This window comes from Plecotus auritus (assembly GCF_963455305.1).
Source record: "Plecotus auritus genome assembly, chromosome: 2".
Classification (NCBI taxonomy): Eukaryota; Metazoa; Chordata; class Mammalia; order Chiroptera; family Vespertilionidae; genus Plecotus; species Plecotus auritus.
Window position 1 is genome coordinate 3,166,655 of NC_137771.1, and position 140,982 is coordinate 3,307,636.

General features: G+C 53.7%; 4 protein-coding genes across 23 annotated transcripts in view; 3 read left to right on the forward strand and 1 right to left on the reverse strand.

Annotated features, from left to right (window-relative positions):
• Window positions 1–778: 778 nt before the first annotated feature.
• On the forward strand, window positions 779–9,042 carry PHF13 (PHD finger protein 13). The gene is made up of 4 exons (XM_080656786.1): window positions 779–1,198; window positions 3,658–3,759; window positions 5,614–6,148; window positions 6,563–9,042. The coding sequence occupies exons 1-4, from the start codon at window positions 1,160–1,162 to the stop codon at window positions 6,787–6,789; spliced, it is 903 nt and encodes a 300-aa protein (XP_080512912.1). The 5' UTR covers window positions 779–1,159; the 3' UTR covers window positions 6,790–9,042.
• Window positions 9,043–9,983: 941 nt separating this feature from the next.
• Window positions 9,984–15,730, forward strand: THAP3 (THAP domain containing 3). 4 transcript variants are annotated; one of them, XM_080656789.1, is made up of 4 exons: window positions 9,984–10,111; window positions 12,289–12,481; window positions 14,037–14,289; window positions 14,537–15,730. In XM_080656789.1, the coding sequence occupies exons 1-4, from the start codon at window positions 10,038–10,040 to the stop codon at window positions 14,563–14,565; spliced, it is 549 nt and encodes a 182-aa protein (XP_080512915.1). In that variant the 5' UTR covers window positions 9,984–10,037; the 3' UTR covers window positions 14,566–15,730. The 4 variants fall into 4 exon arrangements, with proteins under 4 accessions (XP_080512915.1, XP_080512917.1, XP_080512914.1 ...); XM_080656791.1 differs by having other exon boundaries at window positions 14,051–14,289; XM_080656788.1 differs by having other exon boundaries at window positions 14,197–14,289.
• A 1,702-nt stretch (window positions 15,731–17,432) lies between these two features.
• On the reverse strand, window positions 17,433–68,734 carry DNAJC11 (DnaJ heat shock protein family (Hsp40) member C11). 4 transcript variants are annotated; one of them, XM_080656771.1, is made up of 17 exons: window positions 68,626–68,732; window positions 46,530–46,659; window positions 44,397–44,470; window positions 40,997–41,098; window positions 33,223–33,351; window positions 31,911–32,033; window positions 30,943–31,016; window positions 28,187–28,376; window positions 25,831–25,916; window positions 25,400–25,516; window positions 21,775–21,930; window positions 20,944–21,013; window positions 20,440–20,497; window positions 20,160–20,302; window positions 18,871–19,000; window positions 18,470–18,541; window positions 17,433–17,626 (listed from the first exon to the last, which is right to left on the reverse strand). In XM_080656771.1, exons 1-16 carry the CDS (start codon window positions 68,695–68,697, stop codon window positions 18,516–18,518), a joined length of 1,680 nt encoding a protein of 559 aa, XP_080512897.1. In that variant the 5' UTR covers window positions 68,698–68,732; the 3' UTR covers window positions 17,433–17,626; window positions 18,470–18,515. The 4 variants fall into 4 exon arrangements, with proteins under 4 accessions (XP_080512897.1, XP_080512896.1, XP_080512895.1 ...); XM_080656770.1 differs by having other exon boundaries at window positions 17,433–17,915; XM_080656769.1 differs by having other exon boundaries at window positions 17,433–18,286.
• A 68,765-nt stretch (window positions 68,735–137,499) lies between these two features.
• The window catches only part of CAMTA1 (calmodulin binding transcription activator 1), a 701,446-nt gene continuing 697,963 nt past the window's right edge, over window positions 137,500–140,982 (forward strand). For 10 of the 14 annotated variants that reach the window (XR_013959951.1, XM_080656710.1, XM_080656721.1 and 7 more), the window contains exon 1: window positions 137,500–137,637. Coding sequence is in view for 12 of the 14 variants with exons in the window: in XM_080656710.1 (XP_080512836.1) it covers window positions 137,593–137,637 (45 nt within the window). In the remaining 2 variants the exon portion in view is untranslated. The remainder of the gene's footprint in view (window positions 137,638–140,982) is intronic. The other 4 variants (XM_080656724.1, XR_013959952.1, XM_080656728.1 and 1 more) reach the window with 4 other exon arrangements.

Genomic DNA, 140,982 nt, shown 5'->3' on the forward strand with positions numbered 1-140,982 from the left:
CGGTTAAATATCCGTACACACAGTCAACGGCAATCCGAGAGCTCCATCACATTTTTGCCTCCATTGCAATCCTGCAAGGAATATACTCAGGGAATAACTCCAAGTGAGCACACAGAGGCGGCCCCGAGGTTAGGGGGAGAGGGAAAGAGAAGCCAACATCTCCCAAAACATCGATAACACAGGGAGGGGTTTTTAGATGCCGTAACCCGACACCTCAAAGTGGATCCTCCGGAGACCACGAGGGTCTCGGTCCCGCGGCCCCGGATCCCGGGGCACGGAGGACTCGGCCAGAAACCCCACGGCCGCGAAGGCAAGTTCGCTTCCCCGGACGGACGCGCGGGGAGCCAAGCCCGGGGGTGGCCCGACGTCAGCGCCGCCACCCCCCCCCCCCTCTCGCGCGGGGACCCCGGCCCCACAAAGGAGCACGAACCCCTAATCCTAAAGGAGGAGGTGGCGTCGGCCGCCGCCGCGCTCCCAGACCAAGGCCGTCAGCCCCGCCCCCACCGCCCCCACCGCCCCCGCGGAGACAGAGGCGCTACCGCCCGCGCGGCCCCTCCCCCACCACCCAGCCGGCGCGAGCCCCCGCACAGCCCCCAGCTCCGGCGGTCACCAGTCCCGGAGACACCGCCTCCGCAGCGCCGCGGAGCTCTATGGGGTTTGGAGTCCTCGAGGCGGCCTTTGTGCACCTCAGAGGCGGAGCCTGGGACTACGACTCCCACAATGCCCAGCGCCCGCCCCCGCGCCCCCTCCTTATCGGCTTCCCGTTCCTCTCAGACTACATTTCCCGACGGGCTTCGCGGATCTCCCGCCCTCCCTCCTGAGACACGAGCCGAACTGGGCGTCAGGTCGGGGAGCCGGTCGGGTTCCCGCTCGCCGCCGCCGCCGCCGCCCCCCGCAGCGACTCTCCCGCCTCTCCTGCCGCGCCGGCCGCGGGAGCTGCATCGCGAACTCTGCTCGGCCGTGGAGCCGCTGGTCCGGGAACACAGAGTCCGGGACGCGACACGCCGAGCCCCCCCCATCACCTCTAGCCGGGGCGACCCCTCCCCGGTCCGCCCTGGTCCTACGCCGCCGCCGGAGCCCCCAGCCCCGAGCGGCCCCACGGTCCGGAGCCCGCATTCCGGCCCCAGCACTCCCGCAGCCGCCGCCCCCCACCCTGAACATGGACTCCGACTCCTGCGCCGCCGCCTTCCACCCAGAGGTAAGAGCTGCGCCCGGATCCCCCCGACCACCCCCACCTCCGTCCTTCGTTCCCCGGAGCCGGACCCCGCCACCCGAGCGCCGCCCTCCTCCCCCAGCTTTGCGTCGTCGCCCCCCGGCGGCCAACCCCGCCCCCCACTGGGGCCCCCGCTTCGGCGTCCCTCCCGCGGCCGTAAGCGGCGACCCCTCCCGCGGCCGTAAGCGGCGACCCCTCCCGGGCCTCGGTAGCCTCGGGACCTGTCTGCGCTCCGGGCCCCGCCCCGTAGCCTTGCTTACCCCTTCCCCGCCCCCGGGGACTCGGGCCGAGCGCCGCCGCCCCGCGCTCTCGCTTCTCGGAGGAGCCCCCTCTTCCTCCTTCCGGAGGGGCTCACGGCCCCCCTCGGACGGGGACCCGGCTTTGCGCGCCCCCGCCTGCTCCCCTAATCCCCCGGGCCCAGTGGCCCGCGCCCCGCCCCCTGACTCGCGCGCGGCCCCCGCCCCCTCCGGCTCTGGGGAGCCTAGTCTTTCGGGGTCCCCACCCCTGCGGGGGCCCGAGTTGACCCCCCCGCCCTACGCGCGCTCGCATTCCCCTCCGGGGCCCCCGCCCCCCGCCCGCAGGCTTTGCTCGCCCCGCCTCCCACTCCTCCTTCCGGGGATCGGCCCTCGGTTTTCCCGGTTGGCGCCCCTGCCGCGGTCCCCTCTCCCTTCCCGAGGCCCGCAGGGTCCGGGGTGCGGGTCGGGCCGCAGGAGGCGGCGCTGGGTACGCTCTCCCGCCGCGCTGATGCCTCGGGGGTTTGCGGGCCCTGCCATCCCCGGATCCCCGATTCTGCCGACTTCTCGCGCCCCCTCCCCCGCGGGATGGGCCCCGCACCTTCCGGGGCCGAGTGTCGGCGGGGGGCGGCTTCCGCGGGAGGACGGGAGGGGGCCGCACCGCCATCTGCTTTTCCTAAAGGCGGCGGCGCGGCGCGCCGCGGCGGGCGGGGTGGGGGCGGCGCAGGTCCCCCCGCCCCGCGCCCGAGGGCGCCGCCGACTGCCACTCGGCATCCCGGCTCCTGACCCACTTCTGCACGTTCCCCGCCGAAATAAAAGTTTTTCCCGAGAGTTTGAGGGCCGAGGGCTGCTGCCTTCCCACCCCGGTCGGAGGGAGGGCGGTCAGTGGTTCCCGGGGGTGGAGGCAGGATCTCCTGCGCTTCCTGCGCCGGATCGGGCGCTGAGCCCGGTGCTCCGCTAACCTGCGCGCCCTCGGGGGCCGGGGGCCGAGGGGTGGGGGGAGAAGGTGATTTGCTGGAACCAAGTTGAGAAAATAAGTGGCGCACCTGGAAGGAGACCCGCTGGCGGCTCGCTGGTGCCGCGCTGCCCTCAGCCCTGTCCTGGGTGGCCTGAGCCCACCCCCCATTTTCTCCCTCCCTTCCACCCTAGCAGGGCGCTGGGCCCGTAGGCCATGTGAAGGGGGCTGGGGCGGGTGATAAAATAAATGCTTAAAGAAAACCTCAGTAGGTCCGCTGGTAATCAACCACAACGAAGTAGAGTTGTGCTCAGGAGCAAATAAAGGCTTTCTCCTTGAACTGCTCTGCTCTTGAGGGAAAGTCCGTTGTCGGTGAGGGCATCTTTAGATTGAACGGGGATCGGGCGGGCTCCAAAGCCAAAACTCGAGGATTTCATCTTCCACGGCAGGCAGGCCAGCAGGACGGTTCTGCTTTATTCTGGGAGTGGAGCGACACGCGGGTGCCTGGCCTCTGGATGGTGGAGTGGGAGAGGGAGCAGCAGGAAGTGCCCGTGCGGGAGGGACCCAGGGGAGGAGGCCCCCAGGCAGCCCTGGCTGGGGAGGGGTCAGGCTTGAGTGAGCTGGGAAGGATGAGAGCAGTTGGCTTTTGAAGTCACTCAGTGCTTCAGTCACAGCTGCAGCAGCAGCTTATTTTCAAAATGGAAAACGTGTAGCAAAAAAGTAGTTATTAGCACTGATAGGAAGCGAACAGAGAGCCAGAACATGCCGAGAGTGCTAAGAAATGGGCTTTGGACAAGCTTTATTTATCTCCTAGCCAGTTTCCCAGTATTGGCACAGCACCCCCGCTTTCAGCCTCCTGAAAAGTGTTTCTTCTTGACCTGCGCTTACCTGGTGTTGTGTCTAAGGCAGTGGTCGGCAAACTCATTAGTCCACAGAGCCAAATATCAACAGTACAACCATTGACATTTCTTTTGAGAGCCAAATTTTTTAGACTTAAACTTCTTCTAATGCCACTTCTTCAAAATAGACTCGCCCAGGCCGTGGTATTTAGTGGAAGAGCCACACTCAAGGGGCCAAAGAGCCGCATGTGGCTCGCGAGCCGCAGTTTGCCGACCACGGGTCTAAGGTGTTAGTAAATCTTGCAGCGTGTTTTTGAGTTGCTGGCAGCAATAAAAGCTCCAGCTTGCTTTTTGCTTTTTTGTGTGAGTCCACCTACAAGTGTCTACTTTCAAACACCCCCTTCTCCCTGCTCACAGGAGTACTCCCCTGGTTACAAGAGAAGAAGGACCGTGGAGGATTTCAACAAATTCTGCACCTTTGTCCTGGCCTATGCCGGCTACATCCCGTATCCGAAGGAGGTAATCTTCAGCACTGGGGACCTTTCTGGCAGTGCAACCAGGGTTGTGTGGGAGGGCTTCAGATAAGAGTTGGGCAAAAATCTTCCTTGGAAACTTAGACCAGCCTGGGAAATGGCTCCTCAAACTCTGGTAGGAAATAAAATGCAGGCTTGTCTAGAAATGATTTCGTAAACTTTCAGAGTTTGCTTGAAAATGACTATTTGCGCCCTGGCGGGTTTGGCTCAGTGGATAGAGCATCGGCCTGCGGACTGAGGGGTCCCGGATTTGATTCTGGTCAAGGGCATGTACCTTGGTTGCGGGCACATCCCCAATAGGGAGTGTGCGGGAGGCAGCTGATCGATGTTTCTCTCTCATCAATGTTTCTAACTCTCTGTCCCTCTTCCTTCCTCTCTGTAAAAAATCAATAAAATATATTAAAAAAAAAGAAAACTATTTGCTATCAGCCAGCTCTTTTTTAAAATTTAATTTTTCAGTTGCAGTTTGCATTCAGTGTGGCATCGTGTTAGTCCAGGTGTGCAGCATAGTGGCTAGACAATCCGCCATATACTTGACAAAGTGTTGCCCCTGCTATTTCCAGTGCCCACCTGATGCCGTACGCAGTTATTACGGTATTACTGACTGTGTCCCCCATTCTGTGCTACCTGCTTGCTCTTAATGGCCAGTATTTCTTTCTTTTTTTTTTTTTTAAATATATTTTATTGATTTTTTACAGAGAGGAAGGGAGAGGGATAGAGAGCTAGAAACATCGATGAGAGAGAAACATTGATCAGCTGCCTCCTGCACACCCCCTACTGGGGATGTGCCCGCAACCAAGGTACATGCCCTTGACCGGAATCAAACCCGGGACCCTTCAGTCCGCAGGCCGACGCTCTAGCCACTGAGCAAAACCAGTCAGGGCAATGGCCAGTATTTCTTGAGTGCTGACTGTGGCCAGCACTGGTTTTGGCTCTTACAGTATGAGGTAGGGGAAATTACTTGTCCCCATGTTAAAGCTAGGACAAGGTAGGGAGCGCCTTGCCCTGGGTCACAGGCCAGTGAATGGTGGAGTCTGGCGAGCAGCCTCCTGGCTGCTGTGCACGTCCCGTACAGAACCTACGGGGACTTGGGCCCAAATCCCACGGGATTTCAGGGATTTTTTTGCCCCCGTTGCTTATAAATGGGCAGAAGTGTGGAGCAGCACTGCCATGGTCCTCAAACTTCAGAGCCTCGTTTATACTGACCGAGACTAAAAAGAAGGGACCCCGGTACTCCTAGGGGCCAGGTCCCAGCCTTAGTGTATCCCTTGCTTCGCTGTCGCTGGATCATGCCTGCTTTGTGCCACACAGAACGTGGCCATTATTTGCAAATAAAGTGCTTGAATGGTCTGAAGGAACCAGAGTGTAGCTCACTCACTGCTTTGGGGCAATAATTATCCACTTTAATTTTTGCAATATTTTGGGATATCTCCAGTTTTAAAAAAGTGTACTGGGAAATTCTCAAAACTAATTTAAACTCACTTAATTAAAAAATGCACCCTGTGGGAGGACGGAGGGAGGGAGATGTTCCAGTCAGGGAAGGATCCTGGGCTGGGGAGCGGGTCTCCCCTCTGTTCACAGGGGTCCACCCAGCACCAGCCGGGTTCCTGAGGGTTCTGCCAGGGCAGGAGGTCCCCTCTCCTGGGGGCACGTTGTCTAAATGGTCGCAATGAAATGCAAATGCCATTGTTCCTAAAAAGCAGTGCTGAGGAGAGCTGGGAGCCTGGGGCTGTGAGCGCAAGGCTGCGGCCCGGCCCTGCCTGGTGCCTGGGAGATCTGTGGGGCCGGCGCTCGTCCGGGACCGTGGAAGTAACCAGAACCTGTGCCTCTCTCCTTTCAGGAACTCCCTTTGAGGAGCAGCCCCAGCCCTGCCAACAGCACCGCGGGCACTGTTGACAGCGACGGCTGGGACGCTGGCTTCCCCGACATCTCGTCCGGGGTGCCCCTGCCAGTCTCCGATCGCTGCTTTGGCCACCTGCAGCCCAGCCTCTTGCAGCGTGCCAAGCCCAGCAACTTCCTGCTGGACAGAAAGAAGACGGACAAGCTGAAGAAGAAGAAGAAGAGGAAGCGCAGGGACAGCGAGGTGCCCGGGAAGGAGGGGTACATGGGCAGCTTGCTGAAGCTGGAAGCTGCCGATCCGTATGTGGAGACCCCCACGAGTCCCCCCCTGCAGGATATGCCCCCGGCCCCCAGCGATCCCTGCTCGGGCTGGGACTCCGACACTCCGTCCAGTGGCTCCTGTGCCACCGTGTCACCTGACCAGGTCAAAGAAATAAAGACTGAGGGCAAGCGGACGATCGTCCGGCAGGGGAAGCAGGTGGTGTTCCGCGACGAGGACAGCACTGGCAACGACGAGGACATAATGGTGGATTCAGGTGAGCGGTCCCGGGACGACGGCCACGCTCTTGGCTGCCGTCGGTCGGAGGAGAGTGATTGAAAGCCGGCGTCTCCGGGAGGTCCCTGCCTCAGAGCGCCCACCGCCTCTAGGGAGGAAGGTCCAAGAAGGTGGGCACAGGTGCTAGGGAAGGGGTGATGGCCGCTAGAGACAGCTCAGGGTCCTGACCTCGAAATCCACAAATAACGCGGCTCATGGTGCACACGTCACCGGGCTCCCCGGACCACAGCTTTGGGGCCCTTTCTGCGCACTCACGACGCTCTCAGGGCGCAGGTGGCACCGGGAGTGGAAGTTGGGTTCTGGTTCTGTCCTTGTCCCACTGGAGGGCGGCTCTCCTGATGGGGAGGGGTCAGGAGGTGTCTTTTCCTTCCTCTGACGTGTTCCTCTCTTGCAGACGACGACTCGTGGGACCTCGTCACCTGCTTCTGCATGAAGCCATTTGCCGGCCGCCCGATGATAGAGTGTAACGAGTGCCATACTTGGATTCACCTGTCCTGTGCCAAAATCCGGAAATCCAACGTGCCGGAAGTGTTTGTCTGCCAAAAGTGCCGGGACTCCAAGTTCGACATCCGCCGCTCCAGCCGCTCCCGGATGGGCTCCCGGAAGCTGTTTCTGGACTGACTGCTGGCGAGTGAGGAGACAGACAGAGCGAGGAATCGGAAGGGACGGGACGGTGGGCTTTGCGGCCCCTTTCTTAGTTGAGCACAGAACTCCCAGCTCTGATGCAGGCAGACCCCTGCCATTCAGGTGCCTAAGCAGAAGGACAGGCTGTCCAGGTGTAGACTGTACATAGCCAGTGACTGGAGCAAGGCCCGTGGCCACAGCGGCTGCGGAGCTGTTCTCTGCAGCGAGGCGGACTGGCGCCCGGGCAGTGGGTGTGGGTCGCTGACAGCGAGGGTCCGTGGTCATCGTGAATCCTTGCTCTCATTAACTGACTCCCGCCGACTGGAACAAGTGCTGTTACTCCCGTTTCCGCTGTGTTGGGGGCAGTGGTCTCCCCGGCCTGTGAACAGCCATACGTGCAAACGTTTTCTTGAGTGTGTCTTTTACCATAAGTGTCCGTACAGCAGCCATCGGAGCTGCCCCTCCCTAGTGGTCCGCCCTTCCGGCCCGTTGTCCCCGGGGCTGCCTGCTGGACTCCTCGGCCTCACTCAGAGGAGCCAGGGGCGGGGGGCGAGCTAATGGTCCCTGGTTTTCCTTCTGTTTGTTGAAAGGGGTCGTCTGTGGCCACTTCTCTGTAGACAAAGAGAGGGTTGGTTGGGAGATGGAAGGGGCCCGTGTTCATAACTGTTTCCCGTTTTGCACGATGTAGAAACTGTCTTTTTGCACGCTGTAGCCAAAAGTATTGGCAGGTTGTTGCCTGGGTGCCCTCTCTCTCCAGTTGGCGTATGGGGGCCTGTGGGTGCCCAGGCAAGGTGTTTTTGAGGGAGGGGGCACTTTGGTTCCTTCGCCTCCCTCCCCCCCACATTATTCCAGTAGCAGCATAAAGGTTAGGCAGTCACGGGGGAGTGGGGGATGGGTAGAGGAGAACTGGGAGGAGGGCCTGTCCCACGGGTCATTCTTAGTGTCCCCTGACAGATTGGCCTGCTGGTCCCACAGGCCAAGGTTGGGACTTGAAGCCTTTTTGGTTTGAGTTGGTGAGTGAGATATATTAACATTGGCCTCCAGGTATGTGCCGGTGAGCTGTGCAGAGGTCCTCGGATCTGGACTCGGGGACACCCCTGAGGGCCCGGCTCTGGAGGAAGCCTGCAGGGCTCTGCTCCAGGTCACTGTACCCTGGGACACTGGTGGTCCTAGGGCTCCACGGAGGAGGGCCTCAGCGCTGTCCCAAATTGACATCGCGCTCAGCAGTTCAAGTACTGGTTCTCGAAAATTGTTTTTGTTTGTTGTTGTTTTTTGTAAATCCATGGGTGTGTTTTCATAAACATTGTTTCTTGTAAAAGCGTGAAAAGGGAAGAATGCCCAGGTTGGCCATGTTTGTTTACAGCAGGATGGACCCGTCTCCCCTCCACATTCTCACTGAAGCACCACGCGCTCAACTGTAGGCCAATCAGAGCCCGTATTTTGTCCTGGCATCATTCATGCTTGACAAGCCAACTGCCTTTGTTTCGTTTTTAATTCTGTTGCTTTTATTAACACAAAAATAGGCATAATTTCTGAAACCCAGTTTATTGTCAAGATCCCCAAAGGAGAAGTCGTGCAGTAGAGAGAAATGGTAAGAAGCTGGCTCAGAAACCATCTCCTCTCCAGACAGCTGGCTCTGACTCTGGCGAGGGCAAATGTGCAGGAGAAGTTGGGAGAGGAATTTGCCAAAGATCTGCCCCAGGACATTGCCTGTCCAGTGTCTTCACCATGAGAATAGCCAAAGTTCCAAAGTGTTTTTCTCTTGTTAAAAATAACGCCACGAAGTTTTAAAGGTGCACTTAGGAGCACCTGTGATTTTACAGTGGGACAGCCAACGCTGGCGATCTACCTGCTCTGAGAAGGTTCAAGGCCCGGGGGCTCCTGCAAGGCTCTGACATTCATCTCAATTTGTTTCTCCATTTCCTTTCGGTTCTTTTAACAGGTGCATCCCTGTGGGCGGTGTCTAAGAAGACACCTCGTTTTTCTGTGTGTTGTGTTGATTGAGCTGGCAGCTGCAATCAGCTTTATGCAAATTAGGCATGGCCCAGCTAGGGCTCTTGGTTGGTGGCTGATGAAGTGAGGAGGGAAAGATGTCACCCCAAAAGCAGGTCCCTCCCATTGGCTTTGGCCAGGCCAGACACTTAACATCGTTTACATGGTTCTGTGTAATTGTAAAGTTTGTGTAAAAAGCGAAGCTGTTTCTGTGAAACTGTATATTTTGTAAATAAAGATATTGCTACTTTGAGGTTGATGTCCAGCTTCAGGTGTTTTTGTTCGGTGCTAAAGGACAATTGTGTTTCATCTGCCTTCATCACTGCCCCAAACCACGATGACGAGAGTTGGGAAGTTAGAGTTCGGTTTAGCCGGATGAAAATGCTCGCAGCCTTCAACCTCCTTTGCTAGTAAGTTCTCCAGAAACCACAGTATGAATAGACATGAGCAGCTCACAATGTCTTTTTAAAAAAATATATTTTATTGATTTTTTACAGAGAGGAAGGGAGCGGGATAGAGTTAGAAACATCGATAAGAGAGACATTAATCAGCTGCCTCCTGCACACCCCCTACTGGGGATGTGCCCGCAACCAAGGTACATACCCCTGACCAGAATCAAACCTGGGACCCTTCAGTCCGCAGGCCGACGCTCTATCCACTGAGCCAAACCGGTTAGGGCTCACAATTTCTTCATCAAATTGAGTTTAAACCCAGTGAGTGGTTACCCGTCTTTGTGAAAGCTGCAGCCTCAGGTTGCCTAAGCAGGATTGGGATCTGGGGGTGCACATACGGCCCCTTTACACCTGGCGCCTGTAGTGCCTGAGTCTGTTCTGTCAGCTGTATCGAACTCAAATTTGGGACCAACTAGCACCTGTAGTGACATCTAAGCATCTCCTAAAGTCTTGAAAATACTGGCCAGGCTGGGCATTGAGCCTTTGTTTCCAGTTGTCTAAGGCTGTTGGTGGGTATAAAATTTGAGGGGCCCCAAACGGGGTGAGGGCGACGGTCCTCAGCGAATGGGGTTGCACAGAGGGGAAGCCCATCAGACAACGCAAGTCCCGGGCAGCAGGCTGGATGCGGGCCATAGAGCAGAGCCTGGCCCGCCAGCACCTCCCGGCGGCCCCGCCCCTCCCATTGGCCCCGCCCCTCAGACCCGGCAACGCCCACCGCGCCCTACAGGCCCCGCCCCCAGCCGCCCACGCCCGGCCCGCCGCCGCCATCTTTGTTAGGGGCGCCGGGCCCGAGGTCTGGAGATGCCGAAGTCGTGCGCGGCCCGGCAGTGCTGCAACCGCTACAGCAACCGCAGGAAGCAGCTCACCTTCCACCGGTGAGGCCGCGGGCGCCGGGGGCGCGGGTCCTGGCTGCCCGGCCCGCCTCGCCCGGGCCAACTGGCCGCGGCCCCCGCGGGAGCCCGAGGCCTGGCGGCGGGGGGCCCGGGACGGGCGGGGTTACGGCCCGGGTGCCTGGGCCGCCGGGCGCGTGGGAACGGGGGGAGGGCTGAGTAACCGCCCCGAGGGCGCAGCCTCCCGCCAGCGGGCGGGGGATGGCGGCGGCCTGCTCGGAGCTCGGGGCTTCCCGGCGGCGCTGAGACAGGCGGGTCAGCCTGGACGAGCGGAAGGGGAGCCGAGCCAGATACGCAGCAGTGAGGGTGCAGCCTCCCAGTAAACCCCGGCTCCCCGCTCCAGGGACACTCAAGAGTAATGGTGTGCACGTCTCAGATAGCACAACTCCAATTGGGGCCATTGCCAACCACACCGGTGGACGGGTGTGGGCCAGACTAAAACTCGCTTTGGTCCATCAGCATAAAGCTGATAAGTATTCCATTGACCCTCCCTTAAGACCTAAAGTCCCAGCCTTTAAACCCCCTTAAAAACAAACGCCCAGCTGCGCTCTCCCCCGGGCAGGCCCGCACCTCCCCCTTCTCCCCCCCCCAGGCAGGCATCTGCTAAACTAGGCGGCTTGCAACCCACACGCGCCCTGACGAATCCAACCGGCGACCTCTGGGTGCACGGAACAACGCCCAGTCAACGGAGCTCGCTGGCCGAGCTTTGTTTTTCTCTCTCACCTTGTGTTTGTGTCGATGTAAGAAATGCCCAAACCTGCAGAGGACTTTCTAGGTTCCCAGGTTCCTTTTATGCGTTTGAAATTGAGGAGGGAATGTAAAGATTACTTGAGGGAGGGAGAAAGCAAGGGGGGGGGTTAGATTACAGGATGGATAACAAGGTGTGTTAACTAGATGCATAAAAATAAAGGACAAGGCAAAGGCAAACCTTTTACCAAAGAAATTATAGGTTCGGGGCGTGACTACCCAGCATGACCTGCCCAGTTAGGAATTTACGATCAGATTACCCCGGAGTCTCCATAGAAACCCCTTGTTTTTGTCCAGAATTGTGAGTGGTACTCGGTTGCAGTTCATTGCTGCGTAGTATTCCGCTGAATGAGAAGCCGGAATTAACCTCTTCTCCCGAAGGGCACTGGGGGCCTCCGTGTTCTGGCCACCCACACACGGCTCAGCATTTCTGCGGGGACCAGTCTTTGGTGCATGTGTCTATGTGGGTGGAGCTGCCTTCGGTTCACTCTCCAACCCGTTCCACTTAGACTCTTGCCCCCCCCACCCCCTTCCACAAAAGAGCTCTGTCAAGTCCTACCCTCCTGCATCGGCCGGCTGGGCGCGGTCATCCCCCTCTGTCCAGATCTGCCCGAGACTCATGTCCTTCGGTCCCACTCTGGCTGTCTCAGCCACATCTGCTCTGGTTGCTCCTTTAACCACCGGGCACATGCCTGCGGCTTGCTTTCCCTTCTTTTTTTTTAAAAAAAAAATATATTTTATTGATTTTTTACAGAGAGGAAGGGAGGGGGATAGAGAGTTAGAAACATCGATGAGAGAGAAACATCGATCAGCTGCCTCTTGCACACCTCCTACTGGGGATGTGCCCACAACCAAGGTACATGCCCTTGACCGGAATCGAACCTGGGACCTTTCAGTCCGCAGGCCGACGCTCTGTCCACTGAACCAAACCGGTTTTGGCTGCTTCCCCTTCTGATACCCACACACGTGCGCTCCCACAGCTTGAGCTCCCACTCCCAGCAACCTCGGCTCGAACGACAGCTCTCAGGTGGCCTCCCCTGACCGCGTCCTCTCTCCGTTCCCACACAGTCTGCGTCTGTCTGTTATCCTCTGCACGTTCTGGAACGTTGGCTGCATGAGGCGGAGCGTCTTACTCGCTCCCCCCCCCCCCCCGCACCCAGAGCAGGCCCCCCACATGGCAGGCTCCCAGGGGGACGGATGAAGGCTCACCTGGCACATGGAGCTTTGGAAACAGCTCTTTGGCACGTTCATGGTCTCACCTTTCCTAACGAGGCTGTAGACAGCGTGACAGAAGCTTCCAGAAATTGGATGTGGTTTAACAGAGTGAGGTTACTGGACTTTCCCGGTTGTCTAGATACTGTGTGAGGATGGAACATGTCCGCTCATTCCCTCCCGCCGCCTCCTTTGGCCCGTAGGTTCCCGTTCAGCCGGCCCGAGCTGCTGAAGGAATGGGTGCTGAACATCGGGCGGGGCAACTTCGAGCCCAAGCAGCACACGGTCATCTGCTCGGAGCACTTCCGCCCCGAGTGCTTCAGTGCCTTTGGGAACCGCAAGAACCTGAAGCACAACGCTGTGCCCACGGAGTTCGCCTTCCAGGACGCCAGGCAGGTGAATGCTCCTCCCGGGGCCCGCCTGCGGGTCCACCCAGCAGTGGGGGGGGCGGGGTGGCGTTCCCAGGAACATCCGAGGCCAAGCCCGCCTACCCCGGACTCCATGCATGGCGCTGCCTTTGGGGAGGGTGACACAGTCCAAGGAGGGAGACAGGCGCCGGCAGTGGAGTTGAGGGCAGCATGCTTAGCCCCCGGGATTGGGGCCCAGCCAGCCCTGATGGCCATGGCCTTCGTTTTGGGAGATCCCCAACATAAAGCCGATTTAGAAATGAGTCACGCCTTACACCAGGAGGCTGTTGGAGCAGCGAGTGGCGAGTGTGGCCAGAGCCTGGTCCTTTATGCGGTTCACTTATGCCTGGTCCCACGCAGGCTCCAAGCCGCGCAGCGAAGACCTAGCCAGGCGTCCTCAAACTACGGCCCGCGGGCCACATGCGGCCCGCCGAGGACATTGATCCGGCCCGCCGGGGGCCACTGCCTGTCCTGCTTAGCAGCCGACGCGTCCCGGGCCCGCAGTGCGCACAGGAATTTGTTCATAGTTGTTTTTTTAAACTATAGTCCGGCCCTCCAACAGTCTGAGGGACAGTGAACTGGCCCCTGTTTAAAAAGTTTGAGGACCCCTGATTTTTTCCCAGCAGAGGCAGCCCCTGAGCTGCATTTGGACCCCTTCCTAGTAGCCAGCCAGGGCCTGGGCACCTGTGATCAAGAAGCCAGAGGCTGCCACTGCCATTCAGCACCTCTCCCTTGGGGTCCTGCTGGGTGCTGTGGGTGCTGGCTGAGAGCTCCCCGCGAACGGGCCAGGCCGGTGGAGCAGTCACCGAGCGGCTTCACTGGAACTGCCCACTGTCAGCTACTGCACCCCAACCCCAGAGCGTGTTTGTTGACAGAGGAGTTAGGTCACTTTCCTGTGGTCCTGTTTGTCCCAGAGGGATTGCAGTTAACCACTGGGGGGGTGGGGGGGCGGGGAGGACGGGAGATGGGTCTGGAGCCTGGAGCTGGTCTGGCCGTGGGCCGCTCAGCTGCGAGCGCCTGGGGACAGATGAGGCGGATGTTTTGCACCACACGGCTGCCGCTCACGGAGCAAAATGTGAGGCCCTGCTACTCGCCTGAATGCCAGGCCCTAGGGCAGGGGTGGGCAAACGTTTTGACTCGAGGGCCACAATGGGTTCTTAAACTGGACCACAGGGCCGGAACAAAAGCATGGATGGAGTGTTTGTGTGAACTAATATAAATTCAAAGGAAAGGAGCGGAGGGGAGAGCAAGAGAACCCTCCGCTCTTTCGGCTCCGAGGGCCGGATAGAACAGCCGAACGGGCCGGATCTGGCCCGCGGGCCGTAGTTTGCCCACAGCTGCCCTAGGGCGACACAAGTTAGGTCCCTGGCTTCACAGGGCCTCTGGCCAAGGTTTGGGAGCGTCTTGGGAGAACAGATCCCAGTGGGCGGAGGTGGAGGTGGGTTGGATTTCAAGGCCCAAGATACTTGGATAAACATGGGCCTGAGAATGAGGTTCTTGGGGTGCAGGTCCCTTACTCACACCCTGACCGCGCCCAACATCAGGCCACTGTCCACAGCAGCCCCGTCTGTCAGCTGGTGAGGGAAGACCAGACCCGGCCGCCAAGGGTGGGAATGGCGACTCTGAGAAGGACAAGGCCGGTCTGCGCTGGGGGCCAGTTTGCGCTGGGGCCGGTCTGCCTGCAGCCTTGCCCTGCGTTTCCAGGTCCTCCCAGAAGCGGAGGCCAGGGAGCTCAGGCCGGACACTGCCCTCCCAGGGCCGCAGCCGCCTCCCAGCGCCGGAGACCCTGTAGGGCAGGTAAGGCCAGGCGCCAAGGTGCCACATGGCGGGTTGGTCTCAGCAAGAGGGGATTTGTTTCAAATAAAATGAGGAAAACCAGTGCCCAAACTGAGCACCTTGGGGTGTGACAGGAAGCGCCACCAGGTGGGCAGACGTGGGGCAGGAGAGCTGCGGGACGGGACCGAGGCCCTTCCACCTCCTGCTGGAGGGCAGGCTGCAGGTGCCTGGCTGTGGCCTCGGTTTACCTTCCACCCACTGTCCCCAGGTCCTGCCATGTACACCGGAAGCAGCTGAGGCCCCTGCTCAGCCGGCCAGCCCCCCGCAGCCATCTGATCACAGCTATGCCCTTTTGGACTTGGGTGCCCTAAAGAAGAAACTGTTTGTGACCCTGAAGGAAAATGAAAAGCTCCGGAAGCGCCTGAAGGCCCAGAGGCTGGTGATGCGGAGGCTGTGCCGCCGCCTGCGAGCCCGTGGAGCGGGGCGGCCAGGCCCCCAGCCAGAGCAGCAGAGCTGAGCCCGGCTTTCTCATCCGAGCCTGGCGCGTGGGACTGCGGTTCGGGGGCGCTGGCCATGAGCCTTTCAGTCCTGCTGAGGACAGGGGGCAGTGTGGCCTCAGGTGTTGTGGTGGTGTTGGGCCGTGAACGTGAGAAGCTGGGTCATCCAGTGACTGCCCAGCTGTCCGTTCAGCACGAGCCAGGCCAGGGTCCTCAGACCCACAGCACGCTGAGCAGAGTGGCAGACACCCCCATGGGGAGGGACTCGGTGCCTGGGTCACTCCCACCACACCAGAGCGGGGACAGAGGACTCAGCAGGCTGGGCCCTCCCCTGCCTGGCCAGCCCCCTCCGGCCTACGGCACCTCTTTTCACACACCCTCTGCCCGGCCTGGTTTGATGGAACTAGGCGACCAAGCGTCTCCCTCCACTGCGGGGGTTCCTCCTGTACAAAAGCCCGCGCTGGCCCCGGCCGGGGTGCTCAGTTGGTTAGAGTATCATCCCGACACGCCGAGGTTGGGGGTTTAACCTCTGATCAGGGCACATACTAGAAGTAACCAGTGAGTGCACAAATCCATGGAACAAACCCATGTTTCTCTCAACTGAAAAATAGTCCTGGGCCCGGCTGGTGTTGCTCAGTGGTTGAGCGTTGACCTATGAACCAGGAGGTCACAGGTCAACGGCACATGCCCAGGTTGTGGGCTCTATTCCCGGTGGGGAGAACGCAGGAGGCAGCTGATCGATGATTCTCATAACTGATGTTCCTATCTCTGTGCATCTCTGAACTCAATAAAAAGTGGCCGGTGTGGCTCAGTTGGTTAAGCGTCACCCCAGGCATCAGAAGGTTGCTGGTTTGATCCCTGGTAGGGAGCTGTGGGAGGCATCAGGTCCATGTTTCGCTCTCACATTGATGTATGTTTCTCTCTACCTCCCCCTCTGAAAGTCAATAAAAAAGGTTTTTAAAGTTAAAAAATGAAAACAAGCACTAATTTGAAGTTCTCTCTCCTGCTCGCTGTGGTGATGCTGCGAAGACTGACTTCCTGTCTCCCGCTGAGGAGCAGGTAGGGCGTGACCACCTCTGACTACAAAGAAGGTGATTTTAGTAAGAATGACAAGCAGCAAACAAGCCTGAGAGCTCCTAGCCCTGGACTCCGCCTCCGGTCCCTGCCTAGAGCACAAAACAGGCCGGTAGGTCCCAGGGCGACCTCAGGGTCTGACCAGAGTTGGTCAGTGAAGGCTATGGGGAGGGACGGCCTTTGAGGAGGCACCTCCCTCTGGTGGCTCACTCCACACCCCGCCTCACTCCACAGTGTACAGATGCACGCCACCCCCTCTGCTCACTCCAGTGTACAGATGTACACCACCCCCCTCTGCTCACTCCAGTGTACAGATGTACGCCACCCCCCTCTGCTCACTCCAGTGTACAGATGTACGCCACCCCCCTCTGCTCACTCCAGTGTACAGATGTACGCCACCCCCCTCTGCTCACTCCAGTGTACAGATGCACGCCACCCCCTCTGCTCACTCCAGTGTACAGATGTACGCCACCCCCCTCTGCTCACTCCAGTGTACAGATGCACACCACCCCCTCTGCTCACTCCAGTGTACAGATGTACGCCACCCCCCCTGCTCACTCCAGTGTACAGATGCACGCCACCCTCCCCCCCGCTCACTCCAGTGTACAGATGCACGCCACCCCCCCTGCTCACTCCAGTGTACAGATGCACGCCACCCCCCCCCCCGCTCACTCCAGTGTACAGATGTACGCCACCCCCCTCTGCTCACTCCAGTGTACAGATGTACGCCACTCCCCTCTGCTCACTCCAGTGTACAGATGCACGCCACCCCCCCTGCTCACTCCAGTGTACAGATGCACGCCACCCCCCCCCCCGCTCACTCCAGTGTACAGATGTACGCCACTCCCCTCACTCCAGTGTACAGATGCACGCCACCCCCCCTGCTCACTCCAGTGTACAGATGTACGCCACCCCCACTGCTCACTCCAGTGTACAGATGTACGCCACTCCCCTCACTCCAGTGTACAGATGCACGCCACCCCCCCTGCTCACTCCAGTGTACAGATGTACGCCACCCCCACTGCTCACTCCAGTGTACAGATGCACGCCACCCCCTCTGCTCACTCCAGTGTACAGATGCACGCCACCCCCCCCCCACTCCAATGTACAGATGCACGCCACCCCCTCTGCTCACTCCACAGTGTACAGATGCATGCCACCCCCCCCCCCCCGCTCACTCCAGTGTACAGATGTACGCCACACCCCCCTCACTCCACAGTGTACAGATGCACGCCACCCCCTCTGCTCACTCCAGTGTACAGATGCATGCCACACACCCCTCACTCCACAGTGTACAGATGCACGCCACCCCCCCCCGCTCACTCCAGTGTACAGATGCATGCCACCCCCCCCCCCTCACTCCAGTGTACAGATGCATGCCACACCCCCCTCACTCCACAGTGTACAGATGCACGCCACACCCCCGCTTCCAGGAAGTTTATTGTGGGGAGAGGCCTCCTGCAGTCCCTTCAGGCAGAAGGAAGAGTCGGTGCCCAGAGGAGCCACCTGCTCGGAGGGAATGGGTGGGTCCAAAGTCAGACTCAATAAACGCAACGCGTATTGCACGATTCACATCAGAGCAGCAACTCAGAGGACTTTTAAAATGGAGATAAATATTTCATAGTTGGACACTCTGAATTGTTTGTAAAAACTGGAGGGACAAGAGGGAGGGGATTAACGATTCCACTGGTACCAGCGCAGAGGTGAAGCCTGAAGCTGTCGGAACCACCGCCCACGGGCCTCTCCTGACAGGTAACAGACCGGGCTGCTCGGCCCTTTCCTGGCTCCTGCACCAAAAGAGGCGAGGGAGGAAGGAGGTCTGGGGAGCAGACACCCAGAAAGAAGTCTCCTGAGGGAGCTGGGCCAGTCGGGGTGCGCAGAGCAGCAGCGCCACCTGCTGGCCGAGCGGGCAAGGCGCGGGCCTGGGAGCTGCTAGGGCGGGTTTGGCAGTCTGCGGTGGGTGGTCCAGGCCTCTATGCTTCCCCTCCACTTCCCGACCCTCTTCACCCCAGCACTGCACCGTGGAGGGGGGCACAAGCAGGTCAGGCTGAGCCGCGTGGGATGGGTGGGCGGGTCCTGGAAGGAAGTGACCCGTGACAGGGATGGGCCTGGGAACAGAGGTCACTGCTGTCCCAAGCCAGGTGCCAGTGGAATGATTGGAGAAGTTCTGGGAGGACAGAAGAGACTAATTTCCCAAGCCATTTGTTCTCAGATAAAAAGCAGATTTATAAACCCACGCTCCTCCATATTCAGCAGGAAAAGGCGGTTTCCGCAAGTCGACCACCCAGATGCTCGCTGGACTGGAGGCCTGTTCTTCCCTTCCTTCCAGGGCAGGGTGGTGTCAGGAAAGGCAGTCCCGGTCCTGTGTGAGGCAGGATGTTCCCGGCGGCCTCCACACAGACCAAGAAGGGGGGTGGCGCCGGGGCCCTTCCCTCGGGGACATGATCCTTGGGAGACAGACACGGCTGTCTGAGGCTCTGGTCCTGGCGGGGCTGCCTGTCTGCCTACAGCACCCACAAAAGCAGGTGTGCGTGTCCCTTCATGTAAATGACACGGTGCCACCTCCTCAGGAATAATATAAAATAAACTTCTGATGTCTGGGTTCCCTGCTTCCGAATTTGTAGACTCACAGGAAGAGATTGTTGCAGCCTCTTGTAATCCTTTTTCTCAAGCAGTTTATCCGTCTGTATCGATCCTGTGAGCTGTAAGAGAAGACAGACTGAGTGCAGCAAAAGGCAACTGTTTCCACGGCCGGCCTCTACCCGGCTCAGCCACCAGCAGACCAGAGGCCGGCGGCCGACGGATGGTTCTGGAACGTAAAGGAGCAGCGGGGTTTGCCTCATACCCTGCCACCCGAGCTGCAGCTGAAGGAACGGGCTCCCTGTAATTCCACCTGAGAAAGACTGGCCCCCGCCCCCAGGGCAGCGCCCCGGCCCGAGGGAGTCGCCCACGCCGTCTGCTCCCAGGCGTAAGGGCGGGCAGCCGGCCGTGGCTCCACACGGACATCCCCGGTCCCGGGGCAGCTACTCACACTGCTTGGGTATCCTGAGCGCCTCGCCGTCCAGCGCCATCACCTGGTGCAAGACGCCCCGGAACTGGTAGAGCACCTTCAGGCTCTTCTCCTCGCCCACACACGGGTCGTAGAACCCGGGCAGCCCAGCCTGGAACAGAGACCCTGATTCGAGGGGGGCCCAAGACAGGCGTCTAAATGCGCACGCCCACGGTCTATTCCCCCTCCCCCCGCAGGCGTGGCGCCCTCGGAGGGGTCTTCTTCCCTCGGAAGGCGCACACTTGGCCACTTGAGGAGAAAGAAATGAGAATTTGAAAAAATTGCCTATTTAGTCCTAGCCTTCCCTCTCAACACGCCGCCCCCCCCGCCCCCAAATACACCACTGTCTTCACAGAAGCCCCACCAAGACGGACACACTGGAAGGCTTCCGGGGCCTAGAGCTCTGGGCCTTGAGCGCACCAGCACTCTATAGCGATACGCATTTTGTTAATCCTCCCCAGAGGATATCCTTCCCATTGATTTTAGAGAAGGTGGGAGGGGGGCGGTGAGAGAGAGAGAGAGAGAGAGAGAGAGAACATCGATGAGAGAGACACAGCGATTGGTTGCCTCCCACACACACCCTGACCGGGACCAGGACCAATTATTAAACCTGCAACCCAGGTCCGTGCTCTTGACCGAGAATCACCCCACAACCCTCTGGTGTGCAGGCTGACGCCCTAACCACTGAGCTACGCGGGCCAGGGCGCGGATCTGCACTTTAATTCAGTTTCGTGGCCCACACCCCAGGCTCCAGCGTGAGCTTCAGCTGTGCCGGGCGACCTCACTGCCTCTGGCACAAGGCGAGCAATAGGCAGCGGGCAAGCTCCATGAAGGCAGGATGTACACTGTGTTTTGTTTTTCAAACCCTAAGAGAAAGCTCATTTAGAGAGCACAGCGGTAGCAGAAGGAGGCAGCTGGCCCCTGCAGCTCAGGAAACGTGACAGAAGCGAAGGGCGGGCCCTGGGAGCTCAGGAGAGGGCGAGGCCCAGGCAATGCGCCGGGGAAAGGAGGGGACCACGACGCGGGCGCGCTCCTGAAAGGGAGCAGAGGGGTTTTGTTTGCTGTTGTGACTGGCACATAGTAGGTGCTTAGTGAATACTTGCTGAGTGGACGAATGGGTGAAAGCATGAAGTCAATTGCTCCCACGTGGACGTAACTTGGGTGTGAGATTGGGCAGGATTCTGATGCGATGAAATGGCCACGTGGCCATTCCCAGTGGCCAGCTGCCCCAGAAGCCGTTCTGTCCGAGTCCTGGGGGGCCTGGCCTGTACCTTGGAGGCCTCCGTGAGGATGAGCTTCGAGTCCTTCACCAGGCACTGCAGGGGCACCGTCACGTCGATCACCTTCGCCTTCTCGCTCTTCCTGCTCTTGTCATTGACGAACTTCCCGTACCAGGCGTTGACGATGATGAGGCCTGAGGACGGGCTCAGTCAGAGCGGGGCCCCGGCCGACACCCTCACTCCCGTCCACCCGCAGCTGGACTGCACGAGCAGGTGCTCCTTTGAGAACCCCCTCACCCACCCTGTCCCAAGAGAGGCCACGCCTACTCACCCATTCTGGATTCTTCTGCCTCGATGATTCTTCGGACAGATTCCTGCATCAACCGAACCTGCAAAGAAGGGGGCAGGCGGCCATCAGGGCCCTCCCCGGGCTCCGCCCTTGGTTCAGAGACACAGCCGCCCCTGTCCGCAGGGACCCGGCAGTACGGTCACTTATCCTGGACGTCTGTTATGTCACGTCAAACAAGTCACGGGAGGGGAAGGGAGAGGGGGCACTACCCACCACGTGAAAACACCTTGCTATGCCTTCCGAGGGTCACCAAGTCTCATCCTTGGAACTAGCCTGCAGCTCCCGGAATGACACGCCAGTGGCGACATAAAGACTGCGATGCGAGCGCAGCTGGGGGGAAGCAGCCCGAGCCCCAGGCCTGAGGACTGAGACCGAGGTAAGGACCCGTGGCCCGGAACCCGGAGGAGCAGTGTGGTTGCCGCAGCGCTCAGAGCACACAGCCAAAGGACGGGGGGGTGGGGGGTGGGGGACCCCGATGGCGCTTACCGCGGCTTCTGCCTCTTGCTTCTTCTGCAGGATGTCGGTGGCTGTGTTTTCCCTTTGCTTTTCCAGTTCCCTTACGCGACAAAAACACAAGCCACGTGTGAGCGTGGTGTCACCCGTTGGACCTGTGCCCAGCAAACAGTCTGCGATCTCACTGCATGCCTAGTCCCCGACTTTAGCAAATCTGCTTGTCACGCAGCTTTCGCCCTGTCCCTGGATGGCTCCCCGCCTCCTCGCCAGAGCCGACGGGAAACCCACTGCCAGTCCCCGTGGAGAGAAGCCTCAGCTGAAGTGACTCAGGGACGTGGGAGGTCAGAGCAGGTGCGTCACAGGAGATGCCAGCCTTCGGGGGTTACCACATCACATTCTGGGAAGGACGTGCACACGCCTTCAGATCCATACACACCCTCTCCCGTCGGCAACGCACGGGGACCCGGGCAGCACACACCGGTCCCGTTAGAAGCCTTGAGCCAGCACATCCTGTTTCGGCCCAAGCCTCCTGAGAAGCCGAGGCCCCGAACTCCCTGAATGGACGGGCCCTCTGCCTGGGCAGGGTGTTCCCAACCCCGGTTTAAAGTCTCAACCATTTTGTAAGCGGATCCTTTCCGAAAGCAGGGATGAACGACGCAGGCTAAGAGCAGCCCTTCTAGAACAGCCAACGTTTACTGGCTGCCCGTTTTGGACCACGCCCCGTGCTGAGCATTTTGCACACATGGAGTATGTTTCCTGATGTAAATAGGGGGTGGGCCCTGTTAATATCATCTCCCCTGGAAAGCCGAGGGAACCGAGGCACCGAGTCGTTTAGTGACGTCCCCGTGACACGTTTTCACTCACCTCTCCTTCTGCGCCCTGAGGTATGGCTTGATGATGAGACGGTGCAGAGCGAAGTAGACCACGAGGGGCCCCACGGTGGCGTAGAACACGGCGCTGGGGAGCAGCTGATCCGTCAAATGAACAGGGAAGAAGTAAGTCTGACTGGCCCTGTTTAACCTGAAAACGGAAACAGAACAGAACACGGAAGGCGAGTCAGGTTTCCAGGGACGTTCCGGGGTCTCAGCCCCAGGGAGAGCCGCTGAGACCCACCGGACGCCAGGTGGAAGGAACCCCTCTCCTGTGCTGGACCCCATCCCAAAGCTTAGCTGCGGGATTTGATGAATGGGACAGAAGAAGGGCCCAGTGCCTGCTGACCTCAAGGGCAAAGCCACAGACTAACGCTTGACCAGAGCAGACGTGGCCTTAGGAGACAGGAGTGGACGCTCCGCCAGGTGTGCTGGAGACAGGGCCACACCCCAGGCCTAGGCCACCTGTCCGCAGTGTGTGAACACGCCCAGTTAGCAGGCTGAGGAGGTCCTGCTTCCAGTAACGGCCGAGCAGCTCCCCCGGGACCGGTCAGCCCTCAGGCGGACTGTCAGGTAGGAGAGGGCAGAAAGGGGGCTGGCGCTAAAAGGATGGAGCCCGTTTCCTGGTCCCCCAGCTTCAGCCTAAGGGCACCTCTCATCTGGACCACCTGACTGGCTAAAACTGGTTGCCTCCCGCACACTGCCCTTGAGTGGAACTGAACCTGGGACCCTTCAGTCTGCAGGCCGCCGCTCTATCCACTGAGCCAAACCGGCTAGGGCACAGGGAGGGTTTAACGTTTATACTATGCTCAAAGCCATCTACATTCACTGGATGGGCCCCTGGGCCCAACAGCGGACTCCGGTTGAGGAGAAGAGCCGGTGTCCGTGTAAACGGACCAACAGAAACTATGCAGTCGGCAGAACCAAGAGAGAAAAGTGGGCGGTCAGAGCAGGTGCTTCTATTTGTTTGTAGTCATCAAAACTGTCAACAATGGAAACGTCTTTTTTTAAGACAAGTGGGCAGAGCCTAGGAACCTGCCGGAAGCAGCAGGAGATCGAATACAGCTCTCGCCAGTTTGGCTCAGTGGACAGAGCGCTGGCCTGCCAACTGAAGGGTCGCAGGTTTGATTCCGGTCAAAGGCACATACCTCGGTTGCAGGCTCGATCCCCAGCCCCTGTTGGGGCACGGGCAGGAGGCAACCAATCAATGTGGCTCTTTAACACCAATGTCTCTCTCTCTCTCTCCCCCTCCCTTCCAGTCTCTTAAAAAAGAGAGCGAGATCTAATACACAAGTGATTAGGGCCCAGAGGAGAGAGAACGAGGCAGGAATAAGTATTTGAGGACTCCATGGCCTAAAAATACCAAACTGACGCAGCTCATAAGTTTACAAATGCACAGGTTTACCAAGCCCAAGCAGCACAGACACAGCAAAGCCGCACCTAGCACAGGGGCGCCAAAGTGCTGAAAAACAGAAGGAAAACCAAAGTCCAGGAGCCAAAAAAACAGACATGATACGCAGGTCCCACCGGGGAATGAGCTCCGTCAGAGTCAGCTGAGGCCAGGAGACAAGGAGAACATCACCTTTCGAGCGCGGAGAAAAAACTGTCAACCCTGAATTCTATGTCCAGTGACAACACCCTTCAAAAATAAAAGCAGCTCCAGAATTATAAAGAACTCAAACTCAAAAACAACCCCAACAACCCAATAAGAACCCAAAGGATTTAAATGCAGACTTCACTGGCCTGGGGCAGGTGGTGGGGGTGGTCTGGGGCAGGTGGTGGTTAGTGGGGAAAAAGGGAACATTTGTAATACTTTCAACAATAAAGATTAAAAAAAGATACACGGATGGCAAATATGCACATGAAAAGATGCTCAACTCACCATCATGCAAATCAAAACCTAACAGGAGCCCTGGCTGGTCTGGTTCAGTGGATAGAGCGGCGACCTGCAGACTGCAAGGTTCGATTCCAGTTGAGGGCACGTGCCCGGGTTGCGGCCTTGATCCTCAGTAGGGGGCGTGCAGGAGGCAACCAATCGATGATTCTCTTATTGATGTTTTTATCTCTGTCTCTCTCTCCCTCCTTCCCTCCCTTCCTCTCTGAATTCAATAAGAAGATATTAAAAAAAAACCCACAAAAAAATCCATAACAGGATATACCTATATACCCACTCAAAGAGGCAAAATTAAGACCGTATCCGAAGGCTGGCAAGGAAGCGGAGAAACTGGAACGCTCACGCCGCTGCTGGGAAATGAAATAAAACCTCCGCTTCGGAAGAGGCTGGGCACTCTGGTGTAAAGTAAGCACACACCTCCCGATACCTCAGCAGCTACCCCTACCGTTTACCCAAGAGAAATCACAACTCACTGTTCACACAAAACCTATGCGTGAACGTCTGAGAGGCTTTGTTTGTAGTCATCAAAAACTGTAAACAATGGAAACGTCTTTTTAAAAAATACATATTTGTATTGATTTCAGAGAGGAAGGGAGATAGAAACATCAATGATGAGAGAGAATCATTGATTGGCTGCCTCCTGCACGCTCCACCACTGGGGATCGAGCCCACAACCTGGGCATGTGCCCTTGACCGGAATGGAACCGTGACCTCCTGGTTCCTAGGCCGATGCTCAAGCACGGAGCCACCCGGCAGGGCACAATGGAAACACCTTTAAGCTGATGGACGGACTGTGGACGGCGACACAACGTGGTGCTGCACAGCAATCCAAAGCAGCACACGACTGCCGCAGGCATCCATCAGTATGGATGTCTCTCTCACATCGACGTCTCCCTCCCTCCCTCCCTTCCCAGTCTCTCTAAAAAAAAAAAAAATCAATGAAAATATGTGCGGATTAACAACAACAAAAGAGAAGTCTAAGATTAATAATCTAAGCCTTCACCTTAAAAAGCTGGAAAATGAAGAGCCAATTAAACAAAAATAAGTAGAAAAAGGAAATAAAATCAGAAATCTGTGAAACAGGAAACAGGTAAGCAGTAGAGAAAGTCAGCAAAGCCAAGAGCTGGTTCTGTGAAGAGTAGAGTACCCATTAGCCAGACGGCAGGTCTCGGGGGCCCTGAAGGACGCTGGCTTTTGCCCCCCGGAGGCAGTGCCTGGGCTTAGGCAGAAGGGTGGCCTCACTGCCTTACATTTCAACAACCCGTGTTTGTGTGAAGGCCGATCGGGGTTCCCAGTCACCCACACACAGGAGGGCAGCGCGAGGGCCATTTCTCAGGCTATGCGATCAGAAGCAACTGGCCAGGTAAAGCCAGAGGCAGCAGAGAGGCAGAAGGACCGGTGTAGAGGGATGACCGCCGCTGCCTGGACTGCTGAGGACGCTGGAGGCGCGTGTGGTATCGGGGAGGGGGGCGAGGAGCTGGCACCCGGCCAGGCGTCCAGGCCGCCAGGGAGGCAGGGCAGAGAGACGCAGACCCTGAAGCTGGGCCTCGCTACCCGAGGGCGAGTTCCTGGGCTCCCTGACATCTGCTTAAACACCAAAGACAGGAGAGGCAGCCGCTCCTTTGAGAACATTACCAGTGAAATCTGTTTCATCCTCACGTAGGCAAAGCCCAGGTGAGCACGGAAGCAGGTAACCGGTGGCCACAAATATCCGAGCCCCACTTACTTGACTTTGAGAGAAACGCCCTGCGGGACGCCGATGCTGACCGCGGCCCCCAGCACGCTGTGCCTGGAGATCTTCCTCTCCGCCCCGTACTCCACCACCGTCCCGAAGAAGCCGGCCCTGAGGGCGCAGATGGCGACAAGGGCCGTCAGTGCCCGTCCACGGCACCGTCATCGCAAAGGGGTGGGGGCCTGCACCCGCCCGCCCTGCCACCACCCAGGAGTGGACAGAACAAAGCCAGACACTGACGATCCAGGTTGGCCATTCGACCCCCCAGTTCACCCCCTGGGCCCCCACAGGAGTGAATCCCGCTGCCTCTTGGCAGGAGGCGCTTGAGAACGTCACACGTGACAGGTGGACAGAGCGGGCTCTTCCACCAACAGCTCCACCTGCAGACCCCGTGGGCAGGCTCCGGGGCCGGGGCCGGCACTCACTTCAGGGACCCTTTCACGCGAGTCTGATCATCATCCTGGAATTTGTGCTGATAGCTGATCAGGGCGAAGGAGTGAGGGATTCCGAGCTGAGAAGACAGGGAAAGAGACATGGCCGGTGGCCGGGACCCTGTGGCCAGGAGGGCACTGCCCTTGACTGGCCGCTGGGCACACACCGCGGGCCGGCCTCTCCGGCAGGGCCACCACCTGGCAGCCCCAGGAGGGGTGGAAAAATTTACCCGTAGCCAATATTTACACAGGATTTCACATAAAACCCAGTTTCCTGCCTTCTCATGAGAATGAAGTCTACCAGCTGTACCGGTTAATAATGCGGATTTTTTTCAAGAGATGGAGTTACACATATGTTGATATATATGCGATTTGATATATATGCTATTTTGTTGTATTGACAACAAGCTTCAAAACTTCATATGTCAAACTTTCTGAAGGCGTTAACATCATAGATATTTTTATGCTTAAAAAATGTCGAATTTCATGCTAAAAAAAAAGAGCATTTGCGAGAAGTTTAATTCATTACTTTATTTTGAAGAAAACTGCTGCTGAAAGTTATCGTATACTTTGTGAAGCTTATGGTGAACATTCTCCATCTCAAGATACTCATGAACGCTTGTTTAAATGCTTTAAAAGTGATGATTTTGATGTGAAAGACAAAGAATGTCCAGGTCAACTGAAAAAGTTTGAAGACCAACAACAAGCATTATTGGATGAAGATGTGTGTCAAACTCAAAAACAACTTGCAGAAATATTAAACGTTGCTCAGCAAACAATTTCCAATCACTTACAAGCAATGGCGAAGATTTTAAAGGAAGGAAAATGGGTGCCACATCAACTGAACGAAAGACAAATGGAAAACCGAAAAGTCATCAGTAAAATGTTGCTTCAACGACAAGAAAGGAAGTCTTTTTTGCATCGAATTGTGACTGGCCATGAAAAGTGGATTTATTTTGAGAATCCCAAACGCACAAAATCATGGGTTGACCCAGGTCAGTAAACTGCGGCTCTGCTGACTAATGAGTTTGCTGACCACTGACCTAGACTCTCAATTCCAATAATTACAGGCTGTTGTTGTTCCTTGTGATTAAGCCCCTATCTCAGTGGTCGGCAAACTCATTAGTTAACAGAGTGGCAAACCGCGGCTCGCGAGCCGCATGTGGCTCACGAGCCACAGTTTGCCGACCACTGACCCAGGTCAACCATCAACATCGAATGCAAGGCCAAATCGCTTCGGAAAGAAGACAATGCTCTGTGTTTGGTGGGATCAGGAAGATGTGGTGTATTATGAGCTTCTAAAACCAGGTGAAACTGTTAATACTGATCGCTACTGACAACAAATAATCAATTTGAGCCATGCTTTGATTGTAAAATGACCAGAATGGGCCAGAAGACACGGCAAAGTAATTTTGCTTCATGATGATGCATCATCACACACTTCAAAACCAGGTAAAGACACGTTAAAAGATCTTGCCTGGGGCCGAAACCGGTTTGGCTCAGTGGATATAGCGTCGGCCTGCAGACTGAAGGGTCCCGGGTTCGATTCCGGTCAAGGGCATGTACCTTGGTTGCAGGCACATCCCCAGTGGGAGGTGTGCAGGAGGCAGCTGATCAATGTTTCTCTCTCATCGATGTTTCTAGCTCTCTATCCCTCTCCCTTCCTCTCTGTAAAAAATCAATAAAATATATTAAAAAAAAAAAAAAAAGATCTTGCCTGGGAAGTATGAACCCACCCGCCATATTCACCAGACCTTGCTCCTTCAGATGACCACTTGTTCTGATCGATGGCACACACACTTTCTGAGCAGCACTTCAAAACGTACGAAGAAGTGGAAAATTGGGTCTCTGAATGGTTTGCCTCAAAACAAGAAACGTTCTTTTGGGACGGTACCCACAAATTCCCTGAAAGATGGGGAAATGTGTAGCTAGCGATGGACATTACTTTGAATAAAGCAATTTTGATGTTTCTCTTGAAATTATCGTGTTTTGATGACAAAATCCGCATTAGTAACCGGTCCACCTGGTAACACCGAGCTGCCCCTGAGGGATGACCGGTCTCACTCTCCTGCCCAACAAAGAGGCATCTGAGTGCACAACTCTGCTCTGGGTCACCTACCAACCTGGGCTGCCCCCCGCTCCCCCCGATTCTGGGACTCCTCCCGGCAGCAGCTGTGAAAAGGCCTCTGGCTTTAGGGTTCTGGACACAGCTACCCTGGGAGCCTGAGAACAGCGGCATTTCCACCCCGAGAGGGAGTGCTCGGGACACGCTCCGAGGTCCCTCCGGGCGGGCGCTCAGGTTCGGGCAGGCTGCCGGGGGCACACTGGGAGCGGGCGGACGCGGCCTCACCTGCAGGGCCACGGTGAAGTGGCTGGTTTTGGTGTCCCGGACGATGCTGGTGTTCATGGCCGATTGGATGCCCCACCGCCACTGCAGGTAGCCCACGGTGTTCTTGTCCAGGTTCCGAGCCAGGACAGTGGTGAGGCCAGGCCGGATCCCCCGGGACGAAAACTGCAGCGCACAGTTGGTCGTCACAAAGCTGGGGGTGGGGGGCAGACAGAAAGGTCCCGGATGATGCTGGCTCTCAGCCGTTCCTAGCCCCTTCCTCTCTGCTAAGACCCTGCTCACAGCACGCCCATTACCCCTGGGCCACCCCCGGCATGGAGAGCAGGAGGCCGAGCCTCTATCATAAGAGGGAGACAGAGGGCGACTCAGTGGAAATCTTCCCGCTGTCGCCCTGCTGATCTGCACCCCCCATCCCTCCCATCCCCACTTCAGCCCCAGCAGAGGCACTGACGCCTGCTCCCAGCCAGGGAGCCAGGCCCACTGCAAGTCGGAATCGCCCGGGGAGCCGCCCACTGGGCTCACCTCGAGTCTAGAGAACGCTGTGGGCGTTAAAAGCTGCAGGTGACTAACGGCAGCAGTTTGAGAACCACTGCCCACGGCCCCCCCAGACCAACTCAGCCGGAATGTCCGGGGGCCCAGGCATGTAACGCCTGCCCACGGATGCTGACGGCCACCCACAGACTGAAGCTGCTTGGGGGCTGGTGCCCGAAGCCCTCCCTCCACGTCCTCAATAGGCCCTGGGACTTTTAAGCTACACGACGGGTAACGAAACCAGCTTTACCGCAGGCTGACCGACACAAACAGGAGTCAGTTCCTGCGGCATCTCGTGAGTGCTACAATGAAGTGTGCAGGCTGCGACCTCATGCCAGCGCCCCGCACAGAAAGCCATTCCAGGAAAGGCCTCTGCGGCCAGTTTCCAGGCAGCCAGCCCCACCTTCTGGTTAAAAGGGGTATTTCACTTCAGAAGCAAAGGAATTCACACCATTTGACTCAAGGTGTTCAAAGGTGAGCAAACAGGGTGCCTTCGCAGCCGCAGGCACTCGATTGCCTGAATTTAGTTGCTCTCTTCTTCCCAAGCTCTGAAGCGACCCTTTTGCCATTAAAATAACAAATGTGGTGACTCTGATCACATTCGCTCCTCTCGGAGACTTCCAATGGCTTCCCACAGCCAAGTGAATGAGCTCTGCCCTCCTCAGGCCCAACCTAACCTCCCCTCGCATTCAGCTCATCCTCAGGTCACACCCAGAGGCTACGTTTTCTGCTTTAGTCACCCCGGAGAGTAAGCAGGAAGAGAGAGAAAAGTCACCCTGGACTTTAAGAGAGTGACAGTGACATTTAAAAGAACCAAAATATAAAAAGTGAGACCCTGTTTATTTTCATCCAGCGTGTCCTAGAGAGAGACAGACCCTGGGAGACTGGCAGGCAGGCCCTGCGCGGGAGACCGAGAACCTTCCGCAGGGCATTGCTGCCTTTCTAGGGCCGATTCCACACAATCAACTTCTCATCACGGATCTGGACTCACAAGGAAGTGGAGCTGGGACCAGGGCGCCCTCAGAGCTGACAGTGCACACGGATGACCAGTGTCCTTGTTATGAACCTCCATTCAGGTCTGCTGACCTGGAGGCTACGCTGGAACTTCCACACCTGCACAGCTGGTGGCGAGCCAGCCCTAGACCCCGGTGACCACTCTGCACACTTCGAGGCTCAACTAGATGAAATGGCCCATGGATTTTCTTCAAGTGTCCCCTCACGAGTCCGATCTTCAGAATGCCCTGCCTCTGCTTGCTCACAGTAGGGGTTGGGGCAGAGGTGACGAGCCTAGGCAGACAAGGTCAGGGCCAGGCTGACACGCATACAGACACTGCTCACCGGATGCTCTGGGTAAAGTATGAATCCTGCCCCTTCCCAGACCCAGGTCCAAGTCCTAGAGCAGAGGTGGGGGGAGCCGGATTCTACCGATAGGCTGTGGGGAGCCTGGAGCCCTCCCCGCGTTCTCTGCCCAGGCCGCGCCCATCTTCCCACACTGCGCTCCTCTCCCGCCCCAGGTGGCGTCCTCTATCTCACACTCCCCCCCCCCCCGACCCCCCCGCCGCTCCGTGCGTCCCATGTGTTGGATGGACCTGCGGAGCTGCTTTCCCTACAGACCACAGGGCAGGGCCGGTCTCCCCTGCAGTGTGGCCAACACCACACCCACTGGAGCGAGCTCCCACCCCAGGCCTCCTGGAGCTACATGTCACCGCCCGAGGAAAGAGCTAGTTTACCCCCCTCCCCCACCTTCATCCTCATCTGAGCTCACAGTACCCCCAAGTGCGAACGAGGACACCCCTGCTGTTCCAGAAGGGACAGGGAGGGAGTTTAGGAGTGTGACACTAGGGCCCAGGGCTTAAAGCACTGGCGCCTTCGCTCCACAGACAGGGGGTCTCCCGAGCTCCACTGCTCAGGGGGCCCCTTTCAGAGCTTACCCTCATTCTCAGGGACAGAGATGGTGCCCGAGCTCATGAATGTGTCAGACGCTAACCAATGTCCCTATGAAGGCGCCTCCCCCGTCTCGGGGTCCTCACAGCCCCACAGAGGACTGCAGACCACCGGGCAGAGCAGGCCCACCCAGGGCTCTGTGCACCCTGCTCCCACAGCCTCAGCGCCTGCCTAGTGACCCGCAGGGCAGCCCGCAAATCCAGATGACCCTGCCAGAGAGATCACGTAGCCTCTGTTCTCCAATCCACGAAGGCCTCAAAGAGGGTTAATCTCTGTATATTTACCATCTCGGCGTGAGGTTACGGAACAGCTTTAGACCAAAGAGAGGGCCCTGCAGATCCCCAGCTCCAAATTCTAACTGTTCAGGAAAGGAAAGAGAGAAGCGTTAACGGAGGCTCGTCTCCAGCAGCAGCAGCCCAGGTCTCCGGCTGGCACCGCTGTGATTCCTCCCCCGATGCCATGCACCGGCCGGGCAGGGCTCCCAAGGCAGGGCTGCAGACTCGCTGTCCCTCCTGACCTCTGCCAGGCAGAGGCCTGTCCACTGAGGCGTGTTTCAGGAAGGAGCCCCTCCCTCCAGCAGACACCGCTCCGCCCTTCCCACCAGCTCAGGGAGGAAGGGGAGACTGGCTCCTTTGTCCGCAGAGCGGCTGCTGTGCAGTCAGGTGGGGCCCCCCTGGCCCCCACAGGGCCATCTGCCTTTCCATCCGCTCAGCTTCGCCACCCGCAGGTCTCGGGTGACTGGCGATGGTTCTCAGGGGCCTGACGTTAAACCCATGAGCGGTTCTGACTCACAGCCTCGAAGCCGCCAGCCCTGGCTGCCTCATTTATTAGTCTGGGTGACTTTCAAGGCAACTCTTCAATGTTAATTTGATGCCGTTCAATGTGCTCGGCGGAACTGGCTGTTAAATGACTGCCAACTGGTGGGCCAGGCACCGAGACAGAGGCACTGCCTTCTGATCATGTGGGGAACGAACCAGCCTACAGGTTTTGCTTGAAGGGAACAAAGCCCCCGAGTTCCAGAGGTTCGCTTTCTGGAAGTGGGCGTCTCTGGGAAAGCTGCTGTTCCAGCCTAAGCAGTTGGGGTTCCCTCTCAGATCGAAGACCTTTTTCTCTTGGGGAGTTACCTTGTGAAGTTTGACACCTGGTACCCTGTACAGTGATGAGGCCAACCCAGGTCATCTGAGGGTCAGCTTTTAGTAGAAATGTTCAAGTCAGTCTTTGGACGACATGGCCCGCCAGCTGACGTGCTTACCTCTCCCCATCCCTTCGCAGAGGTGACCCGTCTGAGCGCGAAGTTAATGGAACCCCCTCCATTCCCATTCTGGGTCGAGAGGCTTCCAGAGAGGATGGCGGTGTCCGTCGCTGTCAAGGGTGCCTAGGGAATGACAGGTGCTGGTAACCGATGAGTCCAAGTAACAGGAAGTGCCCAGGGCAGCAGCCTAGGGACTAGCCCAGCCGTGGGCAAACTACGGCCCGCGGGCCAGATCCGGCCCGTTCGGCTGTTCTATCCGGCCCGCGGAGCCGAAAGAGCGGAGGGTTCTCTTGCTCTCCCCTCCGCTCCTTTACTTTGAATTTATATTAGTTCGCACAAACACTCCATCCATGCTTTTGTTCCGGCCCTCCGGTCCAGTTTAAGAACCCATTGTGGCCCTCGAGTCAAAAAGTTTGCCCACCCCTGGTAGCCTAACACGCCAGTAAGAGCAAGGCCCAAGTGCAGGCGACGCCGCGGTCAGGGGTGCTGGAGGCAGAAGCACCTCAATGGCTTCACTTCCCTCCTCTTCGCCACTTGAACTGCATGTGGCCACCAAGGTCATGGCTTGTAACAGCTCGAATGGGCAAATGTCAAAAGACCAGGGAAGCAGCAAACTCAGTGCTGGCCTTCCGTGTGCCCGCGGCGTCATTCTGCTCTGTGGGCCTTCCCGCGGCCCCACGACTGAGCCAGGACTCCAGGTTCTGGGCTGCTGCGCTTGAGAACAAATGAGATGAGAGGCAGAGACCACTGTACCCTCAGCAGAATGGCCTGGCACTGCCACATCCAAAGAGCAGCCCGCAGGGCTCAGCTGAATATTGTGTTTTCAGCCCGGGAGAGTGTGGGCCGGTCCTGGAACTGCCCGCAAGGTCTGCCCTCTCCCCTAGAACCACCACGACCTTGGCTCCCAGGCCATTGGCACCTCCTGACTGAAGCCCTGAGCCCTTGGAACAGCCTTGGGCAAACTACGGCCCGCGGGCCGGATCCGGCTGTTCTATCCGGTTCTCTTGCTCTCCCCGCCGCTCCTTTCCTTTGAATTTATATTAGTTCACACAAACACTCCATCCATGCTTTTGTTCCGGCCCTCCGGTCCAGTTTAAGAACCCATTGTGGCCCTCGAGTCAAAAAGTTTGCCCACCCCTGCCTTGGAAGCTAAGCCTCTGCCCGGCACTGGGGCTGCAGTCACCAACAGGCTGGGACTACAGCTCTTTCTTCAGGGGCTCACTGCCTCCTTTCATAAATAAAGGTGAGAAGAACCCCGGAAGACCCCCTCGTTAACCCAGCCCACTGCACTCGGGGCGTCTGTGCGCCGTACCTCGATGGACTGGGATATGTGCATCTTGTTAATTTCAATCTGCGGAAAGCCACTGCCGGACACATCTTCGTACTCCTCCTCGTAGCGATCGAAGAGGTCGGTGGCATCGATGCCAACGCTGATGGTCCCCTGGGGCAGAGAAGGGAGCAGTCAGCACAGGGCAGGTGTCGTGGAATGAGACAACGCACTACCTTCAGCAGTGGCCCCTGGGTCCCGGGGGCAGGACCCCCCCAGGAGCACGGAGCATGGACGTCCCGGCTCAGGGCAAGCAGCAGCAGAGCTCCACCGACTTCATGTCGGAAAACCTGTCTGTCGCCTGCAGGTGAAGGGCATCCGAAGACAAGTGTTAGGGAAAGAAATAAGATCACCACAATGTGGCTGCGGGTTCGATCCCCGGTCAGGACACATATAAGAATCAACCAAGGATGGGGGGGGGGGGCAATGGGGGGATAAGGACACATATACCTTAATCAATAAAGAAAAAAAAAGAACCAACCAATGAATGCATACGTAAGTGGAACAAAATATCCATGTTTCTCTCTATCTGAAATCAATCAATCAATAAAAAAATCTACACAATTTGATTTTCAGAGACCAAATAGGACCCACTTCATGGCTCTAAACAGATCGTCTCCCGATTTAATAAAACAACCTAGAAACTAGCTACACGGATTAAAGATTTTCTTGTAAATATTCTTACACCACAAAACTACTTAAAAACATAAAAATACTTTCCAAGGTAAAGAAGTGCAAACAAAATAAATTTTGAACAAATGAAAAACTGTTCCGCCTGTGAACATTAATTTGAGGATTAAGTTTTGAGAAACACACCACCATATTCTCAAAAAGTACTAAGTTAAAATTTTGCTGACTGATAAAAATGCTCCTTACTCAGAAAATAAATGTTTATTTTTTTGTCATAAGACTTTTCAAATGGGCCTATCTTTTTATTATTATCCTCACACGATGGTGTGTGTGTGTGTATTTTATTTTTTATTTTTGAGAGGGAAAGAAAGAGGTGAGAAACATGGATGGGAGAAACACCAATAGGTTGCCTCCTGTACGAGCCCCGACCAGGAATCGACCTGGCAACCTTTTGGTGTATGGATGATGGTCCAACCAACTGAGCCATCCGACCAGGGCCAGGGATGGAGCCTGCAACCGAGGTACGGGCCCTTGACTGGAATCAAACCCAGGACCCTTCAGTCCTCGGGCCAACACTCTATCCACTGGGCCAAACCAGCTAGGGCCATACTGTAGGTTAAAAAAAAAATACTGCCTTGCCGGCGTGGCTCGGTGGTTGGAGCATCATCCTGTTACACCAAAAAAGGCTGCAGGCTGACTTCCCAGTCAGGGCCCAATACCTAGGTTTCGGGTTTGATCCCCGGGTGTGTATGGGAAGACAACTGATTGACGTTTTCCTGTCTCTCTCTCTCTCTCTAAAAATTAATAAGCATGTCCTCAGGTGAGGATTAAAAAAAGACAGCACTGCCGAAACCGGTTTGGCTCAGTGGATAGAGCGTTGGCCTGCGGACTGAAGGGTCCCGGGTTTGATTCCGGTCAAGGGCATGTACCTTGGTTGCGGGCACATCCCCAGTGGGAGGTGTGCAGGAGGCAGCTGATCGATGTTTCTCTCTCATCGATGTTTCTAGCTCTCTATCCCTCTCCCTTCCTCTCTGTAAAAAATCAATAAAATATATTAAAAAAAAAAAAAAAAAAAAAGACAGCACTGAATGTTCATCTTCCCGGAAAGTTACTGAACCGTGGTGAGCTGTTTCCCAGCGCTGACCACCCACAGTGCTAAGGGCACACGTGAACCCGCGTGCGCTTGCGAAGGCAGCTCCCCCATCTCCGCCAGCTGCGCTTTACGAACACAGGCGTGTTCCCTGGAACTGTGCGGCGACTTGAGGGAGAGCCCGTGGTCATTCCTCCACTAACTGCACTCACTTCCCCCTTAACATGTTTTTTTTTTTTTTTTAATTTTTTTTTTTTATTAAGGTATTATATGTGTACCCCCCTTAACGTTTGACGCAGGAATGAAAGATGAGGCCACCGCTCTTCTTTAAAAAAACGTATTTTTATTGATTTCAGAGAGGAAGGGAGAGGGAGAGACAGAATCATCAATGATGAGAGGGAATCACTGATTGGCCGCCTCCTGCATGTTGGACCGAGCCCGCAACCCAGGCATGTGCCCTTGACCAGAACCAAACCTGGGGCCCATCGGTCCACAGGCCGATGTCCCACCCACTGAGCCACACCGGCTAGGGCGCCGCCGCTCTTTCTGTGCTGGTTCTAGCAGGAGACCCCATGGCTGCACGTGACGCCCCGGCTCCATTAGATGCTTCAAACAGAAAACCAGCCGAGTTATCATCCTTCGTGATCACTGGACCCATCGAGGGTGACGTGCTCCTGTAACTCGGTCAGGAAGTCCCACGCTGAATGTAGACCTATCTTTGTGGTCGGACTCTAATACCAGCTCTGGGAGGTACAGGATCATGGTAAAACGTTCTTACTGAAGCACGGAACCCACGGAGCAGGACGCTGTTGGAACTGGCACACGTGAGAGTGCACGCCTGTGCCAGAAGCAGCTGCGGGAGCCCGCCTCCGGCAAACAGCTGCGAGTGTCCAAGTGCACAAGCGTTTCTGGATGTTCAGAGCGACAGTCATCTCCCGTGAGGCTGCTCCTGAACACAGAAGACCTCGGTCTGGCACACAGGCTGCAGGAGGCGTGTCTGAGTCCTCGCAGAGGCCCTTTTAAAACCAAGCACCGTAAACCCGCGGCTTTAAAACCATGTAAGGAGCTGCAATCACTGTCCTAGCTCGTTTAGTTCAGTGGATAGAGCGTCGGCCTGTGGACGGAAGGGTCCCGCGTTTGATTCCGGTCAAGGACACATGCTGAAGTTGTGGGCTCGATCCCCAGTAGGGGGCGTGCAGGAGGCAGCCAATCAATGATTCTCATCACTGAAGTTTCTCTCTCTCCCCCCTCTCCCTTTCTCTTTGAAATCAATAAAAATATATTAGCCGAAACCGGTTTGGCTCAGTGGATAGAGCATCAGCCTGCGGACTGAAAGGTCCCAGGTTCGATTCCGGTCAAGGGCGGGCACATCCCCAGTAGGAGGTGTGCAGGAGGCAGCTGATCGATGTTTCTCTCTCATCGATGTTTCTAACTCTCTATCCCTCTCCCTTCCTCTCTGTAAACAAATCAATAAAATAAATTAAAAAATATTAAAATAATAAAAATATATTTAAAAAAGAGAAGAAACTGCAATCACTGAACGTAAGGCCTGTCGCTGAGAATACCCTGAAGTTCATCTCTTGAGGGAAAACCCAAACAGACAACATGACCAGAGCTCCCGCCCGCAGCTGGTGTCGCTGTGAACTCCCATACGGCCTCAGGGAATATTTCAACTTTGGGGAGAATCTTCTGGAGGGGCTGTCATTTGTAATTAGTTAAACTTATATTCTGTGTTGGAATGGAACAAAACTGAAAAAGCCTCCGGTTTTGCGGCATCTAAATTTGATGAGGCATCAAAAGATCACAGAGGATTTATAAGAGATCTGTCAGAGAAAAATACTCCGAGTGGAGGCAAAAAGACAATGCCCGGGGAAGTGTGTGGGCCAAAATATTTGTAAGTTCTGAATGGGGAAATTTAGAATTAAGACACACTTTTCTCCATTAATACTATGATGTGCAGAGAAGAGTTAATTAAATGTCAGAAACATCACCTTTAAATATAAACGCAACTTTCATGAAGATGGCAGGCAATGTTACGAAAGGGAAAGGCTTTCGGTAGCCCTGGAACCGGAGCAGCCTCCCGGGGGGCCCATGGGGCCCCGCTGGCGGGGCCCTCTCCTCAGCTCTGCACGGGCCAGGACCTGCTTTTGCCCAACAGAAGTCAGTGGAGGTGACGACCGACTTCACGGAGGCCTTGGGGACGTGCCCTCGGGGAGGCTGGCTCACACGGAACACCCCACGTGCCCTGGGGCTGCCAGGCTGGGAGGAGGCCCCAGCCAGCCCAGGAGAGGCCGCCCCGTTCGAGCCCTTCTCCAGGACGAGGCCTGACCGGGTTGGAAAGGACGCCTGAGTCGGCCCTCACTGAGTGGAGTCCGTTGTTCTTCAGCCAGGAGCGCTCCATTCTGAACCATTTCCATGTTTATGTTTTGCTATGTGGCCATAAGGATAATGTGAGAAATTTCTGTCAAATGCAATCTCAAAAGTAGCAATTTACTGATGGAAAATTCCACCCGGAGAGGCAATTCCGTTCCGACGCCACGTGATGCTCGCTCACTTGATCACAGCAGATGAACGAACCCGTGGCGCCTCCGGTGACACCGGCTCGAGACTCATTCTGAGATCCAAGCAGAACCGCGTTCCCCAATGTCATGGAGGCCCAAACTCAAACTTCACAGGTTTCTCCGAACAGCCGGGTCCCAGCCACACCCCTCCAGTAGCCCCACGTCTGCCCTCTATCTGAGCAGGCCTAGGCCGATGCCTTGTTATCAGTGACGATGCTCACAGGTGGGGCAGGGGCAGCTCTCGGGAGCCTTCTCCAGCGCCCCACGCTCTTGGCAGAGGCTCCACCCTATGTCACAGCACTTGCCCACGCTCGGTCCCTTTCTTTTTATGACAGCTTCCCAGTCTCTTCCATTTCAGTCGCAGCCCAGCGCTGCATGCGGCAAACGGTCCTCCTGCATCGCGCACAGCGAGCAGATGGGTTCAGGCTGCTTTTCCTCCGCGATGATCCTGCGGCAAGCCGCGTCAGTTTATGACATCAGGATCGCTTCCACAGAGCAGGCTGCAGTCATAACCACAGGCCGTTCCGATGGCTATAATCATTAGCCATGGCAACCAAAACCGATCTTTAAAAAGTCCTTTCAAAATGGCTGAGTAATGTACTCATCTGTCTTTATGAACACATTTTGGGATTTAAAAGTGTTTTTATGGTTCTATGTCTTCCTTGATGCATGATTTAATTTTTTTCTCTGATAGAGCTGAACTGTTTCTAAGCTATTACAGGAACCACTGAGAAGACGGCCTTTTGAAATCAGAGAGGATAATGGGGGGGTCCAGGAAACCCTTCGACAAGCTCCAGAAACCTGTGAGGTAACAGGGTCAACCAAGAAAGCAGCTCTGCCCTCAGACACACAATCAAGCTCCCCGGAGTCCTCCCGCAGGCTCGGCATCACGCGGGCTCCGGGCAGTTCACCGGGAAGGCAGCCCCCGTCCCTCAGGGCTCCTGAGGTCTGTCCTCAAAGACCCTCACCGAGGCTGCTGTCCCCAGAGACAAGACTTGTGGGTGCTGCCAGAGAAGGAACTGAAATAATCAAGATGAATGAGCACGGCACTGTGTGATCTTAGTCTCTTAAAGGCAGGAGATGCGACGGAGTGCGCCAACAAAACAGACCTGAGACGGAGGGAGGGGGCGGGAGCTCCCACCGGTGTGGCCGGCCCAGGAGCCCCTGGACCCCTTCCCAGGTGGAAAGGCAGAGGAATTTATTCCCACAGCAAAGGCAGAGATTAGAGGCGATCAAACTAAGGACTTTTGACCCCAAGCAGTGGGCCTCATGGCACACCCCCTTCACATGGAGAGAAACTGAGCGAAGGCTGGAGGGCGGGATCTGACCCCAATCCAGAAGCTCTACCTCACTGCCTCCAGCGTGGGTGTGTGTGTCCCACACACTGGAGCTGGGGTTCCACTCATTCCAGTCCCCGAGTGCTATCCACCACCCCAGCCACACCCAGCACCCCAGGCCAGGGACCCGCCTGACCGGCCAGCCAGGGCTTCCCCTGAGCGTTGCACGAGACACTAAAGCAAAACCCAGCTCCTAGCCTCGCCTGGGCCTAGCCCCCTCTGCATTTATTAGCAGCTTGCCTTCTCTAATAATTCAGTACCCACTGCCTCTTTTTTCAACCACTTAACAGCCTGGTGTGCTGGTCAGGACAGATACCCTCCTTTTACGAGTGAGGCAACCACACACAGTCAAATGCTCTGTCTGGGTCCCACGTCACTTTCAGATTAGAACTTCCGACCTACGATTTCCCCGTCCCTGGCATGCACATCCTACTGAAAACCCCCGCAACGGCCTCTTGTTGATGAAAATGGAGAGAAATAGCCACCCGGTTTCAGATGGCAGCTCACGAATGTTGTCTCATCTGCCGATCCCCACGAGCTGTGATCCTCTCGGGGGTGGGAGGGGGGGGCAGGCCAGTGCTGAGCCTGAAGGGGGTCCTCCTCCCTATGGTCTTCTTAAAAGAGATCACCCCTTTCTTCTTAGGGTAAGAATGTTCTTAAACTTTCCACTCATCTTGAAAAGCAAAACACTCAGAAATGGGGCCAAAGGTCCCGTTTGAAACCCTCTTCAAAACACGGGGGAGCCAGCGTCTGGTCATCGCTCAGTCCTGCTGGTTAGGAGACATCCTCTGTATCTGGAAGCAGCTCAAGGCAGGACCAAGTGCTGGCGTTTTCCAGTAGCTGGCCTGCTTGTGGAATGGCCGCAGCTGCACCCCGCATTCCGCAGAACGTGGCCTGGAGGCACATTTCCACAGATGCCAGCGGCCGTCACTGTGCACACCCAGATGGCCGGTTTCATCACAGCACAGGCCCAGGCTCCGGGGACGCCCTTTCCCCCTGCACTGCTCCAAATGCTGCAAAACTCCAGCCAGAACAGCAGACACCAGAGCCACAGCCCGCTCCGGCCAGGCTCCCTCCCATCCCCTCCGCCCTCGCCTCCATCTGCCAATGCTGACCTTTCAACCAGACCCGCCCAGCACCAGCCGGGAGAGCCGAGCAGGGAGCCAGTAGCTCAGGGCGCCGCGGAGGTTCTCAGCTTCCTGACGACCTCGCACGCCCTGAGCTGGTGCAGCAGCGACTCCATCGGACCAGAGCCAACTGTGCGCTACCGAGGCCACAGCTGAGGGGCGGGGGGTGGAAGGAGGCGTTGGCATGTGCTCTGCACGCTGAAAGGCGGGACGCAAATAGACGGAGGTTTCTAAACCTCCAGTCCTTTAGACGCCGCGGGGCCTTCCAGAACGTATCTGACCCGAAGTTCACATCCTCGTGCTCCCCAGCTGTAAGCTCGCACCTGTTCTCCTCCACAGATGTTCAGGCTGCCTGCCAGGCCACCCCAGCCACACTGACGGAGCCCGGCTGCGGAGTCCCCTGGCGAAGCCGCGGACCAGGATCACCGGGCCACGTGCAATTAGCCATTAGCCACAGGGCTGGGGCACGCACTCAGAACCATTTGCTTCCCCAACAAATCTAAGGAAAGAGACTGCATAGGCCGGCCTGAAATGTATCCCCAGGTTCAGGCGTCACTGATTACATGACCTAAATCCGCCAGGGACCTGCTCGAGGTGAAGAGGGGCACCTCATCACTGAAGAACAGCCTGGGACTGGCGACGGGCACCGCTGTCCTGGGGTGATGAGCACGGCCCCCGCTTGATGCACTGGGAAATGGCCCAGTCCCCCCGCACCGCCCGCTCTCCGAGTCCTGACTGGTACAGGAACCTGTTGCTAAGTGTGCTTCGCGCTTCCTTTCCCGACACTGTCCTCTCCCTGCTTTCCACAGTCAAGGCTTCGGCAGGACGACCAGACAGACGTCGCAGAGAGCGAGCCACGTTTCTGCTGGGGAGTCTCCGTGGCTTCTGGGAGAACCGGGGGTGGTTTTGCCCTCCCCAACGAAGGCTGCTCTGCGTGGTCCTGCTGTTTACACCACCAGCACCCAACGATGCTGACCTGTGCAGCCTCGCCACAGCTGGGCCGGAGCGGCTCACCTTGGGATTGGTTCGCTGCTGCAGCCGCCTCTCTTCCCGCTCTCTCTGCAGCCGCTCAAATTCTTCTCTGATTTCGGCTGGAGTTCTCCTCCTTTCCACAACCTAGGGCGGATCGAGGGGAGAGCAGTTAGGGACCCAGGAGGCAAGGAAACAGCCAGAGCTCACATCGTTAACCTGCTGTGCACCCCTTGTCCAGGACTTCGAGCGACGTCAACGGAACGGGGTGAGTTTTTTACAGCAGATGGCGAGGTTCACCTGCACAGCCTCGCAGCTCTGCGCCCTGCTCACAACCAAGGTCATGGTTCCATCATTTTAGTAAATTGTCTCTGAGGCTGCAGGAATCCTATCTAATAAAAGAGTAATATGCAAATTGACCATCACTCCAACACACATGATGACCACCCCCATGGGGTCAAAGATGGCTGACCCCATGTGGACATTAAGATGGCCGCCACAAGATGGCCGGCAGGGCGGGCAGTTGTGGGTGATCAGGCCAGCATGAGAGGGCAGTTGGGAGGGACCAGGCCTGCAAGGGAGGGCAGTTAGGAGTGACCAGGCTGGAAAGAGAGGGCAATTGGTGGGGACCCAGGCCTGCAGGGGAGGGCAGTTGGGGGGAACCAGGCCTGCAGGGGAGGGCAGTTAGGGGTGACCGGGCTGGCAGGGGAGGGCAGTTGGGGGCAACTAGGCCTGCAGGGGAGGGCAGTTAGGGGGAACCAGGCCTGCAGGGGAGGGCAGTTGGGGGTGACCAGGCCTGCAGGGGAGGACAGTTGGGGGCAACCAGACTGGCAAGGGAGGGCAATTAGGGGTGACCAGGCCGGCAGGGGAGGGCAGTTAGGAGCAATCAGGCCGGCAGGGGAGCAGTTAGGGGGTGATCAGGCTGGCAGGCAGAAGTGGTTAGGGGCAATCAGGCAGGCAGGCAGGCGAGCAGTTAGGAGCCAGCAGTCCTGGATTGTGAGAGGGCAGTCCGGACATCCCTCAAGGGGTCCCAGATTGGAGAGGGTGCAGGCTGGGCTGAGGGACACCCCCAACCCCGTACACGAATTTCATGCACCGGGCCTCTAGTCTTATAAAGAAAACACCACCTTACATCTCAGTTTCAATTCCCTAATGAGTTCCAGATAACAAGTGTTAAACATCAAGACGAAGGCAAAGTGTCCACGTGGCACTGCCGCCGCTCCCGTGTGAGGGGCCGTCACTAGAGGTGCCCCGAGCTTCTCAGATCGAGGAACCTCAAGCCCAGGTCTGGTGTTTTATGAATTATGGGACTCTCCCCCCTACAATACGACATGAACCTCAGGCTATAACATCATTACACTTCAGCATAAACAATACTTAGGTAACAAAGAGCAGACCACGTTAGCATCACTACCCAGGGATGCACAATGATGTCAAGCCTATGAGAAAATCAGGCCGCTCACCCTGGCCGCTCTTAGCTCCTCATGAAAGGAGACGATCTAGCTGAGGTTAGAGGGGCAGGGAAAGGCCCAGGGTACCTCAGGGTCACATCTGTGAGAGAGGAAACGCACCACGTGCTAAGGGCCCCAAAGGCTACGGCCTGTGAGATACACTGAGAGCGCAGAGCAGACAGGAGTGAGTCATTAGACGGACGAGAGGGAAAAAGACCAGCCAGCACATTCCCTGTATCAGTGGGAGACTCCAACAACATCGAAAAGGTGGGTGATGTGAGAAAAAGCCATCTTAGAAATCATAGGTTTAAAAATTATTTTAAAAAAATACATGGTTATAGCAAAAAAAAAAAAAAAATCAAAGCAGCAGAGAAGGATACACCACCCTCCCTCTTCTCACAAGCAAACACTTAGTGTTTTGTGTGTCTCCCTACAAATCTTCTAGGCATATACATGTATGTGTACATATGTGAACATCATAGGGTCACATTATGGGTTTTTGCGCAACCTGATTTTACTATTCAGCAATATAGAAAAATAAATACAAAAACTGGCCTGATCCAAAAACACTGTCAGGAAATTCCTTCACTACTGCTTTCAGGGAGTACCTGGAAAAAAGTCCCAGAACCAACATTTTCTCCTCTGATAACCCTAGCTAAACCACTAATTACTAAAAAGGGCAAGGTGGTTCCTTCTTTCTTTCTTTTAATATTTTTATTGATTTTTAGAGAGAGAGGAAGGAAGAGGGAGAGAGAGAAACGTCCATGATGAGAGAGAATCACTGGCTGGCTGCTTCCTGCACGCCCCCTACTGGGGATCGAGCCCGCAACCCGGGCAGGTGTCCTTGACCGGAATCGAACCCTGGACCCTCCAGTCCGCAGGCCGACACTCTATCCACGGAGCCACACCGGCAGGGCGGGAAGGTGCTTCTTTCAAAGGCAGCTTTAGAATAAAACACTGACAGCCATCGGAAAACCAACTGCAAGTCCTCGGTGGCAGGCAGCGGCTGCTCGGAGCGCCTGGCTGAGCAGCACGGCCACCTGCTGGTTTTCACGAACCAAGGGCACGGCACCCATTCCCGGCACGTTCCCGCCCCCAGGTCACCCTGCCTGGGACAGAAAGCGGGGTGCAGTTTGCATTCTCTTCTCAATCTGTCAGCCTCTCCCCTCATCCAAAGAAAAGACAAATAAAGGCACTTCAGGGAAATGTCACCAGCCATTCCATTTCAGCTTGAAGATCCAGAAAGATCAAGAAAGAATGGCTTCGAGCCTGTTACCGTGGCTCCTGCCCCTTAGGCCCCCGTTCAGTGGCCTGTGGCTGTGGACCACAATGTGCTGGGACCCCCGTCAGCGGTGACCTGTGCCTCACTAAGGACCAGGAGGGTCTGGACTGGCAGTGCTGCCTCCCGGGCCCAGGCGCTGGCTGCTCCACCTGGATATTCACACGGATACTCTGGTCAGCAGGACGCTGGTGTTGAGAATGAGATTAGAGCAGCCGTGGGCAAACTACGGCCCGCGGGCCGGATCCGGCCCGTTCGGCTGTTCTATCCGGCCCGCAGAGCCAAAAGAGCGGAGGGTTCTCTTGCTGTTCCCTCCGCTCCTTTACTTTGAATTTATATTAGTTCACACAAACACTCCATCCATGCTTTTGTTCCGGCCCTCCGGTCCAGTTTAAGAACCCATTGTGGCCCTCGAGTCAAAAAGTTTGCCCACCCCTGGATTAGACAGTCTGATCAGCCAGTAGTGCAGACCCCATGAATATGCCCGTATGATTCCAAACACACACCGGGAGACTCAAACAGGTTTTAAGGCTCCAGAATGACAAGACTGGCAGCGCAGGCCCAGAGGCCCGAACAGAGCAGGACGTGTGCAGGAGCTGCTGGCCTGGGCGCCTGGGGAATGGCTGCCGGCTCCTTCCTCCCCGCGTGGGGCTTGGGGTGGCTGTTTGCAGGTGTTTGATGATCTTTCTGGGGCAGCAGACACGCTCGCTCTTACCTCCCATCCTTCCATCTCCAGTCCTCGCTTCCCATAGATGTCATAGATGGCCCGGGTCTGCGGGTCGCTAAGCACTGCAAACAGAAGCCGGACAGGTTGACAAAGCACAGAACTCGCCTTCTGGTCCTGACAGCAGCATCCCAGCAGGTCCCACCCTGCCCACCCTCTCTTCCTGGACACAGACCCTCTCCTTCCTTCGGCGTCCTTCTCTTTGCTCTCACATCCAACTTTGACTGGGTTTGCTTATTTATTTATTTTTCTTTTTTTTTCTAACCGGGGCCGTGTTTAAAGGTGGCCACGAATGAGCCACTCTGAACTGAGAGGTGCACCTTGTGTCACTAAAGGACAGCTGTTTTTAAGAGAATCAGTAAGTTTGTACGTACAGCCTGTAATGTACTTTGGCTTGAAAGAGTTAATTGCACTTTCTGAAGAGGCGGGATGTAAGGTTAGGGCAAGGTTCTGACCCTGGACAAGTCTGACTTAGTCCTTCTGTCCTTCCTCCTGCCTCTCCTCTTTATCGGTAAGTCATTTAGAAAGACCCACACGCGCGCCACTCTGACGCTGGCCACATCCGCTGAGTGCCCGAGAAAGGTTTTCCAGGGAGGCCGAGAGCTCCTGGAAGGAGATTCACCCCGAATGTCAACCAGTAAGCTCAGCCATTAGCTCCTGCTCTGCTCTGCCAACTCCTGTCGAGACCTTTGCATCTTTGCTCCCGAGAGACGCCCATATATTTTTAGGCCTAATTTAAAAACGATAGAAACGATCCTGTCCATGGTCAAGTCAGGGGGGCGGAGGGAGATGCTGACCTCTGGGAAACAGGCGCGGCCTCTGGAGTCAATCCCTGGGCTTTAACCAGGGCTATCAAGCCAGTGTTCTGCGTGGGTCTCCCTCCGGGCTGAGCGCGGGCCAGAGCTGCTGCTGCAGCATTTTCGCACGCACAGGGAGGGCCTTCCTAACTCTTCCCAACCTCCAGAGCCATGTCCCGGTTTGCGGTCATTTGGACAACAGAAAAACGAAAGCAGCCTCCGGACGACGGCCCCCTGTAGGACAGCGGCTGCCAACCTTCCGCAGCTCACGGATACCAGGGGTCCTCGGACCATCGGTTGGCGACCGCTGCCATAGGCGGCCCAGGCCTGTGGTCAGGCCCCCTAGAGGGGCCTGGTTAGAGTGAATTCGCTAAAGACAGGTTGCCGACTCACATATATCACCAGCCGTGGCCCCGGGTTCACAGTCATTCAAACCTAACTTCTTGGTAAAACGATAAAGGGAAGTGCAGCTTATGTCTCATGTCTATAATAAGAAGCCTTTATTTTATAAGGAAACACATTATCTAATTTTTAGTCTCATTAAAGAGCAAATCACCAAATGGCTCTGGAATAAACAACTTATTCTACTTGATATACACCCTAAAAGTGATTGAACATCTTACAAATTTGTATCTTTAAAATTGCGGTAAAATATACAGAACCTAAAATTGATCATTTTAATAATTTTTAAGTGCACAGGTCAGTGGCATGAAGTACATTCACTTTGTTGTGTAACCATCACCATTTCATCATCGCAAACAGAAACTGTAACTATTAATGACTTCAATATTTTATAAGCAAGCATGTCACAAAATGTTCTTTCTGAAATCCATAAGGTGTAAGTATAAAAGTCTGAATTACTTAGTTCTATTGCCTGTTAGCCTTCTTAATATCATTTTTTTTTCTTCTGTTAGAACCTCTCCTTAACTGAATGCTACGGAGTCAATAAATTCACTTTCAGATGAAAAAATGTTCTCGTGTGGTCGCTCAAAAGGACAGCAGAAACCTCTCTTAATGATCGGCCTTTCATCGCTGACAGTCCCTTTAGGAGAAACTAACTGGTCGACCATCTGGAAATGGAGTTTCCCCTGCAACTCCCTCCCGCCCGGTGGCCTCCCCTGAGCACCCGTCTCCTACCAACCGGACACATATTGATTTCCAAACAAAATCTTCCTCTTTCAAAGACGCTGTCAGTAGAAAGGCCCAGACTAACCACCTCTTCTAGACACCTCCGAGGGCTCTCTTTTGCGATCCTCTACAAATCAAGTCTCTTAACAATGGACTGCCTGCTCCCGGGGCCCGGCCGCCACGCCCGGGCTGCACTGACCTTCGTAAGCCTGGTGGACAAGGTTGAACAGCCGCTCCGCCTGTGACTTGAGCTCGGGGTCTCGGTGCTTGTCGGGGTGGTACAGCATGCACAGCCTCCGGTACGCGGCTTTCAGCTCTTCCGCGGCGGCCTAGGGGAGAGGCCCGGTTAGAGCGCCCAGCTGCCCTCCCGGGCTCACCGCACAGCCGCCGGCCACGGAACCTCAGCCCCGCGCCGAACTGCGTGCCCGCTCCACACAGGAGCAATGAAGCTATGCTTTATTCCCCCAATAAGCCTTCTTTCCCCCGCTAATGAAGTGGTCAATTATGCACATTAACAGCTACTACGTTCCGCTGGGAAACGCTGCTAGGAGAAGGCATGAAAGCTTGTCTCATCCCGGGATCAATGGTGTTTGAGCTGAAACTAAAACGTTGTGGGTGCCCGCTTACTCTTTACCCAAGTCATTTGAAGTAGTTCACCCCAAGGTGCCCCACACAGGGTACCTGTTCAGAAGGAAGGAAGCTATATGCCATGAGCCAGAAATGCCACCCACTCCATCAATGTTCTGTCAAAAAAACCCTCAATGAATATTCACCAGTGCAGGTCAAAGACAAACGAGTAAAAGTGTAAAACCAACTCACACAGCTAATTCAACCCCTAACTCTGAAAGGCACCACGTGAAGCAGATAAAATTGCCTCACTAGCCTGTAGTTAAACAAAAGCCCCCCAACTCAAGGGGCTCCCCAACAATACAGCTCTCCAATTCTCCTAAGCAGTCAATGTGAGGGGGAAAATGGGCCATACTAAGAGCACAGGTGACAAAGAGGACAATGTTTTAACCACACAGGAAGGAGGGAAAGAGCGGGGGGTGGGGGCTGGGGGGGGAGCCAGAGGGAGGGAGGGAGGGAGGGAAGGAGGGAGAAAGAGAGGGAGGGAGGGAAAGAGAAACCTTGATGTGGAAGAGGCATAGTGACTAGCTGCCTCCCGCACAAGCCCTGACAGGGGCTGGGGATGAAGCTGCAACCAGGAACATGCCCTTGACGGAAGATTGAACCCGGGACCCTTCAGCGCGCGGACTGGTGCTCTAGCACACTGGCCTGGCCAAACTGTGCTCCTTTCCTTCGTTTTCTCCTTGTGAGCCTGTGGACAGCAGAACCTCTCTCCCAGGCTTGCTGCGGGAGGAACTGAGAGCACACCCGTGCACACAGTAGGACTGAGCCACGCTGGCTATCATTCCTATCACAAGGCCGTTTCGGAATTCCTCTGGCAGCATGCACCCTGAACGGGAACGGCCGGAGGCACCGCTCTGGTGCAAGGGTAAGGGAACGTTCTCCCGCGTCTCGGGCTGTGCTGGTGACAGCTCTCTGAGCTGCATCCTCAGGACACGGGCACTGTCCTCCGGGTAAACTCGGTTTCAGTGAAAACACAGGAAGACGCCGCAGAAGACACAGGCCTCAGGTCCCAGCTGCAGCGCCCTCTTCTCTTTCCTGCTGTGGCTTTCTTTCCTGCCCACGGCAGTTCCCTGCCACACGTAACCATCTACCACCTGTATGTACCAAACCCCACTGTTTCCCGCCACACGTAACCATCTACCACCTGTATGTACCAAACCCCACTGTTTCCCGCCACACGTAACCATCTACCACCTGTATGTACCAAACCCCACTGTTTCCCGCCACACGTAACAATCCACCACCTGTATGTACCAAACCCCACTGTTTCCCGCCACACGTAACCATCCACCACCTGTATGTACCGAACCCCACTGTTCCCCGCCACACGTAACCATCCACCACCTGTATGTACCGAACCCCACTGTTTCCCGCCACACGTAACCATCCACCACCTGTATGTACCGAACCCCACTGTTTCCCGCCACACGTAACCATCCACCACCTGTATGTACCGAACCCCACTGTTCCCCGCCACACGTAACCATCCACCACCTGTATGTACCGAACCCCACTGTTTCCCGCCACACGTAACCATCCACCACCTGTATGTACCGAACCCCACTGTTCCCCGCCACACGTAACCATCCACCACCTGTATGTACCAAACCCCACTGTTTCCCGCCACACGTAACAATCCACCACCTGTATGTACCGAACCCCACTGTTCCCCGCCACACGTAACCATCCACCACCTGTATGTACCGAACCCCACTGTTTCCCGCCACACGTAACCATCCACCACCTGTATGTACCGAACCCCACTGTTCCCCGCCACACGTAACCATCTACCACCTGTATGTACCGAACCCCACTGTTCCCCGCCACACGTAACCATCTACCACCTGTATGTACCGAACCCCATTGTTTCCCGCCACACGTAACAATCCACCACCTGCATGTACCAAACCCCACTGTTTCCCGCTACACGTAACAATCTACCCCTGTATGTACCAAACCCCACTGCTTCCCGCCACACTTAACAATCCACCACCTGTATGTACTAAACCCCATTGTTCTAAGCAAGTAAATTATAGTTAACAAATGGCCAATAAAATATACCCTCTTGCCCTAACCGGTTTGGCTCAGTGGATAGAGCGTCAGCCTGTGGACCTGAAAGGTCCCAGGTTCGATTCCGGTCAAGGGCATGTACCTGGGTTGCGGGCACATCCCCACTAGGAGGTGTGTAGGAGGCAGCTGATCGATGTTTCTCTCCCATCGATGTTTCTAGCTCTCTATCCCTCTCCCTTCCTCTCTGTAGAAAATCAATAAAATATATTAAAAAAATTATATATCTACCCTCTCAGGTGGGATATAATGAGAGACGTAAAAGGGGCGTGTTCCCTCCTAAAGAGCCATTACAAATGACTTTTCCTGCACGCTGTAATGGTTCCTTCCAAACCTCACTGAAGTTACAAGTGCAGGATTACACAGATTTGACAAGCCTGGGCTTAGCTGGCTATTTCCTGATTGTTAAAACTAAACTAGATACAGGGGGATAAGTGATGGAAGGAGACCTGACTTGGTGAACACACAACACAACATAGAGATGATATATTACAGAATTTTACACCTGAAACCTATACTATCATTTTATTAACTAATGTCACCCCAATAAATTCAATTAAAAAATAAAGTTAAATTGGGTGACAAGAGAGTAGAATATCTAGTCTGTAAGGCCTTCTTTAATTGCAGTAATAAATGGCTTACTGTCCTATTGATTAAGTCCTAGAAATGAGAAGTTTCATGCTTAATAAATATCACATTCAATAAAAGGTTAGATTAGGCCTTTCATCATAACTGAATAGCTAAGGTCACTGGTTCAGTATTTCCTAAATGATAATGAAAACTCTTTCATTATTATAAAAATAACTATATCAGCCCTGACCGGTTTGGCTCAGTGGATAGAGCGTCGGCCTGTGGACTGAAGAGTCCCAGGTTCGATTCAGGTCAAGGGCATGTACCTTGGTTGCGGGCACATCCCCACTAGGGGGTGTGCAGGAGGCAGCTGATGGATGTTTCTCTCTCATCGATGTTTCTAACTCTCTATCCCTCTCCCTTCCTCTCTGTAAAAAATCAATAAAATACATTAAAATAAAAACACCAAAAAAACCCCACAAACTATATCATTTCAAAACATGTGCTATCAGTAAAAATGATACCTAAATTACATACTTACTTCTAAAATTCTGTAATAAAATTATGAGATGCATCATGTTTTAAGTATGAAAAGTTTCATCTCAAACATAAATATATTTTCAATGAAAAGTAAATATAAATTCAACCTACACAGATCATAAATCCGCAGTGAAAAGGCCCTCTGTAATCTGATGATTAAGCTTTCGGGGGATGGGGAGGGGGTTGTTAAAATTGCTGGATTATTTACTATCCAATATAAAAACAAAATTCCCGCAATAAGGCACAAGAAAGAAATAAAAGGCATCCAGATTGGAAAGGGAAGTAGAACTGTATTTGCAGACATCATCTATATAGAAAACCATAGTCCACAAAAAAGCTACTAAGTGATTTTAGCAAGGTCGTGGGATATAGAGTTAATAGCAAACATCAATTTATTTCCACATACAGAAAACTGAAATTTAGAAAGACAATACCATTTAGAGTGTCATCAACAAAGCAAACTACTTAGCAATCAATTTATCAAGTGTGTGGGGACCCTGCACACTGCGAACTACAACACACCACTGAGAAATTCGAGAAGCCTGGAGAGAATGCAGAGAGGAACCATCTCCACGCAACGGACGACTCAATATTACCAAGAGGTCACGTTTTCCCAAGTGATGTACAGATCGAATGCAATCCAACGGAAATCCCAGCGCCAACAAGAGAGACACGACAGAGCAGAGCTCATATAAATTCAAATCGGAGTGTTAGACCCTGAGTGTGTTAAACAGAACCACAAAGAAAATAGCTGTAGAATATATAAAAAAGGAAATGAGAAGGGAATTAAAACATTTCATATGAGAAATCAGCTGAACAGAGGACAGTAATGTGGGAAATGAGGGACAAAAAGCTATCAGGTACATAGGAGACAAAACAGCAAAGTGGCAGAAATAAGGCCATCTTATTCATTATTACTTTAAATGTCAGTAGATTCGATTCTTCAATCAATTGGCAGACTCTGGCAGAATGGATTAACAAAGCATGGCCAACCCGGTGGGCGGGGCTCAGTGGTTGAGCATCGACTTATGAACCAGGAGGTCACAGTTTGATTCCCGGTCAAGGGCATGTGCCCGGGTTGCAGGCTGGATCCCCAGTAGGGGGCGTGCAGGAGGCAGCTGATCAATGATCCTCTCCTATCATTGACGCTTCTCTCTCTCTCTCCCTTTCCCTTCCACTCTGAAAGCAATAAAAATGTATTTAAAAACAAAACATGACCAGCTATATACTGTTTACAGAGATCCCTTTAGATACAAAACCACAGAGTTAAAAGGGAAAGGATGAAGAAGACATTGCTTGCAAACAGTAACGGAAAAGAAGAGCGTGAGTGGCTATATCAATGTCAGACAAAATAGACATTCAATCAAAAAAGGTTACAAAACACAAGAGACATATGTCAATGCAAGGTTCAATACAACAAGATGTAACCGTTATCAACATTTACATACCCAATGACAGGCCATCTAAATACATGAAGCAAAGATTGACAGACTTGAAGGAGAAATACAGAAATACAGTTTCACAATAATAGTTGTTGGAGACTTTAATATCCCACTTTCAACGATGGTGACAACAATCAGATAGAAGATAAGGAAACAGAGGACTTGAACCAGACAATAAATCAGCCAGATCTAACCCAACAACAGAACACGTTCTTCACGCGCACGTGGAACATTGTCCAGGGCAGACCATCTGCTAAGCCACAAAGTAAGTCTCAACAGGCTTAAGAATACAGATATCACACAAAGGGCCATGGGATGAAGTCAGTAACCAGCAACAGAAAGGCAACTGGAAAAGTCACAACTTTGTGAATTAAAAAACCCCACATATTTTAAAACAACCAACCAATGGGTTAAGTAAGAAATCACAGGAAAATGAGAAAACACTTAGACACAAACGAAAATACACACCATAGACTAAAACTCGTGGGATGCAGGGAAAGCAGTGCTAAGGGGAAATATATCAATAAATACAGTAAAAACCAAGAAGGATCGCAAATCAACCACCCAGCTTCGCGAGTAAAGGAACCGGGAAACCGCTCGAAGCTGGAAGGAAATAATAAAGATCAGAGCAGAGAACAGGACAGCAGGTGAGAACTCCTCCACGTCTCCCCGTGCGGTCCTTAGGGACTAACAGCCTCTCGATACACAAACACCAAGTGTTCTTCTTTCCTCCCAGAGCCCTCTGCCCGGTTCGCGTGGAGGTCAGGCCTAGACCAACTTCTTCCTTGGCTTTCCCATCACCATCTCCCAGGGTATCTTTCCTGGGCGCCCCCCCCCCCTGTTCTGTATCAAATGCCTTTCTCTTCCTGCATTTTCCTCTTCATTTTAGTGGCGCTCGAACCCCAGCAGTGCCCTGCACGGCGGCCGGCGGGATGGAACAGCTGGTACACTTGGCTACTCGCCTGCTGCCTGGACTCCCACAGCGGGCTGAGTGTGGGATCCGGCGTGGAAGCATTTTGCCCTCAGGGTTTCCCTGTCCTGCTCCACTGGCTCCCAGCTCTCAGCTGCTGGTGAGATTCACCTTCCGACCCTCCGTGGCCTGTTTGGGAACCGGGGGGGCTGTCTTTCACCTACGCAGGGGTCCTCAAACTTTTTAAACAGGGGCCAGGTCCCTGTCCCTCAGACCGTGGGAGGGCCGGACTATAGTTTAAAAAAAAACTATGAACAATTCCTATGCGCACTGCGGGCCCGGGACACGTCGGCTGCTAAGCAGGACAGGCAGCGGCACCCGGCGGGCCGGATACATGTTTTCAGCGGGCCGCATGTGGCCCGCGGGCTGTAGTTTGAGGACCCCTGACCTACGGTTTCCCTCCAACTACTGGTGCTAGTTGCTTCACTGGCCCTTTTCACAGTCTCCCACCTCTTAATTCTGAGAAATTTTCTCCTATTCATTGAATAATGTCTTCCCCTGCATTTTAGTTTGACATCTTATTTATTTACGTGCCCTTGACTTCTCAGTGCGCAGGCCACTGCTCTAACCACTGAGCTACCCGCCAGGGCTTATCTTATTTTTAACCTCCAAGTGCTCCTTTTTTAAAAAAATATATTTTATTGATTTTTTACAGAGAGGAAGGGAGAGGGATAGAGAGTTAGAAACATCGATGAGAGAGAAACATCGATCAGCTGCCTCCTGCATACCCCCTACTGGGGTCGTGCCCGCAACCAAGGTACATGCCCTTGACCGGAATCGAACCTGGGACCTTTCAGTCCGCAGGCTGACGCTCTATCCACTGAGCCAAACCGGTTTTGGCTCAAGTGCTCCTTTTTAACACATGTCTTCCAAAAGTACCAGCATGCTTTTATGTTTTGCATGTCCTCTCTCTGAGGACAATCTCGTTTCGAACCCCCAGCACCGTCCTCCGCTTCCTTGCCATTTCTCCTCGCTGTCCGTGTGGGCTCAGAATCTCCCACGGGACCCTGCCCTCGCCGTCTCATGTTCTCTGGCAAGCGCTCTACACGGAACGGGAGGGTGCTCCAGAGCCACCGGAAGCTCTGTGTGAACTGCCCTGGTCCGATGAGCTTCTCGGGAAGTGCCCGGAGCGGCCCGGAGGTTCACGGGGGAGTCTTCCTCAGTGAGAGCTAGTCCCTTCGGGGAGCGCCAGCGAGCAAGTGGGAAGGGGGACGGCCTGCCTTTGCTGGGGTGCCCCTCTCGCCCTCTACTGTAGGCTCTAACGACGAGGGTTGGATTAATCGGGGCACACAGCCCGTCTCCTGCACTGGCAGCGAACGCCTCTCACCTCTCAGCTCATCAGCACTGAGAACTACCACGGAAAAGGAGAAACTCTGTCCACCTGCAGACAAAAAGGGTACTCGGTTTTACGTATCTTACTTTCTTATTGATTTTCAGAGGGAGAAAGAGAAACGCGTGTGTGAAATGGCACCTGCTTGTTCACCGGGGAGGGGGAGCCTTTCCCACACGTTATTTGCATTTTCCATTTCTTCTCCAGAAATAACCTGTTCGTTTCCTTCGCGCTGCTTTCCTCAGGGAATCCGCCTTTCTTTCCGATTTCCAGGAGTTCTTTATACAGATCAGAAACGTGAATCTTTTACCAAATAAATACATTGGAGATTCCTTTGCGTCTTTTGTGTTATGATTTTTTTAAGGTTTTAGTTTTTTTCTGGTAACAAACTCAGAAGTTTCTCATTTTTACAAAATCAAAGCTATCAATTGTGTCTTTTCTGGTCTGTGCTGTGGCATCATGCTTGGAAAAGTCTCCTGACTCCAATCTCATCACATTTGCTTCCCTTAAATAATTAAGCAACTGAAGGGGTTGCTCCGTTTTCTCTTATTTGAATTCTAGTGCAGGGACCTCTCTGGAATCAATGTGACAACACGTATTCCAAGAATATGCCCCACTCTGCTCGGACTTCCCATCTCTGCCTCCCAGGGCAAGCTGCAGCCGTGAGCACCAGGGTCTGACCCGGGACGGGACGGGATGGGACGGGATGGGACGGGCGGGGCAGGCTTCTCCAGGTGGGCGCGGCCCCTGGGAGTCCCTCAGAGCCTTGTCGGGGTCCACAGATCAAACTATGTTCACAGTAACGCTAGGCTGTTTTCGCCCTTTCCTCATGAGGCCACATGATGTGCAATGACATCATTGTTCTGATGGCTAATGAAATGTATACGTGTGTATTCTTACATTTTCTAGAAATTTCTAGTGGTAGTTTTAGTGTATAAATATGAGTTTTCAGAGATTAACTCAATTGGCTCTCAGTTATTTTACTGTGTACTTACTAGCTACTGGCGCTCACGGCTGCAGCTTGCTCTGGGAGGGAGATGGAAGTCCGAGCAGAGTGGGACATATTCTTGGAATACGTGTTGTCACATTGATTCAGAGAGGTCCCTGCACTAGAATTCTAAGAGAAAATGGAGCACCCTCTTCAGTTGCTTAGTTATATCTGCTGGTAGCTGCAGATATCCTATCTAATAAAAGAGTAATATGCAGATTGACCATCACTCCAACACACAAGATGCCTGCCCTCATGTGGTCACAAGATGGCGACCACAAGATGGCCAGCAGGGGAGGGCAGTTGGGAGGGACCAGGCCTGCAAGGGAGGGCAGTTGGGGGCGATCAAGCCTGCAGAGGAGGGCAGTTGGGGGTGACCGGACCTGCAGCAGAGAGCAGTTGGGGAGGGACCAGGCCTGCAGGGGAGGGCAGTTAGGGGTGACCAGGCCTGCAGGGGAGGGCAGTTAGGGGTGACCAGGCCTGCAGGGGAGGGCAGTTAGGGGCAAACAGGTTGGCAGGGGAGCAGTTTGGCATCAATCAGGCTGGCAGGAGAGTGGTTAGGGGGTGATCAGGCTGGCAGGCAGAAGCGGTTAGGGGCAATCAGGAAGGCAGGAAGGTGAGCAGTTGGGAGCCAGCAGTCCTGGATTGTGAGAGGGATGTCCGACTGCCCGTTTAGGCCCGATCCTACCTGGGCAGTCAGACATCCCTCGAGGGATCCCATATTGGAGAGGATGCAGGCTGGGCTGAGGGACAACCCACCCCCCCTTGCACGAATTTCGTGCACCAGGCCTCTAGTCTGTATATATTATTTTTCAATACATAGATATTTTGAAATCCTTAAGTCTTCCTTGTGCTTATTATACTGATATCTAGAAGTACACTTTGTCTTGTTTTATAATATTTTACCAACCCTCCAGTTTAGTTTCTAATTACATACTGTTAGCTATAACCCATGTAAACAAAGCTCTTCGGGGTCCACAGTAATTTAAGACTGTAACAGGGTCTTGACAGCAAGACGTCTGAGCATTGCTGGGTTTCAGGATACTGTGGTAACAAAAACCCAAACATCCCAAAGGTTTACTTCTTCCTCACGCACACGTCCACCGCCGGCCAGCTAGCGATCTGCTTGGCCATGTCCGCAGGCCCCAGGCTGACGGACAGCCACCCTCTGGAACCACTGCTGTCACCGAGGTCAAGGGAGGAGCAGGACACACCGAGGCTCACACCGGCATCTGAATGCCCCAGCCTGAGCTTGACACACGGCTTCCGCTCACGTCACCGCTAGAACTAATCACAGGGCCTCCGGCGACCACCAGGGAACCAGGAAGCACAGCCCTACTGTGAGCTGGGCAGCGAAGACCAGTGAGGCTGGGTGGGCACTGACAGCTACCAGGATGCCACCTCATCCAACACGGAAGACCTATCAGAGCGAGTGAGTAACAACGTAATAGCTCAGACCCACGCCCCCCCAAGGAACAGCAAAGCCACCGGGATTTTTGCTGCTGACGCCTCTAATTTCAAGCTCAAACTTCCAGGCAGTATCTACATTGCTGCATTTCAGCAACAAAGTCCCCACAAACTATATTCAATTAGATTTTGGGACGTTTGCCTAATTACCACAATTGAAGATTCATTACTGTCCATATGTTCCATGACAATCAGACTGACATAAGCTGCAGCAGCTAATAAAAACCTGTAATTTTTTTAATGATGCTTGGTGCTCATACAATTTAAAGGGAAAAAACAGGCTCTGGCACTAATTAGCAGCGAGCCTGGGCCCCGGAGCCAAGGAGCTGCTGCACGAGGAGAAAGCGCGCGGGGATGATCTGGCGTCACTGAGCGGGCACGAGTGTCAATACGGAGACGAGGCCACCCCTCGCCAGGCACTAACACGCACCCCTGCGCTGCACCTGGACACAGGTCCTCCTGCATTTCGTGAAGGTTCCCGCCCAGTCTGAAGCTTCTCGCGGAACCCCGCACGCGGACGCAGCTGCCCTGGTCACCGCAGCTCTCGCGCTGTCCACTGAGGTGCGGAGCAGCTCCCGCACGCGGCTTCGGCCTGCGCTGCGACAGACCCCCCTGGCGGCGTGTGGTGGGGCCGCTCACCCTGCCTGACCCACCTCCGTAAGGAGCTTCCAAGTAGAACAGAAACTCAGCGGGGGCTAACCCAGGTCTCGGGTAAAAATCCAGCTGCTTAACCGCCAACAGCCAAAACTGTACAAGAAACCCGATGCCCCTGACACTGACTTACTCCAAGCGCCATTGCTGCTGCTCCATTAAAGGTGGCCAACAAGCGACCTTTCACCACCGCAACAAGGAAACAAGGCAGACAGCCCACGTCTGGCCGACGGGGAAGGGACAGGCCCCGCAGGGAAGGCCAGCATGGACGCGGACTCGGACGGAGGCTCCTGGGCCTGGCTCATCTGGGCTCCAGCATAAAGGATGTGTTTGAATTTGCTCTCTTCCTCTTGTAACTGACTGTAAACAATTTTTTTAAAAAAATATATTTTATTGATATTTTACAGAGAGGAAGGGAGAGAGATAGAGAGCTAGAAACATTGATGAGAGAGAAACATCGATCAGCTGCCTCCTACACACCTCCCACTGGGGATGTGCCCGCAACCAAGGTACATGCCCTTGACCGGAATCGAACCCGGGACCTTTCAGTCCACAGGCCGACGCTCTATCCATTGAGCCAAACCGGTTTCGGCTGTAAACAATTTTTAAAAGTGAACATTTAGATTGCTCCACACGGACACTTGGTGAACTCCTTCCAGGAAGTTCCTCTAGAATGACTTGTTGCCAGAATTGCAATGTGATCCTCGAGAACACAACGTGTCCCACAGGCAGAACACACCTGGGCCAGGGGAGCGTGGCGCTGTTTACCTGCGAGGGGATCACAGACTAGATGTGGACGTGTGTGTCCGCTAAAAACCCTCACAGGGCTCAGTGGCTGAGCACTGACCTATGAACCAGAAGGTCACGGGTTTGATCCCCAATGTGAGACCTGCAGGAAGCAGCTGATCAATGATTCTGTCTCATTATTGATGTTTCTCTCTCTCTCTCCCTTCTTCTCTGAAATATATATGTATATATACTTATATATATGTATATGCCACAAAAAGCCCCACACACGATTTAACTACAGAAACGCTAATGGTGGGGAAGTAAGTTCCGGGCAGTGAGAAGGCCAAGAAAACCTCACAGAGGCGGGGCGGTGGGATCTAATGGGAATGCAGAAGGTGGGTTTTGACTTGCGGAGGTACCCAACACAGGCAGGGTATTTCAGGGGGACAAATGCCCTAAAGGAAGGAATATAAGCCCTGGCCGGTGTGGCTCAGTGGATAGAGCGTTGGCCTACGGACCAAGGGGTCCTGGGTTCCATTCCAGTCAAGGGCACATGCCTCGGTTGCAGGCTCCTCCCCGGCCCAGGCCCTGGTCAGGGCTCATGCAGGAGGCAACCCATCGATGTGTTTCTCTCATATTGCTGTTCCTCTCTGTCTTTCCCTCTCTCTTCCACTCTCCCTAAGAAAATGGGAAAATATCCTTGGGTGAAAAAGGAAGGAAGGGAGGAAGGGAGGGAGGGAGGGGGGAGGGAGGAAATAAGTAGACAGAAAGCAGGTAAGAAATGAATGCACCTGCTCATTGATTCCGCAGACATCAGTAAGTGCCACGCTGTGCTGGGGGTAACAGTAAGCCTTTTGACTGTAGGATGCCGTGGAGCTTCGTGGAAAAGGCAGAACATCGCGAAGCAGGCAGAGTCCCCAACCCCTAAGGAGGGCCTTTAAAAAGGAGCCGAGCGTGGACCCTGGCCCAGTAAACCGGGGCAGGCACACAAGGTTTCTGGGCAGGAAAACGATACGATCAGACGCTTCGTTAGTACTCATTTGGTATCGCTTAGCTAAAATGGTCAGAAATCAAAACCAGAGACGGAAGAAAACTACAGAGAAATGAGGGTGGATGGTGTGCAGGCCTAGAAATCACCAAGGAAAAGAAGGGATGAGGGGCTGCAGCGAGGATTCCTGACTGGGTGACCCGTGGGCCAGCCTAAAGGGACCCAATGGGACACGGAGAAGAGACGCACGGGTCCGGGAGAAGCGGGCGGCAGTCAGGCTTAGAGACGCTGAAGTGACCAAGTAAGCACAATGCCAGGGGCAGATGGAGGCTGGGCCAAAGCACAGCTGAAAGGGGGCCTCGCTGGTGTGTGTGTGTGTGTGTGTGAGAGTGTGTGTGTCTCTGTGTGTGTGTGTGTGCGTGTGTATGTGTGTGCCAAAGCACAGCTGAAAGGGGGCCTCGCTGGTGTGTGGGTGTGTGTGTGTGTGTGTGTGCGCGAGAGAGAGTGTGTGTGTGTGTCTGTGTGTGCCAAAGCACAGCTGAAAGGGGGCCTCACTGGTGTGTGTGTGTGAGTGTGTGTGCGAGAGAGAGTGTGTGTGTGTCTGTGTGTGTGTCTGTGTGTGCCAAAGCACAGCTGAAAGGGGGCCTCACTGGTGTGTGTGTGTGAGTGTGTGTGCGTGAGTGTGTGGGTGTGCGTGCGCCTGTGTGTGTGCCAAAGCACAGCTGAAAGGGGGCCTTGCTGGGGGCGGGGAGTGTGTGTGTGTGTGTGTGTGTGTGTGTGTGTCAAAGCACAGCTGAAAGGGGGCCTTGCTGGGGGCGGGGTGTGTGTGTGTGTGTGTGTGTGTGTGTGTGTGTGTGTGTGCAGCACTGAACCTGGGGAAATTCTGAGGACAGAGAATGAGCCCCGCCCGGCGAGGTGACAAAGAGGAGCAAGGAGCCCCCGGGAGCTGACGGGGACTGAAGGTGGCCAATGACGTCACAAGTGCATCTGGACAGACTGACAGCCATAGAATACTTCCCCTGCCGGCTCCTTGTTCAGGACTGACCATCACAGTCTTAAGGCTGGTATTGGAACCCCCATTTCACACATAAAATAGTGGGGACCAAAAAGATTAAATGACTTGTCTACGATGCAAGAGTTTACCTGATGATGAACCCCGACCCAGAAGCTGGCTAGAACTTCCTAACGTGTAGCCTGGCTCAAACGGAACTGTGTTTCATAAAACAGATCGCTTTTGGAGAGTGAGAGGCAACCTACAGAGGGATCAGACAGTTACAAACCCCTCAGACAGAAGACACCCAAATTACATAAAACAACTCCAACCAATCAATAAGAGCATTCCTTAGGACTCTTACGCTCATGCTAGCGATAAAAAGGTGCCGGCATCTACTTTCCATACGATGCGCCCATTACTAGGTAAGCTCTCTCGCCTCGTTTTCCCAGCAGCCCTCGGCAGTGAACTTCTGGTCTGGCTTTGGCAGATAAAGAAACGGCCCAGAGAAGTGCAGGAACTCGCCCCAGACGAGGCTGCGAGGGAGTCTGACTCACACCGACTTCAAGGGCTCTGCTGTTTCAGCCTTGACGCCTCTCCCGGCTCCGTGGCCGGGTCTTCGGCCTCTCCCGGCTCCGTGGCCAGGTCTTCAGCCTTTCCAGGCAACCCCCCACCCGCCCACAGGCGCCCAGCATGCGAGGCCCGGGCTGAGTGTAAGGGCGGGGCGGACACGCTGCATCTCACAGTGTTCTGGAAGCGGGCCCCCTGCAGCCATTTTCAGGCTCTTCATCTGGGACAGGTGGGCTTACGAGATAAACAATCACCTCACGAACAAGCCAGAAAAGCCGAACAGGAGGTTGACCAAACCGTTCCAGGTTTCTACACCCAGGAATAACCTTTGAACCTGAAGTACGTTCCACTTAGAAGGAAAGAATTACGAAATTTACGGAATGCATTAACCCTCAAAATGTAACGTTAAGTTCAAAAAGGTACTAGGCTGCCCTGGCCGGTGTGGTCCAGTTGGTTGAGCGTCGTCCCATGCACAGAAAGGTCACGGGTTCGGTTCTGGCCTGGTTAGGGCTTGTACAGGAGGCAACCGATTTATGTTTCTCTCTCTCTCCCTTCCCCTCTCTCTAAAAATCAATGAACATGTCCTCGGGTAAGGATCAAAAACAACAACAAAAAGCCCTAGCCAGTTTAGCTCAATGGATAGAGCATCGGCCTGTGGACTGATGGGTCCCAGGTTCGATTCCGGCCAAGGGCACATGCCTGGGTTGCGGGCTCGATCCCCAGTAGGGGGTGTGCAGGAGGCAGCTGATCAATGATTCTCTCTCATCATTGATGTTTCTATCTCTCTCTATCCCTCTCCCTTCCTCTCTAAAATCAATACAAAAATTAAAAACAACAACAAAAAAAGTATTAGGCAACTAGTAATGACAGAACTCTATAAACACTAAGAAAGCGTGACCTTTAAGGGTGATGGGGCAGAGGGTGACCCCTGTCCTCCAGTGCACGTCTCTGCTGACCACAGCGTGAGCACGGCTGGGCCCAAACCGCAGAAATCCTGATTCCTGATCAGAGGTCATTCCAAGGGCCTAGGAAATACTTTCCTGCCACGGTACAATTTTGTTTTCATTTCTCTTCCCGGGCACGCCCATCTGTGTATCTGGTGCCCTTGAGACACAACAGTTAAAAAAAAAAAAAAAAAAAAAAGGCCAATGTCTTAGAGAAATGAGCTCAAGTTCCTTTCTGGGTCAAAATTAATGGTTTGGATCCTATCTCCACATCCAGAGCGTGGCTTCTTTCTCCCTAAGAGCCTGACCTTATACCTTCTCTCGTCCGTGTCCATCTGCTATACCTGCCCACTCGGGCAGACGCCTTGTGGTTGATGTCTGTTGGCATTTTAATGCTGAGGAATGCTCTGGCTCCTGCAAGCCAGCGAGGGAACACTGTGCACCGAGTGCGTGCGGGCCCGGGTCCAAACAGGATCCTCTCGTCTCGAAGGAGGCACCACGTCCACTACGAGCTTTTCCAGGGGCGTGGGGTCTGCAGGACGCGGGTGCCACGACAGCGGTAACAACAGCGATGTTCCCAGCGCTCTTTTATTTTTTGTGTGCGGCCCTTTCCGACATTTATTCTATTTTATTTATTTATCTGTAAGTTGTTTTATTTTTTTTATTTTTTTTTAAAATATATTTTATTGATTTTTTACAGAGAGGAAGGGAGAGGGATAGAGAGCCAGAAACATCGATGAGAGAGAAACATCGATCAGCTGCCTCCTGCACACCTCCCACTGGGGATGTGCCCGCAACCAAGGTACATGCCCTTGACCGGAACTGAACCCGGGAGGCCGCAGGCCGACGCTCTATCCACTGAGCCAAACCGGTTTCGGCTGTAAGTTGTTTTAAATCCTGCCGTGAACAAGGCAGGGCATAAATAAAATACAAACGTAAAATGAAAAGTTTAATAAAAAGGTAAACACAGCCCTGACTGGTTTGGCTCAGTGGATAGAGCGTCGGCCTGCAGACCGAAGGGTCCCGGGTTCGATTCCGGTCAAGGGCATGTGCCTTGGCAGCGGGCACATCCCCAGTGGGAGGTGTGCAGGAGGCAGCTGATCGATGTTTCTCTCTCATCGATGTTTCTGGCTCTCTATCCCTCTCCCTTCCTCTCTGTAAAAAATCAATAAAATGTATTTTTTTTAAAAAAAAGGTAAACACTCAAATTCCATAGCCGCACAAAACGTGCTGCTTGTATGCCCCGTATTTCCCGATCCACGTGTTATCACTGCACGCATGGCAAAGAGAAAAGCTTTCAATTGAATTCTCTTTAAGAAAGCAAAAGGGGAAAAAAAAGAAAGGTATTTGGGTAGATAATGCAGAACCAGAGCATTAAACTTTCAAGAGGCAATTGTTTGAAACGCCCAAAGCAGCCAAGTAATAACTAGCTTATGGTTCATTAAAGAAAACACATTTTTCAATTTAACCCCACGATGTTTGCTGACCACATGATGAGATGTCAGCGGAACGAGCTGGGTCTCCTAACAGTTCCCGCCCCACCTCGAGGCAGGACCACCAGGCGCCCTTCTGGACTGGGCCTGGCAGAGCCTCTGCCTCCGTGGAGTCCTCCTCCCTGCCCGCCCCACCAGAGCTGACAGCGCCCACAGCTGTATCTTCGGGTCCCACTCTGCCTGTTTGCACTGTGCCTGCACCCTACTCCCAGGCTTAGCCCAGCTTCTGGGAGCCCCTCCCCACGCCCTCCAAGTCAAACGCATGACTTGCAGGAAGCAGAGTTCAGAGAGAAAACTGTCTTTTGAAGTAAAAAAAAAAAAAAAAAACACTTGGTACTTTGAACAGAAAGAGCAAAGAAAGCTTTGGGAAGTCAGAGCTACTGCTAGCCCTAAGTTCTGGTACTAGGTTTTTTATTAGCACAACAGACGGACAGCAAATTTAGCCAGGACAAAGCATACCACCGCTTTCTATGCACATGTACGCCTTTTTAACATCAGCAAAATCTCATGCTTACCAAACTTCAAAAACTAACAGGAAATCTCATCTGAATATCCGCTTCCGTCAGGCACTGTGTACATTTCCTTACTCCACTGCAATGCTCCCAACATCCAACACACAGTAAGTGCTTATTAATACTTGGTTAGATGCTAACTAACACTTCAATGTCAAAGAAAAGGCAAGAAGGTTAACCGAGCAGGGGCACGAAACTCCCGGAACGGTGAAGGCGGGATTCGCGCAGGCCTCGCAGCAGAGCCCCGAATACTCGCAATAGCTCTAAGAAGGACAGCTGTCATTAAGTGGAGACTTTGCGAGGACTTGGTCAAGGTCACCCGAGTGGCATCGTGGGCTACAACTCCTGCTCCTAGGCCTCTTTTTTTTTAACCCTCACCCAAGGATATTTACCCATTGATTTTTAGAGAGAGTGGAAGAGGGAAAGACGGAGAGAAACACATCGATTGGCTGCCTCCCGCACATCCGGAATCAAACCCGGGACCCTTCGGTCCACAGGCCAACACTCTATCCACTGAGCCAAACGGGCCAGGGCTCCTCAGCCCCTTTTCTATACGATGCCTTAGGAATGTGATCATCTGCGTGTTAGGTGTTCAGACAACCAGGGCTCGCTTACCACTACCTGCCCAACGCAGCGTAACCAGGCTCCCTGCTGTAACCGCGGAACTTCTGAACGTACTGTGGATGGGAAACTCCCCAAGGAATGACCTTCTCAGACCCATCTTTTTTTTTTTTTTTTTTTTTAAATATATTTTATTGATTTTTTACAGAGAGGAAGGGAGAGGGATAGAGAGTTAGAGACATTGATGAGAGAGAAACATCGATCAGCTGCCTCCTGCACACTCCCTACTGGGGATGTGCCCGCAACCAAGGTACATGCCCTTGACCGGAATCGAACCCGGGACCCTTCAGTCCCCAGGCCGACACTCTATCCACTGAGCCAAACCGGCTAGGGCCAGACCCATCTTTAAATGGCTCACGCAGACCCAGCGTGAGGTTAGGTAAGCCATGAACGAATGAACACACAGCACCTCACTGCTTTAGCGGGACCTGTGTGGGCACAGGACTTAGCTGAGCCCTTTGTGCTCAATTTCTGCAGCTGGCCAGCCCGTGCTGGCTGGGGGCGTGGGTGCCTTTGTGAGAAATGGCTTTCCTCCCATCTACAATTCAAACTCAGATGTTGAGCCCACTCCCTGGTGTGGGCTGAACTTGAGAAACCAGACAACCAACAACCGTGGGAAGAACAGCGTGCCCTCTACCAGGGAAGGAGAATGCAGGAACTTTGGGGAAACGTTTTATTGGTAGGTCATGATTCTCGTGTCATCACTGTTGTGGAAGGATGAAGATCCCAGAATGCTGATCTCAAGAAAGAAAACCTTTTAAAGTTTATTTAACTGTGTTGTTTTTTTTGTTTGTTTAAAACTTGAAAAGGGATTGGCTCCTTTAAAGCTAAATTGACTGGGACCAAGATCTTAAAACTGGATATGAACATTGCTGAGTGATGTGTAAAAATGAAACGCTTTCGAAGGTAATTCAACATTGATAAGTAGAAATTATCCATTATTCAGAAATAAATTAGGTTTAAAATGTATCAATTAAAATGTCTAAAAAAAAGTACAAAGATCAAAGTAATTTTACTCCGATTTATTATTCAGGAATCTTTTCTCCAAATAAATTTTGGAAAATCGTCTCAGAAATCTCAGATCAGTTAGATTTTAGGCCGTCATGATGCCTCTGACTACAGTGAGGCAGAGACGCTGACCTGGTTTTGGTGTACCCAGGTAATGATAAATTATTCCTTTCCCTCAGCGTGCGACAGGCAATGGCCACTCTGTAAACAAGAGATCCAGAACACCAGAGAAAGGGTCATTCACAATCACACGTGTCTTTTTTATGGCAGAACCTGACTAGCTGCCTGCTTCACTCTCTGGACCATAACTGAGGGGATATTCTAAAGTTTAAAAGCGGGGGTGATTCTTTTTTTTTTTTTTTTTTAAGGGAACCTTTTTCTTTAAAATGTGTTTTTACTGGTTTTTAGAGAAGAAGGGAGAGGGACAGAGATAGAAACATCAAGCCTGCAATTCGGACATGTGCCCTGACTGGAAACTGAACCAGTGATCTCTCTTGGTTTCCTGGGTTGATGCTCAACCACTGAGCCACATCAGCCAGGCTCTTCTTCCTTTAAAAAATTTGTTTTCATTCATTGATTTTAGAGAGAGGGAGGGAGGAAGGGAGGGGGGAGAGAGAGAGAGAGAGAAACACTGACTTGTTGTTCCACTTATCCACGCATTCATTCATTGGGTGTCCCTTGTATGTGTGCTGATGGGGGATCAAACCTGCAACCTTGACATACAGGGATGATGCTCCAAAGCAACGGAGCTACCTGGCCAGGCGGAAGGAAGATTCTTAAGCTGATTTTTGACATTTCTAATTACTCCAATTGTAACTATGTATTCTGATTCTAACTTTCACATTTTTATTTGTTGATTTATTTGTCTCTTTATTTATCTATTTATTTTTCTAATTTTTACATTTCTAACCAGAATTTCCAGGTTGCTTCCATTTGAGACTCCCAGGGAGAAGTCTCTGAACTTCCGGAACACTGAGTGAAGGCCCTGCGATGTCCTGGTGGGAATGCTCTCACCTCCTCCAGTTACGCTACGTGGCATCAGAAGCTAGCAGCAAACAAAACGGGTGTCACTGCCCTGACCGGTTGGCTCAGTGGATAGAGCGTCGGCCTGCGGACTGAAGGGTCCCAGGTTCAATTTCGGTCAAGGGCATGTACCTTGGTTGTGGATACATCCTCAGTGGGGGGTGTGCAGGAGGCAGCTGATCGATGTTTCTCTCTCATAGATGTTTCTAACTCTCTATCCCTCTCCCTTTCTCTCTGTAAAAAATCAATAAAATATATAAAAAAAAAAAAAACAACAAAAAACGGGTGTTACTGTCCACTTCCAGCCACACATGTAAGAAATAAGATGACTTCTATTTTTTCTCTCACTCTCCAACGAAACGTTGTTTTACCTTCAGGTTGCCTTCTGATTTCACAAAAAGGTCCTAGTAAATGTCAAGTCCAGAGACCCCCCTTCAGAGCTTATCTTACAGACTCAGGAGATAAAGTCGGCGGCACACCTTCAACATGGAGTTTGTTGACAAAGGCCACACAAAATGACGTCAGCGAAAGGACATGTTCCACAGGGATTTCGCTTATAGTCATAAATGTGGGAAGAGCCTTCACTCATTGGTAGTAGTCAACTTTCTAAAAAAAATATTTGGGGATTTTATTTGATTTTTGCTAATCCTCATTTGAGGATATTTTTCCATTGATTTTTAGAGAGTAGAAGGGAGGGGGTGAGACCAAGAGAGAGAAACATCGATGGGTTGCCTCTAGGGCCAGGGATCCAACCTGCAACTGAGGTACATGCCCTTGACAGGCATCGGACCTGAGACCCTTCAGTCTCAGGCCCATGCTCTATCCACTGAGCCACACCCGTTAGGGTGGTAGCAGTAAAACTTTCTAAAAGAAGTATCTGTTTGGCTCCCGCCCTTCAGTCCAGGAACAATGACAGGTCCTCAGATTCCAACAGTTTCAAGATATACTTTTGACAAATGTTTACCTAGGAGTCTGGCTAAGCCTATTAGTATAGCCATTTCTGATGATTTGCAGCTAGTATTCTGTAAGTCTGGTAAACAGGTCAGTGGCAGCTAAATTACTGATAACCCAGACTAACTATAAAGGGATAAGGAAGGCTGACTTCAGAAAAGCTAGTTTCATCACCTGCTTTGCTTTTAAGAACTGCAGAAAGCTTGAAGAATAACTAGCCAGACAGCTTCATTAAAAGGGCAAGAGCCCTGTCCTTGTGGCTCCGTTCAGGAGGGTCGTCCTGAACACTGAAAGGTCGTGGGTTCGATTCCTGGTCAGGGCACATACCCAGGTTACGGTTTAGTCCCCGGTTGGAGCCAATATGGGAGACAGCAGATGCTCACATCCATGTCCCTCTTTCAAATCAATGAGCATGTCCTTGGGTGAGGATTGGGGGGGGAGGGGGGCGGGCGGGAAGAAACCAAAGGCCAAAGTGATTTACCCAAAGCCTCGCTCGCTGTTGTTAAGTTACACAAAGCTCTATGACAGCCTAACATGACTTCTAATTCCCAAAAATATCTCACTGGGTTTTCAAAGTACCTAACGTTTGAGGGGTTTTCACGCGGGGTTCCCCAGAACACAGTCCCAGAGCCGGCAGCTCTGTGGTCTGAGGGCCGGGAAGCGAGGGTGACAACCCAGGGCTGAACTCGGGCTCCTGCACTTCCCAGAGGTGTGCCTGTGGGCCGGTGACTTCCTCTCGCTCTGCCTCAATTTTCCCCGCCATGAGCCAAGGATATCACGACACCGACCTCAAGGGCTCACGCGAGAATCACGGGAGGTAATGTGTTCGTTCAGCAGGGTGGCCCTGCACGAAGTGGGCACTGGGGGGGACGACACGTGAGCTGTTGGGCACCACGCAGACCAGCTCGGCCCTGAACAGCCAAACCTGCTAGTTCCGATCACTCGAAACCCTGAGATGGCAGCAGGGGTCCTCCGGCGGGGCTGGGAAGACGGGACCCCGCAGCTTAGAGACAAATGCCCCACCTTCTGCCCTGACCTTGGAAGCCTTCCTGCCCTTCACGCCCGTCTCGAAGGCACGAGGCAACAAGGACACCTACTGGGCCCTGCCCACGTGCCCGACACTCTCTCACTATGTTGTTGGGAGGGGACCGGGCACAAGCACTGGTGTGGGAATCGACGCGCCCGCGAGGCCGCGCGTGGGGCTCCACTCCCTTCCTGGCCACAGAGCTGCTTCCCAATCTGCAGCCTCCGAACTGAGGCTGTGGGTCCGGGAGGCTCTTCCTCCAGCTTCTGGGGAGAGGAGCGCGCCAGGCGCGTGCCCCGGAGCCTGGGTCACTCCAGGGGCCCGACAGACCCTTGCGGAGGCCGCCTGGTGGCTTTGACCTTGATACCCAAGGCTCTGTTTCCCATCCTGCCGGCCAGGGGCGATGGCACGACACGGCCCCTCCACCAGGGTGGGTATGTGAGGCGCGCGTGGTCCCAGGTCCTGGGGGACTGGGACTCCCCCTGCGTCTCCTCCCCGGGAGCCCTGTGCCCTCCCGCGGGTGCGGGGCCCCGGCCGCGCCTGGACAGCGCACGCGGCGCCCTGGCCGCCGAGAGCAGGGCACAGGCCGCCGGGACACCCCCGCGCGAGGGCCCGGGTGGTGGGGGCCCCCGATCGGCCGGCGGTCGCGCACGTCAGACGGGGTCACGCGGCCTCCTCGCCGGCCCCGGCCTCCCGCGACGGGAACGGGGCACTCGCCGCCAGCCCGGCCCTCCCGAACGGCCGGGCCCGGCCTCAGCCCTGACGGCATCCCGCCGCAGGCCTCACCTCCCTGCGCACGTTCAGCAACGAGTAATAGTCTTCATTGTCCAGCTCCTCCTCGCTCAAGGCCGTCGCCATCTTCGCAACCTTTCACCCCGCCAAACCGGCAGGCCGTGCTCAAGAGGGACCGGCGGCCGGCGGCGCGCACAGGGCGGGCGGCCTGGCTGCACCACAGCGGCCCCTGGCGGCCCGGAGGCGCGTCGCCGCCGCCCGCGCCGGAGAGCAGCGCGCCTGCACCCTGCGCCCCCGCGCGGCCGAGGGCGGGAGCGGCGCCCGGGGCCCCTCCACGTGCTGCCCGCGCACCTAGAGCCCAGCCGGGCCGCGCCAGGACGGGAAAGGGAGACTTTGCAGTCACAGGAGGTGGTGGTCACCCTCTGGGCGCCCCGGAGACAGGCCCCTGCAGCACCTCCCTGCCTGCCTGGCCGGCTCCCAGTGCGGGGCGCACCCGCTTCCCAAATAGCCCCGCCGGGGCCGCACCCGCTGGCCGTCTTGTCTTTGCACAGGAAACCTCCAAATGGGATTTGTTCTGCCACCATTTCTCTGGACCATCCAGAACCTTGATCAGAGGGTGGGCCTCCCATTTTCATTTCTTATTATCGCCCTATATTTGGAAGCGTCGGGCCAGGTTTCTGCTGTTTAAATGAAGAGGCAGGCCCCATCTGGGTCCTGATCTAATTGTCTTTGGCAGGCGTCTGCACCTCCAGCCCCATCCCGAGCCGCTCTCCTGTAAATTTCTACCTTATAATTTAGCGGTGGAGTCTAATTGATTTCAACCTGGTGCCTGCTGTTTGGTGCATTATTAAAGATGTCTCGGTTACAACCATCTAAATAATTTAAATGTCTTCGAAAGGATGCAGTTATCCAAGAGAGGGTGGACCACGGGGCTCCCGCGCTCCGGCCACCTGTGTGACCTGTCCCAGTGTCCATGATTTCTCAGGGACGGTTGTGGGGCCTTGAGTAGCCACAGGTGCAGACCATCCTTGTTGTCCTTCCTAAGCAGGCCTCCGGGGAGGCTCCGAACACCTGCCTGTGGATTTGAGGAGTTGATTTCTTGCTCTTCTAATTTTTGGCCAGATGCGTGCCATCTGGGCCTCCTCCCCTCCCTTCCCGGTTGCCCCACCTCTGAGGCTCTCTCTGGCAGGGTCTCTGGCAGGAGACGCTGAGGTGCCCTGAGCTGGGTTAGTCAGCAGCGCCGAGCCCCCGTGCAGCGGCCTGTGGGCCGGGTGTAAGTGAAGAGCTATTTCTTTGGCTGTGTGAGGCTTCCCCACAATAGCTTTTCACAGGTCCTCAAGTTCCAGCCGCTTTTCCAGCAATTTTTTCATGGGCTTTGCTTTTTTCTCCTTTGAAGAGCAGTGATTCGGCTCCACGGTCGGCTGGTCTTTAAGAAGTTCTTATAGGGCGGCTGGGCGAGAGAAAGGACAGTGTTGAGACGTTCCTTTTTTCCTTAGGGTTGTAGACATGAATCGGGCCATACGCGTGGTTGGGGAGAGAGAGGAGTTCTCTGCCACCCTTCCTCTGCTTCGGCAAACGCCGCCCCTAGGGTTCATACCAACGGGAATGAACAGCGGCTCCCGGAGGCTCTGCCTCTGCCCTCTCTGCGGCCCATGATATGCGGTTCGGTGGCTCCTTGGAGAGTGGGCGAGTCAAATGGAAAACAAACTTAGATCCACACGGGCCTGAGAGTACAGTTACTTCGGAGGTTGGCCCTTTTGGTTTCTTCCCTCCGACATCTTCACCTGTGATGGGGAAGAAGCATGAAAACCAGGAGCAGTACACAGTAGTGAGTTCACACACACACCGACGGACTGCTCTTGCCAGAACAGCTGACAAAACTCACCCCCTTAACTCACAGCCTTGCACTTTAGTTTTCTTCTTGTTGGGTAAAGCCAGAAAGCATGGCTTAGCTGTAAAGCAAAGCCTAATGTACTTCTAGCAGAGGCCCGGTGCACGACATTCGTGCACTGGAGGGGGGGAGTCCCTCAGCCCAGCCTGTGGGGAGCGGGCCTAAGCCGGCAGTTGGACATCCCCCCGAGAGGTTCTTAGCGCTGCAGCGGAGGCAGGAGAGGCTCCTGCTACCGCCGCTGCACTCGCCAGCTGTGAGCCCAGCTTTTGACGGAGCGGCGCTCCCCTGTGGGAGCTCCTGCGTCGAGCATCTGCCCCCTGGTGGTCAGTGTGCGTCATGGTCACCAGTTGTTTTGCTGTTCAGTCGGTTTGCATATTAGCCTTTTATTATATAGGATGTAATATATTTATAATTTTGTAATACATATATATTTTTATTGATTCCAGAGAGAGGAAGGGAGAGGGTGAGAGAGACAGAAACATCAATGATGAGAGAGAATCATTGATCAGCTGCCTCCTGCACACCCCACACTGGGGCTCTGAGCCCACAACCTGGGCATGTGCCCTGCCCAGGAATTGAACCGTGACCTCCTGGTTCATAGGTTGATAGAGCATCAGCCTGAGGACTGAAGGGTCCAGGGTTTGATTTTGGTCAAGGGCACGTCCCTTGGTTGCAGGTTCCCTAGCCCTGGTTGGGGTGTGTGAGAGGCAAACGATAGGTGTGTCTATCTCACATTGATGTTTCTCTCTGTCTTCCCCTCTCTCTTCCTCCCTCTCTCTCTCTCCCTCTCTCTCTCTCTTTCTCTCTCTTTCTATCTCTCTGCCCTCCCTCCCACCTCACTTCCACTCTTTCTGAAAAATCAATGGAAAAATATCCTTGGGTGAAGATTAACAAAACAAAAAATAAAATTGGTATTTTCAGTTTCGGAAGGCGGAAAGGATTCTGAAGATCGGTTGCACAACAGTGTACCTCACCCTACTGAACCACACACTTGGAAATGGTTATGATGCTAATTTTTCTGTTATGTGCATTTCATCACAATTAAACAATAAGAAAATAATTATGTTTGGAGTCAAGACTTGCTTGTCTTGACTTCGTGTGGCTTCGGCATCCCGAGACGGTTTCCTGACCTCACGGTCACCCAGCAAGCCGAGTGACAAGCAGATGCCGCCCGGGGGTCAGGGGCTGAGCGTCCAGGACTCAGCACAGAGTCCCCGCTGCTTGGGCCACGCCTGGCACACCCTGGGGAGGGCCCGCAGCTTGCACGCCCGCATGTGGTGGCCCTCGCGGGAGGCTCGGCCCGCGGGAGGCAGCGGCCAGCCCAGCTCCCGTTCTGCACAGGTAAAGCTGAAGACACTGCGAGAGGCCAGAGCCGGTGCTCAGCCTTAGTGCGGTGAACATGCGGTGCCGGGCGAGTCCTGTGTGGGACCGCCACCCACCAGCTGTGACAACAAGAACGTCTCCAGACATCGCCCCCAAACTCTTGGGGGACAAAATCGCTCTGTTTGAGACCCTCGGGCTAGACGTGATGACACTATTCGCAAACCCCATGGTTTAATATGTTTTCATTGACTTCAGAGAGGAAGGGGGAGGGAGAGAGAGAAACATTAATGATGAGAATCACTGACCGGCTCCTCCTCACGCCCCCTACTGGGGATCGAGCCCACAACCCGGGCAAGTGCCCTTGACCAGGAATGGAACCGTGACCTCCTGGTTCACAGGTCGATGCTCAACCACTGGGCCACGCTGGCCGGGCGCGCCCGCTTTATTTTAGAGTTCTCTCGTAGACGCTCTGTGCCAAGATGCTGTCAGTGACCGCTTAGGCCAGTGGTCGGCAAATCGTGGCTCGCGAGCCGCGGTTTGCCGCTCTGTTGACTAATGAGTTTGCCAACCACTGACCTAGACTCTCGATTCCAATAATTACAGGCTGTGGTTGTTCCTTGTGATTAAGCCCCTATCCCAGTGGTCGGCAAACTCATTAGTCAACAGAGCGGCAGTTTGGCGACCACTGGCTTAGGCGGACGTTGTTCTATTGCCCCCTCACCAGCCCCGACAACGACAGAAAGTCTATCCCCGTAGTTGTAATGATGCTCAGGGCCCCTGGACCAGCACAGGGCAGACCTGGGTCCCACCCCCGGAGACTTGTTCTTGGAGCAGAGACAGTAGGTGCCCCCCCCACCCCCGCCCCCGGCTAATGGCAGCTGTACCACCTGCTTGTCCAGAGCGGGGCCGGCTTTTATAACTTTGTGGATGATGTATTTAATTGTCCTCTTCTTTTCAAATGCATAACTCCTTCCATAAAGATACTATGAAGCGAAGTTAAAAGACCCCCTGAGCTTTGCTTTCGTATTTCTGACTTTTCCCTATTCAGCTGATCTTGGTTTGCAGCTCTGATGGGAACAAAAAAACGGCACGGTGCCCTGGCTGGTGTGGCTCAGTGGTTAGAGGGCCGGCCTGTGCACCGGGAGGCGGCGGGTTTGATTCAGGTCAAGGGCACCTACCTGGGTTGCAGGTCCGATCCCCACCCCCGGTCGGGGCGAGTGTGGACGGCAACCAATCCATGTGTCTGTGTCACATCGATGTTTCTCTCTCCTCTCTCTTGCTCTCCCCCCTCCCTTCTACTCTCTCTAAAAATCCATGGAAAAAATATCCTCCCTCCTCGGGTGAGGATTTTAAAAGAACAGCAGCAGCAGCAGCAGCCCCTTAATGGTGAGCTGCCTTTAAGAGGGGGCTCCCTCTCCCCCCTCCTTGGTAGGCTCTCGCTTGGAGCCGTGGCTGCAATGTGGGGCCACGTGTTCAGACTCCCCAGGCCCCCAACGGCAGGACGCTGAGCCCGAAGGGGATGGATGTATTAAATGAGGCCGGTCACACCGTCTGTACGTCACGGAGAAGGAAATTATCCACAGAACTCGCAGCCAAAATTCTCTCCAGGAGGCTGCACCTCTGACCAAGGTACCCAGGCTTCACTTTTATTCATTCATTCATTCATTCATTCATTTTCAAATATATTTTTATCGATTTCAAAGAGGAAGGGGAGAAGGAGAGAGAGATAGAAACATCAGTGATGAGAGAATCATTGATCGGCTGCCTCCTATATGCCCCCCGCACTGGGGATGGAGCTGCAACCTGGGCATGACCGGGAATCGAACCATCACCTCCTGGTTCATAGGTCAATGCTCAACCACTGAGCCACGCTGGCCAGGCCCAAATCTTCACTTTTCCACGTGTGCGTGCGTGAACATCCTGGGAAGGGTGAGCAAACATCTGCTCCGAGGGGGTTAAGTTCCCTGGAGGAGCAGGTTCCCACCCACGTCTGGCCCTTCCCCCGCACCTAACTCCTGGGTGCCCGGCTCAGCCACGAGACCCTGACCCGCTCTTCCTGCAGAGACTGTCCCTGTGCTGTCCCTGTCCCTGCCCCCGTCCCCGTCCCCATCCCCGTTCTTGTCCTGTCCCTGTCCATGTCCTGTCCCTGTCCTGTCCCTGTCCATGTCCTGTCCCTGTCCTGTCCCCATCCCCGTCCCTGTCCCGTCCCTGTCCCTGTCCCTGTCCCTGTCCCTGCCCCCATCCCCGTCCCCATCCCTGTCCTGTCCCTGTCCCTGTCCCTGTCCTATCCCTGTCCCTGTCCTGTCCCTGTCTCTGTCCTGTCCCTGTCCTGTCCCTGACTCTGTCCTGTCCCCGTCCCTGTCCCTGTCCTGTCCTGTCTCTGTCCCTATCCCTGTCCTGTCCCCGTCCTGTCCCCATCCCTGTCCCTGTCCTGTCCCTGTCCTGTCTCTATCCCTGTCCCTGTCCTGTCCCCGTCCTGACCCATCCTGTCCCCATCCCTGTCCTTGTCCTGTCCCCATCCCCATCCCCGTCCCCATCCCTGTCCCCGTCCCCATCCCTGTCCCTGTCCCTGTCACTGTCCTGTCCCTGTCCCTGTCCCTGTCCTGTCCCTGTCCTGTCCCCATCCCAGTCCCTGTCCTGCCCCGTCCCCATCCCTGACCCTGTCCCTGTCTGGCCGTGGGACTGCCAGCACCTCTGGGCTCCAGGTTCCCAGGACTCTTTGGAGCTGGCGCTGAAGGTGGGGAGTGTGAGAAGCATCTTTCCCCTACACACCCTTCGGTGTGCCTCCCGAACGGGTCAGACTGCGGTTCAAGTTTAAGGCTGTTGCTAAGCCGAGGACAATGGCTCTTTGGGGAAAATCCCGAGAATGTCACAGACTCCGATCGTTTGAGGAAAGACAGGAAGGTTCTGAGCCACGAGTTTCCTCCAGAAACAGCCTCCCCCCGCCTTGGAGTCGTGTGATGTCAGAGGCATGAGTCCCTTGCAAACAATACAAAGGGACAAAAGTTTCAGCTTTAGAGTCACCATGGTAACGTCAGGGGCTCTGCTGTGCCCGGGGCTCAGGGTGATAGAGGCTGGGCTGGCGTCTCCGAAGCCTAAGGCCCACAGGCCTGCCCCGTGAGCCGAAGGAGTGGAATGGTGTCCCCCCAAAAGAGACGTCCACATCGAAATCCCTGGAGCCTGTGACCGTGACCTTATGTGGGGAAAGGTCTTTGCAGATGTCAAGGCTCCCACGATGAGATCACCCTGCATTTAGGGTGGGCCCACCTCCCACCACAGGGTCCTTGGGAAAAGGAGGCGAGGGACACTTGAGACAGACACCAGGGAAGGAGGCCATGCGCGATGGAGGCAGAGGCTAGAGCCGTGGGCAAACTACGGCCCGCGGGCCGGATCCGGCTGTTCTATCCGGTTCTCTTGCTCTCCCCTCCGCTCCTTTACTTTGAATTTATATTAGTTCACACAAACACTCCATCCATGCTTTTGTTCCGGCCCTCCGGTCCAGTTTAAGAACCCATGGTGGCCCTCGAGTCAAAAAGTTTGCCCACCCCTGGGTCGAGTGATGCAGCCGCAAGCCAAGGGGCGCAGGTGCCCTGGAGGTGGCAGAGGCAAGAAAGGCTCTCCCCGAGTCTTCCGAGGGGGCGTGGCTCCCCGACACCCGGACTTCAGGCTTCTGGCCTCCAGGACCGCGGGGGATAAATTCCTGTTTTGTGTTGGTAATCCTCACCCAAGGATATCTTCCCATTGATTTTTATTTTTTATTATTATTTTTTAAAATATATTTTATTGATTTTTTACAGAGAGGAAGGGAGAGGGATAGAGAGCTAGAAACATCGATGAGAGAGAAACATCCATCAGCTGCCTCCTGCACACCTCCCACTGGGGATGTGCCCGCAACCAAGGTACATGCCCTTGACCGGAATCGAACCCGGGACCCTTCAGTCCGCAGGCCGACGCTCTATCCACAGAGCCACACCGGTTAGGACATTTCCCATTGATTTTTAGGGAGAATGGAAGAGAGCAGGAAAGACAGAGAGAAACATCTACATGAGAGAAGCACATCGATGGGTTGCCTCCTGCATGCGCCCTGACCAGGGCCTGGGCCGGGGAGGAGCCTGTAAGTGAGATGTGTGCCCTTGACCGGAATCCAACCCGGGACCCTTTGGTCCTCAGGCCGACGCTCTATCCACTGAGCCACACCGGCCAGGGCTTCCCATTGATGGAGAGAGAGGGAAGGATGAGGAGACACAGAGAAAGAAGCCTCAATGTGAGAGACACATGCCAGCTGAGGGCTTTGCGCATGCTCCCCAACCAGGGCCGGGGATTGAGGCACGCGCCCTTGACCGCAATCAAACGGGGACCCTTCTGTTCTTGGGTCGATGCTCTATCCACTGAGCCGAACTGGCTCGGGCCACAGACTCCTGTCTTTTTTTTTTTTTTTTTAAATATATTTTATTGATATTTTACAGAGAGGAAGGGAGAGGGATAGAGAGCTAGAAACATCGATGAGAGAGAAACATCGATCAGCTGCCTCCTGCACACCTCCCACTGGGGATGTGCCCGCAACCAAGGTACATGCCCTTGACCGGAATCGAACCCGGAACCCTTCAGTCCGCAGGCCGACGCTCTATCCACTGAGCCACACCGGTTTTGGCGACTCCTGTCTTTTAAGCGTGCCCCGCCCCAGCTTGTGCAATGGCTGCCAGGGGAGGCGGAGGCCGCGGGCAGTCCTGCGGCCCAGCCCACGTCCGTCTGAGCCTGAGGCGCAGCAGGTGACGGGCAAGCGCTCTTCTTTCTTAAGAGAACACACCAGGTCAGTGGAGCACTTTGGGATGGGCCCCCCAGCCAGGCAGAGCTTCGGGACCTACTCCGGGCTCCGCGTGGGCTCCGCCAGCTCCCCCAGCTCCCGCCGGTCTCCCGAGAGCACCCCGCTTCCTAGCAGCAGCTCTGGGTACAGCTCCCGGGTTCCCCCTGCCCCTCCCTCCACCCGGAACTCGAGTTTCCTTGCTCCGCCTCCTTTCCCACTCTGGTCAGAATCCTCCTTTGTGGCATCATGGATGGTTTCCATGGCAATGAAAGGTTGCCATACAATGGTGCCAATGTGCACGTCAACTTCGGAATCAGACAAGGGCCATTGTTTTGCCTGGAGCTTCGTTCCTTCTGGAGGTGTCACGGGGATCGGGAGTGTGTTCCCATAACTTCCTGGGCTCCTGCCACCTTGCAGCCCCCCCAGCTGGTGGGGAGGGAGAGTCGTGGGAGACCTGGGATCTCCAGCCCCTTCCTCCCCGGCTCTCTATTCTTGGTGTTGGCACGTGTGTGAAAATGCCAACAGGTGAAGCGAGATTTGTTGTAAATAAGCAGATGGTCCCTCCAGCATCGGCTGTGGGTGAGCTGGAAATTCTCGCAGGAGATATCACAGCAAAGACTTTATCACTCGGAACCCCCCTTCCTGTAGTGCCTCAGAACCGGGGAATGACTCGGACCCGAGGCTGGACGCTTGTCCTCCAGACCCTGGGGACAGGGCTGGGAGTGGACTCCTGCTTCCTGCCCGCACCACAGGCAGGGCCTCCCGCGTGCACAGTCTTCTCCGAGATGCTTCAGTCACAGGGAGAAGCGGCTGTACCCAGTCCTCTAATGCACCTCGCCGGGGCCCCGGTCACTGAAACTCCACGCTCTTGCTCCACAGCAGACGCCAACTGGTACTTCTTACCTGGGACGACCATATTGTCACCCAAACTGGAGCCCTTTTTGGAGTAAAAGGAACCACTATTCATCATACCAACAACATAGGCACAGTCTGTAGTATCCCTGGAAGAGGGACATCTGGTAACCCCGGCCTTAGGCCAACCTGCACCCAGCCTTAGGCCAACCTGCACCCAGCGCCACCATAGATCTTAGAGTTGAAGGGCCCTGGGGCCCAGTGCTTGGCTCTCTCCTCTTTACATCTCACGCCCGCCCTCGTCCAGGGCTGTCCGATGAGAGACTGTGATGATGGACATACTCCACATCTCTGCTGCCCAGTGCAATAGCCACCCGTCAAGTGTGACCACCAAGCACCTGAAAGGTGGCTAGTGTCCAAGGAGGTCAAATTTATTTTATTATCTTTTTTATATTTTATTGATTTCAGAAAGGAAAGGAGAGGGTGAGAGAATAGAAACATGAATGATGAGAGAGAATCATTGATCAACTGCCTTCTGCACACCCCCTACTGGGAATCAAGCCCGTAACTCGGGCATGTTCCCTGACCAGGAATTGAACCTGGTTCCTAGGTCGATGCTCACTGAGTCAAACGGGCCAAGCAAGGAGATAACATTTAAATTTAACTTGAATGAATGTAAATTCCAAGGCCACGTGTGACTAGTGGCCACACTGGACAGCACAGACCTAGATGATTTCAGCCAGTCTGGCGGCTTGAAATATCGTCAACCGGCCAAAACCGGTTTGGCTCAGTGGATAGAGCGTCAGCCTGTGGACTGAGGGGTCCCGGGTTCGATTCCGGTCAAGGGCATGTAACTTGGTTGCGGGCACATCCCCAGTGGGAGGTGTGCAGGAGGCAGCTGGTCGATGTTTCTCTCTCATCGATGTTTCTGACTATCTATCTATCACTCTTCCTTCCTCTCTGTAAAAAATCAATAAAATATATTTAAAAAAAAAAGAAAAGAAATATCGTCAACCGGCCCTGACTTGCACATTTGCATAACCTCCCCCATCTCTCCCTTAAAATTGGGCCCATATATCCAATTGTCCACTTGATATCTTAATCAAACGTGTCACAGGCACTTCAAACTTAACATATTCAAAGCTAACCTCTGCCCTAGCCGGTTTGGCTAAGTGGATAAAGTGTCGGCCTGCAGACTGAAGGGTCCTAGGTTCAGTTATGGTCAAGGGCACATGCCCAGGTTGCGGGCTCAATCCCCAGTACTGGGCGTGCAGAAGGCAGCTGATCATTGATTCTCTCTCAGCATTGATGTTTCTATCTCTCTCTACCTCTCCCTTCCTCTCTGAAATCAATAAAGATATATTAAAAAAAACAAAAAAACTTAAACTAACCTTCTGATCACAATAAGATTCCACCTTAAATGCATTATAATGGCTATCTATCTATATCTATATATCTATATATCTATATCTATCTATCTATCTATCTATCTACCTATCTATATATATACTAGAGGCCTGGTGCACAAAATTCGTGCACAGGGGTGTGTGTCCCTCAGCCCAGCCCTCACCCTCTCCAATCTGGGACCCCTTGAGGGATGTCTGACTGCCCGTTTAGGCCCAATCCCACTGGGATCAGGCCTAAATAGGCGGTCAGACATCCCTCTCACAATCCAGGACTGCTGCCTCCCAACTGCTCGCCTGCCTCGGCCTGATTGCCCCTAACCGCTTCTGCCTGCCAGCCTGATCACCCCCTAATCACTCCCCTGCCAGCCTGATCGACGCCTAACTGCTTCCCGGCTGGCCCAATTGCCCCCAACTGCCCTCCCCTGAAGGCCTGGTCACCCCTAACTGCCCTCCCCTGCAGGCCTGGTCCCCCACAACTGCCCTCCCCTGCAGGTCTGGTCTCCCCCAACTGCCCTCCCCTGCAGGCCTGGTCAACCCTAACTGCCCTCCCCTGCAGGCTTGATCGCCCCCAACTGCCCTCCCTTGCAGGCCTGGTCCCTCCCAACTGCTCTCCCCTGCTGGCCATCTTGTGGCAGCCATCTTGTGTCCACATGGGGGGGCCCATCTTTGACCACATGGGGGCAGCCATCTTGTGTGTTGGAGTGATGGTCAATTTGCGTATTACTCTTTTATTAGATAGTAAAAGGCTAATATGCAAAGTGTCTGACTGTCCGGGTAATGACGTCACATAGCAACGCCAGGCTTCCTCTCCCTAGCGACTAGCCTCCTTACAGTTTCTTCAGCCCAGGAACACGACTTGCTTTATAGCCAGGTGGAAACATTTTACATTTTAACCAAATGTCTGTGAAGCGTTTTCCCGTGCCTCATCTCATTTGATCCTCACAGAAGTCCTGGAGTAGGTAGATAGGAGACTCGGTGGAATCCTATTTTCTTTTCATTAGCCAGAAAACGGAGATTTAGAAAGTTTAGAAACTTGACCCGACTGAAAAGAAGTAAGAAATGGTGGACCTTGAAAAGGACTTCAGGTTTTCTCACTGCGCGGAATATAGTCAAACACTGCTGCAGTTAAACATGTTACCCTTTGTTCTCCCTGCGTGATCTACAATAATAATGTGCTTCGTGTTGATATTTACTGCTGTGTTGCTGACAATTACCTGGAAGAGAAGTTGGGGTGCTTCACTGGGCTGGAAAAAGTTTAGCTACATCAGAAAGCAGGTCTAATTAAGCAAATTTATTCTATATCTATAAAGGGCTAAGTTGATTTGTGCTTGCAGGATACATATAAAGCTCTCGCTGGCACCAATCGCACGTGTGTGTTTCTATCTGTCATTGTCGATCGTGAATTTGGTTGACACGTCTATTATAGAGAAAGGGCCAATACCGATACTAAAATAGTTCTTCTAATTAATTTCCTTTCAAAGTGCACGAATTTGTGCACCGGGCTACTAGTTATGAAATAAACAGGAAGTAAATGTGGGCAAGGATGTGGAGAAATCGGACCCCTTGTGCATTGCCGATGGGACTGTCTAATGGTGCAGCCACTGTGGAAAATGGAAGGGCAGGTCTTCAAAAACATAAGCAGAAATATCATGTGACCTAGCAATTCCACTCCCAGATGTATGTCCGAGAAACTGAGAGCAGGCGCTCAAACAGATATATCTGTACAGCCATGCTCATAGCAGCATGATTCATAACAGCCCAAAGATGGGGGCAACCCGTTTCCACCAGTGGATGAACCGATACACAAACGTGGTATATTCGTGTAATGCAATGCGCTTGGTCTGAAAAAGGGAGGTGCTTTTGACCTGGGGCAACGGGGATGAACTGGAGGCCATGGTGCTCAGTGAAACAAGCCAGTCACCAAAGGACAAATGCCGTGTGATTCCACTTCTGTGGGTTCCTGGAGACGGAGGTCACAAAGTGAGTGGTGATGCCAGGGGGTGGTGCCACACATAAGCAGGACAGTGTGTCGCTGGGGAAGCTGTAAACGTCCCGGGAATAGGTGGTGGCGATGGTTGCACTACAGGGTGAACGTATTAAATGCCACAGGGCAGTGCAGGTTAAAATGGTCAGCTTCGGCCCTGACTGGTTTGGCTCAGTGGATAGAGCGTCAGCCTGCGGACTGAAGGGTCCCAGGTTCGATTCCGGTCAAGGGCATGTACCTTGGCTGCGGGCACATCCCCAGTAGGAGGTGTGCAGGAGGCAGCTGATTGATGTTTCTCTCCCACCAATGTTTCTAACTCTCTATCCCTCTCCCTTCCTCTCTGTAAAAAATCAATAAAATATATTTTTAAAAAAATGGTCAGCTTCATTATATATGTTTTACCACAATAAAAACACCACCACCAGGGGCATGCAGGGGGCAGTGGATCATTGATGTTTCTCTCTCTCTCTCTCTCTCCCTCTCCCTTTCTCTCTCTCTAAAGAAAAAAATATAACACACACACAACACCTTCTGCCATTCCCTCCCAATGTGCTCCTTCTGCCAACTCCTATCTCGATGAATACCCACGCTAGTTTTCCACTTGCTGGAGCCAAAGAGCCCCTCTCCTCTCCTGGTCCACACCCAGCACATCAGTAGATCTTCTCAGCTCTGCCTTCAAGTACCTGCAGTGAGCATCTCCCACATCACACACCACCCGGCAGGTGGCCCTCCGACCTGCCCTCAGCACACCCCTCCACTGGCTTCTCGAATCCTTCAGAGTGGCACCTGTCTGTACCATGGCCCGCAAGCCCTGCCCCACCCTCACCTGGTCCCCCGCTGACGTCATGTCCCACCTGCTCCCTGCTGCTGCTCTGCTCCCACCGCATAGGCCTCCTCTGTTCCTCAGACACCCCAGCGATGTTCCGACCTCAGGGCCATGTTCTTGCCGTGCCCTCTGCCTGCAATGCTCTCCCCCCACCCAATCTGCACGGCTCCCCCCACTTCTTAGGTGTGCACCCATAGCTCAGTGAGCCCTCCACCGGCCACTCCGTGGAAAATCTCAGCACCTTCAACACTTCCTACCCTTGCTTGTTTAGGTTTTCTGCATTCACACGTATTACCATCTAGTGTACAATCTATTTTACTCTCAGTCTTCTGCACAGAATGCATGATGTTTTTATTTTTATTTATTTATTTATTTTAAAAATATATTTTATTGATTTTTTACAGAGAGGAAGGGAGAGGGAGAGAGAATTAGAAACATTGATGAGAGAGAAACATCGATCAGCTGCCTCCTTGCACACTCCCTACTGGGGATGTGCCCGCAACCAAGGTACATGCCCTTGACCGGAATCGAACCTGGGACTCTTGAGTCCACAGGCCGACGCTCTATCCACTGAGCCAAACCAGTCAGGGCTATTTTTATTTATTTTTTAAAATATATTTTTATTGATTTCAGAGAGAGGAAGGGAGAGAGATAGAAACATCAATGAGGAGAGAGAATCATTGATTGGCTATCTCCTAATGCATGATGTTTTTTTAAAAAATTGATTGATTTTAGAGAGAGAAAGGAAGGGAGAGAGAGAGAAAGAAAGGAAAACACCGATTGTTGTTCCACTTATTTATACATGCTTTGGTTGATTCTTGTATGTGCCCTGACCGGGGATCGAACCCCCAACCTCGGGGGATTGGGATGACACTCTTACTGACCGAGCTACCTGGCCAGGGCCCAAGTGTGTGATGTTTAAGGCCGGGCCTTCAAAACCTCTTTTGTTTTCTGCTTTTCCCACAATCCCCGGATCAGCACCCCACGTATTGTTGGCACTCAGTCACTATTAGTGAAATGAATGAGGGCCTCCCGGCACTGAGGGAGCTGCTGGGGACCCACCCCTTTCGGGGACCCTTCGATTGATGTCTAACCGCCCTGCCTCTTTGCATGTGGTCAGTCCTCGAAGCGCCTTTGGAAGCCGGGCCTACTTTTCCTTTAAGCCAGCGGTGCTCAATGGGGTGGGGGGGGGGGCAATAGTGCCCCGCAGGCGGCCTCTGGCAATACCTGGAGGCATTTTTGGATGTGACAAGAGGGAGGAGGCACGCACTGGCATCTCTGGTGGGTGGAGGCCAGAGATCTTGTTATCCATCCTACAATGCACAGGAGAGCTCCCCGCAGCAAAGCGTTTTCCTAGTCCTCCAGGTTCCTGGAGGGCTGTCTTAGGTTGAAATCTGTCTTTCGAAAAAAGGTATGTTGAAGTCCCAATCCCCAATCCCTCGAAACGTGACCTTATTTGAAAATGGGGTCGTTGCCTAGCCAGTTTGGCTCAGTGGACTGAAGGGTTGTGGGTTGGTTTCGGTCAAGAGCATGTACCTTGGTTGCAGGCTCCTCGGTGAGTGTGTGTGCAGGACGAAACCAATAGATGTGTCTCTCTCACATGGGTGTTTCTCTCTCTCTGTCTCCCCCACACCCCTCCACTCTCTCTAAAAATCCATGGAAAAATGTCCTTGTGAGGATTAACAACAACAACAAAACTAGGGTCTTTACAGAGGTAATCCCGTCAAAATGAGGTCATTAGGGGGGCCCTAGCCCTCGTCCAAGGTGACGGCGTCCTTATAAAAAGAGGAGATCTGGACACAGACCTGCACGGGGGAAAGCCATGTGAAGGCACAGGGAGAAGTGAGTCCTGTGACTGGAGAGATGCAGCCGCAAGCCAAGGGTTGCTGGCAGCCACCGTAGCTGGAGAGGCAGGAAGGGTCCCCCTGTAGAGCCGAGTCCTCAGGGCGCCTGGCCCTGCTGACACCTGGACTTCGAAGCTCTGGCCTCCAGACTGTGAGAGAACACATTCCTGCTGTCTGAAACCACCCCGTTTTGGGCGCGTTGCTAGGGCGGCCCCAGGAGGTGGCGCTAAATCCAAACTTGGTACCGTCAGGGTCTATGCCCTGTGATCATTTAGTTAGTTTATCGGAAAACAATGGGAGACTTCAGTAGGACGGTGGTTAGATGCCCATATGGGAGGACAGACAAGCGTATTTAGTCATTCAGCATCATGAAAAACGTGAGCGGCAGTCAGCCAAGGCCACTAGTATAATAGATGTTCAAAGCCACCGGTCGCCGAAGCCTTTCACGGGGAAATGACGCCAGCGCAGAGGGGTGCTTGCGAATATTAACTTTGGTCCTATTTCAGATCAATGGAGGCAAAAGCCAGGCGCTGCCATCCATCCCGCTGAGCCTGTCAGCTGCCCCAGGAAGCTTCCGGTGGCTAAGGAGCCGGCTGGCCTCCCAGCGTGGATGTGGGTGGGAGGGGCCGCTGGACCGCGTGTGGCTCAGGTGGAGACACCAGTCACGGAGTGTTAGCTGAAGGTCTTCAGGCTGTAGAGAAGGGTGACACTTTGAATGTGATTATTCCTAGATAGATAGATAGATAGATAGATAGATAGATAGATAGGTAGGTAAATAATGAGGATAAAATAAAAGTAAACAAAGATCTGATTTAAAGGCTACTGACTGTCCCAGGACCATGATCAATGGTGAGTGGCACGTTTTTGAGATCTGTCACCCAGTGAGCTGGGCAGGGGTTCCAGCGAGATACTGTCTTTTCACACGGAAAAGAGGCCATCGATTTCCTGTTAGCATTATCCCGCAAACGTGCAGGGCGTGTATCTACGGAGCAGAGACCATCTCCCGTCACTTGCTTGATGCGAAGAGAACGGTTATTGTATGTCTTCCCAGGAAACATCATCTCCTTTTCTCTGCCCAAATCTGCCCGTCCCCAGGGCTGGGGTTTCCCAGTCGTAATCTGTGCGAGTGAATTGGGTTTTGTTTTCGCATGTGCTGGTATTTTTATGTTTGGCGTCTCCACATTGGCATTGTGTCTTTTCCAGATTGTCATTCGAGTGTGTCTGAAAATTCTTTGTAAATCAGTGCGGTTGAGACACACACACACACACACACACACACACACACACAGGCTGGGGGATGGCAGGTCTCCTGTGCCTTGCTCAGAGGCTGCGCCCCTCCTTCATCCTCCGCTGGCGGTGAGTGGCCAGCGGGCACTGAGGCGAACAGAGGTCGGCTCGCCATCCCAACAGGACAAAAATGCAAAAAGCCAGCTGGCTGAGAGTCGGCCCGCGAACCCAAGGGTCTCAGGTTTGATTCCTGGTCAAGGGCACGTACCTGGGTTGCAGGTTCAATCCCTGCCCTGGTCCAGCTTGTGGGGGAGACAACCAATCTCTCTCTCTCTCTCTCTCTCTCTCTCTCCCCGCTTCCTTCCCTCCCTCCTTCCCTTCTACTCTCTCTAAAAATCAATGAAAAAAGTACCCTCTCGTGAGGATTAACAACAGCAACAACAACAGCAACAAGGGTGGGGCTCTCAGCGTGACCCCGGGGTTTCTTCAGGGTCCACTACGATTCCAGGGCAAAGCCTTCATATGGCGATGCAGCATGTCCCGACCTTACCACGGAGGCCTGCACGCTGCTGCGCGCCTGTCGTCACTCTGTGCAGATCTTGCTCGACGCTCCTATCCCAAACCTCCCCTCCCTGCCAGGTGCACCTCTCCACCGGTCTCTCTCCTGAGCTCCCAGGTACAGATCCATCGCACCGACCCAGCCAGCACTTAATTGCTACACCTTCTGTCCTCTCTGCGGCTGCACGTGCTCTGTTACAGCCCTGCCCACCCCCCGCTCCCCCACTTCAGGCTCCCTCCATTCTCTCTCTCCACTTCTGCACACTGCCCCCAGCCAACCAGTTTATTTTGCACTATTGCCGGATGTTTGTTTTTTTAAAAAAGCATATACAGCCAGGCCGGCATGACTTGGTGGTGGAGCGTTGACCCATGAACCAGGAGGTCACGGTTTGATTCCTGGTCAGGGCACATGTCTGGGTTGTGGGCTCCGTCCCCAGTGGGGGGCGTGCAGGAAGCAGCCGATCCATGATTCTCATCATCGATGTTTCTCTCTCTCGCTTCCTCTCTGAAATCAATAAAAATATATTAAAAAAATAAAAAGCATATATATATATATATATATATATATATATATATGAATACATACACAATAAATATAAACTTCAATGTTATGGGCTGAAATGTGTCCCCCCACCCCCAATTTGTGTTGAAGCACTAACCCCAGTACCTAAGAATGGGGCTGCCTTTGGAGACAGGATCTTTATTTATTTTCAAGTTGAATTTATTGGGGGTGACAGTGGTTAATAAAATTATACAGGTTTCAGGCGTACAATTCTACAACACATCATCTGTACATTGCATCGTGTGTTCATCACCCCAAGTCACGTCTCCTTCCATCACCATCTAGCCCCCCTTTCCCCTCTTCTACCTCCCCACCCCCACTTCCCTCTGGCAAGGAGACAGGATCTGTAAAGAGGTGATTTAGGTAAAATGAGCTCATTAGGGTGGGCTCTGATCCTAGACGACTGGTGTGCTTAGAGGAAGAGGAGATTGGGACACACACACACACACACACACACACACACACGGGGAAGACCGTGTGAGTTCGCAGTGAGAAGGTGGCCATCTACATGCCAAGAAGAGAGGTCTCAGAAGAAATCAACCTGCCAACGCCCTGACCTTGGACTCCTAGCTTCCAGAACTGCGGGGAAAGAAATGTGTGTTGTTGGCCTGTTCTGGTGGCCTTAGAAAACGGATAAAATCACTGGCCAGAGAGCCTGGGGACAAAGACAAAGGCCAAATGTCGTAGCTTGACATTCAAGACCCTCTATGTCCTTGTCTCATCCCACATTCCCAACCTAGCTTCTTGCTCCCAAATTGGAGCCTTTGGTCCGCCACTCTGGTCCACTCCCAGGCCCCTCCTGTCCCTGGTACTCTCCCATCCCAGGCACCCACCCATGCCAGGCCCCACCCAGGCCCCGCCCACCCCAGGCCCCGCCCACCCCGGCCCCTTTGCCCTGGTGCATTCTCTTCCTGGACAGCTCTCACCTCCCCTCCACCCATGCAGACCCAAACCAAGGTCGATCGAAGTCCAGCTTTTCCCTGCAGCGTCCTGCTATCCCACCAGCTGGGACAGAGACGTGGAGGCTCACAGGGGATCGTGCAGGGCTTTTCCAACTGTGCTCCCCGGCCCCGTCCTCGGAGCCACTGCGGGCCACGGTGATGGCCAGGAGGAAGGCCCAGCCCCTCCCGCTGGCACCACGCCGAGCTGCCTGGCTGCTTTTCTGCGGGATGTGCGGGTTTGCCACGTATTACTCTGAAAAGGGCTCAGCGGGGCGGAGCGTGGGCTGGAGAGCACCCCGGAAACCCCCACCCAGGATGTGACGACAACAAGACGTCCCGGGAGCTGATGGCCCCTGCTCAGGACACGGGAGCCAACAAAGCCCGTAGCGCTCTCATCTCGAGTTCCTAGAACTGCCTCCTTGTGAGGGATAAACTCAATGATCAGAACTCATTGACTCCGAAAATGTCAGTTCCACGTACGCCTGCCCATTCCAATTTGTCAGACAGGCAGCCGCTCCGCCGTGAATGCAGCCACGGCCCGCCGCGTGATTCACCTGTTCTCCCGGAGGGAAGGGCGGCCGCTCCCAGCCTCTGATACCGGTGCGGGCACCTGCCAGGGGTTTGCCCAACAGTGACCTCGTGGAGAAGGCAATTCCTGTGCCCTCCAGGTGACCCCAGGGCCGGGGTCTCAGGCTCGCTTTCCTCTCTTGTGACATGAAATTAAGCGCCAGTCTTTGCGACTGATGGAGCGTCACTCCCCCCAGACGTGCACAGCACCTCTCATACCAAGGAGGAGAGCGTCTGTAATCCTGGCCTCTGAGAAGTCACCCAAGGTCCCTCTCCAAAGCTTGGGCCTTTTTGCTTTCGAGGCCTGGACAGGTCTCCTCACCAAGGGACTTCATGCTTTCTTTCCTTTTAAATATGTTTTTATTGAGGCTAGATGTGAGGTTTGCGGGGCAGGGAACAAAGACAGAGAGTCCAGGCCAGTCAAAAGGAAGTTGAATCTTGCACTCCCGGGCAAGGTTCACCGGTCCTGAGGGTAGGACCGGAGAAGTCGCCTTGGGCGGGAGCTGAGGCACTTTTTTTTTTTTTTTTTAATATTTTTTATTGATATTTTACAGAGAGGAAGGGAGAAGGATAGAGAGTTAGAAACATCGATGAGAGAGAAACATCAATCAGCTGCCTCCTGCACACCTCCCACTGGGGATGTGCCCGCAACCAAGGTACATGCCCTTGACCGGAATCGAACCTGGGACCCTTCAGTCCGTAGGCCGACGCTCTATCCACCGAGCCAAACCGGTTTTGGCGAGGCACTTTTTTATTTTTATTATTTTTTTAAAAAATATATTTTATTGATTTTTTATAGAGAGGAAGGAAGAGGGATAGAGAGTTAGAAACATCGATGAGAGAGAAACATCGATCAGCTGCCTCCTGCACACCTCCCACCAGGGATGTGCCCGCAACCAAGGTACATGCCCTTGACCGGAATCGAACCCGGGACCCCTCAGTCCGTAGGCCGACGCTCTATCCACCGAGCCAAACCGGTTTTGGCGAGGTACTTTTTTTATACAGGTGTTCAGTGAGGGCGGAAGACCATGAGCTGAGGGCGGGGGCAATTTCCGCCATGGGCAGGGGTTCCAGGAATGGAGCCAATATCTGCGCCACCATTTGCCTGGAGCACTGGTCCCTCATGGGTTCCAGGAAGGGACCAGCATTTGTGTCGCCATCTGTCTGGTGCGCTAGTCTGTTATCTGCGTCACCATCGGTTGCATGCATCGGCTTCTGGAATTCCTCTGACCTAACGCTAGAGTGAGAGAGAGAGAGAGAGAGAGAGAGAGAGAGGGAGAGAAACATCAATGATGAGAGAGAATCACTGATTGGCTGCCTCCTGCACGCCCTCTACTGGGGATCAAGCCTGCAATTCGGCATGTGCCCTGACCAGGAATTGAACCGTCGGCGCTCAACCAACTGAGCCACACCGGCCAGGGCAATGCTTTCTCCAACAGGCCTTTCCATTGCAAATGTCACTCTGAGAATCTGTGGATGCATTGGACACCCAGGGGCTAAGCGAGTGGGGAAATCCTGCCCACAGAAATGCACCTGTTTTTCCTCATGGCCTGCTCTCCCCCCCACCCTGCCAACACACACACAGCTCTGGAGTCAGATTCCTGATATTTTTAGGGAGCAAGGCAATTCCCTCCAGCCAAGGTGAGGTTATTTATTCTGATGCAGATGGATGTTATGTTGAGACGTGAACCCCTCCCTTCCCTCTGAAGGCATAATTCCTTTTCTCATAAAGTTCCATCACTAGATGCACATGTCAGTATCATCCACTCGGATGACTCTGTTTCATCAGAGATTCCCGTGCCATAGATTTCCTATGTTTCTGATCAGTTACCATGGCTATGGCTTTGGCGACCACGGCTCTCAGTGCCTACGAGCCGTACTTCTGTGGGCTTCACCCACGGTAAGATCTAATCTGCACAAAGCTCAGGATAAACCCCCTTTGTTTGTTTTTAATTCATTTCCCCGCGAGTGGAAGGCCTGCGGATCCTGGGGACACGATGGGGAGGGGAAGTGAAACAAATTTGCCATATGCTTGTTAGCAAACTTTCCTCTCACCCACACTCCAAGCGTACATTTTGAATGAGGTCTACATTTTGAATGAGGTCTAAGCTTCGGAGACACTTCCCTTGGAGGTGGCTGAGCTTGGGGGACTTTTGGATCATTTTCTTCCTTCTCCTCTCCTGCTCGCCACAGCGCAGCACAGCTGCTTGCTAACCGTCTGTCTTTCTCCTCCCTTCCTAACCCCGCAGTGAAGTCCTTGAGAGGGGCGGACGTTCATCGTCGCATCCCCAGGGTCTGGCGCGGTGGCTCAGGGCACAGAGTTCTCCACAAGTTGAATGAATGAGTGGTTCTTTTTTAAAAAAATATTTTTATTGATTTCAGAGAGGAAGGGAGAGGGAGAGAGAGAGAGAGAGAAACATGAATGATGAGAATCATTGATCAGCTGCCTCCTGGGACGGAGCCCACAACCCAGGCAGGTGCCCTGACTGGGAATCCAACTATGACCTCCTGGTTCATAGGTCGATGCTCAGCCCCTGAGCCCCGCCGGCCTGGCTGGGTGGTTCTTTTCTTGTGTTCCGCTCCTCGTTCTCAGCCAAGGAGTGCAGGTACCGGTACATCTAAGATCCCTTGTTTGAGGCAGGGATCTTCTGGCTGTGAAAAAAAATAAAAGACTGCAGGGGTGGGGGTGGGGGTGGGGGGAGAGGCCTGGGTCAGGCGAGGAGCCAGGAAGAGCTGGGCAGGCAGACTGGGACGGCAGCAGCCAGGGCTGTTCTGGAGCTAAGGCTGCGCTGGGGACCCGGGAGCAGGAGTGTGTGGTGTGGCTTCTCCTGTGTTCTGCCATTAACAGGAGCCAGCCCGCTACTCGGGGCTCTCTTCCCCGCTCTCCTGTTCTCACCTTTAAAAAACATGTTTTCATTGACTTCAGAGAGGAAGGGAGAGGGAGAGAGAGATAGAAACATCAGTAATGAGAGAGAATCACTGGATGGGCTGCCTCCTGCACGCCCCCCGCTGCGGATCGAGCCCACAATCCGGGCCTGTGCCCTGACTGGGAATCAAACCCTGACCTCCTGGTTCCTAGGTCGCCGCTCAACCACGGAGCCCCGCCGGCCAAGTTTCTCACCTTTTAGCGTCAACACCTCTCTGTAGCTCCAGCCTACGCGTGGGTTCTTCTCCCGCACAGCTTCGTTGCACAGGGCCCACCGTGGCCTCTCCGACTTCTTTCCACGTTTAAACGTCAGTGTTGATCATGAACTGCCCCGTTCCCTCCGGCCTATAGTTTCTTCCTTCCAATGCTTAGAGCCACAGTCTGGTTCGGCTCATCTTTCCACATAGTCAATGGATCGGCGGTCCCCAGTCAGGGTATCCGAGGTCCAATCAGAGACCTCTCGTGGTCTATGTCACATGCTGGAAACCATGACTTCCCCCGACAGCGCTCACCAGGGATGTGGGCGGGGCATTGGGCGTCGTTTAGCGGTGTGTCAGCAACACCTCCCTTGTGCAGCGCAGTGTGGTTGGGGGGCTGGACCTCAGCCAAGGGCGAAGGGGCTGCGGAAGCCAGTCACAGCAACTGCACCTCCCCCATCCTTGCTAGCTCTTGGTCACAGAACCCGAGGTTGGCCCAGCCGGTTTGGCTCAGTGGTTGAGGGTCGACCTATGAACTAGGAGGTCATGGTTTGATTCCCAGTCAGAGCACTGCCCCGGTTGCAGGCTCAATCCCCATTAGGGGGCGTGCAGGAGGCAGCCGATCCATGATTCTCTCTCATTAACGTTTCTCTCTCTCTCTCTCTTCCTCTCTACAATCAATAAAGATACACACACACACACACACACACACACACACACACACACGCACTAGGGGCCCAGTGCACAAATTCGTGCACCTTGAAAGGAACTGTGGGCCGTGAGGCTATGGTAGGCACAGGGGCAGGTCTCCACCCATCCTCTGCACCCCCATCAGGCCCCTCCCACCATGGCCCCTGGTCCCCTGTCTGCTGGCAGCCCCCCTCCCGCTGCCGCCGCTCCCACGTACTGACAGCACAGAGTGATTGGGGATGGCACTGGCAGCGGGTGCAAGCAGGGCCGGCGTGGGCAGCAGTGTGAGCACCAGGCGGGACCGCGGCATGTGGGAGCAAAGGATTTTCAGTAACCACCAGAGGCTCGCCCCAATGGCAGCGACCAGACCGGCGCCCTGCCTTGATCTGGCGCCCCCACTCACCTGCTCCACCATCTCGACGCAGCCGATGCCCGCCATGTTCCACACACGCCCCCTTGTGGTCAGTGCACATCACGCAACCGGTTGGTCCGTTGTTCCACCGTTCTATTTGCATATTAGCCTTTTATTACATAGGATTAAAAAAAACAGCCACCACTGAGCTCCAGCTTTAAAAATCCCACTGTGTGATCTCAGCCTTTAAAAAAAGAGCCCAGGCTTGGACAGGTGCAGGGCGTTCTGGGGGTTTGTACATCAGTGCCATGTTGGCAGGGGACGTCCTCGCTGCGGGCAGAGCCGTGGAGGGAGGCAGTCTCTTTCCTGTGGACATTGCTGTGCACAGTGTTGGGCTCGGAGCTGCTGAGCCATTCCTGCATCCACCCCGAGGATGGCCTCGCTGCCCCAGAGGGCAGATCCTGAGCCAGGCAGGGAGGCTGAGCCAGAGCCCGTGGGGTAGGTGGGTCTGGAAGCCCCCCCTTTCTCCTGACCTCTAGTCACGTGATGCAATACATTTCCTATTGCCTAGGACAGTTTGCGTGGGTGTTTGCAATTTGCCGCCAGAAGCACTGACTGAGTGGGGTGGGCGGTGGGCAGGGAGGTGGGAAAGCCTTGGGCATGGGGGGCGAGGGGTAGTATACGTGTTCCACCTGGTAAATTCTGAATATCGGCGGGAGCAGGGCCAGCTTCACACCGGGCCCTGTGCGTGGCCTAATGCTCGCTGCTGCTGTTTTGAAATTCCTAAACAGTTAAAAATGACAGCCTGGCCTGGCTGGCGTGGCTCCGTGGTTGAGTGTCGACCTATGAACCAGGAGGTCACGGTGAGAGTCCCAGCCCGGGCACAGGCCCATGTTCTGGCCTTGATCCCCAGTAGGGGGCAAGCAGGAGGCAGCCGATCAATGGTTCTCTCTCATCATTGATGTTTCTCTCTCTCTCCCTCTCCCTTCCTCTCTGAAATCCATGAAGATGTTTAAAAACCCGCGACAGCCTGCAGCTTTAGCTTGCAGTGGCTTCACAAACTGTGCAGCTGCCCGGCAGGGCTATCATGCTACGCGGAAGGGACTGTGAACTGCGAGGCACCACACGATGCACGTTTGCTGGCACGTATGCGCCACTTACTCCTCCCACAGGGGCCAGCGATCCGGCGGCACCTCCTACGTCTCCCACCACAGGTCTTCCCGCCAGGAAGGCTCAACCCCACTGTCTGCTGCCTGACCCCCAATAACGTGCATGCGCCCCCTGGGTTCTCATGGGGATATGGCGAGAGAGGGGGAATCACTGCTGATAACAGTCTCTTGTTCATTCCCGGGAGTTTGGGGGAGCATATGGCCAAAGCAACAGTTTAACTGTTGGATTGTTTAACTGCTAAGCAAACCAGCAAAGCCACACAGACAGATACAGACACAGGCAGACACAGACACAGACACAGACACACACACAGACACACACACACACACACACACACACACACGTTTGCCAGTCCTGAATTAAATCTACTGCCCTATTTGCAATCTTCCTCTGCCCTTCAGGGACCTAGCTCCCATCCACGGGCCAGACTGTCCTCCCTTTCTCCTGCTTGTGTGTGTGTATGCACATGTGTCTGTGCGCTCATATGTGTGTGCGCTCATATGTGTGTGCACTCATGTGTCTCAGGTGGGAAGAATGGCTGTCTGCCTCAGCCTGTCATTTCGTCCTGCTAATGTTGTTATTGAGTGAATGTTACTTGGGAGATAATTAATGTGTCCCAATTTAGTGCAAAAATATACCTTGTCCCAGGTCACATGACAAATGTAACCATAAAAAGTTTAAAATGCTATTATTTTAAAATTTATTTTCTCATAAAAACGGTCCCTGCAATGATCATCATTTGAATAACTCAGCCTGCAGTTAAGACGCATTATGCCCGGGCGCAGGTCCAGGCACCGGAGCCGGGGCCCAGTGGGTCTCAGGAGCCGGCTCCGCAGTCCCAGCTCCATCACGTCTCCGTGGAGGCTCAGTTCTGCCCGGTCCATTTCGCATCAGCCTGAAACCTGGGCGGCAGACCACTCCCCTGACACTCCTCCCCCGGCCCCTCCAGTGGCCTTTCTCTGTGAGGCTGCTGTGGAGGGAGGTGCAGGGGTTTAAAAGCGGACTTTACTTCTTAGGTAAAGGGACATGCACGGCACCAGCTGAACCTGCAGGACTGGGTCCCCTTGGGGCCTCATCGGTGAGTCGACATCTTCGCTCTGGGGATGTCCACAAAGGGTGCCAGCCCGCAGAAAAGTCTTATTAGAGTTCATTTGAGCCAAAATTCTGAGGACATGCCCAGAAGCAAGATCTCAACAGACTGAGGAAATCCCCCGGAGAATGGCGGTTTTGCAGTGTCTTTTTATACAGCAGAGTCCAAGGGGGGACCTGAGGAGGGACGTGACATCCACTGGTGGTAGATTAGGGAGGCGGGAGGGAGCAAAGTGGGGAAACCTCTAGGGTAAAAAGCATTATTATTATTACTTATTCTAAAAAATATATTTTTATTGGCTCTGGCTGGTTTGGCTCAGTGGATAGAGCGTCGGCCTGCGGACTGAAGGGTCCCGGGTTCGATTCCCGGTCAAGGGCATGTACCTTGGTTGCGGGCACATCCCCAGTGGGGGGTGTGCAAGGGCAGCTGATCGATGTTTCTCTCTCATCGATGTTTCTGACTTTCTATCCCTCTCCCTTCCTGTCTGTAAAAATCAATAAAATAAATTTAAAAATATTTTTATTGATTTCAGAGAGGAAGGGAGATAGAAATATCAATGATGAGAGAGAATCATCGATTGGCTGCCTCCTGCACATCCTCTACTGGGGATGGAGCCCGCAACCTGGGCACATGTGACCTTGACCAGAATCGAACCCGGGACCTTTCAGTCCGCAGGCGGACGCCCTGTCCACTGAGCCAAACCGGCCAGGTCGCATTCTTCTCGTACACGGCTGACACAGGGTAGTTACCATTCAGCCATGGCGTGCTTAGCGGTGGTAAGCAGGCAGCCAGGTAACAGTAAGGTGCTCTGGTCTCCTGTTCAGCAGGTCTTGTGCTCTGGTGCCTGCGAGGGTCCAGAAAAGAAAAATCACTCTGACATTTCAAAGGAATGTTATCCTAGATGCGCAGACGTGGGCAGGGCTCGCTCCGGGTAAAGACTGACCTTCGCTGAGGAAGCTGGCCGCCTGGGGTGTGACCGCCTGCCATACCTGCAGAACTACGCCCAGACCATCCTGTGTGGTCAGCTACTCTTGGTCCCTAAGCTTGTCAAGCCTGCCACGCAGCCCCTGTCCTTGCTAGGTTCATTACCCAGCCCCCCCTTCATTCGCCGGGACCCCGCCCCCCAAGCTCGTCTGACCTCAGTCATGAGAAGTGCTTGGAAGCAGGAAGTCCCTGGCCATCACTTAGTGCTTAGGGTGAGGGTGAGTCGCCACCCCCCGGGGCTGCACCGATGCTGATGACAGCAAAACAGCGGCCCGTCCCTGCTGGGCGCCCGCTAACAGCTGCAGCTTACGGAGCGCCAGGCGCCGTGCGGGCGGCCACATGGATACACTGTTTCACTGGCCTTCGCAGCCCTAAGCCTGGAAACCAGGGGCCTAACAACCCAAACGTATCCCTGACGGTTCTGGGGGAACGGTCGGTCACACGGGCTACAATCAAGGCGCCTGCAGGCGTGCGTTCCTTCCGGAGGCGCCAGGGAGAATCCATTTCCTTGCTTCCCAGCTTCCAGAGGCCCCGCGTTCCTTGGCTGGTGGGCCCTGCTCCCATCTTCCAAGCCAGGAGCACAGCATCTTGGAAACTCTCGCTCTCTGACCTCTGTTCTCATCGTCGCCTCTTCTCGGCCGACTCTGGTCCCCCCGTCTCCCTCGTCTAAGTCTCTTGTGATGGCGTTGGCTCACCCGGCTAGTCCAGGCCCATCTCCCCAAGTCAAGGTCTTTCACGTCGTCACACCTGCAAGGACCCTTTTGCCACGTGAGGTCACACAGTCTCAGGTTCTGGGGATGTACCTCTTCCGGGGCCATGGCTGTGTCCACCACAGAAAGGCCCCATGACCAGTCCCACTTTCCCAATGAGGAACCCGTGCCTGAGAAGGACTCGCCCAGGGTCACACGCTGACGTGGAACATCTGGGCCTTGAACCCCAGTGTGCCAGAGTCCCTGGCTTACCCATGTGGGTCAGTGTACCTTGGTTGCGGGCACATCCCCAGTGGGGGGTGTGCAAGGGCAGCTGATCGATGTTTCTCTCTCATCGATGTGTCTATATCCTTCTGCAATGAGGCACTCTCATCGATGTGTCTATATCCTTCTGCAACGAGGCACTTCCCCCTAGGAGTTACTAGGTGCCAGCACCCTATAAACCCACAGGGGGCCCTGGAACTGCCCAGGCTGCGTAAAAGGCTCCCACGTGGCAGACATGAACTCGGGCGGTCGGGCAGCTCCACGGCTGACCTGCAGGCAAGGCCTGGATTCAGACAACGTTCTCCGTCCTGCAGGCCTCACCACATCCCAGCAGCCCGCTGCCACTGGCTGCACCTGCACCCCCATCCCTGTCTGCCGTCTGCGCCTGGTTGGGGGTGTTTTACTCCTGCAAACCTGGGCCCTTGTTAGAAACAGAGCGTCCCCCCCTCCCCTACCTGCTGAATCAGCACCTGCGTTTTAGCCAGCTCCCCTGTGATTCCCGGGCACATTAAAGTGTGGGGGACCCTTTCCCACCCGGCTGCCTTCTTGCCACACCCCATCTCCTGTCCCAGCCCCTCCGCAGGTGTCAGGGCTTTGGCCCCAGCAGCCCGGGAGCAGCCGGAGGGAAATGTCTATGTTGCTCTTTCTGTCTGAGCTTCTGTGAGTTGGCAGCGGGAAAGGCACGCCTGGCACCGCTCCCCGAGCCCTCCAGCTGGGAGGGGGCGGCGTCTCCGTGGCCGGCTGGCCTGGGGACCCCGCCAGGGCCTCCTGCTGCCACCTCTGTCCTGCCCAGGGGCTGGCCAGCTGTGTGGGGCAGGGCTGGGCACCTAGTCCCGCCTCCTGGGCGCCAGGGCGAGGGGAGGGGCAGGCGTGAGATGCCTTTGACCTTGGTGTTGAGTCCGATCCGCTCGCTCTGAAAGGCTTCAACATGTTGGCCCGGTGCGTGGTGAGCGCCGTGGAGTTTTGGCACAGGGGCCGGTAAGTATTTTTAGTTCCTTCCTCCTTAATGTTGGCCAGAAAGCCACATCATTCCTCAGGAACAGGGCAGCTTCCTCCCCCCGCGGCGCCAGGAGATCCAGGTTTGCCCTCTGATGCCCACCGAGCGGCCGCTGCCCTGGGCTCCGAGGTGGGTGCCGAACTCAGTGCCATGGTAACACCCACAGCAAAGCACGGCACGGTGCCCTCTTGATAGAATAAGCCCTAAGCTTGTTAAACAATTAATTCTGAAAACTGTAGTAAAATGTACGCAATAAAACAGGCGTCCTCAAACTACGGCCCGCGGGCCACATGCGGCCCGCCGAGGACATGTATCCGGCCCGCCGGGTGCTGCTGCCTGTCCTGCTTAGCAGCTGACTCGTCCCGGGCCCGCAGTGCGCATAGGAATTTGTTCATAGTTTTTTTTTAAACTATAGTCTGGCCCTCCAGCGGTCTGAGGGACAGTGACCTGGCCCCCTGTTTAAAAAGTCGGAGGACCCCTGCAGTAGAAAGTTGCCCGTTTTAACCGTTTTCAGTGCACGGTTCAGTGGCATCAACACATTCACTTTGTTGTGCAGCATCCACCACCGTCCATTTTCAGAACTTTTTCATTCCCCCAAACTGAAGCTGTCCCCTTCAACCAGCCCAGCTGGCGGGGCTCAGTGGCTGAGCGTCCACCTAGGAACCAGGAGGTCACAGTTCGATTCCCGGTCAGGGCACATGCCTGGGTTGTGGGCTCGATCCCCAGGGTGGGGTGTGCAGGAGGCAGCCGATCCCTGATTCTCTCTCATCATTGAGGTTCCTCTCTCTAGCCCTCTCCCTTCCTCTCTGACATCAATACAAATATATTAAAAACAAACAAACAAACAAACAAACAAACAAGAACAAAAAAACCCCACTAACCCGGCATGCCCTGGCCCAGGTCCTGGCCCCGGCCCTCTGCCTTCTGTCTCTTGAACTTTCCCTCCTCTAACTCCCCCTTAGGAGGGGGCTGTCCTTTGCGACTGGCGCGTTTCACTTAGCACAGTTTTTTAACCCCCCATCTCACTGCTAAAGCCATGCTGAATCAAAGCACACGTCCTTTTTTCGTTTTAGACAAGTCATTTCGGATTCGTCCCAGCGCATGTCTGCTGAGGCAGGCAGGGCAGCCGACGGAGCAGGGGCCGAAGCAGGGCCCCCTCGGCTCCTTCGCGGGAACCGGCGGGAGGGGCGCTGGCCTGGCACCGGCAGCCGGGAGCGTGCAGCCCGCAGGAGCCGGGCTCAGGCAGCTTCCCACAAATGCCAAGATGCCCGTTACCTCTGCCGAGGGGAGAGCGCCTGCATCCTCAGCAGCTTCGGTCCTGGTTCCCCGTGTGGGTCTCATGTGTAACGGCAATACCTCCGGACCACAAGAGACGAGGCTCCCCCCGCCCCCAAAGCTCTTGCCGCGAGGTGGGGGTGGGCGGTAATGGCCCTCAGGATGCAGCTCAGTAAACACAGCGTTCTTGTGTCATGTGCTTGCCAAACGCAGCGCTCACTTTGGGATTAATTAAACTCCTTTCCAGCCGCCTGCCAGCGTAACCTTTCCTTTATGCTTCTTAGGGGGGCACCCGATGCAAAAAGTCAGATCTATTATGTTCACGACTTGGAGGGAAAGATTTGGGGCAAAATCACCTTCCACACCGTTAAAAATATATATTTTTTCTTCTGAATATTGGATCCTACGGAGAGCTCTCTCTCCCAGCTGTGCGTGAGCTAAATGGTGGATTCAACCCCGAAGAAGAGTGACTTCGAGTCAAAGTCCCAGAGGCCACTGATGACCGTGGGAACCCCACTTTCTCGGCCCCCTGGGGGGGACGTTAAAGAGGTATGCGCAGCGGAGCTAGGCCTGTTCCAGATGTAGCCCACATGCCGGTTCCAATCCTGCTGCGAGGCTGAGTGCCTGACATTTAATTAATTGTACAGTTAATTCTTTCCCCCCTTCCTTTCCCCACAGGCGGAGCTCGTGGCTGGTTGGCAAATCTCTGATTCCGTGGGTACCCCCGCTCCAGCCCAGACGGGGTCATCGGGCCGCGGGGGAGGCCCGCGGCGCTGAGACGAGGTTTCAGTGGGAGGTTGGTTCCTGGAAGAAGCTTGGTCCACACGCTCCACCTCCGGGTCCCTCGAGTCCCCGTTGAGGCTTCCCTTTCCCTGGCCTCCATCTCTACGAGCTTTAACAGATGCTCATTTTTAAGAAAAATAATTTTTTTGGAAACACTTTATATCAAAGTAACACACACAGTAACAAATTTAAAAAAGGAGAGAAGATAATGTTACAAAGTAGCATTCCTACTCCAGCCTCTTCCTAAGAGTGACTTGAACCGCTGCTGGCTGTAGCTCTGGGGCACCCTCGGAGGGGCTATGGTTGTGCCCCTATAGTTCGCTTAATCAATTGTGGGCGTTACCTCTTGACTTCTAAGTAGAAAGGTTGAGATTTACTCCCCACCCCCCTCCCACTTTGCCCTTGTTAAAAAGAAAGGAAACCTCATTTAAAATGGAGCGAGGAAGGCCTGGGTGGCTCAGTTGGTTGGAGTGTCCTCCCATACACCAAAAGGTTGTGGGTTCAGTTCCTGGTCAGGGCACATATGGGTTTCAGGTTCAATCCCCAGTCGGGGCGCATATGGGAGGCAACAGATCCACATTTCTCTCTCACGCGATGTCCCTGTCTCTGTCTCTCTCTCTCAAAATCAATAAAAACATCTTTTCGTGAGGCTTCAAAAACAAAAAAATACATACAATGGAGCGAGGAAGCCCTGCAGGGGGCGCTCTGACCCACGGCCGTGCAGACCCCACGAGGAGGACGAGGAGGCAGCAGGGGGAAGAGCTTCGGCTTACCCGGCGAAGCTCCCGCACCTCTGTCATCACCTGAACCTTAGAGCCCTGGCTTCAGGTTTGGAATCCTGGTTACGGCCCAGCCAACGAGGAGCCAATGAGGAGCCGCCACACTCAGCCAATGAGGAGCCTCCACACTCAGCCAATGAGGAGCCGCCACACTCAGCCAATGAGGAGCCGCCACACTCAGCCAATGAGGAGCCGCCACACTCAGCCAATGAGGAGCCGCCACACTCAGCCAATGAGGAGCCTCCACACTCAGCCAATGAGGAGCCACCACACTCAGCCAATGAGGAGCCGCCACACTCAGCCAATGAGGAGCCGCCACACTCAGCCAATGAGGAGCCTCCACACTCAGCCAATGAGGAGCCTCCACACTCAGCCAATGAGGAGCCGCCACACTCAGCCAATGAGGAGCCGCCACACTCAGCCAATGAGGAGCCGCCACACTCAGCCAATGAGGAGCCACCACACTCAGCCAATGAGGCGCCGCCACACTCAGCCAATGAGGCGCCGCCACACTCAGCCAATGAGGAGCCGCCACACTCAGCCAATGAGGAGCCGCCACACTCAGCCAATGAGGAGCCTTAACCACCCTGAACTGAGCGGTTTGAACCCCCCTTCCCACATTCCTCCTTCGCCTGTAAAAGCCCCCTCCTTTGTTCCTCAGACTTGCCCATGGTTCCCCATAACTTGTCCCAAATTGCAGTTCAATGTGTTATTCCCAAGTAAACCTATTTTGCTGGTAAAAAACCAAACCAACCAAACAAAAAAATTGGCTCTTTTTTTTAAAGGTTAATACCCTGTTTCTCTTTCACTTTTATAATTGCTTTATCGAGCTAGAATTCACACACCATAAATTCACCCTGTTCAAGTGTATGTTAACGTAGGAAACACTACAAACCTGTAAAGAATTTTTGAGCGAAACTGTCAGCAATTGCCGGGAAACAAAATCTCAACGGATTGAGAGAATGGCAGTTTTTCACCTTGTTTTAAACATGACAATCAGAGGAGGCGAGTAGGTGGGTCACATGGAATCCATTGGTGGTAGATCAGGGAGGCGGGAGGAAGCAGAGGGGGCGGGACCTCTGGGATTGGATGAGGAGTAAAATGACAGAAACACTCCTTTTACACAGGTGGGCACAGGACACATAGGAGGTAACAGTCAACAACATGACAGCAGTAACAATGAGGGAACTGTGGTCTTGCCCTGGTGAATTGGTTGTGCCCTGAGGGGTCCGGAAACAGGGAAGTTACCCTGACAGGCCACAGGTGTGTTATCCTAGACGCAAAAAGACGGTCGGCTCAGTTAAGATCAAAGCTGATCTTGGTCAGGGAGGATACCGGCCTCGGACCCGACTACCCGCCCTAAACTGCTTTGAGTTAAAGTTTTAATTTCTTTCAGACCATCCTTGGTGGTGACTTTCGGTCTTGGAGTTTGCCAGGCCTCCACGCGGGCTCCCCTGAGCCTGTTGGGTTGGATTAGCACGTGGCCCCTTTTCGTCCACATGTGCAGAGCAGTACGTTTTCAGTATAGTCAGAGTTGTATAGCTATGTCTCAATCCAGAGAGCACATTCTCTAAACCCAGAGCATTTTCTCAGTACCTCCCCCCAAAGAAACCCCCTTCCACTGGCAGCCAGTCCTCACCCTTCCTTCCTTCCAACCTCTGGCAACTATTAATTTCTTTATATCGAAACGAGGGGCCCAGTGCACGAATTCGTGCACCTTGAAAGGAACTGTGGGCCACGTGGCTGTGGTGGGCACAGGAGTGCGTCTTGGCCCATCCTCCATGCCCCCACCCGGCCCCTCCCATCATGGCCCCCAGTCCCCAGCCTGCCACAGCTCCACTCCTTCCACCCCTGTTCCCACACACTGATGGCACCGGCCCTGCTCGCACTTGCTGAGGGCTCACGGCATGGAGCCATTGGGCCAGCACCAGCAGCGAGTGTGAGTGGTGGCGGCTGCCAGGCCCCAGTCGCCCCTCAGGAGCAGGGGGAGGTGGAGAAGACCTGGGGGTGATCTGGGCTGGTAGCCGCCACTTGCACCCGCTGATGGCACTGAGCCATTGGGGCCGGCGCTGGGCGCGAGCGGCGGCTCTGGCACCGGCAGCAGGTGGGAGCGCCTGGCGGGACGGTGGCGCAGGAGCAAAGAATTTTCAGTAACCACCAGAGACTTGCCCTGATGACAGCAACCAGTGCCCTGCCTTGGTCTGGGGCCCCTGCTCACCTGCTCCACCATCCTGCTGCAGCCGACGCCGGCCATGGTCTGCACGTGCCCCCTGGTGGTCAGTGCACATCATGGTGACCAGTTGTTCGGTTGTTCCGCCGTTCGGTCTATTTGCATATTAGGGTTTTATATATATAGATCAGCATTTGTTATTGGTCTGTCTTTAAAAATTTTTTTTATTGTCATCTTAGTGGATGAGAAGTGGTTCTGATTGTGGTTTTTGAGTTGCAGTTTCCTAATTACTAATGATTTTGAGCATCTTTTCATGAGTCACTTATAGATCTTCTTTGGAGAAATGTCTATATATGCCCTTTGTCTTTTTCAATTGGATCGCTTGTTAATTGTTGAGGGATAAGACTTCTTTATATATTCTACTAGTAGATACTAGATCCTTATCAAATATATGATTTATAAAAATTTCTTCCCTTCTATGGATTGTCATTTCACTTTCTTAACAATGTCCTCTGAATCACAAGATTTAGATTTTGACAAAGCCCAGTGAATTTATTTTTTCTTTTGTTGCTTAAGCTTTTGGTGTTATATCTAAGAAACCATTGTCTTATCCAAGGTCATGAATATTGACTCCTATGTTTTCTTTTATGTAGGTGTAGTTTTCCCTCTTATATGTAGGTCTCTGATAGGGATTATGTTAAATCTATGGACCAATTTGGGGAGTTGCCATCTTAATAATATTAAGTCTTACAGTCAATGAACATGGATTCCATTTATTCAAGTCTTTAAAAATGTTTTCCCAATAATATTTTGTAGTTCTTAGATTTGATGTTGTTATAAGTTGAATTGTTTTCTTAATTTCATTTGTAGATTGTTCATTGCTAGTATAGAGAAACATAATTGATTTTTACATATCTATTTTATATCCTCAGCCTTGTTTAATGCAATTATTAGTTCTTTATATATATATGTATATTTTAAAATATATTTTAATTGATTTTAGAGAGGAAGGGAGAGGGAGAGAGAGGGAGAGAGAAACATCAATGATGAGAGAGAATCATTGATCGGCTGCCTCCTGCATGCCCTCTCCTGGGGATGGAGCCCACAACCCAGGCACATGCCCTTGACTGGAATCCAACCCGGGACCCTTCAGTCTGTGGCCAATGCTCTATCCACTGAGCCAAACCAGCGAGGGCCATTTATTAGTTCTAATAGTGTATGTGTGTATTCTTTAGGGTTTCCATGATCATGTCATCTGTGAATATAGAAAAGTAGTTTTACTTCCTGTTTTCCAATTTAGATGCCTTTTTTCCCTTGCCTAATTGCCTTGGCTAGAAGTTCTAGTACAGTGTTGAACAGAAGCGGTGAAAGTGGCTATCCTGTCTTACCTCTGATCTTAGGGAGAGAGTATTCAGTCTTTCACCATTAAGTATGATGTTCACTGTGGGCTTTCCATAGATGGCCTTTATCAGGTTGAAGAGGTTCCCTTGTGTTCCTAATGTGTTAGATACTATTAATGTAAAAGATACTGCATTTTGTCAAATGCCTTTCTGTGTGTATTGTGATGATTATGTAGTTTTTGTCCTTTATTCTATTAAGATGGCACAGTGCATAAAATCTCCCATATATTAAACCAACATTGCACTTTTGGGATAAATCCCATTTCATCACAGCATCCTTTTTACATGATACTAAGCATTCTTCTTTGCATCTTCAGTTACAGCACTTCTGTCCAGCTGGTCTGCAGGTGGCTCTCTGGGCGGCTGCTCTGTAATTTAGTGGTAATTTCCATGTGGTCGTGGGAGGAGGTGAGCACAGTGTTGACCTGCGTACCACCATCTTGGCTGGAAACCCATTCAATCCTTTCTATTTATTTATTTATTTATTTATTTATTTATTTATTTATTTATAATATGTTTTTATTGATTTCGGAGAGTGGAAAGGAGAGGGAGAGAGAGATAGAAACATCACTGACGTTTCTATCTCTCTCTCCTGCACCTTCCACTGGGGATCAAGCCCATTACCTGGACATGTGCCCTGACTGGGAATCAAACTGTGACCTTCTGGTTCATAGTGACGCTCAACCACTGAGCCACACCAGCCGGGCCGTGCAATCCTTTTTATATGTTGCGGGATTTGATTTGCTAGTGTTGTGTTGTGGATTTTTGCACCTATATTCAAAAGGGATATTGGTATGTGATTTTTCCCCCCAGGGCTGTTTTTATTCCGTTTTAGTATCAGGGAATGCTGGTCTCCGAATGAGTTGGGGAGTGTTGCCTCTTGCTTTATGTGTTGGAAGAGCTTGTGAAGGATTAATATAAATTCTCCTTTAAACATTTGGTAGAATTCACCAGTGAAGCCATCTAAGTGTGGGCTTTTGTGTGTGTATTGGGGAAGGGGAGTTTTTGATGACTAATTCAGTCTCTTTACTTGTTATAGCTCTATGCACATTTTCTATTTCTTTTTAAAAAAATGTATATTTATTGATTTCAGAGAGGAAGGAAGAGGGAAAGTGTGATAGAAACATCCATGATGGGAGAGACTCATTGATCGGCTGCCTCCTGCACGATCGAGCTCGCCACCCGGGCATGTGCCCTGACGGGGAGTCGAACTGTGACCTCCTGGTTCATAGGTCGATGCCCAACCACTGAGCCCTGCCAGCCCGGCTTTTCTGTTTCTTTTTGAGGCCCTTCTTGAGTTTTCCTTCTTTTAATTTTGTTGATATTTGCATTGTTTTAAATTCTTCTACCAGTCTTTTTTCTAACATTAAAAATGGGCTTCTCTCTTGATTTTTTGTACACCAGTCATCCACAATTTCATTTGATCCTTTGATTTGTCCGATAAGGACATACACACTCTTTTCTCCTCCCTCCTTTCGTGTGATGGTATCTATTATTTACACTCTCGTGACTCCAAGGCTGGTAGCATTTGTATTCGGTCCTGACAACACAGCCGGGTCTCGGATGCCAGCGCTGCAGTTCACATTGGAAAGTTAAAAACCAATAAGTGGCTTTACACTAGAACAGCCTTGGGCAAACTACGGCCCGCGGGCCGGATCCGGCTGTTCTATCCGGTTCTCTTGCTCTCCCCTCCGCTCCTTTACTTTGAATTTATATTAGTTCACACAAACACTCCATCCATGCTTTTGTTCCGGCCCTCCGGTCCAGTTTAAGAACCCATTGTGGCCCTCGAGTCAAAAAGTTTGCCCACCCCTGCACTAGAACAACACCCTTGAAGTGTCCCATGCCTGGCCTCGGAGTGAACTGCGTTATTTTTCCAAATGCAAAAAAATTATTATATCCCATTGATTGCTTACAATGAAGACTCATTCTGTTTGCTATGTATTTGAACCATTATCTCTTGTATACTTTTGGTTGTTTTTCCTGGTGTCTAATTGGCTTTATCCTTCTCCTCTTCCTCTCTCTTCTTTTTCTTTGTTGTTATATTTCGTGTGTGTGTGTGAGACTTGTCTTGATCCTATTTTCAATTCTTTTTTTTTAAAATATATTTTATTGATATTTTACAGAGAGGAAGGGAGAGGGATAGAGAGCTAGAAACATTGATGAGAGAGAAACATCGATCAGCTGCCTCCTGCACACCTCCTACTGGGGATGTGCCCGCAACCAAGGCACATGCCCCTGACCGGAATCGAACCCGGGAACCTTCAGTCCGCAGGCCGACGCTCTATCCACTGAGCCAAACCGGTTTTGGCTATTTTCAATTCTTTTTCACGCTCTCAATTATTCCATCTGTTTTCACCACAGGTATTCTTCCTGGAGTTCTCTGTTTTCCTGCTGGATTTCCAGCACTTTTTTTTTTTTTTTTAAAGAAAGATCTTATTTTCCTAATATTTTTCATCGATTTTTAGAGAGAGAGGAAGGGAAAGGGAAAGAGAGTTAGAAACATCCATGAGAGAGAAAGTCATCGATCGGCTGCTTTCTGCACGGCCCCCACTGGAGAATCGAGCCCCCAACCTGGGCAGCAACCTGGGCATGTGCCCTGATGGGGAATTGAACCGGTGACCTCTCGGTTCCTGGGGCGATGCTCAACTGCTGTGCCACAGCAGCACTTTTGAAAGCAGTTCTCCCTGCTCCATCATTAACCGCTGAGCGCCCTCATCTTCTCCATCAGGTCATCTCGGCTCCTCTGAGCTCTGGCTTTTCCCTCCTCCCTGGTTAGTCTGTTCCTGAATCGTTTCTTTTTCACGTTTTTCTTCCTGTCATCATGGAACTTTGCCTTCCTTCAGTTTTCCTGTCTCTCCAAGGAAAAGTCTAGATCATTCTAGAATATAACTTCAGCAGAATTCTAAAAGAAGGCAATGAGCGCCTATTGAAAACCTGCCTCACGCACAATGCCCAGGAGAGAGGTGTGACACAGAATCAAGGAATCGATCTCGTTGTTAATTTCTTGTGACTTTTCCCCGCTTTTGACTAATTACCCATCCTGCGGGCTAGATTAACTTTTGAATTTAATATCATTATGTAGCATTCAAACAGAAAAAGGGAGGATCAGGGTTAAAACTGTTGTCTAATGAAGTCACAGGTTGCCTTTCCTCTGCAAAGGGGAATGTTAAGGGTTTACTTCTTTAACATTAAAATTAATCCAAGTATTGATAAGTTTATCAGCATGTTTTTGAGGAAGATCATGGGCTGCTGAGCCCTTGTGAAGCATAAGGCTGCCTAACTGAGTGGGCACAATTTGTACTTGAATCCAGCAATTCATTGGAAAGTTTTTGGTTAAATTCAACACATTTTTTTTTTTTTTTTAAAAAAAGGGGAAAACAAATTGGATGTGCAAATCTTCTTTGCAAGAAAAGGGAAGAATCATTTTATTATAAGCAATAAATCAAGAAATCAAACTTTTACAGCTCTGCGCTTTAGGGACAGGCTGAGTAGGTGCTTGGATTCTAACAGGTCTCGTGGTATCTCCCTTCCTATGATGAAGCAAATGGCAGTGATTCAAGTTTTTGCATTTGCGGAAAAAATTTAGGCCAGACATGTATTAGGGTAAATTAAAGGACATCAACATCAGACAAACACTAAGCTGTTTGGCATCATATGTGACTTCTAAGATTTTCAAGAAGTCTTTTTTTGCCTTTAGCGACACAAACCTTTGGACCAGTGGGAGGTCAGACGTGCAAGTCACCGCAAGGAAAAGTGCGAGCTCATAAAAAATGCTTTATGCACCTGCCGGTCCCGCGTGCGGTAAATAAGGGGGAAACCTGACCTTTGACCACCTTCTCAGGCGAAATAGTTAACAGTTCTAGGCTATTTGTGAAGCGGAGTTCAACGGACGCCGTCCCAAAGATAATGCGTTTCACTTGAGGTTGACACGCCACAGCTTTTCCCTCTTAATTTATAGCGTCATAAACGCGGTAATAAATGCAGGTGCACTCCACCCTGGCAGAGAGTTACCGTTTTTACGATTTGGACAAGTTCACACGGCCGGCTTTACCCTCGCACTGTCCTGGGCTGGAGTGTTTAATATTTAACCATCTGTATCTATAAATAATACATGCGCCCGTCTTCACAACTGGAGATCAGCAGCTGATTTTATTGTTGACAAGAGTGATCATGTTCTCTCACCTTCTTAACTTTTTATGGGACTGTTAATTCCCCCGCGGTGGCTGGGAGTCGAGGGAGGGGTTGGGTCGTTCTGGAGAGAAATGGGCTGGAAGAATCCAATTGGAACGGAGCGCCGGGAGGCGCTTGGAGAACTGCAGGACCACTCGGCAGTTTGAGGTCACGGACGCGAGCAGATGCTGGCGCGGCAACACGCCCCGGCAACCGCCCCCCCCCCCTTCCCCCCCCGCACAGGGAGGCAACCGAAGGCTCCCCCCGCAGATCCTGGAATCATGCCCGCCACGTGCCGAGAAGACCCTGCGGGGGAGGTGTTGGTGATGGGATTGAGCCAAGGTCACCTGGCTAGCATTGGAGGAGTGGATGAAATTCACGTCAATTCAACAAACGCTTGGACGCCCTTGAGAAACAGAGTCCTGGCTCGCAAAATGTTTACACCATGCGATTCCCCCTGATGCAAACCCTACCCGTGGACTTCAGCCCCCTTTATACTAAAACCCAACCTCCTCGCCAGGGCCAGCAAGTCCCCTTGAGTTCTGGCTCCTTCCTCCTCTGCCTGGTGGTCGTATCAGCTCCTCCCAAGCTCAGGGCCACCGTGCAGGCTGCGCCCCTGCCTCGGATGCACTGGTCCCAGAGGATCCCGCAGCTCCAGCTGAAACAGCACCCGCGCCCAGCATCCCAGCATCCCGGCATCCCGGCGCCCACAAAGGCATTCTCCACCCCGTTTCCCTGCTTGGTTGGCTTCAGAGCGTTTATCATGCAGCTCACCGCCGATGTGTTTGTTTTCTCTCTTGTTGTCCGCTCCTCCGCCCTCTCAGGACAGGACCTCGGCTCTGTGCTTCCCCACCATGTCCTCAGGGCCAAGAACATGCCTGGGGTGGGTGAATGAATCAGCAGTGAGGCCGTCACAGCGCTGCCGCATGTTCTGCCTGTCAGTCCATCCCAGTCAAGCGGCCCCCGGGTTCCCCCATGGAAGCAATCTCTACTTGGTTCTCCCCAGCACTTGTATGTCTTTTCTTAGAATACTCACAGTGCAACTGTGTGATTACTGATAGTGGTTAATTTTTTAAAAAGATGCTTTTATTGATTTTATTTATATATTTAATATATATATATATATATATATTTTAAATATATACTTTATTGATTTTTTACAGAGAGGAAGGGAGAGGGATAGAGAGTTAGAAACATCGATGAGAGAGAAACATCGATCAGCTGCCTCCTGCACACCCCCCACTGGGAATGTGCCCGCAACCAAGGCACATGCCCTTGAGCGGAATCGAACCTGGGACGTTTCAGTCCGCAGGCCGACGCTCTATCCACTGAGCCAAACCGGTTAGGGCTAATACATATTTTATTGATTTCAGAGAGGAAGGGAGAGGGAGAAGAGAGGTGGAAACATCAATGATGAGAGAGAATCGTTGACTGCCTGCCTCCTGCATGCCCCTTACTGGGCATTGAGCCCACAATCTGGGCATGTGCCCCAAACCCGGAATTGATCCTGCAACCTCTTGGTTGCATGGACGATGCTCAACCAACTGAGCCACACCGGACAGGACGATAATGGAAAGTTTGATGTGTCAGCTTGACTGGGCCACGGGATGCCCGGATTAACCATTATTTCGGGAAGGTCTGTGAGGGTGTATCTGAGTGCAGGTAGCATTTGTATCTGTGGATTCGGTAAAGTCGATGTATGTGGGTGAGCATCGTCCAATCCACCGGGAGACTTGAATGGAACAAAAGGCGGGGAAGGCAGAATTCGCCTCCTGTGGCCTCTGGCCCTGCGGCTTCAGCTGGGACGGCGCATCGCATCGGCTCCAGCCCTCAGGCTGGGGTTTTAACCCTCCGTGCTCCTGCTTCCCAGCCTCTGGACGTGGAGTGAACGGCAGCGCCAGCTTTCCCGGGACCCAGACCGTGCTTCTGGGAGGGGGTGACAGACAAAGGCAGCGGAATGAATGGAGCTGGGCCTTTGGATTTTTGTCCTCATTGTCCTCACCAACCATGGGCTGAGCGTTGGTGGCTTTAGCTTGACGTGGTGGCTTTAGTTTGACCCGCCCTTTACTCAGAAGGTGATGCTCGTGACGCCTGCATCTCCCTCTCGCTTCCCGAAGTCAGAATGAACGCGGCCTCGTTCTATTACTTCAGCGTGACGGGTTCCGCAGGCTTTGCAAACCAGGACACAGCGGAGAAAAGTAAACAAACAATGCCTTGGGGAAGTGTCCCTGCGGTCTGCAGGGCGGGCCTGGTTCGTTCCTCTGCCCTCAAACAAGGGCAGGACAATGCAAATGAAAACGCCTGGTCCTGGCTGGTGTGGCTCAGGGGATAGAGCGTTGGCCTGCGGACTGAAGGGTCCCGGGTTCGATTCTCATTAAGGGCATGTGCTGGGTTGCAGGCTCGATCCCCAGGAGGGGGCGAGCAGGAGGCAGCCGATCAGTGATTCTCTCTCATCATGGATGTTTCTGTCTGTCTCTCCCTCTTCCTTTCTCTCTGAAATCAATAAAAATATATTTAAAAAAAAAGAAAAGAAAAAAGAAAGAAAATGCCTGGCCAGTGGGAGAGCTGCGCGGGTCCCTCAGGAGACAGAGCCACAGCGGCAGGGCCCCGTCCCACAGGTCATCTCTGAGGTTCGAAGCAACTGGTGCCACGCTGCGGCGGCAATGATGGGCGTTTCCAGCTGGGGAAAGGAGCTCACGGAAGGCGGCTGACTTGGGCAATGCCACCTGTCACCTCGGCAGAGGCAGGCCAGGATCCAGGCCACGGGCCGGCGCCTTCCATCCAATCCGTGAGGTGTGCCCTCCCAGGGTCATGCCCGCACAGGGTGGGCACCTGAGGGCGGGCGCCTCTGGACGTGCTGTCCCCGGGCGTCTCTCTGGCCTCCCCTCCCCTGGCCCTGGCCCTGGCCCTGGCGTCCACAAGGCCTGCTGGTAGGCAGGCGGCGTGCTGGGAGGACAGGGCTGTGTGCAGCGGACTTCATCACTGGAGGCCTGGGTGCTCCTCGGCATGGCCCCTCCAGGTGGCAGCGTCTCTTTGCTCTTTACCTCCAAGCCCCCTCCCACCCTGTCCAGGAGCGGACTCTGTTTGTGCCCCGAGGACGGAGAGCTCTGACAGAGGGACGTCCCCAGAGCCTGGCATTATAACTCGGGACGATTTTCATCAAGAAAAAAAAGGGGGGCATTTGCCCTGAAAGGTTTGGCTCAGAGGTTAGAGCGTCGGCCTGCAGACTGAAGAGTCGAGGGTTCGATTCCGGACAAGGTCACGTGCCTCAGTTGCAGGCTCCAGGCCAACCCTGGTTGGGCACATGTGGGAGCAACCCATCCGTGTGTCTCTCTCACATGGACATGTCTCTCCCCTCACTCCACTCTCTAAAAATGTCTGGGGAAGAACTGCCCCGGGGTGCGGATTAACACAACAAAACAAAACAAAACGAAAGGAGTTCTCCCTGCGCTTGACACAGACCCCGGTGTTCACGGGGACAGCAGCTTCCCTCTGCGACCACAGACCCCGGTGTTCTCAGGGACAGCAGCTTCCCTCTGCGACCACAGACCCCGGTGTTCTCAGGGACAGCAGCTTCCCTCTGCGACCACAGACCCCGGTGTTCACGGGGACAGCAGCTTCCCTCTGCAACCACAGACCCCGGTGTTCTCAGGGACAGCAGCTTCCCTCTGCGACCACAGACCCCGGTGTTCACGGGGACAGCAGCTTCCCTCTGCAACCACAGACCCCGGTGTTCTCGGGGACAGCAGCTTCCCTCTGCGACCACAGACCCCGGTGTTCACGGGGACAGCAGCTTCCCTCTGCGACCACAGACCCCGGTGTTCTCGGGGACAGCAGCTTCCCTCTGCGACCACAGACCCCGGTGTTCACGGGGACAGCAGCTTCCCTCTGCGACCACAGACCCCGGTGTTCACGGGGACAGCAGCTTCCCTCTGCGACCACAGACCCCGGTGTTCACGGGGACAGCAGCTTCCCTCTGCGACCACAGACCCCGGTGTTCACGGGGACAGCAGCTTCCCTCTGCGACCACAGACCCCGGTGTTCTCGGGGACAGCAGCTTCCCTCTGCGACCGGGACCCCAGCCTGGAGGTGGCAACAGCCGGGGGACTGTCTCACGGGCTGAGGACTCAGCCCCCACTGCTCACACGAAATTCCAGGCACAGCCTTTCCCCTTCCAACCCCAAGAGCATAGCCATGAATGGCAAGACGGTCACGTGAGATGGATGGGCCACCAGCCCGTGGGACCGTGAGAAGGAAGAACTCCATGTGGTTCTGAACACGCGTGGACCGCGTGGCAGCGTCTCGCCAGAGGAACAGTTGGTTTTGTCCGGATCACACACACACACGGGACACGTGAGCCTCCTGTCTGACTCGTGTTGGAAAAACTACACTTGGCATTGTTGTCACGTTTCTGAGAAACGCTGTCATTCGGCAGGAGAGGGAAAGGGTCCGATACCGCCATTCTCGCCATTGGACACAGAGTCCTCTGGCCGCGTGACGCTCGCCGGGAAGGATGCCGGGAAGGATGCCGGGAAGGATGCAGGGAAGGATGCAGGGAAGGATGCCGGGAAGGATGCCAGGAAGGATGCCGGGGGTGGGCACGGAGAACCTGGGGCAGCCAAAGGGGAGTGTGTGTTGGAATCGCCCGGAGGATTCGCTCGCCCACGATGGCTGGTCTCCTCCTCAGGGCGTTTCTGGCTCAGCAGGTCTGGAGGGGGACCCCGGGATCCGCATGTGAAGCAGTTTCCCGGACAATGTTCAAGCAGCTGGTCCAGGGACCTCCTGCTGAGAACCACCGACCTAGAGGCACATCCCACCAGAAACGGGGCATCCCTTGCTTAGGGGCACCCCCGCTCCGACACAGCTGACTCCTCGATATTCTGAAGGTGGACAGGGATTTGCAGAGCTGTCCTCACGTAACCAAGAAAAACGGAGGTCGCCCCTTCCCTCTTTCCTGGCACCGGAGCCACCTTGACACCGACTCCCATGGGAGAGAAACGACGGAGCTGTGTTTTGGCTGCATCTGGTTCTGCCATAAAGGCAGCAGCCACAAGATTATTAACAGTCACCGGTTTATTCTCCACGTACTGGTGGCAGAATAACAGGAAAGTGCATTCTTAAATGGTGAGCGCGGTGACATGGCAGAGAAACCCCGTTGACACCTCCTCCTCCGTGAAGCTGGGGGCCTGGGGCAGGAAGGAGTCAGCGCGCCCGGGGGGGGGGGGGGGGGGGACGGCCCAGGGGACAGGGCAGCCTCTGGGCGGCTTCATCCTCTACCCACACGCCTTCCTTCTTGGAATCATTCCTTTTTTTCGGTAAATATTTCTTTCTCATTTGATGAAAGGGACATTTTAGAGAGGAAGGGAGAGGGACAGATAGAAACGTCAATGTGAGAGAGAATCATTGATTGGCTGCCTCCTGCGCGCCCCACACTGGGGATAGAGCCTGCAACCGGGCATGAGCCCTGATCATGAATTGAACCCTGACCTCCTGGTTCAGAGGTCGATGCTCAACCACTGAGCCATGGAGGCCGGGCTTGGAATCAATCCTTCTTGCCGCTTCTCCGTTTCCTGCATTCCACTTGCAACCTTCCAGCAGATCTAGATTGCTCTACCTTTGAAACCAATTCAGAGCCTGACTCCTCCCCCCACCCCCACTGTTCTCATTCTGGTGCAACACCCCCCACTCCCTCCCCAATCACCTCTTGCCATGATTGTGCAATTGCTTCGTAACCCGTCTCTGCTTTCCCCCTTGCCGCCCCCTCCAACTGTCTATTCTCCACACCGTGGCCAGATTGAGGATTCCAGCCCAGGCGTCGGGTCATGGCAGCCCCATTGTGGCTGCCAGCTTCCCGAGCTCCCAGGAGAGCCCAAGCCCTCCGCAGGCCTGCTGGCTCGCTCCTTTAACTCAGCACATCTCCCCCGTGCTCCCCCGTGCTCCCCCGTGCTCCCCTGTTCTCCCCCGTGCTCCCCTGTTCTCCTCCGTGCTCCCCTGTGCTCCCCCGTGCTCCCCATGCTTCCCGTGCTCCCCTGTTCTCCCCTGTGCTCCCCTGTGCTCCCCCGTTCTCCCCCGTGCTCCCCCGTTCTCCCTTGTGCTCCCCTGTTCTCCCCTGTGCTCCCCCGTGCTCCCCCGTGCTCCCCCGTGCTCCCCCGTGCTCCCCCGTTCTCCCCCGTGCTCCCCCGTGCTCCCCCGTTCTCCCTTGTGCTCCCCTGTTCTCCCCTGTGCTCCCCCGTGCTCCCCCATTCTCCCCCGTGCTCCCCCGTGCTCCCCCGTGCTACCCGTGCTCCCCCGTGCTCCCCGTGCTCCCCCGTGCTCCCCCGTTCTCCCCGTGCTCCCCCGTGCTCCCCCGTTCTCCCCGTGCTCCCCGTGCTCCCCCGTGCTCCCCCGTTCTCCCCGTGCTCCCCCGTGCTCCCCCGTGCTCCCCGTGCTCCCCCGTGCTCCCCGTGCTCCCCCATGCTCCCCCTTGCTCCCCGTGCTCCCCCGTTCTCCCCGTGCTCCCCCGTGCTCCCCGTGCTCCCCTGTGCTCCCCTGTGCTCTCCGTGCTCCTTTGTGCTCCCCCGTTCTCCCCCTTGCTCCCCGTGCTCCCCCATGCTCCCCGTGCTCCCCCGTTCTCCCCCGTGCTCCCCGTGCTCCCCCGTGCTCCCCGTGCTCCCCTGTTCTCCCCCGTGCTCCCCTGTTCTCCTCCGTGCTCCCCTGTTCTCCCCCGTGCTCCCCCGTGCTCCCCGTGCTCCCCCATGCTCCCCCTTGCTCCCCGTGCTCCCCCGTTCTCCCCGTGCTCCCCCGTGCTCCCCCGTGCTCCCCGTGCTCCCCCGTGCTCCCCGTGCTCCCCTGTTCTCCCCCGTGCTCCCCTGTTCTCCTCCGTGCTCCCCTGTGCTCCCCCGTGCTTCCCCGTGCTCCCCGTGCTCCCCCGTGCTCCCCGTGCTCCCCCGTGCTTCCCCGTGCTCCCCGTGCTCCCCGTGCTTCCCCGTGCTCCCCCATGCTCCCCCTTGCTCCCCCGTGCTCCCCGTGCTCCCTGTGCTCACTCAGCCACGTGCTCCCCGTGCTCCCCGTGCTCGCTCAGCCATGTGCTCCCCGTGCTTCCCCGTGCTCCCCGTGCTCGCTCAGCCCCGTGCTCCCCGTGCTTTCCCGTGCTCCCCTGTGCTCGCTCAGCCACGTGCTCCCCGTGCTCCCCCGTGCTTCCCCGTGCTCCCCGTGCTCCCTGTGCTCCCCGTGCTCCCTGTGCTCGCTCAGCCACGTGCTCTAACCTCCCATCCACAGGGAAGTGCTCGCCACAGGGCCTTTGCACCGGCTCTTTCCTCTGCCCGGGGTGCTGTCCCCCCAGAGACGCCCGTACCTGCTTCAGGCTTTGCTCAGCCATCACCTGAGGGCTGCCTTCCCCGACTGCCCTATTTGAAATCGCAATTCCAACCCCCACTCTTGCTCCCCGCACCTCGTTTTCCTGCCTTATTATTTTTTTTCCCGTGGCACCTACCACTGTCTGACGTAGGTACTTATCTGCCGACTTCACTGCATCTCCTCCTAAGAGGGCGGTGAACTCCGCAGGAGCACGAATTCCACCTCCTTTGTTCCCGGGCCTGCCATCCAGGAGGTGCTAAGAAATGTTTGCTGCATGAACTCCAATGTCAAGTGTAAGGGTAGGTGGGCCAAGGAATGAGAGCGTGGGGAGGGCCACACGCGAGGGGAGGGAGGATGGGAGGTAAGGTCTGCGCCCGGGAGCTGCGCAGCGAGAGGCCGGCCAGCATCGGCGGTTCTGGCCCCAGGAGCCCAGGTGACCTCCCGCGACAGTTGGGCCTCCCCTTCTCCAGGTGAGCAGCTGGCTCTGCGTGTCTTTGTTTCGGACAAGCCTGGCTTGTAAGACCCTGGGCCTTGGTTTGAAAGCCTCGACCCACAGGGAACGGAAGAGTGTTCCCATTGGGGGGGGGGTGGAGAGGGAGGGGCAGGGACACTTGGGAGAAGCAAGAAGGTCCGTTGGGAGTGGGCATGGAGCCCCCCCCCCCTCGGGCCTTGGCAGTGGCAATGATCCTGGCACCCAGGTATAGCTAAGGGCACAGAAAGGCCCAGGGATGGCTGACAAGGTGCTCCCACCCATGAGCTGTCACCCCACTTTCTCCTACCTCTGTAGCCACCTGCGTCAGTCTTCACGTCTCACTGCCCCCCCTCCCTTCCTTCTGTCGTTCCTTAACCCCCCGGAGCTGGGCTTCCGCCCTTTCACCTTCACAGGAACTCTGCTCATCGAATCCCTAGGAACTTACGGTCGAATTCACATCCATCCTCTAACTTGATTTAAAAAAAAAAAAAAATTGTGGCAAAATATACATATAACATGAAATTTACCATTCTAACCATTTTCAAATGTACAATTTGGTGGCATTCAGCACATCCACCATCAGCCATCTCCCAAATTGAGACTCTGCCCCCATGGAACACTCACTCCCCATTTTCCCTCCCCCAGCCCCTGGCATCCACCACGCTACTTCCTGTCCCTATGAATTTGACCACCCCAGCGTCAGGAGTGGAATCCTAGAGTGTCTGTCTTTGTGACAGGCTTATTTGGAACTTAGCACAATGTCTTCAAAGTTCACCCATGTTGTAGCATTGTCAGAATTTCGTTCTTCCTTACAGATGGGTAGTGTTCCCTTGTACGGATAGACCACGTTTTGTTTATTCATTCATCCATTGATGGACACTTGGGTTGCTTTTGCCTAGTGGCTGTTGGGAATAATGCTGCTCTGAACACAGATATCTGTTGGAGTCCCTGCTTTCTAAAAAAATTAATTAATTTTTAAAAAAGAAATCTTTATTGTTCAGATTATTACAATTGTTCCTCTTTTTTCCTCCCATAGCTCCCCTCCACCCGGTTCCCACCCCACCCTCTGCCCTTACCCGCCCCCCCTACTGTCCTCATCCTGAGATGATTTTTGTCCAGTCTCTTCCCGGACCCCCCACACCCCTTTCCCCCCGAGAATTGTCAGTCCACTCCCTTTCTATGCCCCTGATTCTATTATATTCACCAGTTTATTCTGTTCATCAGATTTTTTATTCACTTGATTTTTAGATTCACTTGTTGATAGATATGTATTTGTTGTTCATAATTTTTAACTTTACCTTTTTCTTCTTCCTCTTCTTAAAGAATACCTTTCAGCATTTCATGTAATACTGGTTTGGCGGTGATGAACTCCTTTAGTTTTTTCTTATCTGTGAAGCTCTTTATCTGCCCTTCAATTCTGAATGATAGCTTTGCTGGGTAGAGTAATCTTGGTTGTAGGTACTTGCTATTCATCACTTTGAATATTTCTTGCCACTTCCATCTGGCCTGCATAGTTTCTGTTGAGAAATCATCTGACAGTCGTATGGGTGCTCCCTTGTAGGTAACTAACTGTTTTTCTCTTGCTGCTTTTAATATTCTCTCTTTGTCTTTTGCTCTTGGCATTTTAATTATGATGTGTCTTGGTGTGGTCCTCTTTGGATTCCTTTTGTTTGGGGTTTTCTGAGCTTCCTGGACTTGTAAGTCTATTTCTTTCACCAGGTGGGGGAAGTTTTCTGTCATTATTTCTTCAAATAGGTTTTCAATATCTTGCTCTCTCTCTTCTTCTGGCACCGCCATAATTCCGATGTTGGTACGCTTGAAGTTGTCCCAGAGGCTCCTTACACTATCTTCATATTTTTGGATTCTTTTTTCTTTTTTCTTTTCTGGTTGGGTGTTTTTTGCTTCTTTGTATTTCAAATCTTTGACTTCATTCTTGTGATCCTCTAGTCTGCTGTTGGATCTCTGTATGTTATTCTTTTTTTAAAAAAATATATTTTATTGATTTTTTACAGAGAGGAAGGGAGAGGAATAGAGAGTTAGAAACATCGATGAGAGAGAAACATCAATCAGCTGCCTCCTGCACACCCCACACTGGGGACGTGCCCGCAAACCAAGGTACATGCCCTTGACCGGAATCGAACCCGGGACCCTTCAGTCCGCAGGCCGACGCTCTATCCACTGAGCCACACCGGTTTTGGCTGTATGTTATTCTTTATTTCAGTCAGTGTATGTTTAATTTCTAGTTGGTCCTTTTTCATATCCTCGAGGGTCTCGCTAAATTTATCGGCCTTTTTTAGAAAATTTTTGAAAAACCATATGACTGTGGTTTTGAACTCTATATCCAGTTGTTTGCTTTCCTCCATTTCTTTCATTTGTGACCTGTTTCTTTGTCTCTGCATTTTGGCTGCTTCCTTGAGTTGATAGAGTGGCTTTGTGTGCTAGGTGTCCTATAGGGCCCAGTGGCTCAGCCTCCCCAGTTACCTGAGGTGGACACTCTTGGTGCACCCCTTTGTGGGCTGTGTGCAGTCTTGTTGTAGTTAAGCCTTGATTGTTGTTGGTATCACTGGGAGGAATTGACCTCCAGGCCAATTGGCTGTGAGGATCAGCTGTGTCTATGCTGGGAGACACCCTTATGAGACAAGACTTGCAAAAGCTTCTGTGCTCAGCTTGGATGGGGCAGAGTCTCAGGGCGGAGCAGACAGCAATGGCTTCCCGTCAGCCCTGCCCTAAGAGGCCCCTGGGTCTCAGTGTCCTGTGATTATCGCTGCAAGCACTTCTGAGAGAAATCCCCCCTCGAGTTTTGCCCGCTGCCAGTCAGTGCAGTTTCTCCCCGTATGAGTCTGGGTCCCCAGAGTCTCGCCCAGAACTGGAGTTCAGAGCAGTCGGGAGCTTGTGTCTCCCTCCCGATTGAGAAAGCCAGCTGCCTCCTCAGTTGCCAGCCCTCTCCTCGTGCGTGCCTCCGTACCTCTGCCTTCTGCAGCTCCTCTGAGTCTCAGTGTGCTTTTCTCTTTCCTTCTAGTTGTAGAATTTCCACTCAGCCAGCCTTCCTGTGATTCTGGATGATGTCCATTTTGTCTTTTAGCTGTAGTTTTGAAATTGTTGTGCGAGGCAGCAGTTTAGGTGTTTACCTATGCCGCCATCTTGGTTTCTCCTAATTAATTAATTTAACCCTCACCAGAGGATATTTTTCCATTGATTTTTAGAGAGAATGGAAGAGAGGGAGGAGGGGGAGAGAGAGAGAGAAACATCGATGTGAGAGAGGCACATCAATTGGTTGCCTTCTGCACTTGCCCTAACCCAGGCTGGGGATCGAGCCTGCAACCCAGGTATGTGTCCTTTACCAGTAATCAAACCCGGGACTAAACCAGGCCAATGCTTTAACCGCTGAGCCAAACTGGTTAGGGCTCGAGTTCCTGCTTTCAAATCTTTTGGGTCTATATCTGGGAGTAGAATTGCTGGATCATATGGTAAATTTATGTCTCATTTTTGAGGAATCACCATATTACCGTCCACAGCGGCTGCACCATTTTACAATCTCACCAGCAATGCACAAGGGCCCAATTGTCCCACATACTTACCAGCACTTGTTATTCTGTGCTTCCTCTGTCTCATTTGGTAACAGTGATCCTGGTGGGTGGGTGTGAAGTGGCTCCAATGACTTTTCTGTGGCATTTGACTCGATGGACACTTCTTTCTCAACCCCCCCGCCCACCCCCCACCCCCCAACCCCCACTTTCCTCCACACTCTCTGGGTTTTCTCTTCTACTTTCCTGTTTGCTTTTTCCTCAGTGTCCCACTGCCCAGGGCCTCTCACTTGATGGACTCATCTACTCCATGTCTACTCAAGTACTCCATAGACTCATGTGCTCCTATACTCATGTCCTCTATGTGCTCATGTATTCCATATGCTTCTTACTCCATACACTCATGTATCCCACATACTCATGTACTCCATGTACTCATGTACTCCATGTACTTACGTCCTCTGTGTACTCATGTATTCCATATGCTTGTTACTCCATACACTCATGTATCCCATATACTCATGTACCCCATGTACTCATGTACTCCATGTACTCATTTCCTCTATGTGCTCATGTATTCCATATGCTTTTTACTCCATACACTCATGTATTCCATATGCTTGTTACTCCATACACTCATGTATTCCATACACTCATGTACTCCATGTACTCATGTACTCCATGTGCTCATGTACTCCATACACTCATGAATTCCATATACTCATGTATTCCATATACTCATGTATTCCATACACTCATGTACTCCATGTACTCATGTACTCCATACACTCATGTATTCCATATACTCAGGTACTCCATGTACTCTATGTACTCGTGCACTCATGCACTCATATACTCATGTACTTCATGTACTCATGCACTCAGGTACTCCATGTACTCCTTATAGTCATGCATTCCACATACTCATATTACATACTCAAGTACTTTATAGGCTCATATATTTCCTACTAGAGGCCCGGTGCATGAATTCGTGCACCAGTGGGGTCCCTCGGCCTGGCCTGCAGGATTGGGCTGAAACTGGCTCTCTGACATCCCCTGAGGGGTCCCGGATTGTGAGAGGGTGCAGGCCAGGCTGAGGGACCCCACCGGTGCATGATTGGGGCTGGGGAGGGATGCGGGAGGTTGGCCAGCTGGAGAGGGACTGCAGGAGGGCTCCAGGGTGTGTCCAGCCTGTCTCACTCAGTCCCCATCAGCTGGACCCCAGCAGCAAACTAACCTACTGGTCGGAGCGTCTGCCCCTGGTGGTCAGTGCACGTCATAGTGAGCAGTTGAGCGGCCTTAGCATATCATTAGCATATTACGCTTTGATTGGTTGAATGAACGACTGGACAACCGGACACTTAGTATATTAGGCTTTTATTATATAGGAACTTGTATACTCAAATATTATATACTCCATATCCCCATACTCCACATACTCATATGCTCTGCTCTAACTTCATCGATATCCTAATCTCACCTCCTGCCTAGATGGTGTGAACTTTCAAACCTATAGCCACAATCCAGACCCTTTCCTGAGCCCCAGATTCATATGTTTAACCATCTACTGAAAACAGAAATTAAAATACATCTGATAAAAACTAAGATTTAACTGGGATGAGAGGGTTGTAGGCAGCTTGTTTTTAACCATTGGACACTCTCGCCAGCTCTGTGATGTATTTTCTTTTGTAAGAGAGCATTTATTTGGTAGGTTGTAGAGGTAGAAACAATAATTCCTAAAAGAAATGGGCTCAGGAAACAAGTTCTAGAGGTAAAGGAGGGGCCCTTGGAGCTTGGGATTGAGGAAGCTAATGGTCACGTGCCTGGGGCAGGGGGTGGGGGTGTGGCGAGGGGAAGGGAAAAGGGAAAGCATGGGTGGGCATGCTCTGGGGAGAGCCTGGCCAATCCGGTTATCAATCCCTTATTGCCACCGAGGAAACTGAGGTGTAGAGAAGTAACTTGCTCCAGGTCACTTTACTCCAGAGTCCATGTTTTCACTCCCCCATCATGTGACCAGTACCTGCTATTCCAATGTCCTTAGATTAAACCCTTCTCACCCTGAGTTGCAATTATGTATTTCATCTCTCCTTCTCTATCACTCGACTAGAGTATCTGAGCACAGGGACACAATTTTTTATTTTACGTTTTTATTTGGTTCTGTATGCACAGGTCCAAATGTATGCTCGGTGTCAGAGTGCAAGCCCGATGAGTGCTTGGTCACTGTCTGAACCAGTGAGTGGACTGCGTACATCTCAGACCATATTCATTCATGACCTCCTAGTGCCAGTATCCCTGCCCCACGCACATACGTAGGCGTCCACTAAATAAATTAATATCATTCCACTTTTGTGGTTCTAGAATCAAATTTTTTTAAAATATTTTTTTATTGATTTCAGAGAAGAAGGGAGAGGGAGATAGAAACATCAGTGATGAGAATCATTGAGCATCTGCCTCCTGCACGCCCCCTACTGGGGATCAAGCCCACACCTGGGCATGTGCCCTGACCAGGAACCAAACCATGACCTCCTGGTTCATAGGTCGATGCTCAACCACTGAGCCACACCAGCTGGCTAGAATTAAAATTTTATGATGAAATGTTACTGCAGGGAGAATCTCACAGGATGTGAGGTCAGAAGCATTTTTTTTTTTCCTGGACAAGCAGAAGGATAGAGAGTAATTGGCCAATACCAAGAAGAGAGGAAAGTTAAACGTTTAATTTCACTAGTAAGTAACTCATATTTAATAGTAATTGTCCAGGATTTCATGTTTTTCTTCAGAAGATCACTGTCATTTGAATAATGATAATGAATGAATTTTACAATCAGGACGCTGCTTTGAAAAGCCATGCATTTTGAAAACAGGCAGTGCTTTGCTTGTGTTAAAAACACTCAGGTAGGATGGGAAGGTTTCCGTGAGTCTTCGTCCCGCCCCTCTCCTGCCCCCAGCCCTTATCTCGGAGGTGACCCTGTGATGGGTTTCCCGTGCATCGCTCCCAAAGCATTTATAAATGCCTCCACACCTTTAACAACCAAATGGAACACCTTGCTTCGTGCCTGGGTTTTTTCACTTTGAACACATCTTGGCAGTTGTTCCATATCGGCACATAGAGAGCAGCCTCACACATCTTCACAGGCACGACCAGCATCCCCTAAACTTTCCGACCAAACTTCCTTTCTTTTTTAAAAAAACGTATTTTTATTGATTTCAGAGAGGAAAGGAGAGGGAGAGAGAGAGAGAAACATCAATGATGAGAGAGAATCATTGATGGGCTGCCTCCTGCACCCGCCTCACACTGGGGACCAAACCTGTAACCCAGACATGTACCCTGACCAGGAATTGAACTGTGACCTCCTGGTTCATAGGTCAACGCTCAACCACTGAGCCACGCCAGCTGGGCTCTACCAGACTTTCCACCCGGGGTGGCAGAAGCACAGAGGCCGCAGCAAGGACACACCTTATTTGACCTCTTTAGTTGTATTTGCATTTCACGCCAATTTTCCGTCCCACTTCCTAATGCGCCTGTACTTGCGTGAACAGAAAGATCACATTCTAGAAGAGACGCAGTGGGAAGATGGGCCTTGTTCACCCTGAGATGTATACTCCTCTGCAGGCACAGGCACCGGTTTAACACAGAAACACGGCGTTGTGGGGCAGGAATTATTTTTATTTATTTATTTAAAATATATTTTTATTGACTTTAGAGAGGAAAGGAGAGGGAGAGAGAGAGAGAGAGAAACATCCATGATGAGAGAGAATCATGGATCGGCTGCCTCCTGCACGCCCCACACTGGGGACCGAGCCCGCAACCCTGGCATGTGCCCTCGACTGGAATCGAACCCGGGACCCTTCAGTCCGCAGGCCGATGCTCTATCCACTGAGCCACACCAGCCAGAGGTAGGGGCAGGAATTATTAAGACCTTTTTGAGAATGAGGAGACTGGGCTCAGCAATGTGGAGTGACTTGCCCCAGGGGACCCAGCCTGTGGGTGCACAGCCAGGGGGTCACCAGCACTCGTAACACGTCCCACTGCCTCTCAGGACACAGAGGAAAGAAGATGGACAACCTGGGTCTTAAAAGACAAAGTGCAAAGGCTTTACGTTGAGGGGTGCTGTATAACGTGGCAGGAAATGGAACCCATTATTAAAAAAATTATTTTTAGCCCTTGCTGCTTTGGCTCAGTGGATAGAGCGTCAGAGTATGGACTGAAAGGTCCCAGGTTTGATTTCGGTCAAGTGCAATTGCCCAGGGTTGCGGTCTTGATCCCCAGTAGGGGGCGTGCAGGAGGCAGCCAATCAATGATTCTCTCTTATCATTGATGTTTCTGTCTCTACCTCTCCCTTCCGCTCTGAAATCAATAAAAATATATTTAAAAAAGATTCAACCAATGAATGCATAAATAAGTGGAACAACTCAATGTCTCTCCCTCTCTTAAATCAATAATTTGTTTAAAAATTTTATTTTGATATATTTTTATTGATTTCAGAGAGGAAGGGAGAGGGAGAGCGATAGAAACATCAATGATGAGAGCAAATTATCAATTGGCTGCCTCCTGCACGGCCCACACTGGGGATGGAGCCTACAACCCGGGCATGTGCCCTGACCGGGAATTGAACCGTGACCTCCTGGTTCATGGGATGATGCTCAACCACTGAGCTATGCCAGGCGGGCCATTGGTTGATTCCTGTATGTGCCCTGACCAGGGATCGAACTTGCAACCTTGGTATATGAAAGATCAGACAGAGGCCGAAAACCAGGACTACAGGCTTTATTAGAGGAGAAGGACCTGCCGGGCTATCTTGCAAGGGGAGAGCAGCAGCATGTGCAGAGGGGAACACGCCTTTTGAGGGGAGGAATGGGAAGGGATGGGGGCTTAGTGTACTTGGCACGCGCTGATTGGTGGCCTAATGTATGGTCCATATAAGGTACGTAGTTAGTCACTCGGGTACTTAGGGACAAGGGCTTAGGGTATTTGGCACGCGCTGATTGGTGGCTTAATGTATGGTCCATATAAGGTACGTAGTTAGTCACTCAGGTACTTAGGGACAAGGGCTTAGGGTATTTGGCAAGTGCTGATTGGTGGCTTAATGTATGGTCCATATAAGGTACATAGTCACTCGGGTACTTAGGGACAAGGGCTTCGGGTATTTGGCAGGTGCTGATTGGTGGCTCAATGTAAAGTCCATGTAAGGTGCCTGGTTAGGTCCTCCGGTACGTCCAGGCCACAAGTGCAGGTTACGTCATACTCAGCCCACCAGTTGGGGAAGGGAGGCTCTATCAGTCTATGTGGACGATGCTTTAACCAACTGAGCTACCTGGCCAGGGCCCCATGCTTTTGTATTGAGAAGCAACAAAACACTGAGGTTTAGTCTGAATGAGTTATGAGCTGAACTGTGTTCCCCCCTAACTCATTCGTGCCCTGGGTACCCTAGAATGTGCTTGCATTTGGAGATGGGCCTTGAAAGAGGTGATTATGTTAAAATGAGGTCACTAGTTGGGCCCGATCCATCCCTAGAAGAGGAGGACATTTGGACACAGTGACAGACACCATGAGTGTTTGTATCCAGTGGGAACACCAGGCGAGGACACGGTGAAAAGATGGCCACCCGCAAGCCAAGGAGAGAGGCCGCAGGAGAAGCAAGCCTCTGACACCGTGACCTGGGACTCAGCCCAGCACCGGGAGGAAACGCACTTCTGCGGGTCCAGCGCCCACGTGTCTGCGCTGCTCTGCCGGCAGATAGCGCCGTGTCCTCCCAACGGCTCTTCCCTCCCCGCCGTGTGCGCTTTCTGCGGAGCAGTCCTCCTTCCCGCACTCAGTGTTCATGCGCCCTGCCCTGTGCCTGGTCCACTCCAGTGCTGGGCACACAGTAAATGTGACCGAGTCCCTGCTGTCCTGGAGCTCCCGTCCCACGCCCCACCCCATTCCCCACCCCACTCCCCACCCCACACCCCGTCCAACATGACCTGGGAGACACGCTGCAAGCATTTACCAGGGCAGAGGGGGAAGGAAGGGACATTGTAAGCAGATTAAATGACACAAACGGGACTTCTAGATGGACTTCTAGATGGTTTGCCTGTTGGGCTGTTGTTTGTTTCTTGTCGCAGAGATGCTACGTTTGCAGATCGCCTTGCCGAACATGGACACGTGAGAGAGCAGTGAGGTGGTTCTAACCCCGCTGCTCCCATTCCCGGCGGTTCGGGGAGCCTGGCACAGCCCCGGGGAGGCCGGCCCTGCCTGCTCAGCGCTGTGGCTTCCTGTGCGCTGTGGTCCCGGAGAGCCAGGCCCCGGGAAGAGCGAGCGAGCATGGTTTCCACCGGCGCTGCCTGCCATCGGTGTCCCTCCGGCACGGGAGGCTTCCGAGGGGTGAGACCAATGGCCGCACAGGGGCTGGCTTCTCTCCCGGCCAGCCGCCCTACCAGCTTCCCAGGCCCTTTATGCTCCCGGTGCCCGAAGGCTGGAGGCCAGGTGCATCCTGGCCGTGGCGCGCTGCCTCCCCTGCTTTGCTCTTGAAATGTGTTCGACTTTTCCAGGCTGGCCAGGCCGGCCGAGCGGCTCCTGCAGACGCAGACGCCGTCATTAACGTGCCTTTCACGCTTCTTAGCTTCTAGTTCCCTCCAGAACTTTCACAGCCGCGGCAAACACGGCAGGGGATACTTTCCAGAGAAAGACATCCATCAGGCCGCACCCAACCCAACCTCCTTCTCCGGTGGGGCGGGGATGGAGGGGGGACTCCAACTGCCAACAGGAAGAGGGAGGCGACAGGTATTTTAATTTTATTTCATTAAATTATTTAAAAGTATATTTTTGTTGATTTCAGAGCGGAAGGGAGAGAGAGAGAGAGAGAGAAATAGAAACATCAATGATGAGAGAGACTCATGGATGGGCCGCCTCCTGCACACCCAACACTGGGGATTGAGCCCGTAACCCGGGCCTGTGCCCTTGCCAGGGAATTGAACTGTGACCTCCTGGTTCATAGGTCGACGCTCAACCCCTGAGCCACGCCGGCCGGGCCCAACAGGTATTTTTAAAGCGCCTCTTCCCACCGGAGGAGCTGAAAGAAAATATGCCCTCCGGCATGTAGTCACACACACCGAGGAGACAACAGCTCCATCCTCATTTGCATGGCGCGGGCATTAGATGTGGTCCAGTTACAGCGGCTCCGCTTGGGGAGGCACAAGTGCCAGGCTGCGCAGGCCGTGACGGAGACACAGAACACGCAGCCAGGCGGAGAACGGTCGCCCTGCCAGGGCGGGCTCCGTTTTTAAAAGGACAGGACCATTTCATATGATTTCTGGAGCTTCTTTGCGGCAAATCTGCCTGGACATTTGTTCTAGTGCCCTGGCCGGCCGGCCTGAGAGCGCTCGCTGGCCCCAACCCCCCCCACTCCCCCCCATCCCCGCTCCCTGAGCCAGGGACCACATCCGCCTTTGAGTTTCCAAGCTCCAGGCGTGAGAAGGGCAAGTGGCCCGTTGGTTTTGGATTCCAGACAGACTGCGGCTGGTTCTGCAGAAGCGGCCGATGAAGATGCCACCCTGTTGGGAAGGACACTTGGAGATGCTAAGTGGAGGGTCAACTTGGGGGCCTTAAAGCAGACACGGCAGTGGGGGCCTGAGGCTGCTCAGCGGAGTCCCGAGGAGGCCCAAGGGGGTTCAGAGGTCAAAACAACCTCCTGTGTGTGTGCTTGATGGTGACGCTCTCGGGAAAGAGGACGAGGGACACCAGTGCTAGAATAAGGAGCACCAACGGCTTCTGGGCCGGGTGACCAAGGAACGTGTTTCTCCAGATCCGCAGGGTCAAGGTTGGGCCACGTGGTAGGATTTCCCCAGCGGCTTTCCAAGGCGCCTCCACTCCTGGCCAAGTGGGAGCCTTTGGTCCGAGGGCGAGCTGAGGTTTTGTTTTTTTTTAAAATATATTTTATTGATTTTCTACAGAGAGGAAGGGAGAGTGATAGAGAGCCAGAAACATCAATGAGAGAGAAACATGGATCAGCTGCCTCCTGCACACCTCCTACTGGGGATGTGCCTGCAAACAAGGTACATGCCCTTGACCGGAATCGAACCTGGGACCCTTCCGTCCGCAGGCCGACGCTCTATCCACTGAGCCAAACCGGTTAGGGCACGAGCTGAGGTTTCATTGTTCCCGATCCCCAGCCCCGGCTGGCCGGAAAACCCTCCGGTGCTGAGTGAGTGATGCCAACCTGCCCAGAAACACGTCAGGCCGCCGCGAAAGCAAACAGCCCAACGCGGTGGCCAAGGGAGCCAGCTGACGTTATCTGTGAGCGATTCTGTTGGACACGGTGAGAGAGGGAAATCTCCTGTCACTGAAGAAAACTGCTTTGAGAAACGTGGTGCGAGCCTTCGGGCTCTGCTTTCACAGTTTGAATTCAAATGAAAATCACCCCGGCCCCCCACCCCCCAAATAAAGAGCAGAGGGACAGGACCTCCTCGGCCACCGTTCACTGCGGCCGCGACCTGGAAGGGGGGTCGGGGGTGCCAGGTCCACTCTGGGCAGCACTGTCCTTAACCAGCGAGTTCTCTTTCAAGAAGCCCATTTGTGAACTGCTCTGACCACTAAAATTTAATTTTGCCTCTGAGTACTGTCACGCATGCAGGCTAATTCTTTGTGGGTGGGAGAGCCAGGCAGATGGGACTGTCCCCCAGTGAAAAAGGAGAGGCGATGTTCATTCGGAGAGGGGGACAGATCAGCACGGCTCACACCATTCTCCTGATGTCACATTTAGCTCGTGCTCACAGCATCTCGGTCTGCTTACAACTGGGAGGGACGCGTCGCAGCAAACACACACACACACACACACACACACACACACACACACACAAAACAAATTGTTTTGACTCAATCTATGGCTCAAATTTTCCTACTTACATTTTTTTCTTCACTAATTAAAAACAAAATTAATCTTCTTTAAAACACTTTGAACTCTTTTTATATTTTAAACCATCTCTCCAATAGCCACATGGCAAAGTCCCTCATCTTCCCGTTTGGCCCACATGTCAAATTCCTAATGACGCCTACACCGACCATGTCTATTTCCGAGGCATCTCCCCACCACAGGGTCAGACGCTTTGGTGTATGTGCTTGGCCGAGGAGCCCACGGGCAAAGCTGCCATCTGTGGGATCATGCCTACAGGCCTCCAAGTCAGAATCCTGCCCGGGCAGAAGGATCGGTAGTGAGAGCCTCGGTTGGCCTGAAAGAGCCGGTCCCCACCGGTGGGTGGTGGCCCGTGGCCTTCCCGGTGTGGGGTGCCCCGCTGCACTGAGGTCAGGTTGGCGCGGGGATCCCCTGGTCCCGGGAAATGGGGCACTGCGGGAAACGGGGCGCTGCCCCTTGCCCGTCACACAGGGCACGTGCTGTGCGGGAACCGACCTGCTTCCCGGTGCGGCTCGGTTTCGTTCTTCGCAGCAGCTCCCTCGCTGAGATCGACTGAAAGTCAGCCCTCAACACAAGGGCTTGTACAATCCTATCTAATAAAAGAGTAACATGCAAATTGACCATCACTCCAAAACACAAGATGGCCGCCACCATGTGGTCAAAGATGGATGCCCCCTTGTGGACCCAAGATGGCCACCACAAGATGGCCTGCAGGGGAGGGCAGTTGTGGGCAATCAGGCCAGCAGGGGAGGGCAGTTGGGGGGGACCAGGTCTGCCGGGGAGGGCAGTTGGGGGTGACCAGGCCTGCAGGGGAGGGCAGTTGGGGGGGACCAGGTCTGCCGGGGAGGGCAGTTGGGGGGGACCAGGTCTGCCGGGGAGGGCAGTTGGGGGTGACCAGGCCTGGAGGGGAGGGCAGTTGTGGGAGAACAGGCCAGCAGGGGAGTGCAGTAAGGGGTGACCAGGCTGACAGAGGAGGGCAGTTGGGGGAGACCAGGATAGCAGGGCAGGATAGTTGCAGGAGACCAGGCCTGCAGGAGAGGGAAGTTGGGAGGGACCAGGCCTGCAAGGGAGGGCAGTTGTGGGCAATTAGGCCAGCAGGGGAGGGCAGTTAGGGGTGACCGGGCTGGCAGAGGCAGACAGTTGTGGGGGGCCAGGCCTGCAAGGGAGGGCAGTTGTGGGGGACCAGGCCTGCAGGGGAGGGCAGTTGTGGGTGAACAGGCCAGCAGGGGAGTGCTGCAGGGGTGACCGGGCTGGCAAAGGAGGGCAGTTGAGGGAGACCAGGCCAGCAGGGGAGGACAGCTGGGGGGGACCCAGGCCTGCAGGGGAAGACAGTTGGGGGGGACTAGGCCTGCAGGGGAGGACAGTTGGGGGGGTACCCAGTCCTGCAGGGGAGGGCAGTTGGGGGAGACCAGGCCTGCAGGGGAGGGCAGTTGGGGGTGACCAGGCTGGCAGGGGAGGGCAGTTAGGGGTGACCAGGCCTGCAGGGAAGGGCAGTTAGGGGCAAACAGGCTGGCAGGGGAGCAGTTAGGCATCAATCAGGCTGGCAGGGGAGTGGTTAGGGGGTGATCAGGCTGACAGGCAGAAGCAGTTAGGGGCAATCAGGCAGGCAGGCAGGCAGGCAGGTGAGGCAGGCAGGCTAGTTCCCAACCTAGCAGTACTGGATTGTGAGAGGGATGTCTGATGCCTGTTTAGGCCCGATCCCGGTGAGCCTAAACGGGCAGTTGGATCAGGCCTGAATGGGGTGTTGGACATCCCTCAAAGAGTCCCAGATGGAGAGGGTGCAGGCTGGGCTGAGGGACACATCCCTCCCCCCCCACCCCGCCGTGCATGAATTTCATGCACTGGGCCTCTAGCAAACAAAATAAAATGTGTCTTCCCGGCACAGATACTCCGGTCTCCTTTGACCTGCTCCCCATCCCACGCTGGCCTCCACGCACCATAGAATACGTGAGTTATGTTTTCGGGCCCCACTGGAGGGTAAGCATGTAGAGGTCCGGGGTCTGTGTTTCGGTCAGCCACGTACTTGACAGAACATTGCAATCACCTAGTAATTGCTCAATAAATGTTGAATGACAATGTCAGGAAAAACTGTCTGAGCTTTGGAAATGAGCAAGAGGGTCCTTTTGGCCAAGTGCTGGGCATTGCCGAGTGGATCCTCGGGGAGGATCTGATTGCAGAGCAGTGAGGACTTGGTAGAAGTAGAAAACAGAGTAATGCAATGGTTCTTGCCCATACATGCAGCTGGTTTTTAAAAGAAATAGTTATTATTGATTTCAGAGAGGAAGGGAGAGGGAGAGAGAGAGAAACATTAGTGATGAGAGAGAACCATTGATCAGCTGCCTCCTGCATGCCCCACACTGGGGATGGAGCCCACAACCTGGGCATGTGCCCTGACCGGGAATCAAACCATGACCTCCTGGTTCCCAGGTCGATGCTCAACCACTGAGCCACACCGGCCGGGCACAGCTGATTTTTTATCCTGTAGAGAAGATCACCCCAAATACAACACTCTATTGCCCTATAGATATGAACCAATTTTGCATCTGTTAGCAAACATTCTTTTTTTTTAATCCTAATATGAGGATATGTTTTTTCATTGACTCTAGAGGGAGAGGGAAAGAGGAAAAGAGAGGGAGAAGGGGACAGACAGAGAGAGTTGAGAGAGAAAGAGAGAGAGAAACATCTATGGATTGGTTGCCTCCCATACACCCCTGACCAGGGATGAAACCCGAAATCTAGGTATGTGCCCTGACCAGGAATCCCGCTGGAGACCCCTTGGTGCATGGGACCATACTCTAACCAACTGAGCTACACTACAAGCATTCTTGCTTGCCTGGAAATATCCCTCTGTTCTTCAATTCTCCTTTGAAGCAGTTTTAACATCTTACTAGTTCCCTCATTAACGTGAGAGCTAAAGAAAATTCTTGACACATATTCACTTTATATTTGTGTGAGCATCATGATTTTTAAAAAATCTTTTTGAAAATTATGATTGAGTAAAAAAAAAAAAAAAAAGAAATTGCACTCCCTCCCCCTAGGAGACCTTATCTAGTCCCAGGGTTTTAGAGACCAGTGAATGCTGATCAGTCCCAAATTTGTATCTCCAGCCACAACCTCTCTGTGCCTCGTGTCTACCTGGATGTCTCACATGCATGTCAGAATTAGGGTGTCCTAAATGGGATTTGGATGTCTGTCCTAAACTTGCTCCTCCCCCACCCCTAGTCTTTAAGTGGCAACACCATTAACTCAATTGCTCAGGACAAAATCTTGGTCGTCCAACCCGGGCCCAAAGCGTTTCTTTCTTCTTCACTGTGAATGCTTCAGCAAAACACGAGCAGTATCTCCACCTTCAGAACATATTCCAAATCCACACACCTCTTCAGACCTCCTCCTTGGTCTAAGACCTGCTGTCCTTCTTTAGAAATAAAGTTTTGTTGGAATATAGGCATGCCCATTTGTTCCCATATTGTCCATGGTGGTCTTTGTATGGCAATGGCATTTGTGACAGTAGTGACAGAGACCACAGGGTCTGCAAAGCTTAAATATTTACTATCTGGCCCTTTTCTTGGGGGGGGGGGAGCGCAATTCTTGTGTGGTAGATGGACTAATGGCACCCAAATGTAATGGAACCTGTAAATGTTTCCTTATTTGGAAACTAGGTCTTTGATGATGTGATTAAGTTAGGAATCTTGAGATGGGGAGATTACCCTGGCTTATCTGGGTGGTGTCCAAATGGCACCACAAATGTCCTTGTAAGAGAAAGGGTGATTTGGTGCGTACACACACACACACACACACACACACACACACGCACACATGCGCGCGCACACACACACACACACACCTGAGAGGGCGATGTGAAGATGGAGCAGAGAGCAATGTGAAGCTGCTGACCTTGAAGATTGCGGTGATGTGGCCACAAGCCAAGGAATGCCGGCAGCTACCAGAAGATGCAGGAGGAGAAGAATGGATTTTCCCTGGAGCCTCTGGAGAGAGAGCACAGCCCTGCCCACACTTTGATCGTGGTCCAGTGAAACTGATTTTGGATCTGGCCTCCAGGACTGTAAAATGATCAATTTCTTTTGTTTTAAGCCACTCAGGGAATTTGTTACAGCAGCCACAGGAAGTAAACATGCCTTGTTTAAGCCACCATCAAGTCTTGACTGCAGTAATCTCCTAACAAGTCTCTCTGCTTCCTCCCTTGCCCCCTTGAAGTCTGTTTTCTACATCATGGCGGAGTGACCCTTTCAAAACACGAATGAGATCATACTCCAGCTCCATACCCTCCATCGGCTTTCTTGGACCCTCAGAGTGAAATCTAAAGTCTTCACCGTGGAATTCAAAGTCCTGTGCGACTTGTTCTCAGATTTCTCTTTGGATTCATGTCTCTGTTCTTTCTGCATGGCCTCATCGCAGGACCTACAATACCCCCGTGTGCATTTACCTCTGCCTAGAACAGGGGTGGGCAAACTTTTTGACTCGAGGGCCACAATGGGTTCTTAAACTGGACCTGAGGGCCGGAACAAAAGCATGGATGGAGTGTTTGTGTGAACTAATAATATAAATTCAAAGTAAAGGAGCGGAGGGGAGAGCAAGAGAACCCTCCGCTCTTTCGGCTCCGCGGGCCGGATAGAACAGCTGAACGGGCCGGGTTTGCCCACGGCTGGGTTAGAGAGTGTTTGAAGAAAAATCAAGTAGGAGGAGAGAAGGGAGTGATGAGGGTGCTATTTTAGATAGGGTGGGTCTGAGACTGAAGGAAGTGGGAGAAGCCATGCAGTTCTGGTGGGTAGGGGATGGGGAGAACATTCTAGGCAGAGGAAACAGCACATGCAAAGGCAGAACATTCTAGATAAGCCAGGGTAATCTCCCCCATCTCAAGAACATTCTAGAATGTTCTGCCTTTGCATGTGCTGTTTCCTCTGCCTAGAATGTTCTCCCCATCCCCTACCCACCAGAACTGCATGGCTTCTCCCACTTCCTTCAGTCTCAGACCCACCCTATTTAAAATAGCACCCTCATCACTCCCCTCTCTCCTCCTACTTCATTTTTCTTCAAACACTCTCTAACCTCTGATCCTATATTTGTTTCCCATCGTTTCCCACTTCCACGTCAGTTTCATGAGGGCGGTGTTCCTAGTCTGTTATGCTCACTGCTGTATTCCCAGGACCGAGAACCAGCGTCTGGCCCATCGTAGGCACCCAGTAAAGATCTGTCGGAAGAATGAACATCTTAAAAAAATGAAGGCATATCAAAGGAAGAACAAGCTTCCGGGGACCCAGAGGTGGCGTCCTGGTTGCCTCCATCTGTCAACTTCAGGAACCAAGAAGCTGTCCGCACACCAGGAAAACCCCATCTCTAACCTTTTCCCTCTTTAGACAATAAGCTATTTCTTTGGTCCTGAGTTCAAATTCAAGAGCAAAACCTATCAGGTTGTAATATCAGAAGGCTCAAGAGAGAGGGGAGAGGCTCCAGTTTTAAAGGGAAAGTCCAGAAAAAAAATGGGACTGATGCTCCTGGCTGGTGTGGCTCAGTGCTTGAGCATCGACCTATGAACCAGGAGGTCACAGTTCGAATCCGGGTCAGGGCACATGCCCGGGTTGCAGGCTCGATCCCCAGTGTGGGTGGTGCAGGAGGCAGCTGATCAATGATTCTCTCTCATCATTGATGTTTTTATCTCCCTCTCCCTTCCTCTCTGAAAACAATTAAAAAAAGGGGGGGGGGATTGACTCCTTTGGTGGGGCGTGCAGGTGAGACCCATCCCATCAAAGGCTTCATACCCCAACGCCAAGCCTCCGTGCAGTTCAGGGCACTCAGGCTTGTTCTATGCAGTTGCTGAACGAAGTGGAGAGGGTTTTCGATGATAACTATTGTTTAAGCAGCATCTCTTAAAACTCCTATCATGAAGGGTGTTATGTTCTGGGTTTCAACACCACCAGGAAAACAAACCCGCCAGAAGTGGTGCGGTGGGTCCTTGGACCTGCTACTACAGTCCATTCTGACTTGGCTAAACTTTAGCAAATGTTGAACACATCAAATTACTTACTCATTTCAAAGTTTCAGCAGAGTCCTGGTCCACAAATCAGGCCTTTTATGTTCAAAACTAGAGGATTGGTGCACAAAATTCACGCAGGGGTAGGGTCCCTAGGCCTGGCCAGCGATCAGGGCCGATTGGGGCCTTCCGGCTGCTGGCTGGGGCCTTCCTTCATTTTGCGCCGCCCCCTGGTGGTCAGTGCACGTCATAGTGAGCGATCGAACTCCCGGTCTCCCGGTTGAACTCCGGAGGGGACAATTTGCATATTAGGCTTTTATAAATATAGACTAGAGGCCTGGTGCATGACATTTGTGAATTGGGGGGGGGGTGTGTGGGGGGGTGTGGGGGGGGGTGTCCCTCAGCCTGGCCTGCACCCTCTCGGGGGGAGCAGGCCTAAGCCAGCAGGTGGACATCCCCTGAGGGGTCCTTAGCACTGCTGTGGAGACAGGAGAGGCTCCCGCCACCACCACTGCACTCGCCAGCCTCCTGTGGGAGCACACTGACCACCAGGGGGCAGCTCCTGCGTTGAGCGTCTGCCCCCTGGTGGCCAGTGTGCATCATAGCGACTGGTTGTTCCACCGTTCAGTCGATTTGCACATTAGCCTTTTATTATATAGGATGCTATCCCAAATGAGCTCAAGTTCAGCCCTAGGAATCCCAAAGATCTCATTACATGTGGCGTGTCTGGCACGTTTCCTCTAAGTTTCCTACTAAGAGTAGACATCCCGAGATAACAAGGGCTGACATACTGTGGGGTGAAGGCGGGTGGGGTGCAGACGGGAGGAAAGAGGAGGGTTTGCAGGATAGCGCAAGGCTCGTTCGAACTCAGCTCAGGCTTTCATTATGTTTCATCTTGAAAAGGTAAGGGGGTACGGGAGCTCTCTGTATTACTTCTCACAACTGCATGGGCGCCTACAATGACCTTAAAATAAAAATGAAAGAAAAAGCGAGGGAGAAACTTTTTGAAAGCAGGACTTGGGGACAGCATTATATTTAAAGTGCAGCCTTTCAGAGCCAAGGCAGGCAGAGACAGGATTCTTTGTCGTCCGGGTTGGGTGGAGGTGAGCGTGCTGACACCTCTTTCCCCTTCAGGAGTCTTTGAGCCTCTGAAATGGGTTCCCTCTCCCAAGGCAGCAATTCGGAGCTTCCCTAACCCCCATTTACGGAAGCAAGTCCAAACACCTTTCTTAGCATCATCACCAGGAATAATATACAGTTACTTTAATTACTTCAGAAAGCTGACCAGGAAAGAAAGCTTGTTTTAAAATATATATTTTTAAATATATTTTTTATTCATCTCAGAGAGGTAGGAGGAGGGAGGGAGAGAAACATCAATGATGAGAATCATTGACTAGCTGCCTCCTGTGTAGTAGGCACCAGGCTTAATTATTTTTAAATTGAAAGACATATTTAAAAAATGTATTTTTATTGATTTCAGAGAGGAAGGGAGAGGGTGAGAGAGAGAAACATCAATGATGAGAGAGGATCATTGATCAGCTGCCTCCTGCACGCCCCACACTGGGGATCGAGCCCACAACCTGGCATGTGCCCCAGCAGGGAATCCAACCTTGACCTCCTGGTTCATAGGTTGACACGCAACCACTGAGCCATGCCGGACAGGCTACATACACATTTTAATGATAAAAGCTGTGTAGTTATATTATGACTGTATTACAGAAAATAGAAACAGTAAGAAAAACCACACATAATCACCCAAATGGGTGTAGTATTTTCTATCAGTCTTTTTATAAAAGTGCTGTTTTTTTTAGGCCTAGAGTCATACCATGTACAATAAATGAATACTGTAAATTTTAATACCTTTTTGTCCCCTTCTAGCAATAGGTAAGCTTTCCTTTCTGGCTCTGATGTCTGCAACTACCATAATGTTTTATTGTGGGGACATAACACAACTTACTTACTAAATATCCAACATTTGCCACGTCTGGGATGCTTTGTTTTTTGTTGTAATACAGTGATCCGGTGACGAAAACCTTCACACAGAGAGCTTTTTGGCATTTAGTGTTATTTCCTTAGGACAGGTTCCCAGAAGTAAGATTACTGGGTCAAAGGATGCAGACTTTTTTTTTTTTTATGGCTTTTAATACATGCTGTAAAATTGCTTTTCAAAGGGGTATACGGACTTTCAATGCCACCAGCACGTTCAAGAGTATGTTCCACAACACCAATTGTCAACGTAGGTGCTGTTGAGAATGCTAATCGATAAAATATTGTACCCTCGTTGTTAACATTTCGTACTTTTTGAGGCTCATAAAATTAAAGTTTGTTGAAGAATGCGTGGGTAATACAAAACGTTCTTTCGGGACATCTTCATTTCTGGAAAACTTAAGACATTTTTGCTTGTGAAGACCAGAAAGAAAGAACACGTTAAGATTGGCACAAAATTTACTCTGACAGCCATTCTTGATGCCAAAAACACTTCAGGGAGGGCCTTTCGCTGATCCTGCTAGTTGCCATGGGCAGTAGCAAAGGAGAAAAGTGACATGTAGAGAGAGGCATACAGTGTTCTCAGTGCAGACCACACAAGATCCACACAGAGGGGTTGGAGCCCTGCTTTTCACTCCACTTCTCCTTAAACTTGGAGGGTGCAGCCCTCTCCGTGGTCTCTGGCAAGACCTGCCCACGTGCACAATTCCTGAATTCCTCGGGGCGCGGGCATTCCATCCGTGCCATCTCACCGGGCTATAGGCTTCTCGGTACTGTGTGTGCGGGTCCACTAGGTGTGGACGGATCTCCAGAAACCTGCAGCCGTGTCTGTTCCCCCCACGGGCTGATCCCAACCTGCTTCTAGGCTCGCTCTCCCCGACTGACACCCAGCTGGTCTCCCCACTGGGCACGGAGCGCGAGGGAAGTGGACGCTGGAATATGAGTGTGGGGAAGCCACGGAGGTGAGCCCAGGATGGAAGGAAACTTGCCTCGCCGGGCCCTCCCAGCAAGCGCGCCGAGGTGCACCGTTTCCCTGCGATTTTGCTCAGTGGCCTCATCCTGGGACAGGCGTCTATGAGTCATCCGCTCTGCGGATCACATGGCCAACGTGACCAAAATAAAGTTTCAGTATTTTAAGCAGCTAGAAAAGGGGACAACGGGACACACCACGGGTGGGGAGCGGGAGGCGGGCCCCGGCGGGTTGGGTACCCGCGCGTGGGGCGGTGGCGACGCGGGCCGAGGGGGCCGGGCGCCGGGGGCCCGGGAGGAGGGAAGGGGCGGGTCCTGGCGGGAGGCGCGCCCCTCCCCCCCGCGACCGGCAGCGACGCCCCGACTCCCGGGCCAGCCGGCTCCGGGGAGAGCGGCGCCCGGCGGACCTCAGCCGCGAGGCCCCCCAGTCCCCGCCGTCCCCCGGCTGCGCCAGGCTTCGAAATTCTGGAGATGCCGCTGCGCCCTCCGCGGCCACCGGGACCCCACGCGCCGGCGGCGGCTTCCCCGGGAACGTCCTTCAGCCCCGGGAGCACGCGGGAAAAGCCCCCACGCGCCAATGAGCGAGCGCTTGCCTCATGACGGTCACGCTCGAGGGCGGGGCTTCCCTTCGCCGCTCCCGAGTTCCGGGAACCCCCTTTGATTGGTCTGGACGGCCTGGGAAACACTGTAGTGACGCCCAATCAAGACGCCACGTCTCGGCCTCGAGGAAATATTCCGTGTAGGCCCCTTTTGGATTGGACAGTTCCTTCGGGCTCTGGCCACTGGGAAGCTTTGTTTAGGTCCGGAAGGCGGGCTTTCCTGAGAGTGGGTGGGGAGGGGGCGTTGATTCTGAACCAATCCTTTCATTCCGTTGGGTGGTGACCAGCCAATGGGCCGGAGGGATAGGACGCTCCTCCCGGAGAGTAGTGAGACCCCTGGTGCGAGGCGATTGGTGACGGGACTGATGAGTGGCAGCTCCCTAACCCAACAGGCGTAGTGCGTGGGCCGCGGGGCGGGGCCAGGGCGGGTGCGCGGCGGCGGCGGGGTGGCTGGGCCGGCGGCGGCGGCGGTACGAGGCGCGCGCTCGGGGTCCCGGTCGCGAGGAGGAGGAGGATGTGGCGCGCGGAGGGGAAATGGCTGCCGAAAACAAGCCGGAAGGTAAGAGCCGGAGCGTGAGGGCTGGGGGCGGCGTGGCGGGCGGCGGGACCCGGCCCCGCCGGACATCCCGGGCATCGGCGGCGCCGGGAGGGAGCGCGGGGGCGCGGCGGCGGGGACGGGCGGCGGGTGCCCCGGCCGGGGAGGGGGTGGTGGGTGGGGGGCGGAGCGCGGCCGGTCCTGAGGTGACTCGCGGGGTGGTGGAGCTCGGCGCCGCACACCCCCACCCGGGGGCGGGCTGGGGCCGGAGGGGCGGGGGGCCGGCGGGCGGGGGCCGGGCCCAGCGAGGAGGAGGAGCCGGCGGAGGGAGGGCCGGCGCCTCCCCCACCCGGACCGGGCATCCCCGCCGCTCCGGGGCCCGTGGCGCGGCCCCCGCCCCTCGCCCCCCGCGCCGGCCTGATGGGGGCCGCGGGGCGGAAAGTTTATCCGCCTCGGGCCCCCTCCGGCCTCGCGCCCCACTGCCCCGGGCCGGTCCCCGTCGGGGCACGGCCGGCGCTCACCCTCGCCGCCCTGGTTCTCGGGCGGCAGGGCCATGCGGACTCTGTCCAGCATCACCCTCGAGCCCTGTGGGCGCCTCCCAGAGCCGGCGGGGTCCCCGCGTTTCTCCCCACCAGGGGGACCCCGTCCTGCTGAGCGTCCCCGGGCGGGAGGGCCTCGTGTGACCCCTCCCCCTTCCCTTCCTGGGAGGGGTCCTGCGCACATCCCCGCCCCTAGCCGTGGTTCCTCTCCTACTCTTGCCCTTGCACCCCTCGCAGCCAGGAGGGTGGGGTCTCCATTTCAATGGCAAGTGAGGATCTCCATACTTCCTTGCCCTTTACCTTCTGTGACCCTGGTCCATCTTTGGCAGAGGGGTCCGTCTCATCCTCTCATCTCCCGTGGAATCTTTTGGGGCCTCCGCACACCATCTATTGACCCTTTTGCCAGGACAAGGGGACTCGGGCTACCCATGTTCTTCTTCCCTCACCCAGCGGTTAGTGGGGGCCTGTGCCGCGCTGAAGTCATTTCTAAATGGGAAAGCAGATACTTCGTCCGGATTGTGCACACTTTCCTGGGCGAGGGTGAGCTCATTTCCTGCATACCCTCTGAGTTGTCCTCTTTTCCTTTCGGGAGAAACTGGACATGCCAGGGCTCCCTTCCCAGTTCGTGTGTCTCCCTTAACATGTTCTCTGTCCTCCGAGTTCCTTGGGGTGAGGGTGCCCATCAGATGTAGGGCAGGGCTTCCATTGTGCCTCCTACTGGAGTAAGACGGGGCCACGATAATTACTCCGATGTTGGAGGAAAACCAGGGTATCATTTGCTTCCAGTTCACTTTCCCCCTGGGTGGGGGCAGCGTGCACCAGTTGACACTACCCCAGCAGGAAGAGAGTCGCGGGCCCCTGTTTTTGGTGTTCCAGTTACTGTCTTCCGTTCAGGAAGAACCCGACTCTGTACACCCTACATTCAAGAGTCTTTGAACCTTCCCTGGAAATAAACTTCCCAGGTCTTTTTTAGGAGAACTTATATCCTCCTTATGGCTTCTGTTTCCCAGTCAGCCATATTTAGGGAGCCTGTTACCTTGACTTTTTCTAATTTTCTTAAATTGTATTCATGTTGGCTGGGTAAGAAAGCCATATGCCTTTCCACCCAGAAAAGGGAGTGTAGACACCCGTGTCGCCCACATGCCTTTCGGGAAGGGGTTGCTAGTGTGCTCCTGGTACTAGAACCTTCCTTTGGCCCTGGCGTTGTCCCTCCTGGGATCCAAACATTTCTTTTGATCTTGTAGCTTTCAGGTGAAGGGGAAATTTGGACACTTACTTTTTTCTGATTCTCTTTTGGCAAAAAAAGAGATTACAATGATGCTGTGCATATGTTTATGTATACATACATGTAAGATTATATTCATAGGTGAAATCACACCCTTGACATATGTGCAGAAATGTGCAGGGGTTATATGGCCATCTAGATTTTGGGTGTTTCTGGGGACTTCGATGTGTAAGAATATATATGTAATCTTCAAGCTTAGAGAATCAGAAGGCTCATTGATAAATGGCCAGTTCTTAACCACTCTTTCGTTTGTCATTTGTACTGAACTGAATAAGCAGAATGACATCCTGAATGCTTAAATAAAGTGCAGAGGGCTTGCTGATGCTCACCCAGACTTAGGCATTCTGAATCCAGGAGCAGTATTCTCGCATGGGTCCTTCACAGGGTTAAAAATTCTCATCTTCATGTCTTTCCTGCCGTGCAGGGGAAAGAGATTTTCATGTATTTGGGGCAAACGAGAGGAGTGGGTGAGAAGAGTATGTGTTTCTGTGACGGAACTGCAAGGGAAGGGCCATAATAAATATGTCGCTGTTTTATTTTGGCCATTTAAATAATTGAGAGAGGTTGTGTACATTAGGACAAGGTACTTTTGGGAGGGCCTGTGACACTTGGTGACAGGGCAGGAGGGACTGTTCTCCAGGTTTTCCCTGAGTGTCACCGTTCGTGCATTTGTCTGATTGCCCTTGGCTCCGGGGCAGGGGCAGTGATGTGAGTCTCCTCCGGTCCCCCCACTTCCTTCCCTCACGGAACTTGGAACGGTTGCTAGCTGCTGTCACTTCTTGACAGGCTGAGTTTGGAGCCTCATCCTCCCCAGCAAGCTCTGTCGGACTCGAAGCGTTTGGACCTTCAAGTGCTTTTCTAGCAAGGGCACTCCACCTGGGCTACCGGGGAGGAGACAGGGCTGCCCGAGGGCGGGCCAGCTTCGGCCGCCTGGTGGGCTTGGCCCTTCCGTTAATGCTGAGTTATCAGCGGCCATGACACCCATCGCCTCAAAGTACTGCTTTGACCTCAATTGGCTTTTCTTTTGGCTTTTAAAAAGTTCTTACGTTTTTTACCCTCTCTGTGTCTGTACCCAGCTTGATGGGATTGTGTATTTTTAGGCCGTAGTATTACTGACCCTTGGAAAATAAGGTGACGACCTGCTGTATATGTTGGCGTTTTCCCAGTAGAGGCATCACTTCCGGTGGTGGATCCTGGCCTGCCGACTCCATACCACCGATGCCTTTGAGAGTTTCCCTTGCTAAGCGGGTGCTCCACGCAGCGGGCAGTGGGAGGACATGGTAAAGGTCAGAAGCAGCACTGAGGTTAGGGTGTAAAGTTAGGCTCTGTCCTTTGAGTTCAGTGCGGTTGTGCTTCGGAGTCGCCCGTCCCCGTAGCGTCCTGGAGCTCCGCTCTGCTGCGCTTCCGGTGTGCTGTGTTGTCTTGTAGCTAGTCGGGCAGGATGGGCTCTCCTGGCCTCCATCACTGTCTCCTCCCCTACACCCTTGGGCCCCCAGCTCCTTAGGCAAGGTTGGGTGGCCCCTTGTCGTCTTGAAGTCCTGGCTT

Coding starts and splice junctions, on each gene's coding strand:
- PHF13 (XM_080656786.1), top strand. CDS start 1,160: ATGGACTCCGACTCCTGCGCCGCCGCCTTCCACCCAGAG. Junction 3,760..5,613: donor ACATCCCGTATCCGAAGGAG/GTAATCTTCAGC, acceptor CTCTCCTTTCAG/GAACTCCCTTTGAGGAGCAG. Junction 6,149..6,562: donor GGACATAATGGTGGATTCAG/GTGAGCGGTCCC, acceptor CCTCTCTTGCAG/ACGACGACTCGTGGGACCTC.
- THAP3 (XM_080656788.1), top strand. CDS start 10,038: ATGCCGAAGTCGTGCGCGGCCCGGCAGTGCTGCAACCGCTACAGCAAC. Junction 10,112..12,288: donor AAGCAGCTCACCTTCCACCG/GTGAGGCCGCGG, acceptor TTTGGCCCGTAG/GTTCCCGTTCAGCCGGCCCG. Junction 14,290..14,536: donor CCGGAGACCCTGTAGGGCAG/GTAAGGCCAGGC, acceptor CACTGTCCCCAG/GTCCTGCCATGTACACCGGA.
- DNAJC11 (XM_080656768.1), bottom strand. CDS start 68,697: ATGGCGACGGCCTTGAGCGAGGAGGAGCTGGACAATGAAGACTATTAC. Junction 28,377..30,942: donor CGTAACCTCACGCCGAGATG/GTAAATATACAG, acceptor CCCCACCCCCAG/CTTTGTGACGACCAACTGTG. Junction 21,931..25,399: donor GGCGTTTCTCTCAAAGTCAA/GTAAGTGGGGCT, acceptor TTCCGTTTTCAG/GTTAAACAGGGCCAGTCAGA.